This window comes from Paramormyrops kingsleyae, chromosome 14, assembly GCF_048594095.1.
Source record: "Paramormyrops kingsleyae isolate MSU_618 chromosome 14, PKINGS_0.4, whole genome shotgun sequence".
NCBI lineage: Eukaryota > Metazoa > Chordata > Actinopteri > Osteoglossiformes > Mormyridae > Paramormyrops > Paramormyrops kingsleyae.
The window spans coordinates 21,503,797-21,613,557 of NC_132810.1; the positions used below are offsets into that span (position 1 = coordinate 21,503,797).

The 109,761-nt window shown below is 39.2% G+C and overlaps 3 protein-coding genes across 4 annotated transcripts; all 3 read left to right on the forward strand.

The window, feature by feature from the left end:
• The first annotated feature begins 5,859 nt into the window (after positions 1 to 5,859).
• On the forward strand, positions 5,860 to 9,372 carry LOC111858011 (alpha-1,6-mannosyl-glycoprotein 2-beta-N-acetylglucosaminyltransferase). The gene is made up of 2 exons (XM_023839367.2): positions 5,860 to 6,044; positions 6,162 to 9,372. The coding sequence occupies exon 2, from the start codon at positions 6,355 to 6,357 to the stop codon at positions 7,591 to 7,593; it is 1,239 nt and encodes a 412-aa protein (XP_023695135.1). The 5' UTR covers positions 5,860 to 6,044; positions 6,162 to 6,354; the 3' UTR covers positions 7,594 to 9,372.
• Positions 9,373 to 21,333: 11,961 nt separating this feature from the next.
• Positions 21,334 to 65,189, forward strand: sntg2 (syntrophin, gamma 2). 2 transcript variants are annotated; one of them, XR_011982424.1, is made up of 17 exons: positions 21,334 to 21,865; positions 33,384 to 33,521; positions 34,008 to 34,064; positions 35,143 to 35,200; positions 36,258 to 36,301; positions 36,532 to 36,573; positions 36,773 to 36,860; positions 39,918 to 40,009; positions 46,740 to 46,867; positions 52,586 to 52,715; positions 54,214 to 54,252; positions 54,638 to 54,751; positions 56,060 to 56,131; positions 57,706 to 57,915; positions 62,931 to 63,023; positions 63,325 to 64,320; positions 64,498 to 64,535. XR_011982424.1 is itself a non-coding variant. In XM_023839369.2 (17 exons), the coding sequence occupies exons 1-17, from the start codon at positions 21,797 to 21,799 to the stop codon at positions 64,624 to 64,626; spliced, it is 1,614 nt and encodes a 537-aa protein (XP_023695137.1). In that variant the 5' UTR covers positions 21,334 to 21,796; the 3' UTR covers positions 64,627 to 65,189. The 2 variants fall into 2 exon arrangements, 1 of the variants encoding a protein (XP_023695137.1); XM_023839369.2 differs by having other exon boundaries at positions 64,210 to 64,320; positions 64,498 to 65,189.
• A 3,649-nt stretch (positions 65,190 to 68,838) lies between these two features.
• tpo (thyroid peroxidase) lies at positions 68,839 to 87,005 on the forward strand. The gene is made up of 13 exons (XM_023839163.2): positions 68,839 to 68,863; positions 69,304 to 69,373; positions 69,470 to 69,633; positions 73,125 to 73,257; positions 75,042 to 75,171; positions 75,606 to 75,812; positions 78,033 to 78,542; positions 80,926 to 81,184; positions 81,331 to 81,501; positions 81,949 to 82,186; positions 82,645 to 82,853; positions 83,070 to 83,243; positions 86,572 to 87,005. The coding sequence occupies exons 1-13, from the start codon at positions 68,839 to 68,841 to the stop codon at positions 86,583 to 86,585; spliced, it is 2,304 nt and encodes a 767-aa protein (XP_023694931.2). The 3' UTR covers positions 86,586 to 87,005.
• Positions 87,006 to 109,761: the final 22,756 nt, after the last annotated feature.

The following is a 109,761-nucleotide window of genomic DNA, read 5'->3' on the forward strand; positions in this document are numbered from 1 at the left end:
GTGAAAAAGTACAACAATCTACCTTTAAAAATACCTACAATATCTGTGTGCAATATTAAGCTGAATTCAAAATTTGCATAAGCTAGAGGAACGGTATGAATAACTGTCATATATCAAATCACCATGTCACAGATACAGGCATAATTCAAGGGATGCGTTTGATTGATTGATATCAAACCATTCAGACCTACAAGCAATTTGGCAGCTAAAACTCACCTTGTAGACCAGAGAACCTGAAAGGAACCTTATTATGGGAGAGCCTGCAAACTCCATACACACAGAGGTGAGGCGGCGAGTCTTCTTCAGAAGTGAAAGGCAGCCGTTCTGACCACAGCAGCAGCACAAACTTATTTACATTACATTTACATATTTAGGCAACGTACAAGTAAGGCGAATAGCACATTTCCTGCATTCGTGCTGTCAAAGAATCAACAAGGCATAAGTTCGGCTTGGCTGAGCTTACAGTTATTTATCAGACGCTTCATCGAAAGCGACGTACAACTGACACAGCACAACTGACACAGCACAATCAACCAGATTCTGGAGCAACTAGTGTTAAGCACCTTGCTCAATAGCCCAGTGGTGAACAGAGGATTTGAACCTGTGACTTTCCAGTCCTAGGGACAGGGGGCTAACCTGCAGATGCCCACACCAACTTTATCAAACATCATAACTAATTTTTTTTCAACATATATTATTGGGGGTTGAAGTACAATACAAGTGTTAATTACATAATGTATCAAGGTTTCTGCTTTCCTTCTTTAATAAAATAAAATAAAAAAGGAGCCAGCCATGACCTCAGCAGGTGCAAATACACTCAGTGACAAAAAAAACAGAAGTAATGGCCTGATTTGGATGCAATTTAGTACACATATAGACCAGCAAAGGGTATGTAAATGATTTCATTTGCAATGAGCTGGCACATCTAGTCACCAGACACAGAAGATGCCTCGTAGACGCATTTACTAGTACTTGAAGGAGTTTGATAGGGGTCCCATTGTGGGTTTGCATGAGGCCGGGTGGTCGTACCGTGCAATTGGCCGGCATGTGGGGCATACAGATGTCACAGTTGACTGATGTTGGAATCAATGGGCACATGAGGGCACCCACACACGCCGTGAAGGTTCCGGTCACCTAAGACAGACCACACCAAGGATGGATCATTGTCTTATGCGGCAAGCATTACAGAACCCCGTGACACCTGCACCTGCCATCCGGACACAGGTATTGGACTCTCTACATCACCCCATGCCATCCCGCACCGTGTCTCCACGACTGGCATCAGCCGGACTAAGGGTTCACTGTCTCATGTGTAGGCTGCCGTTAACACCAGCGCAGAGACGGCTGTGTTTGGAGTGGCGCCGTAAGCGGGAGGCATGGACTGATGACGAGTGCTGTCGTACCATGTTCAGCCATGAATCTCGGTTCTGCGTTACCACGGATGACCGTCATGTGTGCGTATGGCGGCGCCAAGGGGAGAGGACCAATCCTGACAATGTTGTGGAGAGACACACTGGCGTTACTCCTGGCATTATGGTGTGGGGAGCCATAGGGTATGACATCATGGTGTGGGGAGCCGTAGGGTATGACATCATGGCGTGGGGAGCCGTAGGGTATGACATCATGGCGTGGGGAGCCGTAGGGTATGACATCATGGTGTGGGGAGCCATAGGGTATGACATCATGGTGTGGGGAGCCGTAGGGTATGACATCATGGCGTGGGGAGCCGTAGGGTATGACATCATGGTCTGGGGAGCCATAGGGTATGACTTCAGGGTCCCTGACGGCACAGTGCTATGTCAGTGACATCCTACGTCCTCATATCTTACCCATCCTGAGACGGTACCCTGGTACAGTCTTTCAACAAGACAACGCCCGTCCACACATGGCACGTGTGTCTATGGACTGCCTGCGTCATGTTCAGGTCCCCCTGTGGCCAGCCAGGTCCCCTGATCTTTCCTCAATCGAAAATGTGTGGGATCAGCTCAGACATCAACTCAGACCCCGTGCCAATCTGCAGGATCTCGAGGGCCAGTTACAACAGCTGTGGTCTGACTTGCCGCAGGAGAGGATGGCTATTTGATTCCCTCCAGCGCCGTATCACCGCATGTGTCCAGCCCGGGGGGGGCGGTGCCACACCCTACTGACATGGGATCAGCACTGTGCCCATACTGCCAACTTTGTTGTCCGTTTTATCTGATATTATAATCATTGCGATACAGTCACATGACCTTTCACCACGTGCAGATTCATTTCATTTACACCATTTTATCACTGAGTGTAAATGGCATGAATTGTCTTTGGCAATTCATGTAACTAGTAACAGTCCTTTTATAAAATAAAATAAAAATAACAAAAATAATATATTATTGCAGCAGCTGGAGTCACACTAAGAGTGGAACATCATTGTTTTAGTATGATGGTGCCCTATGCTGTTAAAAGATATTGCAATTTTAACCAAGGAGAGATAATAGAACACAGCTGTACTAGCGAAATAACCAAACAATATCTTGGTAGATATTATCACAGTTCCATGATGGCATCAAGACATTTTTTTTTGTGATATTGTGAAATTTGATATATTGTTACATTCCTAATCAATTTAAATAGTCTATGACATGATCATTGATAGCCTAATCTTCTCCTTTCCTCTATTATATGGAGGACCTTCCCAACACCCTCCTGTCTCAACAGAAAAGGAGGGACACTCCAAATGCAGCTTTGCAGGACTCAGAGGGTTTATTTGTTTGACTATAATGGACACTACTAAAAACAAAAGAACTTCAAGGGGTCAAACAGAAGGATCGACTAAGAGGGATCGGGTCAATCGATGCACAGGGAACTACAAGGTAGTAACTAAGACATTATAACCACATTAATATCCACAGCAACTATAATGACTGAACTAAGGAACAGGACAAGGCCGGGCACCTATATGCACAGATAATAAGTAATCAACAAAAGACAGGTGTGTGATTAACACATGAGGGCTGGAGACAACTGAACAGTGGGAAAATATGAGATGGCCAGTGACATCTGCTGGCCAAATAGGAACATGGCAGCGACAGATCCGGACACCTGCACTCAGCTGCTCTTTCAGACTGTGATCATATCAGCTGCACGCTGCCATTGCAGCCTGCCTGTGCCACAAAGTCACTTCCTGTTTTCTTGAAACCCAGCTGTACTTTGTGTGCTTTTGACCTTCCCATGTTTGAGTTCCCTTGGTCCACTGTCTCAGGCTACCAGTTAAGGGCTGTAATTAGTTATGAGCACCTCTGAACCCAAGTGGGATTCATGGTTACTAGTGTTCGCATAATGAGGGTTTTACAGTGTCCCCAGTTCAAAAGGTTCAGAATTTCATATTTTCCACATCATTTAGGGCTGCACAATCTCCCCAGTCTGTGGAATGAGGCATCCATCCTATCACAGCCAGAGTACCTTCTGTCACTGGCATTTTCTATAGCCAACCATCTGTTTTCCATAACTGTTCATCTAGTGCGGGGTCAAGGTGTGCCGCGAGCCAACACATACTTTCTTGTAAACTTCTACATATCTTTTTATATATACTATGCCAATTATCAGTTCATGAGAGTAAATCCATTTTTTATGTTTGTGTTTTATTTTACTCATTTACCATCTTTATATCCTCACTTGCAAGTGACTCTCAATAAGAGTATATGCTAAATGCATAAATGTTACAATAAAATGGGAATTTATCTGTTACACCAGCAGTACAAGTTTGTTTGTGCATCCAACCGTCCATGTTCTATAAGCTCCTATTTCCAAGAAGCACAGGCACAAGCACACCCTCAATGAGCAGTCAGCCCATCACAGGACCACGTTTTATTATTATTATTTTTTATTATTAATTATGCATAAAAAAGAGATGCAGTTGGGCCTATAATACTTATGAATCCTCTCCAGGGTCACTTGCATAGTCCCAAGCTCCTACTGGTCCTACATTTGGACTATCAGTGATCTTTGTTTGTTGTTTATTTACTTATTCATCTAGTTGTTGTTCTTACAGTACATATTACTCCTGCTATAGATACTGTAGGTATTCAGTGATTTAATAACTCGATCTGTGCATATCGCTGATTGGTGGGCTTGGGGGCACTTTTTATACTTTTTATACTTTCATATTTCTTAGTTTACATTTCGTGTGTCCATGTCTGAAGAATGTTCACTCAAGCCTCGTCACAAGCATTTCAGTGTATGGCTGCGTTCTTTCATCATGCACATGACATATAAAGGACTTTGACTTGAGTTTATGCTACCTCAGTTCCTTCCTGTTGTCCTTCCCAGCCATCTAGTGCTTACACCAATCTATCGATGGAAAAAAAAATAACAGAGTTTATTACAGGTATTTATCCCCCTGCTGCCAAAGATGTTTCTGGGGCGATGGGTGGCTCTTTCAGTCAGAACTCTGTGCCCTTGCTAGGAATGTTGCCCGTTCAGGTGCTGTGCTTGGCAGGGTGATTTCAACATTGGACCTTCAACCCCAATTGCTCCAGGGACAAGATCTGCATTTGTTTCTCAACTGTATGTCACTTTGGATAAAAGGTGAAGGTAAATCTAAGTAGAATTGTGTTATGAGTATTTCACTTGCAGGAAGTATCTGTAAATAAAAAGGAATGCAATGTGTAGGACTAACACAGAAACTCTGAGAGACCATCATAAATCCTGCAGTGGGGCAGCAGAAAACAATGCATAATATTTACAGTACATGTAACTCCTGACTGAGCTGAAGTTCAGGTTGTTGTATCTAACAAGCTTTAAATATTACATGAGCTATAGACAGTGGATTTATGTTGCATCGTGCAGAGGCATGTAATGACAATATTTGTTTTGCTAAAAAAAAAAAAGCTGTTAATTTAGGTATGATTAATGTTAATTTTCCACCTTCACATTTTCCCTTCCCGTTTTTGTTTAGGGCTCTTGCTGTACATACTGATTCAGATGTAAATATTGTGGACCATTAAAATACAGCCATATTGCTAAATATTTGCTTCTTAGCAAGACAGGCCTACTGTTTTTAAGGAATTAAGAACCAAATAAAATTAAATAAATAAAAAAAACCTGAGAGAAAGATATTTGAACAAGGTGTACATTTACATCTTATACAGATTTATGCAGTAAACTGGTCTGGGGCATTGCATAATATTATAATGAAGTGAGTACAGAATAGGACAGAAGTCTGCTCCAGGTAAAAGTTGCTTTTGCAATTTCAATGTTTTGTATTAATGTTGTGGCTCTGGGGATCTTGTTTTTGCATCGGTCTCATCTAAATGACGTTTTTCCCCCTCATACTGTGATATTTCTTATACACCTTTATTAGGGCAGCAAGTACGCCTGCTGGTTAGGAAGAGCTGCTTGCTATTCCACATCAGCTTCATTAAAAAAACATAAATCAGGTCCACTAAAGACAACGTTTAGTTATTTTTACCTTGTTTTGATTAATCAGTAATAGTTTGTTGTTCGTTAATGTAAAATGTAAAGGACTGCCTTTAATACCTAAACCTGCTTATTTCCTCGTTGCTTGCTTTGCTAACTCATTGTGCAACTGTGTCAGGTGATCCGCAGCTCGTGGGCTTTAGTCAATAAGCGACAGGATGATTGTGGCATACAAAAAAAAAAAACCAATAGGCTATATTCACAACTCATATGGCTTACAGAATAGTTGAAACCTTTCCCCGCCTTACCGCTGAGCTGCTATAAAAGACTGCTGTAAAAACTACAAATATGATATGATGAGATCTGTCACTTATCTGCTTAAAGCTTTTTAGATATTTTCAGTATTGACAGTTCTAAATTCCCCCGGCTTCTCACCGGATTTGGTTTCCTCTCACATTACAGTAACCCGGGACAGATTAACCATTCGTTAACCCACATTTTGCCTGCTCCTGTTGGTTTGAATAGTCCACGTCAGCAGTCAATTAAGTCAACACCCCCTCCTTTCACCATTCACGGAAAAGCTTCTGCAAACTTTACTATCCTTTTCTTCCTGTTTCCTCCGTACTGTCTACATATCACACTTTTGTAAGGTAAGTCCGTTAAGACGGATGATATTTATTCACAGGTGAAGCTTGTCTGATTGTGCTTTCGGCTGGCGATCGCTTGTTACGAAGTTACAACCTTTTTGATTTTTTTCCCCTTTTCAGATGAGTTTGCCGTGAATGCCTGTTGCGTGTCAAAAATCTGGCAACTTCCTGAACTGAACGCCCTGTGTAGCTATGACGGCGACAGAAATACAAATATGAGAACATTCGATCGGTCAGATTTGAAAAATATGAGTGATCGGACGGGTCAGTGTACATTGAGTAAGTGAACTTCGGTAACTTGCCATCCAGGAAAATGAGATTTAAAATTCACAAGAGGAATGCGCTGATTTTCGTACTGGTTGCGCTCATTGCTCTCTGTGTAGTGATCAGGATACGTAAAAATGACAATGTCCACCAAGAAATTAATAAGGACGTCGCCTCGCCTGCAAGCGCAACGAGTAAGTTTCAATACGACACCGTTTTTAATATGAAGAAGTCCGTGTACGGAAGTAACTACAGGCAGTTCATTCATAATGCAGACAAATTCTCGGCAGATCCTCAGTTGGTCGTAGTGGTTCAGGTCCATAAGCGACCCGCCTACCTCAAATTGCTGGTGGACTCTTTGGAAAAAGTTCTGGGTGTTCACAACATACTCTTAATTTTTAGCCAGGATTATTTTTCGGAGGAAATAGCCAGTGAAATCGAAAGGATAGATTTCTGCCGAGTCTTGCAGATTTACTTTCCATACAGTACGCAGCTGTATCCTGCTGAATTTCCTGGACAGGACCCCAAAGACTGCCCGAGGGACATTTCAAAGGACAGCGCTATCAAAATGAATTGCAACAACGCAGACTATCCCGATTCTTACGGACACTACAGGGAATCCGCTTTCACGCAAGCAAAGCATCACTGGTGGTGGAAGTTGCATTTCGTGTGGGAGCGAGTGAGAGTCCTGCAGGGCTATACGGGGTATGTGCTTTTCATCGAGGAGGATAACTACCTGCTGCCAGACTTTTACCACGTCTTCGAGGGAATGGCCGCACTTAAGAAGAAGGAGTGCCCCGACTGCGACATGCTCGCGCTTGGTAACCATGACGACGCCACGCGGTTTGAGGAGTTCGCCGACAAGGTTGAGACGTCCGGATGGCTGTCAACCAGGCACAACATCGGCATGGCCATGCCTAAGGAGATGTACTACAAGCTGATGGGCTGCAACGCGGAGTTCTGCACTTACGACGATTACAACTGGGACTGGACGCTACAGCATCTGTCGGGATCGTGCATCTCGAAGCCGCTTAAGGTGCTGGCAGCCAAGTCCTCTCGAGTTCTGCACACGGGTAACTGCGGACTGCACCATAACCAAGGCTGCCAGCCGGAGGTGGCTCGTCAGGGAGTTAAGGGGCTCTTGGATTTGTCACAAAAATTCCTGTTCCCTAGTTCTTTGATCGTGAACAGTCAGCAGCCGGTGGAGCACAAGAATCATATGATAAACGGCGGGTGGGGAGACATTCGAGATCACGTACTGTGTAAAAACTATGCAAATATTCTGTGAATATTTTCTTTCTGGTAGCTGTTGGGTAACCGTGATATCAGGGTTAAATCAGGGGTCACCACCATAAGGTTCCAGCAGTCGCAGGTAACTGGATTACCTCATGACCTTTAACCTTAAATGTTCTCAGGATTGATAAGTTTACTTTGGCCCAGTAAGGGTTGGGTCTTTACATTTTTAAAAGAATTATCATATAAATACAAAAATCAAGTCATTTTTGGAGTCGTTGCACTTTTAACAAATGTATTTAAACATTAATTTTAATATAAAAATTTGCCAAAGACAAGTCCTTTTTTTTGCTGTCATACCAAGTACTTATACTGTGTTTTATGATACTGCATTGCACAAGAAACAGTATCTGTTAACCAAATTTGATCTCATATGGGTTCAACCTACAGCCAGTAACTTTTGTTGAGTGATGCAATAATGTAAAGCTCACTCAATTTTAGTGTAGTATGTTGCATATTGCTGGTGTTCATAGGTTAATTGCCTTCATTCATATAAAAGTGTAACATTTTTGGAGGCAATGAGGTTCTTTATTTAATAAAATGCGACACATTGTAATACATTCTGTCCAGCACTTCAAAGAGGTGAGTGCACCATGAGGAATCTTTAAATCTGTGCAATATTGAAGGTTGCAACATATGAATTGTGTAACTGCATAGTGAATGTATATAAAGACAAGCTTTAGGGAGAGATTTAATTTTTTGGAGCAAAGACCAGGTTTTTTTTTCTGTATCTAGCATTCATTACAACCTTTTTTTTATTGTCTGTATAGTCCTCCATGACTCTTATTCCTGTTAAGTGTACTGAATGCTAATTTGTACAGCTAGATCATTATTTCATTGCAAATTAGACTTATGTGCCTTTGGATGCCTTTAGACAGCAGAATATGTTTACTGTCGCATTGTGTCTTTTAAAGATAAGCCAAAAAATGCAAGATGACTCTATGTACAGCTGAGCGTTACAGCCTTGTTCAGCTCTATGTAAAGAAATAATGATCATTATTAAAAAGAATCCGATGTGTGAATGATGTATAATTTGTAAGGGATGGAGGAAAAACATATTTTTGTACAAAAATAGATTTAAAACCTTTGGAGGGACACTATGACATTGCCATTGTGTTTGCTGACTTTTTTTAATTCATTGTATATTTTGTACATTTGATGTATGATGGTAATTTTTCTCCCTCCTCATATTGCCCATACAGTTTTCAGGTTAATCGGTGGCTTTAATCTGTCCTTCCTATCAATATTAACAGCTCTGCTATCCAAGGACTCATTGACTAAAATATGTATTGCTTTTCATATGGATACGCAGTCACTCTAAATCTATAGGTTTAACGTATCATTCATATAATGTTTGACATTAACAATGAAACTAACCAGTGAGCCAATTGTTTTATAAATAATTGCCAGTGAATTTTTTTTGCTCATATGTGCAAAATCTTTTTATTGTGGCATTGTGGGGGGAAAAAACTGAGCTTTCGGGCTTAATCACTTTCGTTGAGAACATTCTTATGATGTAAGACTGCAAACTCTGTTTTGCCATGTTTAACCTCAGTGAAAGCCCAACTGGATTCCTTAACATTTTTGATTAACTGGTTAGATCCGACACCCTCCAGAAGCATGTTAATGGATGGCCTAGTTAGTTATGGCTAAGCATTTGAGTCAATTCAGGTCTTTCCATGGCACTTGAGCAAGGAGAGTCTTTAAGTTCTCTGTAGGATGTTATTTTTGTAGTTTTGTAGAAGTAATGTGAATATTAAAAATGACAACTGATTGTTGTGTTTTTCTTTTTTATTGCAAATTGCATAACTCCAACTAAAATCTGGATGATGTATGACGTGCAAATAGCCATTGTTTGATTGTTACGATTTGACATTACCAGACTCAAAGTTGCATGTTAATTTAGTTTATGATTAAGATTGAAACAAGTCAACTTTACAGATGCAGAGATTACAAAGACTACTGAAGGCATTAAATAAATCTAATACTTTATCCTTTGATATAAATGTAATATTTTCAACAAGTAGGATACGCACAATATTGGTGTGAAGAGCATATCTGGACCCTAAATATAGCATGGCAAATCCTGAGTGTATGCACAACCAAAAATGGGGCATTAGTAAACACAGACATCAATGAGCGTCCCACATTTATTGGGCATACCAGTCTGGGTTCAGATATAAGCCCAATTTTTTTATCTGTTATATTATATGTAATTATTTAAATTAAGGCCCGTCTGTGTAGACTACTGTTCGTATTCCGCTTTTAGGATATTGTATGATTTCATACTTCCACATGTCACAGAAACGAGACTTTAATGTAAATATAACGTTTCTACGTTTCATTTCTCCATGACTGATCTCGTGAGGGAAGTTTCTTATCACCTCACACCTTCTCATGCCACATACTGTGTATCTCGCAATGATACTGACAGTTACACTGACGTTTCAGTTTCATTTCTGATTACTTTTGTGTCGAAAAAGAATGTTTGTTTGCGTGTGTATGTAATTTTTCTTATGTAGGTTATAGAAAAGGAAACAATATTTGGAATTGTGCATCAAATGATATTGTACAATTATATGTACTTCAATAATTAAATACATTTTTAGCTTTGGAGAAACATGAACTTCAGAGAGACATCTGCAGAAGTTTGGCAGATTGATAAAGGGAGTTCTTGACTTTTTTTTAACTCGTACTTAAACTTGTTCACCTGCTGCATTCGTCAAAGGAGATCATCAGAGGAAGATATACTGCACTTTGGACAAGTGTACTGGAGTTAGCTATTTTCTTTAGTTATTTTCTTGAATTTTGTGTTTCAATACTCACAGAAAAAGGTGAACAAAGGTGAAAAAGCTAAAACTGAGTGCTATAATATGCTGAGTAAAAAGTTCTTAGAAATCTTATTCCTACATGTTTATAATTTGAATCAATCTTATCATGGAAGTTATCAATGTTAGGATGTTGAGATTTTAATTATATACCATGTTTATATAATCTATACCTCAATAAAATCCCCTGAATGTTTACTTTAAGAAAGTTCTTGATATATACATTATAATGTTATGCTCCATTTTCTCATTAAAAAATAGTCTTTATGTTTGTGTAATTATTTTGGCATGCATCCTGCATTGGAAGGATGTCTGTAGCTGAAAAAAAGATTCTCCGTGGCTCCTGTGACCCCTAGGAGACACTGTTCGGCATCCTTGCTGCTGATGAAGCAGCTTATGTAACGTGTTCTTACTACCTGTGATGTCAGACGCAGTACGACTTCAAATACTTTGTATCAATTATATGTACTTATGTTAAACGCATATGTGTTCTACATTTGTCGTGGTCTGATAATTACAGTTAATGATGAGAGACTTTTTATTGTTTAAAAATATTAATTTAAAAACTGTTATTTACAAAATAGCCATTGATTGAAACAAAATAGCTGTACAGTATCAGTAAGCTCTATTAGCTAAAACCTGCCCAGCAAGCATTGAAGCTGACCATTATGATAGGATATACCTATGTTAAAAATGTTTTTCCCATGTTTGATATATCCGACGAGAAATGGGGCCTGCAGGTTGAAACAAAATATTCAGGCTTTTTTTAAATCATTCAGAAAACCTGGACAAACAATACTGAATACTGAGAAGGTTTAGCGTTGCCAAATAAATGGATAGATGTAGCCATTGTTTAATGCTAAATCTTTGGTAGCAACTTGGGTAATACATACAGTAAACCAGGTGTCATCATTATCATCTCGGTTAAGGTGCATGGTCGATTGCTTTCATGCATATGTTACAAATCACTGAAGTTGTATCTGCGTTTTATATAAATTTGTAATGCAGTTCTTGTGTGTTTACCTTTCATTAACACTTCAGTCAGTTATATATGCCGCCAAAGGCCTAACATTATTCTCAAGGGTAGCCAACCGAATGAGATTCTACCTGGAGGACATGCATGTAACAAAAAGAATACGTATGAGCAGTAATTTTTTGCCTTTTATTAATTTGAGATGTATTAGCAAGAATTGGACTGTTACGAGAAGAATGGCTGTGGTTTGGGGTTGTTATGTGAAACAGAGATGTGAAGAATAGAGAAGCTCTAATTGAGGACAAAGCAGTCAAAAATAATGGAATTCCATTCACACTCTCGCTGGATCTGGCCATTCCGTCAGATGTTTTCATGCACACAACCTTAAGCAAAGCTCCATGCTGTGGTCATAAAATCTCTGTCACCTCTTCCAGGGCAGCGTTTCTCATCCCAGTCCACGGGGACCCTCAGACGGTCCACATTGTTGCTCCCTCCCAGTTCTGAGTCTAGGGTTTTGTTTGCACAAAGCAGCACCCATGACTCACAGTCACATAGCTTGGTTTGAGTCTGTCTAACCTGAAGGTTTTTTTCTATATGTTTGGGAAATATTGAGAAAAAAATCAATCAAACGTATAGAATAAAGGTGTGTGTGCGTATATATATATATGTGTGTGTGTGTGTGTGTGTGTGTGTGTATTATTCCCTCTTGTTTATTGCACGCACCTGATGTAATTGATTTGTCAGACAAGAAACACTGATATTTGATTCATCAGAAAGTAGGGCAACTGCTTTAAGAAACAGATTTCGTTTGAAGTTTCACCACGTTAAATTAGCCTGAGAAATCTTGTTTCATTCAAAACCAGTAAAATGTTACATTATGTAACTGCGAGGCAATAGAAAGAGCAGATTAGCAAATTACCAATTTAAGATAATCCGTCTGAGAAAATGGTATTACATTCTGATTTTACATCAAATCAGAACAACACTGTAAATGCAGTCTTACAATCATTTCACTTATTATAACTTTCCTTCTTTAAAGACAGCATGGATGGGTTAGCAAATACATTTTGTCGCTTTTATGATATGGCCGTATCATTTTTCAATCAGTTGACTACACACAGCAATCTTTTATATCCAGAAGATAATTATTGGGTGACAATAAAGATAAACATCTTCTGAGGCATGAAGCATCAAGACAAGGTGTTGTATTTCCAGTTTTTGAATATTTTTTCCTTGGTCTGCTTAGGTGGAAGCAAAATCCCTTTCCAGATATACTTGAGACACTCAGCACTTTCCATTACCACTAACCCATCTCGTCAGTGCTGCGAATGAGCCATTGTGCAGATCGGTGCTGGAAGGTTCGCCGTCTAAAACCTGGAGGCCTTCTGGGTAAGCCTTTATCTGGTATGCAAACCAGAAAGTGGACATGGAGAAATTAGCATGTGAAGCTAATTTGCTTGGACACAAGGACCAGGTTACCAGCTTGATTTTGCACATTTGGCTGTGTTTGTGCCCATTTTCTGTTTCCTTTGTCCCTCTAAACGGTCGATAGTTTATGTCTGTCTGAGGATTAAAACCTGGCCCTGGTCCTATATGTGTGTGTATGTGTTTTCATGTTCACCTTGCAAACTTTGTGTGGGTTTCTTCTGGGTATCAGGGCCTGTCCTGCCCCAGTCCACAGTCTGTTATGTAAATGGTTCATACCGTCTGTGTGTGTACAGCAGGCCCATACCCAGAAATAAATTTCGTAACCCTACCACGGACAGGAGGGCGGGTCCCCCTGGGTAAGTTTTCACCAACAGGATGGGAGGGGCGAGTCCTCTCTTATTTCACTATTTGGCTATGTACCTGGTGTGTGTGTGTTTGTGTTATTTCACTATTTGGCTATGTACCTGGTGTACATGTGTGTGCGTGTGTGTGTGTCCGTGTCCTATGATGGACTGGTTGTCATGACCTGCTCGTCTGACCCTCCTGTGGGCCACGCCCCCTTGTTACCTCGTGTGGAATCCCGGTGTTCTCAGCTGTGTCTAGTTGTTGTTAATTGATTCTGTGCATTTAGTGCTTCCAAGTCTTACCCCTGTCCGGTCATTGACGTCTGTATGCGTTTCAGCTGTGTTTTGGTGTTTCCCAAAATAAAACCCTGTTTATCCGACTTGTCGTGTTCTGCTCCTGCTTCTCCATCCTGAATGTGACACTGGTAACCTATCCATGTAATGTGCCTTCCCTCTGTGTCCTGGGATAAGCAACAGACTCGGCATTACTCTGCACTGGATAATCCCTATGAAAGCTGGACCTATTCTGTAAGCAGTAATCATCATAATAAAGTAATTTAAAGCCTGATTTTAAATGCATTTTCCATTTAATTATTTCGCTTACGTTATTTGTGCCATAGTGTTTGCAAATAAAAAACAAATCAAGATGCTTTTTAACTAACAAGAAATCAGTGTCAACGCTGATTTAGTTTGACACATGAAAGTTCCTGTTTCTGGTTCTGTTTATGCCAGGGTGTAATGTCACCTGTTGTCAAGTTCACGTGATGATAACCTCTTTCATTTACCTCGGGACATGAAGTGTCACTACGGGGATGTTTATTCAGAAACTGCAATGTCTTCTTCAAAGGAAACTCAGTGGCAGTAAAACCCTCAAAACATCACATACGCAGGTATCAAGGGAACAGAAAAATAATTGAAATTTACATAAATGTCGACTTGAAATATCCTAGCGAGGTTATTTCAAAATGTAGCCATTAGCTTATTTAAATAAAATGCCCCAAGAAATACGTATCTACTACAAATGTATGGTACTGGAATAAAAGAAAGCACAGTACCCACTATATATAATTTTGATTAATATTTTTGTATCCCGTTTACACACTGAAGATTTATTTTTTTCTTTACTGTGCATTGCTCTTTTTCTCAGCTGTCAGATAGATTTTGAATTATTATTCTATATGTGTACTGCTAATATATTTGTATCAGTAGCACATGATATTTTCTTAACATGTTGCCTTTTGATGCTGAGCATTGTATTAGGTTACTAAATGGGAAAAATGGACACTTTAGGAACCTGAGTTGTGGTTGTATATACTGCTTGACAGCGTTTAATTCCAGGACTGCTAGAGCATTCATGCCTGTTGTACATTTATTGTATCCCGTTTTGCTGCGTATTGTTGTCTGTCACATTATTTTCTTGCTACTGCTCTGTGTCACAGAAACAAGAAACTCACAAAGTGATCTCTGTGCGGAACAATACAAAATGAAAACAAGGAATGTACCTAAAGGGTCGTGACCTGAAGAATAAGGGATGAAATCAAATGAAATGGTGAGACTGTAGCTCAAGAGAGAGACCAGATGGGTGAAATTGTGAGAGTTTAACAGGTTAAAGTACATAATGGATAATTGATTATACGGCTTTGTAACCAGGAACCCAAATAGTTCATGTATTATTCTGTTGAGGGTGATCATGAGTGTCTGAGAGTAAAATTCTGTCCCTCTTCATGTTTCTCATGAGGTTATTTTCAGAGACGTTTTGTCCAAATGTCAGTGTCTGTGGCTGAAGTGCTGCAAAGGTGAAAATAACAGTCCTTCTGGTCGCCTGGCGTGAGTAACCAGCATCAGCGAGCTGGAGTTCATGCTGTCTCTTGGGTTCATTGTGCTGTAAAATGTTCCGAATGGCAAGTAATTGCAATCGACCTTTTTTTTCCACATTTCCGATCTATTGACCGGTTTGTGTTATTGGTGGTTTGATGCCAAAAAAAAGTTGCCACTAAGATTACACACCATTATATTTTATTCCCAGTAGGAGAAATCATCTATCAATGGGCTCATTGAAGATTTAAATGTAGTCAGGCATACATATTGAAACAAAATCATCCTGTAAACCACGAAGTGATTCTGATTGTTCATCTAAGTGTGAAGACAAGATGTAACACATTTCAGGCTGTCTGATCATAATTTCAAGTTTTTATTTATACTGACGGTTCTTGTAGTTTGTAAAATTGTTGCTTGCTTGTTTTTTATAATAAGACTGGAGTCTATTTCGGGAAGAACAGGGAAGGATGCTAGTAGACACAGCCAGACACCCTAAAGCCAACTCAGAGATACTGATTCACCTAACCTCAGATGGCAAAGGGAGCTATAGTGCCCAGGGGGATCCGGCATGGGCACCAGCAAGGACATGCAACCTCTGAACAGAGAACATGGACAGGTAGGATCCCACAACACTGGTCATGTGAGACTACAGTGCCACCGACCATAGGCAGTCCAGGTCAAAGGGCACGAGCCTAACCTGGGCAGCATAAGATACTTGGTATGTAACAATTCTCCAAATCCATGGTTTGATTTAAGACTTGTTTTGGTTTACGGCTCGTTTTTTTTTTTTTTTTTGGGGGGGGGGGGGGGGGGTGGGGATAAGAAAAATTGTAGGAAAAATGTCTGGGATTTATTAGTCACCAACAATTTGAATACTAAAGAGGGTTATTATCCATCTTGAGCTAATGAAACTAGCCTAGCATTTACCGCAGGTATGATCACTCGACTATGATTGGACCAATATAATCACAAAACACACTCAATTGCAAGACAGTAAAATATATGTAATGTGTACAATTGACTGCACTACCTTTAAATAGAATAATAATTTTGTGTTTTGCATGTGTTATAGTGTTAATTGTGAAATGAAAAATGAGTTTGTAATGTTAGTGACAGGAGGAAATGGTTACCGGTTTCATGGTAAACCACAGTAAAATTCCTGACGTGATTATCGAGCTTTGAAAAACTCATACTAATACTGTCCAACATCAACCAAAGTTAACGGCAGCATCCCAGACGCAGGTGCGTAAGCAGAGCATACAGCGAGTTTCTTTTGTGTCATTGAAAACGCAGCGGAAAGTAGTGACAGCGCTCTGGAGATTTTTAATGTTAATGCACATTTGATACAGTTTTCATATGTTTACGTTAGGTGTTGGCTATCATTATTTTAATGTTTATGCTATGAAAAAGTGCATAATGCTACTAATTTTATTTGTGGTTTTCCATATAAAGCTTGGTGAAATTATTTCAGTTTGTGTGTCAGTACTTTGAACAGTTTCAGCAAATTTTTACAATCCTGTTATAATATTGATATCTGTGATAATTTTGGTAATCATGATATACAATTTTCATATCTGCACGGGATATCGTGGTTCCGCCTTCTGGAACCGCGATATGAGATGTTTGTGAATGTTTGTATCGCAGGTTTCGGTCTCAGAACCATTACACCCTACTAAGGCATAAAAATGGCGTGTACTGTGGATGTGATGTGTGTCCATCGCAAAGCACACACAAGCTGAGAACATCCAAATTCTGTACACGCTAAGCACAGCCCGGATTCAAACTCCCTACCCTGGAGGGATAAGATGATAGCGCTGCCCACAGAGCCAGTGTGCCCCCTGCAGAAGCATTTCATTCTGATTTAAAAACAATTATTTAAACAACAAGTGCTGAATAATGGCTATTTACCAAAATAAAAATAAGAGCTTGAGGAGTGATATTTTTAATTCCCTCAGAGGTCTTAATTTTTCATTCAGTTATGACAGATATTTAATTGTTTTTACTCTTTTTTAGCTAGCTTGGTGCCATTTTATAAGTTGTCCCTATGGCAATTACTGGTATGAATTATGCAAACACTTTTTTTCTGACCAGAGTGAGATATTTGCAGTAGCCCCCTTGTGATAAATAATATATCGTATTTGGTAGCTTTCCCACAGTGTCTGTGGATTGACTGAAGCAGGAAGAATGTAGGTATTGAATCTGGTTCTCAGGCTTGACACAATATATAGAAAAAAATCAGTTTAGACAAACGCTTCCTTGCCTTCGTAGAACAACCCTTTTCATTATCTCATCTTAAAATGCATCTCCTCTCAGAAATGTACAGTGTGACGCCTCAGGAAGTTATATAAAGTTGAGGAGTAAATATGATCCTTTTTTGTTACTCATCATGTGAGTTAAATGCCTTAATAATAAAAACTCCTACAGTAAAGCCCACTCTGTTACCTATCCCTGAAAGGAATGTCACTTAAAATTAGTGTCAGCATCAATGCATAGTAGTGGGCAAGTGAATTTCTTACCAGCCCCAAGTACTTTCCCTCCAAATAATAATTACTGCTTAGCCTGACAGCTCCCAGGGATTAGGAATATATCGTTCCTGGAGAGAGTAGATGTGTCCAGCCTTGGTAGCTGCCATACCAATTTCACAGACCGTATTAGGGGGGAAAACAGCCACGTCATCTCTAAGAGCACACAACAGAACATTTTTAATTGTTTCGGTTGAATATCTTCAGTCTTTTTTGATGTATTTTTATAGCTAAATAGCACATTAGCTTAGTGGGTTGCACTGTAGGCTGACATGTCAAGGTTTTGTGGATTTGATTCCTGTTCTCGGCTTTGCGTGTGTGGAGTTTGTGGTCATGTAGGTTTCCTCTGGCTATGTCGGTTTCTATAGCAGTAATGGAAGATGGATGTATGTACCCAATACCGACAATTAAAGAAGTTCATTTATTGCTCATGCAGTTTGGAGATTCAGTGGACATCATTGTGTTCTGATGTATCCCTAGCTAGCAGTTTGTAAAATGACAACTCGCCGACATGACAGGCTAACTTTCTTTTTGTATGGAATAACTTCTGATGTATGAATAGAAATCTAATAAAAACAGTCTTTGTCAGGAAATTGCTTCCTTGTCTAAGCTCTCTGAGATTACGAGACAGAAACATAATTTCTCACGAATGTAATGTAATCGTTTTGTACTGAATGTATTGAAGAACTAAGTTCTGTAATATTAAAAGGCTTCTCTAAAATGGCCTAGAAATAAATACATGGATGAAATGAATCTGTAGAAGGTTCCTAAAAATACGAGGTGGAAAAAAAACTTAATTTGAGTGACATAGACATCACTGGCAGTATTTCAGTTTTTGACAAAGCAGTTATATAAAGATACATGCTTTATTACATACTGCACAACACTGACAATATGTTACAAGGCAGCAATATTTTTTTTGTGTAGTGGCTATATATTTGCCATTACAGGACTGTAAAATTTGTGCTCACAAAAAGTATAAGTGAGAGAACAGTACAGTTTTCCTTTAAATGCTTGCTGTTTTATTTTTTTTTATCGTACCACCAAGAGTGTAGCCTAATGATCTCTTCTGGATGCCGAGTCCTGCTGCAGAGCTCCAGTAAGGCCGCTGGCTCCCCCCGCATAACAGAGGCGTGCTCCTGGGGGGCGTCTGGACTGTCAGTGTACTACTTCCTCCAAAAAGTCTTTCCTCCTGTGTCCTGCTACTGGCCCAGTATCACTGTATCTTCCAGTTTTGTTGACAAATGCCTGGCCCACACTGTCCACCACGGCACACAGACCCATTCAGCATATTTTCAAATGTTTGGGTGAGATTTTTATAATGGGATAAGTTTGTGCTCAGGTTGTGATTTGTAATGTTTTACAAACGACCCTCCATAAAGATGGATGAGAAAATACCTGGGTCATGGTGTGGAGTACCCAGTGGAAACACACACCAATAAGAAAACAATGAAAACTCCACACAATCACAGAGCTTGGGGCAGGATCTGAAGCTCAGTCCTGCTGGTGTGAGGTTACCCAGCGTATCCACCATACCAGAGCCTTCAGAAAACATAATTCATAATTCTTAAGAAAATGTAATTTGTATATAGTGGAAAGTGTACTTTTTTGTAGGCTAGCATGGTGCTGTCTTTATGCTAATCGTTCGTAGCAGTTTCACTGTCACAGAAGGCAAACAGATGTAGGCTTGAGGCAATGAAGGAAACTGTTCAGGATGAGCCACATGAAGGTCAAATAACTAACTCCCTCCTAGCTGGGCTTTATTTTTTCATACTTGGTTGCTGAGCTGTGATTCCAGGTTAACGTCTCCAACACCCACTAGACTTGGCCCTGCATTAAATGCTGCGGGCGCTTAAGGGATTAAAAAGCGTGTCGCTTAAACAGAACGTGCGAAACCCAGAATCCCATCCAGACCTTGTTATTTTAAACAAACCAATAATTGAGATCTCCTGAGCGTGCTGCTACGTTTGATCAAACCCGATTGCCGAGCTCTCATATGGGGCTCTAAAAAAAAGCCTTAAATTAATGGTAACATGGAGTCCGGTAATGCACTGCTCATTCTTATATGGAAACTAATTTTGCTTTAAATTGGCTAGTTTCTATCTTGATGCAGTAAAGCCCTGGGGTACTGAGAGCTCAGAACCATGATCTGTGGCCGGAGAACGTGCACATCGCAGTCTCAAGTATCCATGTGCCCATATGCTGCCATGCAACCAAGTGGTCCCCATCTACTGTACCATCGGCATCCCGTCCTTAAATTTATAGCCCGTTCGGCTCCCGATCTGTGGTGAATCTGCCCGCTTCTTTGTCAGCTGACCACTTTGTTATGCCTCATTCCGGCGAACTCGACAGGCCTCCAGCTGTCCCTGCAGGCCGCCCGATGTGTGGGAAGCCCCCATCCCAGCAGATGCCTATGTAAATGAAAGGCTCGTTAGAGAGAGATGTCCACCATAGCTATCCGCTTTCCTCCGCGACTTCGGCTCCAGTCGGGATGACAAGTGGCTCAGTGTTCCCTGCCAGATGTGACGTTGGTTGCACGCCCGGTGTCACCCTAACCAGTATTCTCCACAAAGCATAACAAAAGGAACTTGTATTGGCATTTTCTTTTTCGCAATTTGTTGTTCCTTCACATAATTTCAAAATCAATCCTCCTGGCAGCAGTAATTCGAGGGAATCAACTCAAAAGCTGTCCCAAGCAACCTTGGCTGCTTAATTCTGCATGATAGCCCCGAGTTTAAATTTATTCGTAGCTACAAGAGGTTGTGCACCCACTACAGGCACGGGCAAATTTTCATTATGCAAAATCCTTATCTGCATGACTTCTACGACTTCGGTACAATTTAACAATTTTGCAGAGCCTCCACATGTGATCCTTGTAGCTAATGCTACCGGTAAACTGTCTGGGTGCCTTTTACTTACCATATTACATACATTACACATAGTATGCAAAATGAAATACATGATCATATAGTCGGGGAAGTGCTGGTGGATTTCAGTACAACACTAATAAAGATAAATTGTCGTACAAGCAATATGTACTGCTTATGTATTATTTGATGATGATACAAGATATTTAATAAAAAATAATTGCATTAGAGAAGTACTTCTTCTTTGTTATATAAATTAGCTTTTTGCATATTTTTGATGCTCTGGTATGTTTTTTTTAATAATATTATTTTAATATTTAAATTAAAATTATGAAATATTTTAGTATATCTATAATATTTACTGAAATTGCATAATATATTATGGAGGCTATAGGCCCCCATAACCCTGAGAGGGATTAGCAGTTAGAATGGATGGATGGATGGATGGATGATATGCTATTGAATATTCTTTGGTAACAATGATATTCTATGATCTTAGTCTGTGGTATTAGTTTCATAACCATTGTCCTGCATGGTGACACCACGACCCACATATTTTCTCACTTGTTTTCCATGGAGGGTCATTTGCAAAACATTACAAATCACAGTTTTAGCATAAACTTACCTCATTATAAAAACCTCACTCCAGCCAATAAAGCCATTGGTCGCCAGTTATTACAGAATCACCCTAATTGTGAAACTCCATGTCTCAGTGTCATAAAATTGTGTCCCATCCATAGTCAACAAGTATTTGTTATTACATCGTATTGCTCTTGGGTGTAAAAAAAAAAAAATGAACAACAACAACAACACAAAAAACTCTGTATATGATGGTCAGCTTATGATATAGTGTTCCGATACTATCAACATGACCATTAAAATATCATAAACCTTCGTCATATCTCTTAAAAAAATGAAACTGTTACGGTCAAATGGACATTTCAATGTGATGTCGCCAGTGGGGGGAAAGGAAGGCAACGGAAGAGCCAGCAGGTGGAGGCGAAAGATGCTGTACAGATTGAACTGAGCGTCTCGGCGCTCGCATCGGCACTGCGCAGTGCAGCTGGAAACGGCATCGCGGAGCGTACTCCGCTCTGAAGCCCCGAGGAGGGAAGACTTCACCGGGGAGAGTCTCTCTTCTGCCTACGGGGAATAAAACAAACAAAATATATAAAGGTGGAAGAAAGAGCCCCTCCCGTCACAAAGTGGTGGTGGAGAGCGGGACTCAGCTGCCTTCGATCGCTCTCCGTCAGCGAGCGGAGCAGCATGCTTCAGATCTTTCGCCTCTGCCTGCCTTCCGCGGCGCTCAAGACGGGATCATTTGTAGGCTGAACCTGGCTTTTTCTGGGTTTTTTTTTCCGGGATGAATGAGTGACAAATCCTCCTTCCGAGTTCACCAGTAAGGGCTTGCATGGGAGATGAACGTGGCCGGGAATCAGCCAGCTGAAGTCATTGAGCGACCAGTCAGCCTCCCGGTGCCAACTTGGGCAAGTAGAAGCCTTATTTCACTTTTGCTACAGCTGCGAAGGAGGGAGAGACTAAAAGGAGAATTTTTTTTTCGGGGGGCGGGGGTTGTAAAAGGTGAAGTGGAATTTACTAAAAATTAGAAAATAGATTCAGAAAGTGCAGCTGAGGTTTACCAAGAAAAGTTGATAATGGTATAATTAATGTATAATTTAGGATATATAGGGGATTTACAGTAGTAGTAGCAGTAATACTACTGTACAAATACTACTATTATACCCTGATTAGTACTACTACTACTACTAATAATTATTATTCTTAAATCTGTTTTATTTATAGTTTAAAATTAAACATATCTGCATATTCGTGGTATTAATCTTGGCCTTTGTAGGATATTTATATTCATATAATATATGCATATATTTCAGTGCTTCTTTGTAGTTCAATAGTTGCCACTAGGTAACCTGTCAATATAGCATGTACTGTATATGTTTCCGTAGGGTGTCAATTTAGACTTCACACACGGATTATATGTTGCATATTATTTATGTATGTAAGGCACACATAGCAGCATAGGTTAGGGTTCCAGTTTTTGTGTAGCGAGAGAATTATTGAGTAGAAATATAGTCAATAGTCGAATCTCCTTGTGACCTTGCAGAAGGCACTGGGATCTTTGGCCACAGGGAAGTTGCACATATTGAATATGTAAAAGGTACAGAGAAGCTTTCCTCCATACACGATTTAGACATGCTCTTAATGCAAATCTCTCCAAATAGGGATTGAAACTTTCCAGCTTGGGTCCATTCAATGGGCGAAATCTGCATCGATTTTCAGTCCATTGAAAATCCAGTGAAAAGTTGAACATAATGAACGTGCAACATCTATGGAAAAGCTCTCTCCATATAAGATTTGGGCGTGCTCTTAATTCAAGTGCGTTGTTCTATAAAGGAGAACACCTACAACTTTGCAGTTGCGGTTCACTCTGTGCAAGGTGCATTGCTCTGAAAGAGCAGTCCCTTTGCAGTGCTCGTCTCGCTCGCATCGTGATACATCACTGATTTCACCAAGCCGTACGATACATCATTAATACCACTGCAAATGCAGTCAAACCACACGTCTCTCACAATTCCAACATACACAGCCTCACAATTCTGAAATAATGCAATGCTTATCTCATGAGCATCTTTTCTCAACTTATCAAATTCTTTGTCTTTAAATTGGTATGGCATTGCCTTTCATCGAGTAAATATTCGACAGTCTTAACTCCTCTTACTGTCATACTCGACAGGGTTACGCATTCTTATAAAAAGGAAGAATGCAATGAACAGCTACGTGATTTGGGGCCGCACTCTATCCAGGGATTTTAGTCTTTCGTGAAAATACCAAGATGCAGATTTGAATATTTTCAAGTAAAATTAGTAAAGTTATCCTAATGACAGGGTATAAATGCCCAAGTTGCTCCTCGTAGATAGCACATGTGGTGGATGGAGATGGAAAGAGATGCAAAGCAGAGGAAGTAATGCAGTGCTTAGTAATTTACTGACTTCAGTACTGTCAGTAAACAAAACATAAACAGGAAAACTACACTCAGTCACAGGAAAAATTAAACCTTTTCTGCTTATATTGTTTCCTGGATATATTGTCACTGCATAGAAAAAAATACAAATCAGCCCATAAGATATAAGACTGCAAACTAAAATGTAAGATGTTCAGTCCATTTTAATCATCCTTTTAATTACCTCAGAGCACACAGATGTGTGGATGTCTGGATTGTTTTCTCTGTAACACATTCACATCAACGAAGGCCTGTGACGTACCGGAAGACGCAAAATCAGTAGCTTTTGGAATATATCTTGGAATAAGATATTAGGGTATAGGGACAGTTAATAGTATTTCATTTTGGGTATTTGTACTTTGATGACTATATTTGAAAAACAGACATTTTAATTTACTGAAGCTGCTCTGTTGGTATATTGCAAACCAGAAACCATTTTTCAGAGTCTCTCTTCACAAAGTGGTTAATATGCATTTTAATGTCCTGTTAATTACAGGTACCTTCATATATAATCATGAACTAGCCGCATATGAACTATATAAGGATAAAGATTAGAGATTAATCATATATGTAGGACATATTAAATCCCTCTTTGCTTTCTAGTGTAGTGACCTGAAAAGATGTGCAGGCATTAACCTGGGTGATTAATAGTGTCGCCCAGCTAACATGTATAAAAAATGAGTTTATTTGGTAAGTCTGTAGTAGTTTCAGTTGAAGTTGTCTAGCTAGGCAGCTTGAAAGGACGGACAGAAGAGAATTCTGAAATATAGTCTGGCTAAATTTGCACTGTACCGTATATAAAATATGCTCTGCTCTTTGGGCTGTTTTGTTCTAGAGAGCTCTGCTCTCCACCAGTGGTGCTCCTTAATTCTAGAGGGCCGTTATTAGTCTCTTGAGGGAGGCCGGATGCCTTTAACGCCTGTCACGACACTAAGCCCTTGTCAGTTTTGCCTCTGTCTAGCTGCATTCCTTTCACATCAATCACTTGGTCCTTCGGCTCCGTGCGCTATATGTTAAATCATTCATTTAAATGACTTTATCTCGTCGGCTTTCCAAAGCCGTGTGGACGAATGTGAGCGGCATGCATATAGTAGGAAATGCAGCTTAACGAAGTTGATTAAGGCACATATTTCGGCGGACAATGGATGCTAAATGTCTGTGGATACTATTGCGTGTTGTATGCAAAAATTATAAACGTCGTGTAGTAAATGATTTGTGCAACAAATTACCCTTGACTCATCCTATGAGAATCCAGGATTCACGCATTTCTTCAGGGATGAGAAGAGGGTATAAAACACAGCCCCACTACTAACATGACTGTGCAAGTTTTATTCTGTTCTTATCCCCTAAAGGGATTTTATCCCTCATAATTATCGACTTTGATGAATTCAGCGAGGACACCTAAGGTTTCATCATCAAAGTGCTGTTATTCTTTTTTCCTGTAGAATTTTCTGTAACAACTGTAATGAAATCATCTTGATCTAATTTTTAGTCAATTAGGGCTGGGTGTTTGACTGATTAAATGTCGGATTTTATTATTTCTTTAACTGCTGGATTCCTTCACATTATTGTAGGGAAAACAGCTGCTCTTTTCTAAGCATCCATTTGGGGAGGTTCCACTGGTTTCACTGGTTTTATAGGATTTGCCAGTTTGAGTAGGAAGGTTAATTCATTAAAATTTTCTCAAGCACAGCAGTTTTGTTATAGCAAGTGACTCCACTAGGTGATGGTAAATATACAGTGCATCATGGGCATTTCAGTATTTGGTAGTAATGCGATATTATCTCGGAAAGTCAAAAAGATAACGATGCTGCGTTCATCTAATGTAGCCTACAGCTATAGCTTAAAAATGTCGTACCGTATTTGGCCGCTAAACTCTGCCATTTAGAATGAACGAACCTTGGCATCCAGAAGGCCATTTTCACATCCTACATGCTCTAAGTTAGACAAACAGCCATTTAGGGTGAACGATCACTCACACTCATTTCCACAAAATGGAATGAAATGAAAATGGAAATCACACTTAGCTTTGCTGAATACAGCAACAAAATAGATTCATAATTGAGTAAAGGCGTGCCTGACCTTTGCATTTTCTTGACAGGGACTGTCTTTGTCTGAATTTTATTTCTTCTCTAATTGTTTATGCTAAATGTCTTGCTTCCATCTGTTTTTGCACTCTGACAGTGTTTTTCCTGCAATTTACAGCTTAATTGTTTTTCTTCTGTTAAAAATGGCAAGTCAGTCATTGACTGTTCTGGATATTTTTGAGATATTTTGGATCTACTAGACTATTGTAATCCACAGTATTACTTAAGCTTGCTCAGATTCAACTGATGTGAACTGGACCTTCACGCAAATCCAGCTCTCAAAAAACATGCAACTATTGAATGTCATCACCTTCCAAGGTTAATAATTTTCAGTACTTGGAGATATTCAGAGAGATCGGATCTGTCATTGTGAGGCTTCATTGACTCTTATTCAGCCACATCAATACTACTTACGTACTGTAATTTGTTCCTTTTTTGTACACTTCAGCTCATCTGGTTGAGTCTATCAAATACAATAACATGTCAAATCTGTCTTTGACTGTGAACTGTGGCTCCAGACATCATTTGAAGGGGCTGCACAACCTCATCAAGCATACGTGACGTTTCAGTCTTAAAAGACTGCCGCTACTTGATTCACGGATAAGACAGTGCCTCTTGGGTCAATCGATTCATTACCTCAGGCTTGAATGAAGAGCAAGTACTTAAATCCCTGCCTAAGCTTTCTGGAAATCTTGGGTTCTTTGCAGTACCTGCAAGCGATGTAGACACTAATAATTACTGTGAGAGCAAAACGTTCATCTATCCATAACTGCTTGTCCTATGCAGGTTCGCAGGGATCCAGAGCCTACGCCTTAAGCTCCAGGCCCAGAACAACCCAGGAGAGGGCACTCACAACATCCAGCAAGCCTAATTCACCTTAAGATGTTTTTGGACTATGGGGGCGGGGATCAGCGAACCACAGACAAAACCCCACGATGACACTGGGAGAACACGCAAACTCCACACACATAGAGCCTGGGCAGCGACTTGAAATCTGGACTCCAGACATGTGGGGGAACAGTGTTAACTAACCCCCAAGAGCAAAGCAAGTCAAATATCCCATAGGCCGGGAAGCTCACCTCAGACATCTGAATATATTATTAAATCAGGATTATTATTTTTCATCATTCTCTCCATATTTTACTTGATAAACCATCTTTTATACTGCTTATTTGACATGGGGGTAGGGAGCACCGTGAATGGGAGGCCAGTGCATTGTAGGGCACAGACAAACTCTCAGAGGAAACCAGCACAGACACAAGGAGGTCATGCGAGTGCCACAAGCATGGCGTAAGGCGGAGGGATCGAATTAGAGAAACTAGAGTGTAGAAGGGCTACATTCTGAACCACCCAGTTCCAGATGTGTGTGCTTCTGTATTTACCAAACAGATTTCACTGGAGCTGGGACGACCATTTTGGCTTATGGCCATTGACAGTAATGATGCTAAAATGCTAAAGTTGGCCTCTGACAGTGTTATGCTTCCTGTTGCCCTCCATACTGGGTTAGAGTTACGCTCTAATAGCTCTCAATTCTGCTTCGGCATTCCCTCCTGTTACCGCGGTTGGCACAGTACCCAGTTGCTCCCTGTTCAAACTTTTTCATTCACCTAGTAAATAAACATATAAATAAGAAGCCGAGCTAAATGGAGTCTCCCTATTCGAACTGAGGCACCAAGAGGGCTCGGACTAAAACAGGCGCTTATCACAGCTTTTCTCCTGCAGTGTTACGGGTCATTTTTTATTCATGGGTATTTTAGTTGCGTGAGGAGTACTGGATGTGGAATAAAGCATAATACAGAGTTTGAAATGCTGATGTTTGGCTAGAGCACTGAGGAGCAAAATGACTAATTAAATTTTGCAAACTAAACAATATTTTATGAACTTTTATGTATGTGTATATGTGATAAAAAACTGTTATTTTTACTTTGATGGGACATTTTTTTTGGTCCCCAACTCAATTTTATAAAAATCTACAGTATGACTGCAATCACAAAAAAACTAAAAAAAAAATCTTGCATTTGTTTGGTTATTTATGGTTAAGGTTAGGGCTGGGTAGGGGTTACAGTTAATGTTGGGATTAGGGTTTTTCCCATAGAAATTAATAGAGAGTCCCCACAAATATATAATTACAAACCTGTGTGTATGTGTGTGCGTGCGATCGGGTTTACCTATCCTTATGGGGACACAATGTCCCCATAACGTGATAAATATCCATTTTTTCCCCTTATGGGGACCGGTTTCCTGGTCCCCATAAGGGAAAACTCTATTTTATAAAAATCGGTGACTGCTATGAAAAAACTAAAAATGCAAAAACTCTTGTATTTTGTTAGGTTACTTATGGTTATGGTTAGGGCAGGGTAGGGGTTAAGGTTGTCATAGTTAGCGTTAGCATTTTTCCCCATTGAAATGAATGAGTGGTCCCCATAAGGATATGTTTACCCTACATGTGCGTGTGTGTGTGTGTGTGTGTGTGTGTCCGTCCCATGAGAGACTGGCATTCATTCTCTGTGCTCTCTGGGAGGAGTTCCAGGCTAACCTCAACACTGGAGAAGAAGTTATGGAAGATGGATGGATAAAACATAGATATTTTGAATTAAAGTTTAAACGAGGGGTTAGCATGTGTCACTGGAGTGCACTGCTTCCTCACACCTCCAGGACTAGGAGCCCCCACTCTGTACCTGTGGATTTTGCACATTCCTTCCATGTTCTGCGGCTGTCTTCCTGCAGTCCAAAAACATGCAGTGATGTTAACTGGTGTCTATAAATTGCCTGGACGTAGGCCCTGAGATGGACTCAGGGTGTGGCCCCGTGTCCCCTGGGATCGGCACCAGGACCTCCCGTGACAGGGACCAGGATAAGTGGTTGGAAGATGAATACTTATTTATTGTGAAGCTGCATGAGTGAATGCATGCAGATGAGGCATATTTATATGCAGGACATTATCTACAAAGCACAATTCACGGGGAAAAAAAACTAAACAAAGTACAGGGCTGGCAGTAGCCAATGTGAAGATTATTGACAATGTACAGCTCTGACATTCTGCACTGGACCTGCTGAAATGATCTGGGTCCATCTCTCAGTGTTTATTACTGCAAGGCAGGATTCACTCGTCTTGCTCTGAGGTATACTCTTAAATTCAGACATGAAGCTTCAGCATCATGGACTTGAGAGTATACGTGCTGTGTGTAAATGTTACTCTGAGCTTGAGGGCAACAGCTTCTATAACCTCTGGCTAAAGAAAAAGAAAAATTGTCTCCAGAAAGAATTCCTTTAGCAACACAATCCAAACTCCTGATGTGCTTACTATTTTAGTTCAGATTCAATTAAACATAAACTTGCAAGGAAAGAGCCATAATTTTGGTTCTCAGACAGCAAACCACCACCAGGTATTGTGCAACAATACAGACAAAATCGATACCCCTAAAGGTTTAATATAATACTAGCTAGACAGAAGTGCTAAAATTACATATAACTACCAAAATGAGCGGTAGCAGTGTTAACACTGAATTTATTTGAGACCTGCAAATGGAAATTAACAGATTCTAAAAGGACTCAATCAATGAGACCATTTTAATATGAAGCTATTATGGAATAAATGTATAGAAATTCCAAAATTCCGTTTTTAACTCTTATTTTGCAATCAGACAATAAATGAATACATGCTACTTTGCCCAGTGGGTATGATGGCTATGAATTGTATATGAATATGAAAAATATGCAGGTTTTCTCTTAGATATGTCATCCCGAGCTAACATATCATCCTCGTTTGGTGCTTGGGGCTGTAAAGAAAAGCATCATTTCGTCTTTGAAACTACCCGTTGATAGATTCATTGCAGATGATAAAACAACGTTTGCCTACATACTTCCTGCGCTTGAAAAATCCGCCCAAAGGATTATTATTACTTCATTTTATCGAGCGTATATATTTTAAACTTGTCCGGCTCCCTGGTTTGAAAGTGCTCGCGGGCTGCCCTGTTTCGGTTACAAACTTAATTACACCCGACAGAGTGGGACTGTCAGAGGACTTGGAGCTGTGGCCATCGATCAGCCTTAATGTAAAAACGAGCTAGTCTTCCTAGGCTTTCCTTTATCTGCTCGCAAGCCCCCCCCCCCCCCCGAAACCAAGCCATTTAACATCGCTTTGCATGGACCTGAGCTTATAATGCAATCCCGACCCTGTAAGTGATTCTTCAGTTATTCCAGAAATCAGACAGATGATATTGTATTAATCCTGTCCTGATGTGTTTACTTTCCCAATAAAGCTACTCAGCTCTGCTTCATTACCCCTAACCTCCAGCCCCTCTTTCATTTCCATTCAGATGCGAGGCAGGTAGGAATTTTAATGTCAGGTCCTGCATTTTAATCTGGACTAACCCACTGCAGTTTGCCTTTTTCGGGAACATCGTAACTTATCTTTCCTTGCTGTGGATGCAGAGTTCTTTTCCCGCTGCTGTCGATATCTGCAATCGTGATTATTCAGTATTCATTATCATTCACTCAATTAATTAATATTATCGAATTAATGTTGATGCTAAATTGATGCTGTTTCAGATGTCTGCAGATGATTGACTCAACTGGCAATTATATATGTATAATTAAGTTTGCCTCATGACCAGTTATGTATGTATGAGGTGTCCACCATACATTTATTTTCAACTGAAGCTTATCTCAGTCTTGGCGATTCTGAGACAGGCAGGAAAAGATTTCTGGGAAATGGATGGGCATGGATTCCTCACCATGCTCTCTCATGACAGCCATAAACACCTTCCTGAACTAAACGCAGTTTAGTGATTATTGTGTACCACATTAAGGCAGGAAGGGTGCTAAAATTAAATTAATTTACTGGCATTGGACTGCAGCTGACCTGAAAATCCCAGGATATCACACCTTATCCAGGAAGCGAGACTAAGTTGTGAATTTGAATTAAAATTTAAGCAATGACCGGAATGTAAACTTTGAACCTCTGATGTCATTCCTCTTATCTGTAACTATTTAAGTATTAATTAAAGTGCTAAGTGTTAAATGAAAAAAAAGAATCTTATTCAGGATCAGTATATCTCCTCCAGTGTTAAATACCTGATAAAATCATGTCGTACTACCTGGACATACAAGAAATGTAAAAGCTGACAGGCAATTCTTGTAATGTTGTTCAAATGCTGCATCTGGTGTGTGTGTGTGTGTGTGTGTACGTGTGTGTATATGCTCTACAATGGACTGGCATCTCATTCAGGCTATAACCCAGCCTTGGGCCCTGGGGGCCACTAGAGATTTTGGGCCCCATGAAATCATATCATTTTGAGCCTCCCCACCTCAGATCAATCCAATTATGTTCCAATTTTTTTGGGCCACCGTCACTTAGGGGCAGAAGGAATCGTCTGAACTTGCCCACCCACCCTTTACACTCCCCTGCTTGTGCCCTGTACTGCATGGGATGGGTGGACATTTTTCTGTGGCATTTGAATTGAAGTTCTATTTGATTCCCTACTGACATTTCATATGTTCTAAAACCAAAAAAAAAGAAAGGAAAAGAAAGCTGCTACAAACCTTCATGGTTTCCCAAAGTTACCAATGCATGAATGACCTTCCACCTCATCTCAGGCTCCCTCGTTATTATATTCAAATGAGAGATGAAGGTCCCATATCATATGCTGGATGGGATCCTTCCAGAATGTTCCAGCCAGACAAGCATGCGACAAACGACAAACACACCCTGCATTACTACACGTTTCTTTCCCTGTTTCTTTCAGAATATTGTATTTTTTCTGTCACTCTGTTTGCAGGGGAGTGTGATTTCTGGGCCCCTTGACAAAATGTCAGCTTGCCCCCCCCCCCCCCCACACATACAGTAGTGTTATTATGGTTTGGATTTTTATTTTTTAATTTATTTTTAATTTTTATATAATTTTCAATTTTCATTTGAAATCCAGTTTAGTGTTAGTTTTCAGTGTGATTATATTAGTTTTTTGTTACATATTTTACTTTTAGTTTAGGTTTTGGTAATTTACACTGAAAGTTGTAGAGTATGATATGTGTCTGATCTTTAGAGAATCCTACATGAACACACAGTGAACATTATGTACTAATGTCCTCAAAATGAGCAAGACATGTTCCAGGTGTTAATCACGCTAATTAAGGATAAACGAATCATAAATAAAACATGGCAGTGGAAAGTATTTGATATTTGGTTTTATTTAATTTATTTTATTTTAGTTAGTTTTAGAAGCAGTATTTATAGTTTTCGTTTAGTTGCAATTTTTGTAGCGGGGTGGGTGGGGGGTATCTGCAGATTTTGCAACGTGGAGGGGCATTTTGTTGAGTGGGGTGCCCCAAAGGGTAGGTTTAGGGGCCCTTATAAAATGCCGGTGACCCTTATTCTGCCTGGGTATCCCCCCTCCCCAACGCCCCTGCCTGTATGATTAGTAATGATTAAGTTTGGAAGGGTAATTACCTCCAATTAATTATAGGTGGATAACAACTGAGAGATTGTTATGTGCTATGTGCTTCTTGTCCATTTCCATGCTGTCCTATTTGAGCATTAATAAATCAAGGATAATTTAAACTGTTTTATTCTTTTTTTTGTTCTTTGGGCTTATTTTACAGACATGATGAGCATCAAAATTAGTCATTGGTGGGTTTTAGTGTTAAAAAACCAAATGCTAAATGTGTTTTTTTCAAATTGCTCAGTTAAAAAACATGTATTGACTTTCACAACCGGACTCCAAAGATGAGGCAGCACGGATTGGGCCCTCGACCCACAATGCCAGGCGTTCTGCTTGCTGCCCCCTGAGACAAAGGAACAGCACACTGTGGGACAGATAACTGGCTGGGGCGGCTTTAGGCTGAAGTGCCACAGAAGGGCTGTAAAACTGAAAACAGGAAACAGGAAACAGGACCCAGGAAACAGGAAGTGGGGCTGAAACACAAAAACAGGGTAACTACAAACTACGTAAAAACAAGGTGCCTGTTCCCCAGCCCACCAGGGGCCTGCATCACAAAGCCAGTTCTCTTTCTTAGTCGGATAACTTGTCAGATTTAAGGTACCACAATTTAAATGGACTTTATATTTGTTTATTTACATTTAGCCCAGACTACCTTAAATCTGACAAGTTATCCGGCTAAGTTAGAAATCCTGATTCATGATACGGGTCCCAGCTCTGGCTAATTATGACTATGAACCCCAGAAACAAGACGCCAGCTAAACAAGATGAAGAAACTCAAGATGGGATACCAGCCATCCAGAACGACGCGCCTGGAACATAAATACCTGCACCCTGAGATATGAATCCAGTGATGGTGCTGCCAACTCTGACCAAAACCCAGGAGAAACAGATACAAACCCCATAAACTGGGGTTCAGAGACCACACACTGGTATCTGAACCAAATAAAGCTCTGAGCCCTACCCTCCAGGAGCAAAGATGATGACTGAGCAGCAAGCATTGCTCAGTGCCATGTTAAATTTAATTCAAAGCTAACTACCAATCACACAATCACACAGACGGGACTCAATTACCTGATTACAAGGGTGTGACAGTTTTTACATAATGGTGTGGTGATAATAATAATAATAATTGTAATAATAATGACAGGATGCATTGCTAATGTGATCTGAAGTCTCAAGCACATATGCTATGTACTTCGTGTTTAATACTTTTCTTGTCAAAAGTTATCATTTGAGGTATTGATCATTTGATCATCAGACACTGTTTCACTATGGTGCACATCTACTGGTATCTTCAAACAAAAAGATCACGGAGCTAAATATTAAACTGAAATTTAAATATAAGGAAAACCCCATTAATCGAAATAAACAATATAAGGATTTACTTATATGTAAGGATCTTCATAAATCCACTTAATATTTAAATCAATGCTACATATTTTTTATCTTTTATCAACAGACCAAAACTGGAATAGCCTTGCTGTACAACGAAGACACCGATAATACCTGTGATATTCGTCTAAAGCTAACAAAAGAAGTATTAACCATACAAAAACAGGATGTGATCCGTATCGGCGGAGGCGAATCCCATTCAGATGTAAGTACCGGGACTTTACGTAATACACCAAGCACACATGGACCCAGCTTCTGTTTCACAGGGTGAATTGTTCTCTGCATTGTCAGATATTAAAATAGCAGGTAATTTACACTTTAGTCCTTTTTTCAACCTTTTTTCAAATGGTAATTTCTATATTGTGACCAGGGCTAGCATAGAGAACTCGGGAATATAATAACAGAAAGCATTGCACAAAGACATCAGGACTAACTCTCCAGAACTAAACGGAGGACTATCAGTGAACCAAAGGTCACACATTGAAGCTGGGATGAAAGGGACAAAGAGGTGTCTTGCTATCAGTTGTGCAAATATAGTGTAAATACATTTAGCATTAAATGATACAATGTATGATATAATGAAACAACCTAATGCTAGCTCCGCATGCTAAGTCTTGGCCATGTCATAAATGCTGTCATAATGCTTTGAAAACTCTTTATTGTTTTACATACTAAATTTCCATTTTTAAAGCACAGAACCATTGTACTTCGAAGGCAAGCTGTTGGGGGCTTGGGTCTAAGCATCAAAGTAGGTTTGATTATTTTGTTATACAAATGCATCATTTTTGCTCATTGATTGCTCAGTTCAGCTTATATATGAATATAGAAAACAAGCTCACTCCAAGCTCAAGTTTACAATTGTTTGATTTTATTATTATTCATTATTATAGTGGTAACCCTGTCTAAAATTTATTAGATTTATTAGAATTTATTATCTACATTTTTGAAGCAAAAATATATCTATAGAGATCTGAGCATGCAGCATGGTCAATCAAAGATCCTTAATGTGTTGTTATTAGAACAAATGGTTCAGTTAAGCTTAATGCATCATAGGTGAAATACTATTTAGTCAGCATCGATGTAAGGACTGTAACTGCTGTATATGAATTGACGATGTAATTGTCCTCTGCCAGTTAAACGCTTCCAGTCAAAGGTTGTTCATTTAAACTCATTATTGCATGGATGGAAGCAGTCGGTCAACTTTTTATATGCGTTTTTCTCCAATCCAAGAATTGTGGTCAGGTTATGTTGATTTTCTTAATATATGCTGAAGTGCAGCCAGTAGGCTTTCGACGGGCCAGAGAGCACTGCTCAATTGGCAGTCAGGATAAGGAATCAATGGAGAATATTGTTGGAAACTTAACTCCCACTTAATCATAGTGAAAAGGTATTTGCTTCTAGAATATATACAACTCTGAGAGCAGTGTATTGTAGCTGGTCATTTTTATGTATATGATTTTCTTTTCTTTTTGTTTAAAGCATGTTATGCATATAAAACATGTATTTTTTGACAAAATCTATTTAAAAATCCCTATACTTCATTCATATTATCTCCTAAATGTATTTATTATTATTTTCCAAAAATCGTAACACCTCTTATCAGAAGGTTTACATACACATGCATAAGTTTCAATGCACCGGAAGGCACATTGAGCTTCATTGCTATAAAAAAAAAAGCCTCTTGAATTAATGGTGAACTTTGTGTCTTGACTAGCAAACCAGCTCAGGGATGAGAACCTGAGTGCAGCCGTTTGTTTGTCATGTGGTGGGTGCGGCGACGCACTGTATCAGTGCATTCTCCTTACCTCTCTCTTTGTATCTTGCAGGGAGGTTCAGAACACAAAGTGCCCGTGGTCATTTCAAAGATATTTAAAGATCAAGTTGGTAAGGTGATGACATTGGTGGAGTAATCCATTAATCAATCAACTTATCAACACAGATGTGAATAAGTTTTATATTTATATTTATGTACTGTACACCATTACCCAGTTCTATATGGAATTAACCAATGTCAGTAATTAATTATAATTCATCCATTCATCTTCTTATTCTGGTTATAATGCACTGTCAATTTGTATATTTTGAACTGCATTTTCATAATGTTTATCATTTTTCTGTTAAAGGGTACTGGATAGTATCCTGTGTGAAACAGCATGTTTTATTTTCTGACGTTGTACATTGGTGTCATGCAAAGTAATGGCTGAAAAACAGAAAAAAGTATAACCTTTGCACTTTGCAAACTTTCAGTACAGTATTATATTACTACTGAATGAGCACATATCCCTTCAAATACGCCTTCAACATGTCAAGCATATGCAAAATTACAAAAAGAAAGAATCACTTTTACAGCATCTCTTCAGATTAAGTTTTTAATTAGAGATTATGTTCGCTGAACTTAAGACTTGAACCATTCACCACTCACTCTTAACATTGCAGTCAATTATGAGAGACTTAATTGATTCTGCAATAACGGTATGTTTCAAACTACACCTAATGCACAATTAAATAATCGCATTGTTTATATCAACCTGTCGACTGTTTTTCGTTTCTGTCCATCTTAGGCATTTTTGTGAGGCTTACCTTATATAAATCATTTACATGCATATGTAACATATATAAGAATAAATTCCAGTGATTTTATTCTGACTCGCCTGTAAATGGGTGGCAGTAATGCCACGTGAAATTAGAAGGGCACATGCTAAATGGAGATACTGAATTAGTTTAGGTTCTTTGATGCAGGAAAATAAACCCTGGCTTTTTGGCACCTTTTATCTGGCCATTTTGTAAATTCAACGGACCCGTACTCAGAGGTATCCACCTGCCCTGGGTATCAATGGAAGATAGTCAGATGTGACCCTTGATTAATAACAGAAACCCATTACTATTCATGAAATGTGTAATTATATTCTATAGATTCCATTAACCTGCTTCTGTTCAACAGCCGATCAAACAGGAATGCTGTTCGTTGGAGACGCAGTGTTACAGGTCAGTGTGTTCATTTTCTTTCTGCTGTTACATTCTCCCGGTTATATGGCCAGCAAAACCAGGTGGCTGCACTGCCCGTACGAAACACTATAGCTGCATCTTTTATCGAAAGTGAGTTACAGTATGATCAGAATCTGGTCTCTTAGGCTCTGTTGTATTCGTAACAAAGTTAAACTGAGCTTGATTTTGAAGAAAACACAATCTTTTACCTACCTACTATGTCTTTTTAGATCAATGGCATCAGTGTTGAAAATTCTACACATGAAGAAGTTGTGAGTATTAATAATTTATGGCTGTCTAGCTATCTAACCTTTCTTGAGTCAGAAATGGTCTCTGTCTGAAACAATAGCATATTAGCATTTGAAAAGTATAATGACTTACCAGTTTATAAGCATTATTAATAATAACAACCGTTTTTTAAAATTTAGACGAGAACATTGTCTTTCATGTACTAATTTACTGCTATGGCAGGTGCATCTTTTGCGCAATGCTGGAGATGAAGTCACAATTACCGTTCAGTACTTCAGGGATGCACCGTCATTTCTAAAGCTCCCACTAGGTAAGACTAAGTAATCTTATTGATGTCCTGGAAAGAGTCTACAGCACCACTGAAAATGTTTTGTTCTAGGAACGTTTACGGAATGTTATGATTAAGGTTTGGAAACGTTCAAAGTGTCTAGTGTTCCTGATGTTCCCAGAATGATATACCACTGCTACAATGACTACTACAACTAATAATAATAATATAAAAACATTTACACAACAGTTAGTTCCACTCAAGAAATATGGTTGGATAAGAGGCTTTCTATGAGTGCAGCTATATCAGAGTATAACCGCACTCGGATATTTCACATCAGCTGTATCACTCTGCCATACAAGTGCATCTATAAACCATCACATATGCCTCATTTCCACCAAGACAGAGCTGGTGCTGGGCTGGTTCTCACTTGGTGCCTTTTGAGAACCTGCCCACATTTTCCACCTGTTTCAAAAATGAATGTAGATGGAAGTAAAGTAAAGGAGTAAAGTAAAGGTTCGGAAACATATGAAGGGTATGACGGAGCAGTATGTAACACTATTGTTTATGAGGAGGTCATGGGAACAAGGATGTATGGCATATACACATACGGTATACCACTTTTATTATGTAATATTTTATTTATTATAAAACAATATTTTCATTAATTTTATTAAAAAGATTTTCAACTAATGTTATCATGCTGACATTGACAGAGCCTTTGTTGAAATGTAAAACATGGATATAACATTCCCATCAATGTTACAGTAAGAAAGTTCTCTGCCAACTTTGAGAAGACTTTCACATAATGTTGGCTAAATTTCTGGGAATGTTCCCTGTTAGCTGGGAGTGCTGTGTCAAAGTAGCTCTAAAAATATAGCAGATTCCTCTGTACTACGGTCAACCAGGTTATATTTGACACTGTCTGCTCAATCATAATAGGTAAATCCATTTTGATATTGAGTTAATGATGGGCAAATGAAGCTTCATGAACCATTTGCTATATTTTCTGACCCCACTAGATGTTGGTCTCTGTTCATAAAAGGGCTCAAAGCATGACCCAAAGCAAACCAAGAACACCATCTAGTGGAGTACAAAAATACAGCAAATGGTTCATGAAGCTTCATTTGCCCGCCGCTACTTGGAGCCTATCCCAGGAAACACAGGGCAGGGGACACTCTGGACCCAGTCCATGACAAGGCAGCCACCCACTCACACACTTAAATGTGGCAGCATTTCAGTTAAGTGCATGTGTGTGGTACACTATGGGAGGAAACACAATGACTCAAACATGCACACAGAGCGTGCGACAGGATTCAAACTTCCATCCCTGGAGATTAATTTGATAATGATTAAGGGCATATGGAAAATGCACAAACGAGCAATATCTCATGCAGAACTAACAAGTAGTTTGAGATCCTACTTAATACTACAATGAAAAACAGATAACACATATAGGTCATGACATGCATTTTTAAGAGACTAACTATGGCACTGACCCTGTGCCTGTAATAACAGCAAACAAAATCTGGATTTTATTATCAACTGTAATAATCCTTTATGCCACGGATTTTTCATAACTGACAGTCAGGCGATAAAGCTTTTTCTGGGAACATGACATTCCTATGGCTGGCACAGTTGCATCTCATACCTCAGAGGTGATGGTTTGAATCCTGCAGCCATGTTGGGTTCTTGGAGTTTGCATGTTTGGCAGCTATAATTTGCCCATTGCATGTGGCTGTCTGAGTGTGTGCCCTGTGAAGGACTCATGATCTCTCCAGGTTGTACTTCTGCTTGTGCCTTGGATGATGGATGGATATTCTATTCTTAAAATATCAGTGAGGTATGTACACAAATTATACAATTTAATATCTTCATAGTATTTTCATCCATCCATTCATCCATCTTCTGCTCCCACTTGTCATATACAGGGTTACAGAGGGTCTGGAGCCTATCCCAGAACCTATGGGCACAAGGCAGGGAACAACCCAGGATGGGGTGCCAACCCATCGCAGGGTACACTCACATATGTGGGCAATTTGGTAACTGCAATTCCCCTTAGCATGTTCTTGGAATGCTGTCGATACACGGTACCTGAAGGAAACCCCACAACAACAGTTGGAGAACATGCAAACTCCACAGACACAGAGCAATGCCGGAGACTCAAACCCGGGTCCCAGAGGTGCAAGGCAACAGGGTTTACCACCACAGCCCACCACCCTTTCATAGTACTAGTTTCACAAATATATTTATGCAGAAACTGAGTTACATTTATGATTCTGATTTTAGTTTATTTTTTTGTTGTATTATGAAAAACAAAACATTTTAATATTTTTTCTAAAACTACTTACTGCTTATACTGCTTATAAAAATATCACAGGAAAAAAATCTTTATTCAAAGATTATATTTTTGTACTCATATTTCTACCCAGTGGTATTTCAAAATGTCACAGGTTATGCCTCTTCTCCTGTATTTCTGAATTACATCTAAATAATTAAACCTAACAGTGTATTTCCACATGAGTTTTCAGTGAATAAGCAGTTATTGAAGATGGATGGATGGGTTAATGGATAGATGAATAGATGGATGGTTCACCATTTGGAGCGGCAAACCGGCACAGTGGGTGGCACTGTCTCTTCACATCTTGGTTGGTTTGAATCAAATCCCTGCTTTTTGTGGAGTCTGCATGATTTCCTTCCCTTTCCACATACAGTCCAAAGACATGTAGTTAGATATATCAATAAAGCAACTTAGCGTAGCCAGTGATAGACTGACATCCGGTTCAGTGAATACTCTCTAACTGGTGGCCTGTGCTTCCTGGAATGAGCTTAACGCTTTCTTTGACCCTTTAATGAATGAACAGTTAGCAGATGGATCGATGGATGTGTGCCTTTTGAATACTCTAAACATGGCTACAACACGAATCGCATCAATTTCCTGGCAGACAAAACAAAAATACCCCAAAACATTCTGAGAAGAACATTCAGGAGTTTTCACCCCCCTGAATTAAAAAAGTGATGAAATGCAACACGATTAATTGTAGATCTTAGCAGGAAACACATCTTTCCGGTATTTTCTATTTGCTTTTTGTGTTCCAGGCTCTCCTGAACCACGCAGTGATCACAGTAGCAGAACACCATCTCCACTGTTCGACAGTGGTTTTCATCTAAATGGAAATTCAAATCACAGAGTAAGCTTTTTACATTTGTCATATCAAATATTTGTGTGGATTTCATTGAAATAAAGTGCTGCATAAAATGGTTTTATTTACATCGATAAAAGCCGGTATCCATATACACAAACAAACCCCAAGTGAAAAAGCTGACATACAGACTTAGCAATAAACATCTAAGATATTCAGCATGTTTGGTTTTCTTGACAAGTGGTAGTTGTGGACTGGATTTTAAAATTGGACATGTTTTGTGACCTCTGTTATTATTTCATTATATCAGACAGCTGTACCCTGGAGTTAAAAAAATCCAGAATATGTATGGAATGTTTGCACAAACGAGAATTCTGAAGGACTAGTAAAGTTGAGTAAGATCTTGGAGAAGACACTGACACGTCGGCACAGGTGCTCTGGGATGATGCAGACTTAGTGTCACTTTTCTTCGATTTGGACGTTGGACTCGTAGCGGGGTGAATTGACAAGAAAGGTGACAGGCGCGTGGCGTGGCTGACGAGCATATCAATCTGCTCGCCAAAACCGCACTTAGATTGGCTCGGCGTTCCTTTCGCGGTGACATTTTCATTCGCTTCGGTAGCTGATGGAGGTCTGCCTGGAGATTACAGGGAACCTTCTAACCCTGTAGCTTTGGTATGGCACAGGGGAAATATCTGGAAGCACATTCATTTGGACTGCCGCTATAAAGGGCAAATACCGGCTGAATTTCTTGTCTGTTTGGCTACCATCTGACAGCGGTAAGTTAAGATGAGGCATAACTGCAGATTATAAAACACAATTCAATTTAATTATAAAATTAGGGGCACAGGAGGCTAACATTCTTTTTGAATATATGTATATGCATTAATAAGGTTTTAAATCCAGATTCTAGAATTCAAGAATGTCCCTCTTAAATTGCGCCTTTAACATTTAGATTTCTCAGTGTGTGTCACTGCTTCAACTAAGGCATCTACCCATTCAGTCACACCCCCTCGGCTTCCACTCCACACCCCTCCCAATACTAAAGCACAACTGTAGCTCATAGACTTTGATATAGAAACACGCAGATTTTAATTACTTCTTTCTATAATTTTGAGTATCAGTCATTGTTTTAGGATCAGCTTTTTCCATGTATGACAGCTGTTTGGTTTCTGGATTTCGTTAATCTTTGTCTTGTCATTTGTGTTTGTGTTTTTGTGGGAAGGTGACAGCAAAAGTTATCGAGTGGGGGGGCACAAGCATTTTGCTACACTGGTGCCCATTCAGAGGGTGCCATCCTGGGCAATCTTTTGCCTTTCCCCTTCCTGCCAGCGTTTGGCCTACAGATTTGGGTGATGAGGATTTATTGGACTCAGACCTTGGATTCTTTCCCTATGGAGTCATTACAAAGGCAAAAATTTACATTGCAAGTGACATTTTGATGGCAGCCAATGTTTGCACTATTTAACTTCTCGTCCTCTCTCTAAAAAAGAAACACACACACACATAGTAAATCAACAGTATACTACAGCATACTACAGCATACTTATCCAATGCGCTGTTTGTCTGTCACCTTATAGTTCAATTTTTTGTAAGCAGTGACACAAATAAAAGTTATGCTCAGATTATTTATGTGATTCACAATGTATAATGTCTTTGCTGTAATTTGATAAATTCCGTGCAAATAATATAAATCAATAACATCAGCAGCATTTACGATATTTACAGACTGCATACAGTAATATGCAAGAAGTGTTACTGGTTTGATTAAACAGGCTTCAGTGGTTGTAGTGACTAAGCATAAATTATGCCATTAGCAATGTAGAGAGCTGCCATTCAAGAATTTATGTTCCTAAGTAAATACGGAGTTTGACTTGGTTGTTTTCAAGTTGGCTATTTGGTCTTGAGATATTAAAATAAGTTAAACTGAACAATTTGATTGCTGGTTTTGAATGGGAGCATATTGTACCTTTGCTGGCAAATCTTAAATTTGATTTCTGCTGAGGCAAGTGAAATAAGTGTAGGAATTAATAGCTCAAATAAATTTTAATATTCTCCACCAATATGTTTGAATTAATTAAAGCTTAATTAATTATTATTTAATGCTGATTATTAATCGATTGTTATGCCGAATGGTCGGCTCCTCCAAACTCAATTGGGGTATCCCTGTGAGTCTGTCAATGTGACACTTAAATGGGATTCACTAATTACCAGTATCGCTTAGTAACCTGGGTTAGAAGGCTCGTCCAGCGAGCTGCATCATCAGGTAATGTAAACAATTGGTAGCGAAGCTCCCCTCACGGCCGATGAGAGAGAGTCTCGCGATGTTTCCGGTGAGTTTGAGGTTCAGAGCGTGTAGCAAGATCGCACAATGGCAGGAACTTATTATGAGACACACAATGACGGAGGCTAAAGTTGTGTAAAAGACATGCATTTATTCCTAACTAACACTACAACTAACATAAGACAGACATTACACCTAACACAAACAACAAACACGAAATAACGGAATAAAACAAACAATGTAATTATGAAAATGCAATGACCGGATTTAAATGAGTAACCTTAAATGGGAAATACTGTTCTGCAAAGCAAGCATAGTTTGTGGAAACACGACCCTAAAGTCTTATAGCAGGTTAAACAGAACAGCTTAAGTTGTTAGAATGAAAGGAAGTTGGTTTACTTGGTTGAAGAGTGGGGGGGGGGGTCTTGGCAGTTGATGGCAGAGCTGCTGAGCTGATGGCACTCAGGAAGGCGCGGCGTTTGGAGCAGTGGAGTGGAGTCCCTTTAGATTCTGTCTCCTGGTGAAGCTTTGTCTTGGGTGCTGTTCTCTGTTCAGCTGGGCCTTCACCGGAGGGCTTCTTGTGGGTTTCTCTTCTCCCGGGCTGATGTTCTCCTTCGGGCGGATGGTTTTCTCTGCGCCGGCTGGCGGTTGTTCTGCTCTGCTGCTGGTTGTTCTCTGCCCGCCTTTGTTCTGAGGTGCCAGGATTTTTATGCTGTAAAGTCCATGAATAGGGATGACCAGGAATTCGACTCCTGGCCCAATGGCTGGCCATCCATTTGGCGGGCTTTCGGAAGGGGGTCTGTATCAGTCCTTTTGGGATTTATGGCCCGCCAGATTCTACCTTTACTGATGATTTTCATTAAGCTGTTATAACTTTTGATACATCCACTTTTATGGTAATCACTGACCAGATTTGGAATCAGGGGTGATTAACAATCAGTTTGATACCAAACATGCCATACCAGCTTCACAGGTACATACCTCATACCATCTGCATTAATTGATTAAACAATTAATTATTGTATCTATGTGACTGATTCATATCAGTGTAGGATACAGGTGTTTTGGGTTGCACCTCAACAGATGTTACACTTTGTGCGGATATTACATCAAATATTCATATTCCAAACAGCACATCTTATCCATAGATAGGCGTGGCCGTTAGTTTGTGGTAATATCAATATAAGTTGCACATCTGGAAACAACATATTTTGTTTGGTGTGGCTTGTGCCAATTCATCTTCTCCAGAATGGATAAGATACACCTTAATTCAGTTCTTTTAACATAGCATGGTAGAAACAAAGAAACTTGGTGAGGTCCACCAAGATCAGATAAGGACCGCAAAGGAATGTTGGAAGAGAAGGGGGGGTTTCTAACACAGAAGACTCTCTAAAAGTTAGGACACATACAAACATAACGTATCTGTATATTGAGACTAGTAGTCGTGAGTAAATCAATATACAGGGTATACAAAAGCCAAACTTAAATGAAACTTCCTTTAGGGTGTTTGTCTGTTGGGTGAGTGAAATGTAAGGCAGAGTGTATGTGGAGGGGGTTGGGTGCCAAGTCGAGGGACCCCTGTCCGGGAAGTCCACTCTGCTTGTCTGTAGGTCCCTAAATCTTTGGGCAATAAAAGTTGGAGTGCTAGCCTCCCTGGTTATCTGTGTGTGTGTGTTTGTGTGTGTAACCCCCCTTTGGTGCCTCTCGTACCAGGCTCGGCCTTGTCTCAGGCCACCTGGAATTTAGGCCCTGTGATATGTGCATGTGTGATCCTACATAAGGCAATGTGCTTGTTTGTGTAGTTTTAAAACCAAATGCAGACCGATGCAATATAAAAAGTTGCGTGCAATGTTGCTTTGAAAAATGGTTGTGAAACTTCGGAGGGATAATGTTTATTAATAGCATCTAATAAAACTTTGTCAAATATGGAGATAACTTCAGGTCTGGACTGTCTCCGACTAATCAGTCCAGAGTAGACTGATCCAGAAGTACCTTAGAATGGACTGTCTGGATGGCAGAATAGAAGTTGTGGATGACTGAAATGACTACATAAAGGCATCTCAAGCAGTGTCTCACTGGTGCTGGCATATATCAGTTAATGGAAGACATCTGGGCTTGATGGAGACATGAAGAGCAAAAAGTATGGAGAGGGTAGGTCATTTGTTGCCAAGTAGCAGATGAATGATTTCTAGTACTGTTAAAATAGTCATTTCAGTTACAAAATAGTCATTCAGCTAGAGAAAAAGAGCTTGAATCCACAGGAATGGGCCAAAGTGCAGTTGATAGGAACAGAAATTCCTGTCATGGTTTCAGCAGTCTTAGTCCATAGTTGTACTTCAAAAATTAGCCGATATCCTATACAGAGCATAGAAGAGCAAGACATTATTTTGGGCATCTTAGACATTTTTGGGTGAGTTTAATTTGCTGGGACATGTACCTTATGTTTTGACTGGCACTGGATACTTAAGCAATTCATATGGTGATTTTTGTGTCCTTTAATTAAGCACAAGAGTGATTTTTCCTCTGATTATTCTCATACCTAGAATTCACAAGTTTGACATGGAGAAAACCTGACTAGTTCCTAAGGCCAGGCAGTGCTTTCATTTCAAGCCACACAAGAGACATCCTTATTGATTCATTTACATGACCCAAATCTCCCACCAGCTGAGGTACAGAAAAGGTAAATGACATGAAGGACAATATTGCCTCCTCAGTTATTGTGTGGCGAGTTACCTGTGTGAGAATGGGCACCTTGTCTCTCTAATCAATTCTGACATGTGGACAATATTTTATTCCTTGTCATCTCAGTCTTTATCTGGCACAGCATGACCTCGGAGTCAAATCAAGTTTAATTACTGAATATCAGTCTGCATACTTATTGCAGAGGGAAAAAAACAGCCCCAGATTCAAGTTTCAGTCCTGTCATATCATCACAATATATGATATTGCACCGTGTCATGCTCCTATTATTTTTTTGTGCAATAATGAAAGCCTTGCTTTTTATTTGTGCTATGTATGTATTTTCGGGATAATAATTTGACTGTGAACGGTATTTTTTTGAAAAGTTACTCATGTTTGTCCAGAGTGGCTTGGTGGATAGAAACCCACAGTAGGGGTGTGAATACTGCATTGGATTCTGGTTTTGAGTTTTTTTGTGCATCTGAAAATACACCTTTAGGTGAAATGGCGGCTTTGAATTGCTCTTAATGTAAGTCTTGTACTCCAGGCTAATCCTGCAACCCTGCAAATGCCGGATAACACATTGTAGATGTCTCTATAACTGCATGTGTCTTTACATAATTAGTTAAATAATATAATTCATTTTTTACATTAAGGAACAATTTAATGTGGTGAGACAAACTTATTCTATTGTAATTAAGTCTGTAAAGGCAATAAATTCAGTTTACAAGAATGCATATATGATTAGGAAACACTAAAGACTAAGATTTTTATAGCATAGGACTCATGTTCCTGCATTCCTGTCTGCAAAGTTAAGTTTTTAAAAGTTATAACATTATATTTCCTTTGAAGTAAAAAAAAATAAAAATTACTGGAAGAGTGATGTTTTAGTGCTACTCAGTGAACCATTTTGCTGCCTCAATACCATATTTAAACTTGAAATACATTGTCTGGAGTTATGTTCAGCTGTCCTGAAAGATACGCACAGACATTTATTCTTTATCTTATGTGAAAAAAAGAGCACTTAAGAAAGAAAAGCCCTCTGTCTTTCATTTAAATGCTCCGGTCGGTAACTATTCAACGGCTTTTTTTTAAAGAACATCTCCCCATTTTCGAGCCATGAATTCCCTGACAAATTCTGATGGGCACTTAGATCACCTCGGCGGAGTGATGTACATCATGTAATCCCTAAACCTTAAAGTCTGAACAATTGAATGTGGTGTAGAACCAGTAAAGGAAGCCTTTTTCACCCCCAGAGAAGCACTCTTTCGTTTATGGTCCATTATTTATCCTATTTACACTATCTCACATGGAGGTATTTATTTGGTTTGCCTCATTAACAAAATTACCTTTTCTTTCCATTTAATTCCGAGTTTTCCCTGATAGAATTGCTCAAATTATAGGACGCCGCTGGTCAAATGCAAAATGAATACATGCTGAAGTAAATGTAAAATAGTGATTTTTAGCAAACAGTACAATGCATTGTGGCCTATTTTATTTCTCTTAGTCTTTGAAAAAGGTGTTTGAGAAAACATAAAGGATAAAAATCATTGAATATCATTTGAATGCGTGACTAAGCTTCATCACTGTCACCACGGCTGGGCTAAGTTTTTAGTAGCATGTTGAATGAGGAAAGCAAGGGAGTCTGGCAAAAAAATAATAATAAAGGAAATAACATTTTGGGACGAAAAGCTGGCTTTTGACTCTCGACACTGTCGTGAAGCGGGACGTGTTTGCCATCGATATCTGACTGGCTGATTTCATCAATGGCTGCATTCGGCGTTGTTAACCACACTCCTCATTTATTCTGTGTAGGTTCCATCCTCACCTCCGTCACCCTCAGCTAATGAACCAAAGTACAAGAAGTGCTGGGTGGGTGCCGTGTCCCTCCCCCTGCTGATGGCCCGAGTCTCCAGGTGTAGAGCTGGAACCGATAAATTAAGGTAGCTAATCCGGCGTGATGCTATTTACCTCCAAGACACAGATCCTTTTGTAGCTGGCTGTTGGTTTTGTGGGAAAATTCTTAATGGGCAAGAAGATGTTAACCCCACTATCTATGCACAGACATGCATTGTCCTAGAAGGTGACTGACTCTATGTCCAGCCCGGCGAGGTAGTATGTTAATGAAACGCTTTAACAGCTGTTGCACTTTAAGGGAGTCTGCTTGTAGAAACTACACTGGTGGTCAAAATTGTGGAAACACTTTCAATTTTTAGTGATTGCAGAAGTTAATTCAAAAGATGCTCCTGCTACTTATCTAATTGTCCAATGTATGATATTTGTGTACATTCTTTATTTATAAACATTATCACCATTATTGTGTAGTAATTAATAAAGCATAATGCCAAAAATGCTAGGTGTTTCTACAATTTTTGTTACTAGTGTATCTTTTGCATGCTATTCTGTCTGTCTGTCCATCTGACTGTGTATGTCTATGTGGAATACATATAGACCTGAGTGATTTGGAATCAATGTATGTTTAAGTTTACATGTAGGCCTACAGGTAAAAAGTACAGAAGAACATCTTCATGTAATGAAATGTTGACATAGTTTATTTGTTGCTTTGTTTTTGCTATTTGCTAATGTTTGGTTATGGACCACAAACATTATATCATTCCAGTCATATTGTGAATATTTCACTGGAATGTCACAGTCAGTGCCCTTATGACGCCACCCTCTGTGATCTTTCCCCATTTGGCCAGCAGGGGTTGCTGGCCATCCCGTTTCCTCCTCTGTCTTAGTCCTAAGTCCCTAGTGTTTTTCCCTTGCTCCCCACGCCACTGCATAACTCAATGGGCTGAGTGTGTGGCATTGGATGCTGAGAACCCTCTATGTACGGGCTGCAGGCCAACCTCACCTGTTGTTCATATTTTTTGGTTTTCTTTTCCCTAGTGTTTGTTGCTTCCCTGATTTAGTTTACTTTTGTTTTAGTTCGGGTCTGCTTGTACTTTTGTTTCACGTTTATTATCCTAGTGTTGTACTCCTAGTGTGTGGTTAATGTTTCCTAGTTCCTGTGTTTGTTAAGGTTCCCAAGTTTGGTGGTCCTTTATTGTAAGTTACTTCACCTGTTGCTTGCTGTCCTGTGTCTCTGCTGATTGGTTGTTCCTTTCCGTGATTGGAATGACTACATTCACGAACATAAATAAAGGGTATTTCTTAATTAATTTTTATTCATACATTATTATTAGTTTTTTTTGTTGGGCAGTTATCTTGGAGTTTGAGTTGATACTATCTAATTTTTAAAAAGCTATTTTTAATGTATGATTTTTCAACAAAAATATCCGTCACGTCAACGTCAACAGCCCTCGCCTTTACCTTCTGGCGGCCTTTGGAGTGTGCGAACCCTGCAATAGCCTAACCATGAAAAAAATCCCAAAAAAGAAAAGTTTCAGAAGAAAATAGAGAGTTTAATTCAGCCTGGACATATTTATTTGCATTCACCGCCAACGACGCTGGCTTGGCTGTGTGCTTGATATGTGGCGAGAAAATATCGAACAACAAAAAATGTAACGTTGAAAGACATTTTCAAAACAAGCACTTAGCATTCGCTGAAAAATACCCAACCGAAGATGAGTGAAAGAGAGCAATTTTGGAACTGCTACGAAAAGCTGAAGAGAGCAAACTATCTTTCAAGAAGTGGATCAGCTCTCCACAGTCAACTAGCACTGCTAGTTGTGTGGCAGCTCTGGAGGTCGTAAAGAGGGGGAAGCCGTTCACAGACGGAGAATATATGAAAGAATCGTTCATAAAAATATCAGAGCATCTATTCTCCGACTTTAAAAACAAACGGGAAATTGTTCAGAAAATTCGAGAAATGCCTCTCTCCGCAAAGACCGTCAGAGACAGGACCATTAAAATGGCAGAAAACATCAGCAGTAAGCAAATTGATGACATCAATTCAGCTCAAGCATTTTCAATTGCCTGTGATGAGTCAAGTGATGTAAACGATGTTGAGCAGACAGCACTGTTATGCAGATATGTCAACTCTGATGGGCCGCAGGAAGAACTGATTGAACTCATACCACTAAAGGCCCAAACATGAGGACAGGACATTTGTGAGGCTGTTGTAAATTGTCTAGAAGCAAAAGGAATAAACACCACTCACCTGGTGTCAGTGTTTACTGATGGGGCATCCAGTACGAGAGGAGCACAGAAGGGCTTTGTGAATTTACTTCAGAAGTCACTGGATTGAGAGCTGATGACGTTTCACTGCATCCTCCACCAAGAAGCACTGTGCGCACAAACATTCCCCCCTGAATGTGTGGAAGTGATGAACCTCGTTATCAAGATAGTGAACAAAATAATTGTGAACGGGTTAAGCCACCGACAGTTTTGTTCATTGTTAGAAGATGTCGACAACGCATATTCGGATATCCTACTGCACAACAAAGTCCAGTGGCTGTCCAGGGGAGAGGAGCTGAAACGCTCCGCTACCTGTCCGGAGCACATGAAGACCTTCTCGGAAAGCAAAGGCCTCAGCTATCCTGAACTGGAAGACCTCGATTGGCTGGGTAAGTTTTACTTCATGGTGGATATGACAAGTCACTTGAACATGCTGAGTAAAAATCTCCAAGGAAAGGGAAGCACAGCCTAGCAGATGCTGGAGGGTGTTTTGGCATTTGAGCGCAAGATGACAGTGTTCGCAAGAGATGCACAAAAAGGTACGCTCTCTCACTTCCCCTCCCTAAGAGAGTTCAAAGAAGCAAACAATCAAATAAATTATGATTATTTCCACCGTGCCATCGTTACAATGCAAGCTGCATTTGGAGAAAGATTCAGTGATTTCAGAAAGGAGAAACCTACTCTCTCTTTCCCTGTCACACCGCTGGACATCGACCAATCCCTGCTGAACACAGTTGCATTCACCGAAGTAAGTAAACCTGATCTAGAAATTGAACTGGCCGACATAGCGGATAAAGATTTGTGGGTAAATAAGTTCAAATCACTGACGGCGGATCTTGAAGAAGTCGCCCGTCAGAAGGCTACACTCGCTAAAGAGCACAAATGGAGTGGTATGGAAAAACTCCCCCTCCCCGACAAACTTGTTTTTGAAACATGGAGTGCCATTCCTGACACGTATATTAACATGAAGAAGTATGCATTTGGAGTCTTGTCCATCTCTGGCTCAACATACTTATGCGAGCAAGTTTTCTCACACATGAACTTCGTAAAGTCCAAACACCGCTCCCGCCTCACAGATGAGAGCCTACGGACCTGTATGAAGATCAAAGTCACATCTTACAGCCCCGACATACATGTAGGGAAGATCTGCAGAGAACTTCAGACAGAGAAATCACATTAAACAGGTAAGAACAATAGCATTTAATAAGCTATTATTTTTCCGAGAAAAAAAAAAAACATTTATTTAAGACTCCGAGCTGATGTAGATTTTTTGTATGTTCAGGTGCTTCAGTTGATTGCTGGCTGAGCAAAAAACCCGAAGAGGACGAGAGAATACTGACATGGACTTCTCAAAGACGCTCATCATTTTATGTTTCTTTTTAAAGCTGCTAAGCTCTAGCTAAATGTTTTATTTATATTAAAGTGGACTCATTTTTATTTTACTTTTACACAAATATAGGAAGGACTCAAATAGGCCTACGGTTCACAGTTTAATTTATTTCAGAGTAGGACTACAAATGCACACTGCACTTCTGTTGTTGTATTCAGTGGTTGTAACAGGTAAAATAAAAAAAAGATGAAAACTTTTAAAAGTTTACAAGCTCTGCTTTTTTTTGCGGCTCCCGACTATTTTTTTTTGGCAGAAGAGGGGGCAAAATGGCTCTTTTGATAATAAAGGTTGCAGACCCCTGCCTTAGTGAGTCATTGTGCTTTGTTACTCTGCTGTTTCTCTTCCCAGTGTTGTGCAGTTCCTTTGTATGCTGGTTTATTGGTCTTTTTAGTTATTTTTTTTTCCCTTCTGTTTAGTTCTGACCCCTCCTGGTCCCTTTAATTCTGTGGTTTTCCCCTCAGTGTTCAGTTTTCTTAATAAACCACTTTTGTCTCGGAACCGTCAATGGATCGTCACCCCCATTTCCTCACGTGCATCATGCCATGCTCTGACATTGGAATATATCAAACGGAGGGTTGTATTCACTTACAATGCAGGGAGTATTTCACACCTTTGTTCAGGCTCGCTCATTAGCAGGTACTGCTGCATATGACTGATGATGAGGCGGAATAGGAAGTGTGGGCTCATTTACTACCGTATTTACTTAAATTAACATTTATATATTTGTTGCTACTGGTCTGGGCTACAATGACTTGATATGGCTTTTTCCATTGAAAAATGTATCACATTTTCATGTATGAAATTAAATTTACTAATCTTTCAGCTATAACAAACAAGAAATAGTACTTGTAGCAAATGAATAATTAATAAAAAACTTTAATATGGCCTCTGTAGCTATATTATGGATGGATTGATGGGTAGGCATTTATTTATGCTTGTTTCTCATCCATCCATCCATCCATCCATCCATCCACCCATCAATCAATCTTCTGTAACTGCTTGTCCTATTTAGGGTCTCTGGGGGTTTACAGCCTATCCTGGAGGTCACTGCTCCAGCACTATATGAAGACCCATTTGTGAAAAACATTTTACTTTAATTTAGTAAAACTTATGATTGACATGTACAGTACTAACCTTTCCATTGCACTCTGGTTATTAACATATTTTGTGATTAAAATCCATTCCATGGCCATTTAAAATAGTTTTCATATAAGGACGGTCCAGTAAAAACAGTTAATTATATTCTATTATATGGAATGGTTGAAAGAATTTGCAAATCTTTGTTATTAGTAAAATGTGAAAAAAAATTTATTCAAGCAAGTGAAAATTATAAGCAAGCAAATAAATTGATAAACATAAATCTTTTCACATTTAATTCCACAATGAATTAAGATGATGTAATACTTACTTTAAAGATATAGTTATGTGTTATACTGCAGCAATAAAATTGTGTTAAACCCCAGAATGTATTGTGAGCATCTTCTGATACTCTGTCTTATTTCAGAAGTACACAAATAATAGTCTTGGTCCAGGCCAGTAATGAAGTAATGAACTGATTAAACCTCTCTAGGCAGATTTATGATGGCGAAACAATAGGATTGTGAAAACTAAGCTTTATTTTCTTATCTCATTCCTACCCGTGATGGATTCTTTAAAAACAACAGTGAAGGATTGGGTCTCCTGGTTCTCATCTGTTTTAGAAGAAATGCTTTCTCAAGAGCATCCTGCTCGGGAATAAAGTGTAAATTACGCAGATGAAGGTGCAAAGTTGCTACTATGAATCAGTCACTTAGCTTATTGATGCTAATAACAAATTCCCGTTGCCACGGGCTTCTGTGGCATCACGGTATACATGAAACATGAAAAGGCCAGACTTATCCATCAACACATGAAAATGAATATGGGATGGGTGTAATTCATTTTATAGTCTCTTGAAATTTTGCCAGCGTGAGAAATGTGACGACTGAAAACCAATTATAACAAGGCAGATAGCAAGAACATTATTGTGGATCAACAGGCCAGTTGGCGAAAGGATGTACGGATACATTTACTGATCTTTGTATAATCTATAAGTGCAGTAACAATTATTTAAAAATAAGGCCCTTGTGCATATTCTCCAGTTATAATTCACTTTTCCCGTTTGTTCCAGGTCCAACTGCTTTGAAGTTCTTGCCTTAAACGGGGAACGTTCCAGTGTTCTACAGTTTTGCACGGCCGCTGAAAGCACAGACTGGATTCAGTCAATATCCAATAACATCAACAACTTAACACTCGAAAATGTGAGTGCATGTAAACATATTATATATTACACATTTATATATTTATATAATATATACCATATTCATATATATCTGTATACATTACATATTATATACTTAATGTATGTCATTATTCATGAGAGATTTAGCTATACAATACAGCTGACCAATCTTAAGATGTTTATTATACACTATAGTTTTACATGATATACTACACTATACTTGCACATTTGTATACAATACATTCTGAACTGCCTGAGGTCTTTTTTTTTTTTTTGTTGATTCTGCTGTCGATAACTAGTTGCCTGCTCATGTCTGCTTTCAAATCGAGGTGACATGTACCATATAACCTTTAGTAATCAGAAGCCTTTCTGAGGAATGAAATTCAGTCACTTACAGATTGGTAGTATTCCCCACTGGGTTGCGGGTCACGCTTTCAGCGAGGTAATGCAAGATGCGCTGATGACAAAGGCAGGTGTTATCATTTCATGCATCGCAGATTAATGTTTTTACATATTTTTAAAAAGAGAGAAATAAAATGAAATAGCACTGATCCTTGAACATATTTCCATTACTGCTATTAAAAATTTTAATATGGAAGCTGAAAATGAGAGGGGTTTTAATACTCTAATGCATTTTGGGGGAACAACTGATAACTTCCTTAACTAAACGTGGCTAAAATTATTTATGTAGATTTTATATAATCTTGTGAAATTTGTTTGATGCATGCTTTGGAATTAAGACTTATCGAAGTCCAAATTACAGAATGATGTTTGTGACATGGTGAAATGCATTTCCTTGCATGACTGTAATGCATTACCGTGGGGACTGGTAATTACTGTACGTTGCAATTACAAGTTGCAGTCTGTAGAATTGGCAAATGAATCTTACAAGATCCCTGTGAAGTGATTCCTCTTTATGGGTTACATTTTATGTTTTGTGGAGATGGTGCCAAAGCTCCATCTTTATTAAAGATACAAACATGAACTTGCGTACAGAAGTTTTTTTTTAGAAGCTAATTATTTCACTTGCATCACTTAATTACAGGTTCTGATTGCTAAATGTTCAATTAAATCATTATATGTCAGCCCCAGGAACAGAATTGGGCCTTATCTCGGTGACCTGAAACCTAAAAATAGATAACATTTGGTCTGCATTCAGCTTGATAGCTTAAATGTATGCTGTTTGGTAGACCTCCACTCTTTATCATTAGGCTTCCTTTAGTTCTACAGTATTTGAGACACATTGACTTAAAGAACTTATGAGGTGCAGACAGGCATGGATATACACTAACAGAAATGGGTATAACACCTGACATTCTAAGCATTACAGGTCTGTGAGGGCACATTAAAACCATTTGTCACATTCCTCTGCTTTGATACTGTATTCCAGCACTTCTGAAATGTTCAGCTGTCAGGTGTCAGTTGGTGAAATGTTTTCAATTACAGTAGATGTAAATTTCTAAGAAACATTATTGAGGAAAATACCATTCATCTGCTTCTATTCATTTGTTATACAGATGAAAACGATTAACAAATGCTTTGCACCTGACGACCAGGTACGTAATTTCCACGTATGTGTGATAGAACATATTAAAAAACAGTATATACTGTATGCAGGTTGCTGTATACCATAGCTAGCTGGAACACTATTTTGTAAAAAAAAAAATAGTGTTTCATACTTGTGAGATACACAAAGTATCTTAAAAAATGTAAATCTCCTTAACTGGGCAAATGTAAATGTATTATATAGGTATTATTTTTGATAAAGAATCTCAATGATGACACACACAACGTGCATACACAGTTTGCTACATTGTTTCTGCACCTGGCAAATTGGAATAAATTATTGATTTTCTTGTGAAATAGGGAGAAAAGATCTTCTTAAACTCCTTCATTTCCAGGAGGATTTTATCTTCATCCTTTGAAGATGTTTCGTTTCAGATCATCCACATGGGATGGGTGTGTGACCACTTACAAACCAGCGACTCCCCACCTCACTGCTTCAAGTTTCTTGCATTAAAAGGCTCCTCTGTCTACATCTTCAGGACCCCCCCAGTAAGATCAGTGCCGGTCAACCCATTATGTGACATTGGCGGCCGCCTAGGGCGCCGTCTTCGATGGGGGGGCAGCTTGCCTAGGGTTCCCTATGGGCCTTTACTGGTACTGCTGGTGTCCTCTACTTAACATTTAAAGTACATGCTTTTCGAATACCAATAGCTCAAATGCAATTTAAGAACCTGAAATATATATTACTAGCTAAGAGCACTGTGATATTATAAAGATAATCCATTTTCATGTACATGGGATTCTGCTTAACATAGTTTAATGAAAGACCCGGAGTATGCTACCAGTATTTATTGATTACGTTGACGTTATTCATTGCAAATTTAAACAATATTTTTAAGAAAATCACACCATTTATGGCTTTTTAAAATTGTAATTTAACGGAATTAAGGGAATTCATAATAATCTTGAATTAAATAATTATTGCATTTTAGGTAATTGAATGGTGATATAGAATAACTATTCAACATACAAAAATTCAACCAATACAGCGTCTTTTCATAGTTCAGCAGCTTAGAATGTAAATTGCAATTATCAACATAAGTAATGGCATCTACATCATATACTTCTATGAAAATACAGAACTAAAGAGGATGACTCATATTTCCCTTATTATCTACACATTTGAACCAATCAACTATACAGTGCCATTATAAACTACTGGGTGAGTTCAGATGACATAAACTTTTCATCCATAGACAGTAACCAGTAGAACCAGCAGATGAAAATCATTTTTATGGTCAGTTGCTTTGTAACTCTGGATTATGTCATATTCTCTTTAACAAACATTTTCAGGCCAGGTGAGGATCTCTGGTGACCTTCAGGAGCTTTTCGTCTTTTTCTGCTCCTTAAGCTGCAGCTTTGGCTCTGCGCTTTGGGTGCTCTTTTCTGCTGAGATGTACATTTTCATCCCAGTGTTAGATCTTTTCAAATCTGACCCAGGTCTCCCTCAAGGATTAGCCCCTTTATAGCCCTGTCAGGGCCCCCTACTTCCCAGGGTATGAAAGGCAGCCATATTTCACAGCAGGGACTGGTGCTGCACACCACTTTGCACTGGGTACCGCAGAATCATTTGTATTTCAGTATATTCCATGTTCAGGATTCCATGTGAGAGCTTTCAGAATTGTGTTCTAGCGCTAAGAAACAATATCATATATCAATGCATACCGAGCACTAATCGTATCAATGCAATTGTCGACTTTTTTGTATGTGTGTGTATAATATATATATATATATATATATATATATATATATATATATATATATATATATATATATATATATAAAACTTCTTTTTAGGTCAGCACGTTGGACTGGGGACGAGCTGAGGCGATTCATAACGTCTGTGAAGTTCTCTTTAAGACTCACAAGGTATCAAAGAACAGTTTTCCTGTTACAATTGGTTAAATGATTTAAGCGTTATGTATTGGGTGTTAGTTTACAAGGACACATAATAGCAGCCCTGCCTTGGAAGCACATTGCAATGGCCTGATTGTCAAATGATATGAATATTCACCTGTGTAAAAAAAGCAGGAATCTGCTTCTATTCTGTAGTAAAAAACACTGATTCTTGTACACATTACAGACATACATAGAACAACCTGTTTTGAAGGTACACATTTCCTCTATTGCATAGAGATAATTATGATGGCAAAGAGTTATATATGTACAATTTAATGTTGAGATCCAGTGTAGGAAGTTGTTTTACTGGGTACTGTCTACTTAGAAATAAATTTCAAATAGCTTTTAGTTAAATGGCTTAACATAAATTCCAAAAAGCAAACATTGAAAAGAGATTTTTGTAGACTTAGAAAACATCTCAGATAAGGGCAATATGTCAAACTCTGATAATGATAATCCTTGGTCAACTTGGTCAGTTGTGCATAGCTTGTAAAGTCAAGCTTGTTTTTGAGAATGGCGATGGATTGATCTTTGCCATAGAGATGCAACAACAAGGCGAACATTGTTCTGTGAAAGCCAATACTTAGTACTTAAATCAATGTAAGACGTTGTCATGGAGATGAAACAGTAAACGCTTTAGTAGTTAAGATAAACAAAGATTCTATTCTGTATGACCCTGTTGACTATAATGTCTGACGTAATAGAAGAAATTACTTGTTGATAGTGATTGCAACTGTGAAGTCCGTACAGTCTGTGGGTTTACTCCACATTTACTCCACATTTACTCCACACTGATGGACGACACACATTTTCTTTAACGGTTTTGTGCTGTAGGCCCTGGTGTATTTCAGAGGAAGGAAGGAACAAAGATGGGAAACATATGACCTACTGATTGTTTGCTGCCAGGAAATTGTTTGAAGCTCTCCCAGAGTATTTCCTTCAATATTATACTACAGGAAGTTATCAAGAAGAGTTCCCTAATGTCCCATGAAGGTCCCAAAGGGAGGGGTGTCTGGCTTGAGTGGAAGACAGGCTGTAGTGGTGCAGTTTGCTCACAAAATAAATTATGAGCGAAAGCACAAGAACCTCCTCCCCAGGGAGAATAAAGAGATCTGTATTGACTTTAAGAATACAAGTACAATTCTGCCCAATTTTTATGGCTGAGGATATATGAGTGTCTTGTTTAATTTAGATGATGTGTGTGCCTGACTGCAAGGCACCCCTGTAAGAGCTGTACATGGGCAACTCAGGAATAAAATGTTTAAGAAAATGCAGCCATTTAAAACTTTTCTCACTGTCTTGCTCTTGTCCAACATACTTTTTAGACAGTGGGCTGTGAGACATCAAATTGCAGGTAATTTGTGACAGATTAATATATCTAATAAATACATAAATAGATGCACATTTACTTACTTTCATGGCCAAATGCTGAATAGTAAATTTGAGTTCCTTCCATCAGGACTTAATTCTCCGAAATGATTGTTTGAATTGTCTGCTAAACAGAATATTAAATTATACGCTGTTCTGTTTACCCTTTTCCACAGCTCTGGATTGCAGAGGACTGTTGGATCCAGTCAAAGCTTCAGCTGAGTCACCACCACGATTGTGAGGCACAGGGTAGTAAGGCTTACAGCTTCAGCGTCCTGCTGGGGCATGGGCAGAGTCATTCCTTCAGTGTCGAGCTGGGCAGTGATCTCACCATATGGGAGAAATCCTTCCAAAGAGCCGTATTCATGGAAGTACAGAGAACAAGGGTACGTGCAAATTTACTTTGAGGATGCAAAAAGATTTTTTACTTGAATATGTCATTTATTAGGTTCCCAAACTTCTGATGTTCGCAGACTAGTCTACGTCATACAGAAATTTCGTGAGCGGGTAAAACGGCCTGGGGGTGCCAGCAAATCGATCGCGGATTTCGGCGAACCATTTCCATTTTTTTAAGATGTGAACAAAACACACTAACTTGAGGGGTCTTAAATTTTTTCCCAAATATATAAAAATTTACCTCTCCACCTAAAGGCATTTTTTCGGATGCACAACCCATTTGAGTTCGGGGCGCGGACCGGAACCAGGAACACCTACATATACAGTATATTATTTATTATTTATATGGATTTATGTACACAGATTGGGTGTTTTAAAGGATACTGATACATGAAAATGTCAATTTAATTAATTTACTTGGTCATTATATTTGTATGACTCTGTAGCAAAAAAACAACAGATTAAGATCAATTACAGAAACAAAATGGCAACAGTAAACAATAGCATTGTATTTCTTAATTTTGTCAGTGCTTAAGTTTTCTGGTTCAGGAATCGTGCAGATGGCAGTATGTGTTGTCAGGGTTACACCAACAACTGAGGCAGACCATATGGGGCAATGGCCAATTCTTATGAAGTGTGGCTCTGCTCACAGCGTACGGTGGGGCCGCCTGTTTGCATAGGAGCCCAGAACTGGGGGTGAAATTCTGATCTTAGCTGCAGCTGGCAGGTGGGGTTGGGGGTGAGGAGGGGAGTGACATGTGCTTACTTAGGGAGGGCCGGACAGGGAGACGCAGTCTGGATGTGCCAATGGGGTATGGCGGCGCGGGAAGGGAAGGGACATGAGCGGAACAGACGGCAATAAAAATCTGTAGGCCCTGGGGCAATTATACTTCAAGCCCATAACTAGTATAAATAATACAATGGAATGGAGCTGTCAGATGAGATTTAACTCATTTCAGCAAGAAAAAAAATATATGATTTTCCTAGATTGGACAATTCCATTCTACTTCACAACGTACTAAATTTTTGCAGTATATTAAATGAGCTCAGGGCTGAGACGCAGAATGAAGAAAATATGATTTTCCTAGATTGGACAATTGCATTCTACTTCACAATGTACTGAATTTTTTTGCAGTATATTAAGTGAGCAGTATATTAAGTTCAGAACATTTCCAGGCAACATAAACATTATGCACAGGTTACATATTTTTATATTCCTTGATCTGTTATACAGAGGGTTTAAATCTGAATCGGGGGGGGGGGGGCATCAGGTAAATAGTGGGGGGTGGGAGTGAATAAGCTGCTCTGTGCATTATTAGTTATTATAATGTATTGTAATATTAGTTAGGCTGTATTTTTATTCGTCGACATGTTACGTTACCCCTTTAAAGCAATACCAAATAACTTTTTGATTTCTTTTTTTTTTTTTTTGGGTATTGCACACATCACACGAGGGGCAGCATGGTGGTCTCACACCTCTGGGATCAGGGCTTGAGTCTCCGCCAGGGTTCTGTGTGTGTGGATTCGGCATCTTCTCCCTGTGTTGTCGTGGGGTTTCCTGCTGACTTTAACTGGAATTGCTAAATTGTCTGTAGGTGTGTGTTTGTGAGTGACCGGTATATGAAATTAGTCAAAATCCCAAATGTGATTTTTCACACAGACCTTAAGTTTCTGCAAAATTTTGGTACATTAAGAAAAAAGTTAATGTTGAAGGAGGCGGACTTGTGTTCTGGCAGAAGGCTCCATGTGTATTTAAACCCTGGTTGTACTATGAATTGTCCTCTTGTAATATATTATGAGTAACTGTGACGACATGTTAAAGCTGGTAATTCCAGGATCAGGATTATTTCTGATTATTAGTTTTCAGAAAATTCAAATATATATTCAAATACAGAACTGAAAGTATATTTATTGGAATTTTTTATAGTAACACGTACAGTTCTCCTAGTTTATGAAAATCCATCAGTTAAAAGGATTGTCCGGATCTTATAAGGATAATCAGTGTTGTTTATGGCTCATACGATATGCATGAGTGGACAAAAAAAGACAAAAAAAATGATAAAATGACAAATTGAAGTAAATACTGTACCCATATCATTTTTGATCAATGAAAAAAGCAGGTTTTCATGCCTGACTACATATCATTGCAGTATACAAATGTTTAATATTGTAAAATTTTGAGGCTCTTACCAAATAACGAGGAGATTAAATGGAACATTAATCAATGGCGTCAGCCACAGGATCTGTCAGATCGCCCGTCTTCAACACGGTTGCTAGCAGCTTGAATTTATAAACCAATCAAGCGTGTTTCTGGCAGAATAGTTTATTTCCTTTTAATAATATGTACTCTATGCCACTGCATTTTTTCCACAACTGAACTGAGGTCTCTGAGGAACATTAAAGAAATATGTGACACAATAGCTCGTTTTCAGAAAAACCTAATGAGTATTCTGCTTGTGAAAGACATGGGAATTAATCCTTTGAAATTTTGGAAGCAGCCCACAATGAGAAATGAAGCCGACAAACAGAAGGCAACAGATATTTTAATTTAACATATTAATGTTCTCCTCGTGCTGCTTCTGCTGTTATTAGGGTCTGGCATTTTTTAGTGTAAAGTACTCCTTCAGTGTGCTCTGAAAGAATGTTGAGGAGAGATAATTAGTTAAGAAATCAAAATTCAAATGGAAAATTATTATCTGGATGTTTTTTGTTTTTCCACCCATCCATCCATCCATTATCCAACTGGGTTGTGAGGGGTCTGGAGCCTATCCTGGAAGCAATGGGCATGAGGCAGGGGACAACTGATTGCAGGGCACACTCACACACCATTCACACCTATGGGCAATTTAGTAACTCCAATTAGCCTCAGCATGGTTTTGGACTGTGGGGGGAAACTGGAGTACCCAGAGGAAACCCCATGACGATATGGGGAGAACATGCAAACTTCACACACATATAACCCAGGTGGAGACTTGAACCCAGGTCCCAGAGGTGTGAGATAACAGTGCTAACCACTGCACCACCATGTCACCCCCTGTTTCTCCACCTTCATCCTAAAATCATAAAGAAACCTTTCTGAAATTTGAGTATTACTTGAATGATCTTTTTATCATTGTTATTTATATGCATTATCAGTGTAATAATTACTGCCCTTTTTCTGGACTATGCAAACTTTTAAAGGTTTGTGGAAGCATATTAATCCAGAATTAGAAAGTAAATGTTCTTAATTCTTAATTAACTTCGCCACAATTGCAAATAAGTATCACTATCCCGGCTGTATGTAGAATTTAAGAGAACAAAGATAATCTCTATACAACACAGTGTCCGTCTATATCCATCTTCTAGCTGCTTCTAAAACACAGATGTGGATCCCAGCATAAGGCAACAGAAGACCCTGGATGGAATGTCAGTCGAAGGCAGGACATACATAACCAGTGCTGTTAATTAACAGCCCATTTTGGTATGAGTATCAACAAGAGAACATCAAACTAATACTTCCACAGCATCACCTGGAGCCGTCAAATTAGGTTTGCATTTGCTGGAATACGAGGCACCAAGAATCTTACCACCAAGCCTAAGACAGCGTTAAAACAAAAGGGCTTAATGAAATGGAAAAGCACTATCAAAATCCACTGAAGGCAGAGTATTTTGTTCCTGGAAAACCCTTCCTAAGCCAAAGCTTATGCACTTTCTGTTTCATCATTTACTCGGAAATGGAAAATCACACACCTACGTGGGGATTTTCTCTCCCCAGATCTCAAACACATTTTCTGCCGAGCGGCTCTTACTCTGCTTTGTATCGCCTGGCATTGGCGCAGTCGACGTGCCGCCTCGGCCGTGCCACTTGGGTTCCTGCTCCTGCTCGCAGCGGCACAGCTTGGCAGGGAGCGGGGCTCCCCGAGCAGCGATGCTAATCAGGAGCGTTAGCACATGCTACCACCGACATCACTTTTATACCAGGGGTGTGATAGTGAACGCCTGCCTGCACCACCACTATGCAAACGCCACCAGCTCTTCATACCTCCAGCATAAATCTGCCCTCAGCTCCTGCTGTGATTTTGCCAGCTTCTTCCCGCAGGTCAGCGACATGCAGTTTAAAGAACTGGCATCTGCGTATTGTCTCAGTGCGACACTGTGTGTGTGAGACCATCACCGAAACCACGATTTGCACCTCTTTGATGTTGCACTGCTACTGTTTGCACTATTCCACAAATACAGTGCATATTCTTCCAGTTTCATACATTTTTTAACCTTGTCCCCATGTTTTTCTCTGTTGATCACATATTTGCATATGTTGTATATGATGAAACGAAGCGTGCGAGTACAGGTATACGCCAATGCTTCTCTTGGCTTTACCCCATCTTGCTCTCCATGAGACACACAGACCATTCACTGCCATAGTACTGTATATGTTATACCGCTGGCTGGAGTGCTGCTGAATAACATTGCTGTTTTATTGTGACAATAAAGATTCTTATCTGACTTACCCTATCAATGGACTGTGGTCCCCTACAGGAGGCACTTTAGTTTATTTTTCCAGGATGTGCTTTCAATCATCGTACCCCTGATTTAATAAGCAGTTACAGAGAATGGATAGCGGGATGTATTTGATAAACTAAAGGCCCAAAAATGAACCATCTTAAAAATTATGAGGATTCACTTAGCAGAGTGTGCATTAGTGTATTGTGATTTCGGTACGGCAGCTGCTGTGGGTTATAATGTGTTTCCATGAGATCCAAATTGCTCCAAAATTAGAGTAAGGGCCACTTCATGCCTGTAGTTATAGTGGCATGATAGATGCGATGTGTGAGGGGATGCAATGTGACGTTTCCTCAGGGACCACGGAATTCCATGCTTACTCACCTGTTACTTCTGGCTGGGCTGAAATCCAGTGTTTCTGTTTCAGTGTGTATCACAGTCTTTCAGTGGAAATTACAGACTGATATTACATTTTTTGCACCACTGGCTATTTAACAGAAGAACTTTGTTTTCTTTTTTTTAACAGTCAAAGACCTACCTGTGTAGCAGCCAGGGAAAAATCCTCTGTTTCACTATAGATTTTGAGTCTGGATTCACATGCTCTGAAAGTAGCACAAAGGTAAGTGATACTTATGAGAATGTAAAAAGGCTCATTTTAAATATTTGTATTCAGAGCACTGTTCACTCTGAGTACTGTACTTTGTAGCTTCTTAATTTTGTCGTTATCCAAACTGATTTTGAAATGTTCATAGTTTCGAGTATGTAAGATTCCAGACAAAACGAAAGCAGCGTATCAGATGAACAGAAGCAGCGTTACTGCACACCAGCGCTGACGTTGCCGTGTGATACACGGGCCGCTCATTCTCTCAGTCCCCTTTGTGTTTCCGCCCAGCTGACCCTGTTTATTCCTCTTTCTGCAGACTTATCTATGACATCTGGGCCTTTTTAATCACGTCCCTCTGTGGGTACAGGGCTCACAATCGGAAAGACAAAAACTTCTCTGAAACCCCGCCAATATGCCCCCTGTCGCCGATAAAAAAGCACGCATGTTTCATTTTCCATATAATATACAGCATATATCCTAGAGATTTCATAGGGTTAAGTTGCATATTATACTTTTTTATTTGGATAAAATTACTGGTTGATGAGGAAATCATCTGAATATTATTTTCAGGTGGATTTTTACTCAATATTAAGATTGGTGCTCCCTGCAGGAAGGAGGCAGGATTAAGTCCAGCTCTGTATATACAGAAGGTCCAGAGAACACAGATTATGTTGTGTTCCTCTGGATGGGTGAGACGGCTGGCTGCTCTCGCTCAGACCACCGTACGCCAACATCTACTGCGTGCTTTGGGCTGCGGGGGGAAATGAGCAAATGGCACTTGCCCCTTAGTGTGTTACATTGCTTCATGATGCCTGCAGTTCCAGAGTAAAAGCTAGTGAGTGTCTGACAGAAGAGACATCGCAGGAGACGTGTTTCTCTGCAGGGGTGTCGTGGGGAAATCCTGCAGTGGACCATTTCATATTCTACATTGCAAGCTGTTGTTTTTTTTTTTTTTTTTTGCATTTCCAGTTAAATGTCATTTGGATAAAAGCTTCAAATCTTAATAGAAACCTGGCATCGGGCCTCAATCAGGAGGCTTTTGTAAGGATGACTAACAAGCTGGGCACTTTACACATTAATTCTGAAGCTATAGTTTGATTCCACTATGCATTTGCCTCGCTATAGTATGTATTGGTTTTGCGCCGTTTCTGCCTCTAACAATCTGATTTCTCTTTCGGGCCTCGCCTTGAACCTCTTGAAGAATATCGTTTGGAAGTACAAATTTTCCCAGCTGAAGGGATCTTCCGATGATGGGAAGACGCGCGTGAAACTCCTCTTCCAGAATTCGGAAAACAAGCAAATAGAAATGAAGGTAAGATATTCCGATTAAACTGTTCTTCTATATAGTGATTTAAAGAACACTGCGTATTTTAAAAAATACAACTGTGGTTATACAAAATGCCCATATAATATTAAAAAGGCAACAGTTTGTCATCTATACTTGATAACATTTGCTTGACCTGCACTTGCCTTGCCTCTTACCCCACAGGAGCTGGAGTTTGCAAACCTGACTGCCGTCTTGCACTGTGTTCATTCGTTCATCGCTGCCAAAGTAGCCTCTATGGACCCCGTCTTCATCAACAGTCAGAACATCAGCAGGAAGCACACACACAGCTAGGGCTGAGCCGACGTTTCCTCTGCACTTGTTTCTAGCCGATCTGATATTTTATTAACATTATCTCTGTAAATATATTTATTCCTTTTTATTTTTGTATAAGTCTTTAATTATTAGGGGGAAAATGTTTAAAATGAATGAATTTTGGCAATAGGGAGTTTTTTTTTATTGATGATTGATGAATCATATCAAAATCTGGTTGCATTTCACACAATGACCCTGTAGAAAACCGTACAGCTACCTAGGATCTGTCTGTGGGTGGCGGGTGTGTGGGGGGGTGGAATGTGTGTTGAAAGGTTTTAAAACTCATCGAAAGACAACAATTAATAAAGTCTTTCCACTACTGTTTATGCAAATGTAAATGATTGCATTTGTCATTGGCCTAAATGTTAATTTCCTTATTTCTGCATTATTCAGTTTACACTAGTCATTATAAAACATGCAAAATATTTTAAATTATGCAAAATAGTTTTTATGTAATTATCAGATTAACCAGTGAAATTATGACTTTCAGTTAAAACTCTTATCTAATACATAAATAAAGCAGATATTTTAGTTGAATTACATACCTGAGTGAAGGATATGTCCTGTGAAATGAATATTTATTTATCAAAAGTGGTAAGTAGCTCCCAGAAAAAGCAATTAAATTACTTTGACTTCTAAGGCTAAGATACGAAGGGGATTAATCTAAATTATTTTGAATGATTGGTGATTAACGCTTGCAATGGTGTGATTTTAGAAAAAATATGCAATAGAACCCTTTAATACTCAGTTCATAAAAAAAAATTAATGGACTTTAACAGGATAATCACCCATAGTAGATCAAGTGGGGTCTTTAGAAATGTCAAAATGTTTCTGGTCAAACCTAATTAGAGATTAAGAATCCTAATCTTCTCAGACATTAATCTTAACCCAATAATTGCCACACTTGATTGTGTGTTCTTAGTATGGGTTTGCAAAATATATATTTAGTATCATTCATATATTGTAAATACATTTATGTACACACTCATACACAATTAGAAAGGAACAGACACAGGCAGAAAATTGTACTGTTTTTCTTGTTTTACAATTCATTTTCAAAGTGGTTGCATAGGGGAGAATGGTGAGTAATGTTTGCAAAGACTTTAAAGGTCATTATAAGAGATTTAAAGGAGAAGACAGAGCATACTGAGGTCTAAATCAAGGCCAATCTCAGCAATAAATCACACTGAAACACGAGCTGATTTTTCTTTGTTAGATACTGAGGATAAAATACAGAAGGATTGCTTAAACAATCATAAGAAGGGATTGCATGTATTGGATCATTTTTATCATAGCCTTCCTCAGTTAATGAAGTACAACAGCCTAAAAGCTGTTTGAACAGGGGCATGTGCACTTTACAAGACTTCAGGTTTTGTCTTCAATGTCTATGCAGCATGAGTGAAGATTTTAATATATTCTTTAAAAAAAGCCACGGTGACCATATCTTGCACCACTTTACCCCTGGAAGGGTCCCCGGTGGGGCGGCGCAGGACACATGACCTCGGTTACACCCTGAACAAGAAGCCAGTTCATCACAGAGCAGATGCATGGACACACAATGGCCAACACAATGGGAAACTTGGATGCCATAGGGGGAGAGCATGCAAACTCCACACACATAGTGTAGGGGTGGAATTCAAACCCCCAGCACTGGGACTGTGAGGTAGCACTGTAGCACTGAACCAATGTGCTACTAGACTTAGACTTTGACTTCGACTTTACCATTGTGTTGAAAATATAAGGTTCCTAAGTAAAGATATGGGTCACCAAGAAACTCAAAGAGCTTTCACTCATAGAAAGGTGACGTCTACATAATGATCTGTTGCTCTTGGTAGTGAAAAGTTCATGTTTCTCCTAAAGAATTTTGCTTCTTGAAAGTATTTCTTTTACATCTCTTATATATAAGCAATACAAACAAGTTAATAATCAGTCTTGTATCATTTATTGGCAATTTCTTCAACTTTTCTAACTGCTCCACCCTCTCTAGATTTTCGCACAACCCTTCAACTAGGTTAATGTATGAATCACTTTGCAAGCACAAAACTCTTCTCCAGCTAGTCCTTGGTGTACTGTACTTCCCTGGATGCTGCAGAAACCAATTTTCAGTGCAACTTTAACTAAGTTATGAAAGCGATACACCCTCTGAGGTAGGAGCAGTCAATAAGCCGTTTTCTTCCTTTCTGCATTATCTATCATACGCTAGAGTCGCACACCACAAACATTTTACCATAGTTTTAAAATTTTCGATGTGCCAATCAATACTCTGCTTAAGGTGATCAGATTTTGTGTCACACCTATCATACCTATATGGGCAAGGTCAAAATAGTTGTTTTACACAGGAGCAAATGTATGGTTTTTCAGGAATTATATCAGGAGAGCAGAAGAAAAAAGACTAAATACACATGCTTAGACCATAATCTTACGTTTAAGTGCATTAGAAAAATACAGACAATTATGAAGGGAAAAAAAAAGCCCCAAGATTTACCAGGTACTTTAAATCACAGATGAACCGTAGCATGTGTGGAGACTCTGACAGAGGCTTCTTGTGTATCCACTTCAGACTGCAGTCATGTATATCAGGAGGACGTGCTCCTCAGACCAGCTTGCACAAGCATCTCCAGTGACGCCAATGAACTTCTAACCTCTCAAAACATTCCTACTAGGCAAAATGCAAAGCATAACAGAAGAGAGCAATTTAAAACGTTCAGATTTGTATATTCATGCTTGTAATATTGTACAGTAGTTATTCATATTACTGTACGAGCCACAGTTCAATACGCTTTTTCTTGTGTTGGTTATTGATACTTACAATATAAATTTGCTTATTGGAAGCACTCTGCTTGATTTATGAACAATTAGCATGGTTGAATTTTTATGTAATTAGGAATTATGAGAGTTTACCTCAGTTACATTGCTTATTTAGATGTTATTGTCTGGAGAGTTAATAGAAGATTGTAATTATTAAGATTAATCAACAATAGAAAAGCCACCTGTTAAATCCATCTCTCCATCCATCCATCCGTCCACCAATCTTCCTAATGCTTTTTCTGGTCAGAGACTGGGTGGCCTGGAACCAATTCCAGGCAGCACTGGGTACGACACTGGGTACAGCCTGGATGAGATGCCAGTCCCAGCTGAAGCTTGAACCTGTAACAATGTTGTAGCTACTCAGAATCATACAGCCATACGAAGTAACCATACTTATCTTAAGCTGAATAAACAAGCAATTTCAGGGCTCTTCTAATTAAATGTTGCCCAGCTTCATCTCTTAACCTGGAGCTTCAGGGTTCGAGAAAGAGGCCTCTTTATGGGGGTGTGTGGTTTAGCAGGTTAGGACGCTGTGCTTGTCAGTAGAAGGTCGCTGGCTCGCATTTGATGATCGACATAGAGATTCCGCCGTTGGGCCCTTGAGCAAGACCCTCAATTGCTCCAGAGGCCACCTGACCCTGCCTCAAAAAAAAAAAACGTATGTCACTTTGGACAAAAGTGTCTGCTCAGTTAATAAAATGTGATGTTGTGCAATGAACTTAAGTCATCCTTTAATTTAAATTGCAATTTAAATGAGTTTGCACAAAAACATAAGAACCATGAGGAGTTGTATACCTCTGCTGTGAAAGAACGCGAGTAAAAATATCATGAATGCTGGGGCATCACGGTGCTAAGAGGCAGTGAAAGAAAACCCAGGGACCATTTAAAATAAGGGTTTAAGTGCACTCTATCAAAGGCGCAGGGGCACGGAGGGCAGATCTGCTAGCATCTCTAAGAGAAAATCTCTCCAGTGAGCAGGGTTACTGCAGCAGAAGCGCATCAGCATTGTGGGCAAATTCATCTAATGGTGAGAAATCCCGTGTGATGCTTTTACATCTGGTACAGCAGATTTATGATGATGACTCTGAAGCGGAGAATTCTTCTCTTGAGTGAGAAGTGGTTTTCAAAATATTTATATAAATGTGGGCTGTTCATCTTGTTTCTGTGATTCTATGTTGTATACTGGAAACTAGATCAATTTTTTAAAGTTGTTAGTATTACTCATCTGGTTTGCTGCAGTGATGTTGTACATCATGTAAGAGGATGCAAATACGTCTGCTGAGTTTTTTATATATATATTTTTTTTAGAAAGCAGTTATGTCCAGTTATTTCAGGTTTATTACATCAATCCTGCTATCTTGTGTTCTCCTCACATCTTTACAAATGGATGAAGTGGGAAAAGCCAAGAGTAAGATTCCTCTATCTTTTATAATTCTGTAATTCCTAGTGGACATAAGCTGATACAGTTGTTCATTCATGTGGAAAATAAATTCAATCAAGCATCAAAAATCTCAGTTTATACTATGCAATTATTTGCAATGTAATTTTATACTTTCAGTATATATTTGATGGAAATTATTAGCAGTTACTTGGATTTTTTTGGTTTTTAAAAATAATTTAATGCTGACTATATCAACTGAAGATGACTGGTTGTCTGTGGTTCTGCTATGTACTGTAGGATACAGGGCACAGGATAGAGGGCCAAATTCATTATTGAGAGCCTCCAATATTCTTTTAGAGTTGAGTGTTTATTTTATTGTCAAAATATACAACAAACCATGATACAAAGCCAAATAATATATTCATATGATCATGTGATGGTATGTCTGCTATATTCATCATCTCCAGAAGAAATTAAAAAGAACAAGGACTCTTCATTCCAAGACGGACCCATATCTTCCCCTTACCCTCTGAACAGGTAAAGGGTGGTCAATCGTTTTGTGTTCTTTATTGTTTCATCTGTGATGGGTGTAATTAATATAGTTTGTGTTACTGAATCTGCCTATTCTTAAAGTGACAGAGAGGGATTCCCCCAGTCGTCGTTGCACATGTTTACGCTACTCCGTCAGGCTGGGCCTGAAACCCAAGCCATTTCAAGAGCTGCGGAAGCTCAGGAAATAGTTCTGCATTCAATAAAGGCGAAAGCAGCCAAAAGAGTAAAGAAGGGCCTGAAAACAGGTAAAACCTGATTATAAACCATTCATAATTCCTTTAGAAGGAAAGTCTTATTGTAAAGTGGTACTATTCATAGCACCAATGTTTCAATACAATGCAATCAAAGTCAACAATCAATAATTAGTTATGCATTTCTAAGTACACTTTGATGGAACAGCATAAGTTCAATATAATGTATAAAATGTAAATATGGGAAATGTATCCATCCATCCATCCATCCATCCAAAGCTTATCCAGTACAAGATCCTAAAGGGAACCTATTCCAGGCAGCACAGGGCACCAAGCAGGGATACACTCTGGATGGAATGCCAGTCTCTCGCAGGGCACAGACACACATTTACATACCTATTAAAAACTCTACTGGGTTAATATATGAATCGCTTTGAATCATTACATTTGGTAACGTACTGTACACAAAGTTGGATATACAGTACTGTGCAAAAGTCTTAGGCAGGCAAAGAAAATGATGTTTAGATTATCCTCGTGTTGGTGTACAGTAAAACTATGATATTATGCCTGTCAAAGTGTGTCAGCTTAGCCACTTCAGAACCTCTGCTAAAATCACCCCAGTATTTGCAGCGACCGTCCAGTGCAGCCATGTATGTTTTGACTTGGCCACTAGCTCACCTCATACAGCTAGTCAATCTCTCACTGACTTTTTAAACCAATTTATTTAATTATTTTATTGAGCTGTTGGTGAAATTTAACTAAATCATGGAACGGCTGAGGTACTCCTGAGGAGAGGTTTGGGAACTGAAGCGGTGTTCATCTAGCCATCCAACTAGCTATCAGTAACTTTTTAGAAAACAGAAGAAATCCTTAATTTGCACATGTTCTAATGTTAAATTGTGTTTTTTGTTCTAAGCCAAAGTACACTTGCAACCCAGATAAACAGCTTTAAACATTTCTTTGGACTGCCTAAGACTTTTGCACAGTACTGTATTTTTGGGGAGACCGCTGTGGATCATACAGTACATATATGACTTTTATCGTTAAGTGAATGTTGACAGCTTATAATTCTTGACAGTTTATTAGGTCTAAGGAAAAGAAAAAGGTCTCGATCCCTGCAATATTTCAGATAACATTAAGCTTCTTGCTATCCCTAAGCTAATTGAAATTTCACAGAAAGGGCAGGATGTATAAAACGTTAACATTGTGGTCGGTTTGTTATGCTTGATGCTGTAGAAAGATATTAGTTTGAAAGATGACTTTTGTGGCTGCAGTGATATACTATCTATCTATTTCCAGTTCATTTAGCTAAACTTAGAAATCAACTAAATACATACTCAGGGCATACTGTAGGGTAAGGGGTACAGTTAACCAAAGATTACAAACAAATTCAACATCCATCCATCCATCCATCCATCCATCCACTGTAACCACTTGTCCTATGCAGGGTTCTGAGGTTCTTGAACCCATTCTAGAGGCTATGGGCACAAGGCAGGGAACAATCCAGGATGGGGGACCAACCCATATTCAATGTAGAACTAAAGCAATTATAAAATTAACATTACTTTTAAATACAGTTTTATGTACTTACCCTCACAAAGAGGGATTTGGGAGTTTAACAGATGGTTAGATTGAGTAAAATGATATGATCTGTAATTACATGCAATGAGATGCCCTCAAGTTTTAAATATATGCCGCTGCTAGCTTTATTTATGGGATTTTTTAGCACTTTTTTGGTTGCTTATAGGAATGTACATGCAGGGCAGCCAGCTCTGTTCAGGGACAGAAAATCAAAAAATTATGCATTATTCCCTCAGTCTATTCCAGCTTGCGGCACAGCTACAACCTGAGCTGTAACTTTATTTTGCGTTTACTTGCCCTTTAGTCTCTCAGCAAGCTGTGCTTGTTTCAGCTTCAGTACAAGATCAATATTAACACAAGATAAAATCAGATAAATGAGATGAGCCCACTGGGATAGTCAAGCTGTAGCTGTATGGAAGATCATGTGTGCCGAGCAGCTAAAAGTGATTTCTTAGACTTGTCATTTAGCAATAATAAGCAATGGAGAGAAACCGAAGTGTAATACAACCTCGACCCGCGACTGCGAACAGTACAGATGGTTACAGAAAATGAATGGATAGATGTTGATGCTGCTTGAGGATTCTTCGTTATCATAAAAGATGATTAAAAGCAAAGTGACCTGAACCCTGACTTTCTTCTGGAGAATGGTTGAATTACACGTTTCATAAGAAGCAAAGTGCTCCTCCGCCATCGATGCTGAGGATGACGCTTCGTGGGTGGGTTTGAGGTGGCATGAGGGCTCGGGGGGGCAGCCCTGTTGCTTGGGAATTTGCATATTTACCGTCCTCATATCTTTATTCTCACAGTCCAAAGACAAAGCATTAGGCTAATTGGTGTTTCGAAACTAACTGAAGAGCAGGAGCATTGTTAGGATGTATTTTAGGGGGACTTGCAGGACAGCAGAGGCAGACGACACATCAGGACAACATGCTAAACGACGCAGTCAAACGACACATCAGGACGACATGCCAAACGACGCAGTCAAACGACACATCAGGACGACATGCCAAACGACGCAGTCAGACGACACATCAGGACGACATGCCAAACGACGCAGTCAAACGACACATCAGGACGACATGCCAAACGATGCAGTCAAACGACACATCAGGACGACATGCCAAACGACGCAGTCAAACGACACATCAGGACGACATGCCAAATGACGCAGTCAAACGACACATCAGGACGACATGCAGTACGACGCAGTCACACGACAATGACGATGACACATTATGTCACGTGTCGCCCTCTATATATCTGTTGATACAACTTTTTAAACAAAGCGGGAAATTTATGATGCTTTACAATGTGATAATGTGAAAAAGAAAACTATTTTTTTAAGTAGCCAATGCAGTAACATAATACTGAACACATGTGGCAAAACAGACCAATAGTAGGAGCTTCTCCCATTACCTCAGGTAGTCTAAAACTATTTGAAATATAACCCAAATTTTACCGAAATAATCCAAGAGTGAATTTCCCGAAGTCTTAACGCTACGTTGTTCGTAAGTTCTATCTTTTAACATAGAAACAAACAAAAAAAAAAACATACGTTTTATATTAATATTTATCTAAATTAACCCACTGCAAAACATGTCTACTATGTTTAGCTTGCATTTATTCAGGGGCTGAGTCACTTTAGTTTTCAAATCCTAGAATTGCCCCTGATATAGAGTATGACTGTAGAGTGTGATTTCCTGCCCTGTGATGGACTGGTATTCTGTGCAAGGTGTAGCACAGCCTTGTGACCTGTGCGGCCTGGAAAAGGCTGTAGGACACCTGGGACCCTTACTGGGCTAAGCAGTTAATAAGACGGCTAATAAGCCAAGTTCTGGGGGGAAAAAGATTATGTGTCTTTGAAAAGAAGTGCAATATTTTAGGATACTTACAAAGCTGAATTTCATGATTTTACTAAAAAGGTTTTTTTTAAATGTATTTTTTACCTAAATTACTGTTTCAAGATGGTCCTACTTTAGAGGAAATTGAGGCTATTGCCAACCTCTCTGGCTGTCCTCCTCCAACAAAGTCAAATATTTGCCCCAACGGCTGTCTGTCTGAAAAGTACCGGACGATTTCTGGAATCTGCAATAACAGGTAGGAAGGTAATTTATGTTTTTTTGGAAAAATAAGGAAAAAATAATTTGAATGGAAAGCTGTAAAGAGTGAAGTCTATGGTGACACTTTACTTGAGGGGCCATAAATAATTTAGCATTATTCCCTTATGTATTAACCACAAACTAAGTCTTAGTTACATATTGCCCTCGTGTTTGTTCATCATTAATGAATAGTGATACATGTCTTCTCAAGTAGACTATTTGTTGCTATATCTGTTAATTCTGTAACTACTGAAGGAACAAGTAATGAATGACACAAGAGAAATAATGATCTTATATTTGCTAATAATGCTTTAGTGTTCCTCATGGAAATCCTCACTTTGCCTATGCCATGACACACAGACATATGTAGGTGAGAGCAAGCTTGGCAGTGAAGGACAGGCACCTGCAGCAGTGCCCATGGAGCTGGGGGTTAGGGGCCCTGCTCAAGGGCCCACAGACATGACCCACAGAGATTTAACACACTGAGCCACAAGCTGAGCCGCATCTTTAATGAATCATGACACATCTTTTATCTGAAAAAGCTACTATATTTGTTCATGATTTGTACTTGAGTAATAACTGAATTACTACTACTACTAAGTATTTGTACCCACTCAAGTAAAGTACGTAATGCTTTACTTGTGCATTAATTAACCATTAGCGAGTTGTTAGTTCATAATTAATAAATTATGATGTTAATGTATTCCATGCAGGAACTATCAGTTAATTACTAATCAGTTACTGATTAGTTGATTGTTAACTAATATAGTTTCTGAATGGAATACATGAATTGTCATGATTGGTCAATGATGAACAAGCATTTGATCAGAACATAACTAGCACTTAGTTACTGGTTAATTAATGCATTAAGTGAGGGTGTAGTACTACATTACTTGGGTCCAACAAGTAAAATGTGACCATAAAATGCTACCAAGTCTATTTTATATAAGCCAGTGGGTGTGCTTTTGTGCCTATGGGTTTGCAGGCATTTAACTGTTCAAATGACCAAGCTATGTATTAAATTCTGGTACATAATGAGGCAGAGAACTTAGAGCCAGCTGAGTAGCTGTCTATGATTTGCTTTGGACACCGTTCACTGCTAAGGAAGTCCTTTCCTTCAGGGGGTGATACCTTTACAATCAGCACAGTTGTAAGAATCATTTCATGGGTCTTTGAAAATCCCAGAGCTGCTGTGTCTTTAGCTGACTCTGTCTGTGGAAGATTAGAGAGTCACGTGACACTAACTGTGGTACCAAGGTGTTGGTTTAGCTCATCTATAATGTATATGTTGCGCCGCATATGTTCTGCATAATGGAGGTCAGATATAGGATACTCAATTGCACATTCTGGTTTATATGCACACTGTCACTATTTGTACTCCTCCTGTTTTCCACAACTTTGTCACCAAAGACATACAGAATGAGGTGGCAGAGGTGGAAAGGTGGAAAAGCCTTTGATCAGGTGGTAAATCTACATCTGTCATATGATCACTAATGCTTTCACAGTAATGAGAACACAACATCTCTTCTCTTTTACTGGACCAATCATCATTATGTAGGGAATGCTCTCACTTTTTTTTTAATAATATTCAGCTTTTATATTTAATTCAAGAGCATCTATTTATGTGTAGGAAGATAGGATTCATTCGTAGTGTTTTGATGTTTGGACCATTATACGCACATAATGGCCGTATAATAAACATTCCAATGCATTTGATGGTAATGTTGTAATATTTGTAAAGCTCTGTAATTCATGAGCATCCAAAATTCTTCTTCTTTTCAGACTTAGTCCATTATGGGGAGCAGCCAATACTGCACTGACACGGTGGCTCCCAGCAGAGTATGAGGATGAAGAGGGTCAACCCAAGGGCTGGAACCCGGAGCACTTACAAAATGGCTTTCGGTTACCTCTCGTGAGTGATATGGTGCACTGGTAGATAAGTAAATAAAGGAATAAGCATACTAGTAACTTTTAAAAATACATGGTTTACATCACAACAATGCATTTACATATGCACATCTAATTTAGCTACAGTGTTGAGAACTGAAAAAACAAAATGTTCATGAAAATGTAATGTTGTAATTAGAAAACTACAGTATATTACAAAGCAAAAAAATCTTTCAGGAAAATCTTTATCTATATTTAAATGTATATATATATATATATATATATATATATATATATATATATATATATATATATATATATATATATATATATTAATAATTAAAATATGCTTCTCTGATTACAAAAGGAAAACATTAAAATAATAATTGGAAGATGATATATCATTGTTTATTTTCTGGTTCTGGGTTCTGACAGCTGAATGTATGAATATGTAAACAGGTGCGGGAAGTCAGCAACAAAATTATGCAGAGATCAAGCAAGCGTGTCTCGGAGGATGATGCATATTCCCAGATGCTGGTGGACTGGGGCCAGTACATCGACCATGACATTTCATTCACTCCACAGTGTATAGTGAAGGCTGCTTCTTTTGGAGGACTGGACTGTCTAGAAACCTGTGAAAACATTAATCCCTGCTTCCCGATTAAGGTATCTGCACATATGCAAATGGTAGAAACGTCATATTAATTCGCAATTTTTAGTTTTAGGAAATTAACAGATGTACCCATTGTGAGTTAGCTGGTGACACAGATCCCCAGCATTTTCTATATTCAGGGGGATGCAATAGAGGTTTACATCGGTCTGGGGGGAACTATGTTCTTCTGTTTTCCGCACTGTACAGTCTTTTATATATACTTTTAATCCATGCCAGTGTTTAATTTTGCTTTTATTAAATTTTAAAAGCAATATCATGAATGGAAATGAACAATCATATGAGCCATCATGAAAAATAGTGAGTGATTCGGGAAATAAATAAATTAATAAGCAAAAAGGGTGGCATAGTAGGTCAGTGTGTTGCGTTGTTGATTACGGCTGTTCCTGGCCGTTTGAGTGATTTGCATGCCATCCCTGTGTTACGTAGCTTCCTCAGGCTACCCTGGTTTCTTCCTCCGGTCTAAACATTGCAGCTAGGTGAACTGGTGACTAAAAACTGCCAATAATGTGTGGATGCACTGGGATCCCAGCCTGCACATCCGTTTGTCTTGTGCCCTGCTTGGGATGGACTCCAGGCCCTGACTGAAAGAGCTGGATGGATAAATCTTTTGAGAGAATTATAATGTTGCATCAAGTATACTGTAATATGTTGCCTGTTTCCTTCAAGCTTACGTGACTCATTCACGCTAATCATTACAATGAGTGATTGTTGCCATTGTAATTTCCAATAGAAATGCGATAATACCATACAATGGCTGACGTCATGGGAGTGGCAATGGCCCAGTGTTATGTTGCGTTCTGATACTGGAGAAGGCACTTACAAAGGTTACTTATTTTGACATCTCAGCATCTATCACTTTATTATATTTAGAGTTGGTATATTATTAATATAACAAAAGCATAATAATTCCCATTCAAATCACAAGACTCCATTGTCCTTGTCGAAGTTCTGCACCTGTTTTTCTTCCATGGCTGGTCAGGTGGCCGTCAAAAAGGTGTCAAACAGTATAATAGATGTATTATTTAGGCTAGAAAAAAATGGCAGCTTTGGCAACTTAAAACTGTTTTCTGAAAACCATCCTATATTTTGAGGTTACATGTTAGATGGGGGAAAATAACTTTCTGCCTCGAATGCTGGACTGGATTTCCCATTCATTCAATCACGCAGGATGAGCCATTTGAAAAAAATATATTGTCAGAATTCATTGTAAACTGTTTTAAATATCTCCCGGCTGTCAAGGACATATACACTTTGATTTAAATATGCAGGGATAATTATCAGATTTTCTATATTTTCAAAATTTCTTCTTGCTTGGACCCAGACAGTCTTCATTGTTGGCTGGGAATAAGCAGATCTGAGAATTATTCTGCATTATTAGCAGCTTTCTGATTCCATGGGTTTCGTTTGTGCTTTATGACAGAACCAAATTGGACTTCACTTGCAGATCAATCCATCTTCCATCCACTTATACAGGACAGGGTCGGGGGCTGGGGGGAGGCGGTTGGAGCCAATCCCAGTCCGCACTGGGTACAAGGCAGACTCTTCACAAAATTCCATTCACCATTACAAGGCACTTGCATGTAAACCCTATGGGCAATTCTGAGGCGACAATTTACACATTTCGACTATAAAGGAAACCCAGAGTAGCCAGAAGAAATTCATGGCAAGAACAATCTCTACAGCAGGGTTCCCCCAATTCCAGTCCTGCTGGGCCAATCCACAACACAGTTTGGAGATCTCCCTACTCTACACACCTTATTTAGCTCACCAGTTAATTCCTAGGTTTAGTAGTTGTGTTTTAGAAGGGAAATCAGCAAACTATGTTGTGGACTGGCCCTCCAGGACTGGAATTGGGGAACCCTGCTGGGACTGGATTCAAAGCCACAGTCATGCAGATGCGAGACAACAGGACGACTCACTGAGCCACCCTGGCCCACAGTAAATGCTTTTACCGTGTTTCCAAGAACGGTAACTGTAAAAAACACTCCCATCTCTGTTACATATAAACATAAATACATTTAATTATGCACATATGCGAAGTGCATGGCTGTCGATTTCATTCCATTTTTATACCATAAAAATTCCATATTCTCATATTGTTTGGCGCATAAAAAAAAAAATCAAAAACATACAAATGAGATTGAGAGACAATCATAACCTAGAATTTGAAGTAGGGATGAAGGGATTTCTTCACTGTTTTCCTGTCATCACAGATTCCCCCGAATGACAAACTGTCTGGGAAAAGAAGCTGTCTGCCGTTCTTCCGCTCTTCTCCTGCCTGTATTACTCTGCACACGGATGGTAAAGACCCCCCAGTGAGGCCACAGCGGCAGCAGATGAACGCCATCACATCCTTCCTGGACGCTTCCACAGTCTACGGCCACACGCCGGCCCTGGAAGGCCTGCTCCGTAACCTGTCCAGTCCGGAGGGCCTGCTCGCTGTCAACACCCGTATCTCCGATGGGGGCTTCCCATACTTACCCTTTGTCCCCAACACCCCCTCGGGATGCCTCCAGGATCCGGGCGACCTGTGGGGCGAGAGGGTGGAGTGCTTTTTGGCAGGAGACAGCAGAGTCAGCGAGATCCTGCCGCTGTCTGCCTTGCACACACTGTGGCTGAGGGAGCACAATCGTATCGCCGCCGGCCTGAAAGAGCTCAACGGTCACTGGGGCCACGAGCAAATCTACCAAGAAGCCCGGAAAATTGTCGGCGCTTTACATCAGGCAAGTCGACATCATAAATATACATGACAACCGCCGAAGCGACGTTACACAGGTACTGATGCCCTCCCCGCATAAAAATGAACCTGTGCCTTTAACGGCACAAGAGGTAAAAAAAATCCAAGTAAGTCTCAAGGAACACTTTAATATTTCAAGGTGGAGAATCGAGTTATTCCATTGTAAAGTTGATGAACCAATATAAAATTAATTAGCTATTATTATTTTAGCTAACAAATATTAGCTATTGTCGTTTTATATAATATCCTCCTTAAAAATGTTGATAGTTTTCAATATAGTTTAAGGATGGTTCATTTATTCAGCAACACTTTACTTGAAGGGCCACAAATACTTAGTAATAACTCAGTTACTACTGAAGTACAAATCATGAGCAAATATAGTCACGAGATAAAAGTTGCATCATGATTCATTAATGAAGAACAAACAAGAGATTAGTGTGTAACGTGTTATTCATTACTTGCTCCTTCAGTAGTTCACAGATAGTTCAGGTTTACAGAATTAAATGATATAGTAACAAATATAGTAACGAGATAAAAGATACATCACTATTCATTAATGATGAATTACCATGAGATCAGTACGTAACAGACTTCGTTTGTGGTTAATTAATACATATGGAAGAGAATATATTATTTGTGCCCCGTCAAGTAAAGTTTTATCATTTACAGTACCTCAAAAGCTTATATAACTTGCTCCAGTTTATCCTGACTGGGATATGTAGCCACCAGTATAGATAAGCTGCACAATGGCTGTAATCAGTACTGGGCAACCCATTAGGAGGTAGAGGCGGCCGCCTCAGATGCGACCTGCTGTGAAACCAGCAAGTCAATTTCATTTTGTCTTAGATGGTCTGTGGCACTCCACAAACTCCTCGTACCCCTATAAGCACTTGCGCCCTCTGTGGGGTGAGCAGAAAATTGCTATGCAGTGTTGGGGTTTTGGTTAGAACCTGAAGCCTGCCTTACCGCATGAGCTTTGGCACTGACTCTGAGCTATTAGTTAAGTTCTCCCCAAACGAGCGTGATGGGCCGAATGGCTTCCTCTCTTTTGTAAATTTCTTATGTTCTTATGTTCTTATGACTGTAATGTTAGTGTCCGTGGCAGGGGCAACCACCAAAACTACCTTCAATAGCACGAGAGTTAAGATATTATAGTTATATATAAATAAATCTATTTCTTTTGAAATAGTTAGTTGAAGAGAACGACCTGTACTAGATATGTTCCCTTATAAATTCGTAAATCTCTGCACGGGAAGACGATGGTGTATGAATAAAAAATACATGAAAGCAAATTTTTTTAAAAAGGAGAAAATAACTGAACACCAGTTAATATCAGGGTAACATGTAGGATCGAGAAGAGAGACAGAAAGAGAAAAAGCTTCATTTGCTTGAGCAAATAAGGAACCGGCAGTATAATTCTATAAAGATGTAAAGATGCAGTATAAAGATCTGTATAATTATAACCTTTATCTGAGACCTTGAGATCATAATTATAAAGTTATTTTGGGTCTTCAGATATTGTTTTTTTTTTGTGTACCATTTATAACTGAATTCTGAAGATTTCTATCCATTAGAAGAATCCAGTACCAGAATTTATGCAATTAATGCAGTTGTTGTCAAAGTGGAGCTCTGTGTTTTCCCAAAAGAGAAAAAATAAATGAACATAATCCAGTGAAAGGTTTTTGTTACTCCTATGAAAAGTGCTTGTATTCCATCTTAGCGGCTAGAGCTCACACATTGTACCAATTGTAACCATTAAAGATGAGTAGAGAGTCGGTTTACGTAATTACATAATTCTATCAGAGATGAGACGACTGCACTTATGACTTTAGTTCAGTCTTCCATGCCCTTTTTCTTTAATCCTTCATGAAGTGAATATTTTAACGATGTTTTGTACATCTTACTTCAAAGATCTCTCTTATTCCGGCGTGTGTTATCAGGCATATGAAATTTGTTTGTAAATGTGTTCATTGGTTGGAAGATGATTTATTACAGTTTTATTTGTGAAAAAAGGTACAGTAGTAGCTAGACTAGGGATGTATTCCATCCACTCATCCATACATACATCATATATACTACTTATTTAGTACATCAGTACAGTGACCATGGAGCTCAAAACGCACTCGGCCTGAGGCAGAGAAAGCTGTGGTACTGTTATATAAAGCACTGTTATATAAATAATATGCCACAATTTGGGTTATTTACTGCATACTGTTTGACCATTCCTCTGACAACTGTACTTATCCTCGGCGATTAATGCATTAATTAATTCATCAGCTACTGTCACCACTGTATATATGAAAATGCATAATAAAAATAGCGTCGGCAAATTTCAAAGTTTATTAGTTTCATTTTCTGTTTCTCTTAAGGTCATAACTTTCAGGGATTATGCCCCAAAGATTCTTGGAAGAGAGGCTTTTGAGAAATACGTCGGGGTTTACGGAGGATACAACCGGTCCATCAACCCCACGGTATCCAACGTATTTGCCACAGCTGCCTTTCGCTTTGGCCATGCCACCATCCCAGCCATGGTGCTGCGGCTCAATGAGAGCTTTCAGAAACACCAGCTCTACTCCCCTGTGCGTCTACATGAGACTTTCTTCAGTCCATGGAGACTTGTTAAAGAAGGTATTTATCTTTAGCTTTGTCGGGTTCTAGTCTATGATCAACTTTATGCCTTTTCAGGTCTTGTAAGGAGATGCCGCGGTGCCAAATTAATGTCAATGTAAAAACTGGATGTCACTACAATGCAGCTTACTTGTCCTGCTTGCTAGGCGGACTGGATCCCATTCTTAGAGGACTGCTGGGAAGGCCAGCAATAGCAGTGACAACAGACCACTTGATGACAGAGGAGCTGACAGAGAGGCTAATAGTTCTCTCAAGCCCTGGAGATCTGGACCTCACAGCCCTTAATTTGCAACGTGGTCGCGACCACGGGCTCCCTGGTCAGTTAAAGAACAAGGATGAAGCCCTAATTTTAATCCCGCCACCCAACAAACAAACATAACCAGGGGTTTAGTGGAAGAATCAAGTGTATACAATTAAATATAAAGTATGAAATGAGTTAAATGCACCTCAATGTCACCCCTGACAATGTACTAAGTTTACTACTGCACTTCTAGTACTGAAGTTCTATTTGGGTCAAATGAATATGAGTTGCATTTATTTATTTTGTTAATTTAATTTATATACCCCCAGGTACCTAATTTGTATCCTTAGGATACAATAATGTAGTCCACCTCAATAACATTAAGATTTCTTTAATTTGTCATTGATATATCATTAAATGCAATCTAATTTTATTAAAAATAAGTAGGCTACTGGTAATTGTATTCAGTTGATATGAGCACGGCATGTTTGGCATCCATAAGCACACTGGCATGATTTTTCAGGCTACAGTAAATGGAGGGAATTCTGTGGATATGAAAGTATACAGACACAAGCTGAACTCAGCACAGTTATAAGTGACGCCAGTTTGGTTCAGAAGATAATGGAGTTGTACAAACATCCCAGCAACATCGACGTGTGGCTGGCCGGACTGGCAGAGGATCTCTTGCCTGGTGCCAGGACAGGGCCTCTCTTTGCATGCTTAATTGGGAAGCAGCTGAAAATGCTTCGAGAAGGTGACAGGTCAGCCTGCCTGACGACCTTGAACATACACTTTGAATGTTGTCTCTGATCTTCAGAGTTTTGTTGAACGAGTTCTGCTCTATTGAGGATAAACTTATTGTAAATGCACCCAGATAAAATAAATATTCTGAAGAAACTTAATAAAGGAGGACAAAAATTTATGTTTAGCCTTGTGGCATCAAATAGTGTGAAAACAGAATTATATTAATAATAACACAGACTGTTATAATATAGCCCGTTCATCATAAACAAGCATCTGAGAAAATCATATTCAATGAATTTTTGATTTTTAGTGCAATATCTAAAAATATGGAATAATATCAATACACTTTAAAAACTACACATCTACTGTTAACCAAATACAAATCTTATAATGACTACAGGTAATCACTTATTTGAAAGCTAGGTTTCAGTAATAACATGCTTAGAATTACTGTATTTTTCCATGTTTTTTACAGGTTCTGGTGGGAGAATGAGGGCATATTTACAGATGCTCAGAGGGCAGAAATCCAAGGGCATTCTCTTTCTCGGGTAATTTGTGACAACAGTGGACTGAACGAAGTCCCCGCTGATCCCTTTAGATTGAGACAATACCCAAAAGACTTTCAGTTCTGTAAGAACTTACCCACCATGAATCTGAAGGCTTGGCAAGAAGATCTCAGCAAAGGTTAGATAAACATCAGCTATACTGTCTATCTACCCACGGGCATATTGCTATGGTGATGATATTTTTCTTCTCTTGATTTAAATGATTACAGATTATGCGGAACAAGTACCACAAATATTGGTTGATTTGCACTGGATATGGCATTAAAGGCTATAGTAATTAGTAAATGTTTATGTGTGAGTTGGAAATGTTGCCATTTCTTTTTTGAAATTACAGAGCTGATGCCCTGTGGTTCTCCTGCTGAGCTAGAAAATGGGGATTTTGTGTTTTGTTCCATATCTGGCAAATTGGTGGCTGTTTACTCCTGTCGCCATGGGTATAGCCTGGAAGGCCAGGAGGAAATTCTCTGCACGGAAAGTGGCTGGAGCAGCCAACCTCCCATCTGCAAAGGTAAGTGACTCTCGACTGGGTTCAGCCGTTACAGCTTCCCTTCTCACTGCCGTGCTTCAGAAGATAGTGACACTCCTCTGGCCTTAAGGACCCATAAAAATGCATTACAGTAATTGAATATCTTCTCAAGAAATATCTGAGCTGATTGAAATAAGATGAGGAATCGTTCTTCAGTGTCTAAAGAGGGGCTGTGGAAAAGCCTTATAATATTCACCAATTCGTCTTTCAACCACTGATACTGGTCCGGGTCACCTGGGACCTATTTCAGTCAGAATATGGCACTAGGCTAAGGGACACTCTAGATGGCATGTCAGTCTGTCACAGGAAACATGCACTCATACTCGACAGGCGATTTACAGATGCCGGCTAGCCGAACTGCATATCCTTGGACTCTAGGAGGAACTCCTGTGCAAGAGCATGCAAGCTCCACACACACAGCAAAGGTGGGATTCGAACCCCCAACCCTGGAGCTGTGAAGCAACCCTGCTTCCCATTGCAGCACCATCCTTATACTGCTGTATTGTATGACACCATATTTCTGCCCTTTGGGAGCATTGTGTGAATCAGCAGGTTAGGATGCTGTGTCTGTGATTGAAAGGTCACCGGTTAAAATCCAAGGGTCAGCAGTGTGATGGCACCATTGGGCCCTTGAGCAAGACCCTTAACCCCAATGGCTCCAGGGACTGTCTGACCCTGCTATGTATGTCACTTTAGATAAAACAGTCTCATAACTAAAATGCAAATGTCTTCATTTTATTATCCTCAAAGCTATTCCAGACAACAAACCTCATCCTCTAATTTTGTGAATGAGCAATTACATATTACTTACATATTACTTTTTGTGTTTGTACTGTACAGGTACCTATCTATATTTTTCATACAGTAAATGGCATGGGTTTATGGAGACTGACACATGATTGTCCATAGGCAGCCCTAAGGTATTGACCAGAGTTTTTAGGACTATCACCCGTCAAGTATGATACATCAGAACTGGTGTATCTGCCTGGAGGCAGCTACATGCAGGGGCATCCAGTGCCGAAGCAGTGTTAACGCAGTTTAGACACTGGTGGAGACAGGCCCAGTGTAAATCACTGATAATGAAAAACACGCAGGTGCATTTTAACGACATTCACGTATTCACGACCAAACTGACAATAAAAAAATTTGTCTTATATAGATATTAAGTTTTATACTACAGATGCTTTTTACAGAAGCAAATTGTTACATTACAATAAAAGACCAGTTTATCATTATAAACAGAAAAATTCTTGATATAATGAGATCCTTTTCATTTTTTAATGCGAAAGCATGATGTTAAAATGTGAAGATTATCTTGGTTCTCATTATAATGAGATACATATTACTATTCCTGGTCTTACTGTCTGGTGTTAGCAACAATATGCTGCCTTACCTTTTAACCTTTTTTTACTTTAGACTCAAAGTATAATATAACATTGCCATTGCCGTAGTGAAAAACAATATTTCACTTGTATATTTTATTAATATTAACCTAATATTATTCAATACTACTATATTAATATTTATAATACTGCTTTAGAAATATTCCCATATATTGGCTTTTTTATTATATTAATTTAGTTGAATTTATTCCATTGTTATGGGTTCCTGAATGAAGGGATGTCTGTGGGACAGCAGTAAACTAGCTAAAAAGTCAAGCAGGACCAGGATGCCAGTTGTGTTTCCTGTGCAGTGTGCTGCTTCACAAAGGGAACACGCTACGGGAACAGGGGTGCACCCTGTAGTGCTGTTCCAGAGTCAGCACATTGTTTTATTTACAGAACTAATGCTGTGCACTACATTAGAGCCTGAAAAGAGATACACATGGGGAAAAAAAAATCATGATTGTAATTTGCTCCATTTGCTACTGAAACCGGATGCATTTGGCAGTTCATTCAAAGAAAAGCATAACCTGAGCTAGGAACCATGTTACTATGTCCCTCACAATTTGATGGAATGGGGAAAATCACCCATTACTGATCAGATGGAGAGGGGAGCCTTGATATTAAACGATTCAGACAAACAGGCTACTCTGCAGCTGCCGGTCACACAGAAACAAAGGGGATGATTACAGATGTAAAATGACAAGCATGACATCAAACTCAGTGTAGATTTTGGTCTGGGTGTCTATTTGTCTGCAGCTAATTGGTATTTCAGATTTGAATTACTCCTGAAGGTTCGTGATAGTTACAGTGATTGCCAAGCATTAAATTGTCTTTTAATTTGTAAGGAATATACCGGGTGGTGAAATTTTACTCATACAGTATGAACTAAATAGCAAACTATATAGTGTATACTATTTTGTGGTCTGTCACTGGGACAGAGTTGAAGAATACACAACTGAATTAACAAGTTATATTGGCCCAAACTGCCTGTATCACCCAGTCTTCAGCTTGTCAGTCCCTTCCCCTTTGACAGACAAGCTTCCGAGTAGACAGTCCTGTTAGGTACAGGCAGTATATGAGGTGGCTAAGATGGACTCAAGTGCTAAGTTGTAACTGGTATGCAAGTAGGAATAAACCAGCAACTAGAGAGCAAACCAAACAAGTCCAAGTCACACAACCAAACACAATCAGACAGCCATTCATTGAAATGAATCCGAGTGAAACAGAGAGATACAGTTAGCCAGAATAAGAAAAACCCAAGACTGCACAAGGTACGTCAGAGGAAGTTTAAGTGAAAGACCTCTGAGCTTGGGAGCAAGGCTATCACACTTACTCAACTGGAATTGGAGTTTTTGCCTACATTTCTGTATCGGGTTATCCAACCCAACCAACAGCTCAGTTTAGGCTTCATTCGAGTCCTTCATGTCAAAAACCAGTGGATTAGAAATAACCAAAGCCCAAGACTGAGCTAGTTGTATTAATCAGAATGAGTTTAAATAGCCTTATGGATGAAATGCAGATGAGTGTGTCCATGGAGGACGAGCACAGCAGCAGCAGACACCTTCTTAACTGAATGAGAAAAGAGAAGTAAAAAAGTAACTGTCCGCTGTGTCCAGAGTCACACTGAGGGTGAACTGGCAGCAAAAAGCAGACCATGAATTTGCGGGTGCCCCCTATGTGTATTTTGTTGCCAGTCGGGGGGGGGGGTACTTCTATATCTTGTGATCTGCTACATAATGCCAGTGCTAAGGGAGCAAGAACGGCCCTGAAGTGATTCTCCAACTTCCCAAAGGCCAGTGCACGCCTGCTTTCACACTTCAGGAGAATTCCATTGTTTATTAATTGTAGGTTAATTATGTTATAAAGGACTGTTGTATATGTGTTCAAACGACATTGATCATTCATATATTTCCTTTTATCCACAGATGTAAATGTTTGACCACATCCAGTAATGTCCACAGTAAGACCATCTTTAACTGCATCAAGGCGTATATCGCATGCCTGAGAGACAGCATTGCACATGGACTCACAGGCAACATCTATAATGAATATTCCAATGGCTAATGCACTTTTGAACTTCTTAATCTAACAGTAAAAGCAGGTTTTCACTGTTTCTAATTGATTCTTTTTTCATTCTGTTATATTCATTAAAAGATTCTCTTTGTACTGGAATTTTACCCATATGTCATGCTAAGAAAATAAGCCCTTAAACCATGGAAAGAAAGACAAAAAATTCCACTATAAAGTGTATTTATTTTCCTTTCCCTATTTGTGGCAAGTCCATGCTATTTTATTTATTTTTGATGCCATTTTCCAGCTGATATATACTGCCTTAATGTTTCAGTCCCTTATGTAGCAAATAATTGTCCAGGAACACTGATACAAAATAACCCTGATTTTTAAACTGCATTCAGCTCATAGGGATATTTATCATAGGGATATTCATCATGAAAAAAGTGCATTGTGACAGAGGTGGGTGTATGCATTCTAGCTATTATAAAGTGAAATGACTTATGGCAGATAGCTGTGCAATATGTAAATTATGTAAAATATGCTTTGTAATATTCAGATACTAGCACACTACTGAATCATACTGCTATGATCATTTTCAAAGGTAGGCTGTCTTTATAATAAGAGGACAATAGCACAAAGTACAATTTAGTAGATTAATCATTAATAAAAATGTATTATTTAATTTCAGAGATCCTTCTTGAAGAGAAGCGCATTGCAGATTGCAAAAAAATGTATAATCAGTATTGATATGATAAGACAAAAATTTGATCACAAAAGTAGTACAATTAATTTTATCTTTGTGTATGATTGACTGGGGAAATTGCAAGGAAATCTATTGATCAGTCAAGTGTGAAATAAAATGGGGAAAAGGCTGAATTAAAAGATTAAGAAAAAGTATAGGACCAAACCTTACAACCCGGACAAAATACAAAGCAAAGGCAAAATCAAGGAATTCAGTCTAGCCTGGGTTCATCATGAGTTCACCAGTAACTAAGTATGAGCAAGAAGACCACTTTGATGACTATTTCTTAACTGCCTCAGGCTTAAACTTGGGAAAAAATGCAAACATATAGAGTTTCCTGTTTCTTAGGCCAGATTCAAACATTCCATCAGAGGCTAAACACTCCATAAGGCAAAGCTGACTTAGAAAGCTGTCCATCAAACAGACGGGGTTTAGGGGGGAATATTGATCCTGCCAACTGAAAGCTTAAATGAGGGGTTTACTGTTATTTTCACACCCAAGATTTTAAACCCTGAAAGTTGCAGTTAATTCAAAAGTCTTTAGTTTGAAGGAACTGAATTTCTGTACGCATTTAAGATTGAAGGTTAACCTCCCATGCAAACCCAAAGTTATGTGTGTGTGTGTAATATATATATATTAGGGCTGTCAAAATTAAGGGGTTAACGTGGATTAATCCATCATCATGATTAATCTGATAAAATTTTTTTAACGCAATTAACCCATCTGCAGCGCAGAATGACTCAAAATCCATGAAATGTATCTGTCAACCCATTTTGGGCAGTTTTGGTGCATTCCATTTGCCCTGGGAACTCATATTCCGAGTCAGATTCCGAGTTTTGAAGCCAGAAGTGACGACATGCGCGGTCCCGTTTCTCGGAGATCTGAGAAATATCTCGGAGCAGCACAGAGAATCCATCCATCCATCCATCCATTGTCCAACCCACTTATCCTACTGGGTCGTGGGGGGTCCAGAGCCCATCCCGGAAGCAATGGGCACCAGGCAGGGAACAACCCTGGATGGGGGGCCAGCCCATCGCAGGGCACACTTGCACACCATTCACTCACACATGCACACCTAAGGGCAATTTAGCAACGCCAATTAGCCTCAGCATGTCTTTGGACTGTGGGGGGAAACCGGAGCAGCCGGAGGAAACCCCACGGTGACACAGGGAGAACATGCAAACTCATGTGACCCAGGCGGAGACTTGAACCCAGGTCCCAGAGGTGCGAGGCAACAGTGCTAACCACCAAGCACAGAGAATTCTAAGTTCAGAATCCAAGATGGCTGCGCCCGTTATCAAAAGAAGGGAAAATTGTAGTTTTATACTGTTTAAGCACTATTTCTCATTTGTGGCTCATTAAATCAGTCGCACACACTATACCGTCCAACTTATCTGTGGACGTGTTGCTACGGAGTTTTATATGTAAAGCACCGCACGTGATGTGTTATCAACTGATATTGCTAACAATGGCAATTAACCGGGCTAGAATTGGATTTCATGATTAGTTGGATTATTTGTCGGATTTACGGTAGTTCGGGCTAATTGTAAGTGAACGAAGATAAAGACCATTTAAACTGAGGTACCGTAAATCCGACAAGTTGTCCGGCTAAGCAAAAAATCTTGCTTTTTGATATGGGTCCATGGTATTGCACTTCTGTGGCAGATGGAATGCATCCGACTCGTGTTCAAGATGTTCAATAAACATGTTAAGTGCATATATATTCCCTTTTTTCTTGAGTCTGTTTGCTCATGCAAAATGAAATGCGATTAATATAGATTAAAAAATGAATGATATTTAATTGTGATTAATCGAAATTAATCCACAGCAACCCTGTGATTAATCTGATTAAAAATTTTAATCGTTTGACAGCACTAATATATATATATATATATATATATATATATATATATATACACACACACACACACACACACACACACACACACACATATTGTTGTGAATATCGATCAGAGACGAAGCGGACCCCGGAATGCAGGAGAACGTTTTATTCAACAATAAGCTGGGGTGCATCCAAATCCGAAGGGGCTAGACAGGGGGAGAGTTGAGTTGGTCGCGGGAGGTCAAAAGCCGGGGTGGTCAATCCTACAGAAAGAGACAAGACAAGGGAGCGATGGGACTGGACGGTGGACGAAGGGAAACCAGGACAGCAGGACAGGCAGGATCGGGCGAACAGGCGGAGATGATCAGGGAAGCTTGGCAGGGATGACAACAGGAGACGATGATGTAGGGAGGGCAGGAGGGTTCGACGGAAGACAGAAAAGCGCTCGGTATGTGTCATGGGTAGGCAACAATACTTCGCAACCCGTAGAGCTTTGCGTTGGGCTTAAATAACTTGGCTGGATTGTGATGAATGCCTGCAGCGGTGTGGCCCTGCCCCTGTGGGCGTGACACATATATACATACATACATACATATATATATATATATATATATATATATAAAAGAAATATGAACATTCCACGTTTTCAGTTTCATGCAAAGGGACTTCCTATTTGAGGACAATCAATGACTCACCAAAATGCCTTTAGAGCTACAAATTATAACACTCTTATATGTTGGATATTGAAGCAACTGTCATGTGAGGAAGTACAGCAAATGAATTTGTGCACTTTATTTTTTTTCTTAGGTAAAATTCATGAACAGCTGGTAACTATCTATGAATGCCAGAACTATAAATCTATAAACATATTATAAACACATTCAATCACATTATACTGCATTCATAAAGCATTATAAACATAATAACACGCTATCCTATAAATATTTATAAATTAGGCACAACATTATAGCCATGTTTATTTTGCATCGTAAATGCGTTATGAAGCTCTCTGCTATAATGCACTATTGATATCTTCATAATGCAGTACAAAGCATCCTTAATCCTTATGCCGACCATTATAATGCATTATGATGGTATCTACAATGTGTTATGGAGCTTCATTGGAGCTCATGAAATTTTGTAATAAACACTATAATGCCTTATTACTGTCAATAGAAGATGCCGTAATGCTTTATTATTGGTCAGGAAATACCGACCATTATAATGCATTATGAAGGTGTCCATAATACAATATAGATAACAGTTTTAAGTAAAGTTTTGCCAAACATCCTACTTACTCTAACTATAAAGAGATTAGAAATCATGAATAATGTTCTACTGAACTATTTTCCTTTTTCCATAGTCATTTTTCAGTGCTCACCAACAAATATTGCAGAGGAGTGTTTCAAAAACTGTGTTTTGCTTTGGATTGTATTGCCTTATTTAAAGCACAAAAACCCCACACCTGCCCATATCGCCATTCTCCTGTGCTTCACTAATGCTTTAAAAATGCCATGACAGTGTAAAATGTGAGTGTGTCTGACTGCCACCCCCAACATGAACAAAGACAGAAGGCACATTAAGGGCTGATGCTGAATCCCAAAGTCACTACTGGACTACGGTTGTCATAGTGTTGGATTTAATAGCAAACGCTAGTACTGATGCACGTCACTAACCTACATCACAGAATGACTCTCCTCTCCATCAGCTGAAATTTCAGTGCTGATTAAACTATATTGCCCACAGTTCACCGGTCACCGCAATGAAAATAGATTATCTGCTCCTCTAACAAGTAAATACTCTCTTTCAAATAAGGTCCTACTTGACCTGGGTCTATGGCATGTGTCCACATGCATATATATATATATATATATAACTACTTGCTTAATAGTAGATCAATGGAAATGTAGGTTTATAGCCCCATAGAGACATCCATCCATCCTCAGTAACCACCCGTCCAGGACCGGGTCATGAGCCTGTCCTAGGAAACAGAAGGCAAGGCAGACAGGGAATGAATCAATACTCAATTAAGCCAAACAGGTGATTCAGAGCCACCATTTTCCTAACTACAAGTGTTTGCATAAACAAAATAGGGCCTGAAATGCACTTTGTAAGCCCTCTAGTTCAGTGTTTCCCAATCCGGTCCTCAGGGACCCACAGTCGGTCCACGTTTTTGCTCCCTCCGAGCTCCTTGTATGACAGTCCACATTTTTGCTCCCTTCCAATTCCCAGGTCCCCAAGGACCGGATGGGGAAACACTGCTCTAGTTAAAACAGTGCTAGCTAATTAAATAAACAAACAAATAAATAAACATTGATATTTGGAGGAAACGGACATAAGGAAAGAGAAATATACTAACTCCATAAAAATCTACTAATATGTATATCCAGCCCCTAGCACTAGAAAACATGCTGATCACAATTCACAATGTGATTTCTATACCTGTTGCTAGCAGAAATGCTAATTCAAGCAAGCTAAACTCTGTTGGAGGTGTCCATAATCCGCTAGAAGCAGTCAGTTGACTCGCGCTGGTCGTTCCAGCCCACGGGCAAGAATGCCAAGTTTCAGAGCCGTCGGCTGAACAAACAAGAAGGTTCTGCAGAGGCTTTTATTGCTTTCCAAGTGTAATAAAACACAAGACCCGGCATCGAGTCTGGGTGCAGTAAAAAGTCGCAAGCGGCAGCCAACAGCTACTTGAGCCATGCGCTGTGATCACTTTGATCAGACTGCTTTTATTCCACGTCCAAAAATAACTGATGCGCTAAACCTCAGACCGGAACAAAGACCTCTGAAATGAGATGCCTTGCCAATTATTTTTACCCATAAAACGCTACTGTGAAGGATGCGACTGTACTGCTGTTGGAAAAAAGCCTCAAATGAGACGTAAGCAGCTGATACCATCCTGAGTTTCACTTCAATATTGATGTCGCTTAAAAATTTACAACTATACTTTAACTTTCTTTGTATGATGTTCTCATTGAACTGGTACAGAAGTGTGTTGAAAAAAATAAAATGGAGGGCAATGGAATGAATCTCAATATCTGATTCATTCTCTTAACAAGGTACAAATAGGTACACAAAAAGGGTATCAAAATTGACACTGCAAGCAGCTTTAACAATGTCGCCACTTAATTTGGCACTGACTGTACACACTGAATAAAGCTGTTCAAAGGTTTACTTTTGCTTTTTAATTATCCATGGAGTTTTATTTTCTTTGGTTTGCACTGTTGCTTCACACACTGGGACCAGGGTTTGCATCGCCGCCCTAACTTTGTGTGTGTGGAGCTTGCATGTTTCCCCCATGTAGTCTGGGGGTGACTTCTGGGTACTCCGGTTACCCTTCACAGTCAAAAAACTTGCTAAGGTGAACTGGACTTGCCAAATTGGCCCTAGACGTAATTGTGTGAGGGAATGGTGTGCGTGCCCTTTGATGGGTTGGCATCCTATCCTGGGTAATTCCCTATCTATAGCATCTGAGTCTCCCTAACCCTGCGGGCCCGTATAGGATAAGTGAGTACAGAATATGGATGGATGCAAGTTAGGCAGCAATCAAGTCATGGATAATTCGCTCTGCAGGTATGCTTGGCTCATTAATTCAACTTTTCACTTTCTGCCTTAACATTTGGCTTTGATAGATACAGCTGTTGGTTTTGTCACTTCACTGGGGACATCCAAGGTAAGAACTGAACACCAGTTCCTTATGCTAAAATCTCTAGCAGCCTAAAATGGAGAAACAATAGGTCTTCTTTGTGTCACTGCCAGGATCGCTATCCTACTCAATAAACACCAACAAATAAATATTGAATGGGTAGAGAAAAGAAAATATCTTCCTGACTGCACCAGGAGACATTTTGAGACCTTTGAGAAAAGATTCGCAAATGAAACCTGCATTCGATTGTATTCAGTGCGTTTCAGTATGATTAAATATTCACTTCGGCATCACTGTTACTAATGAAGGTGTTAGAAGTAACTATTAAGTGACACATAATGGTCATTTATGTTCATTTTACATTGTCCTTTTAGTTATGCCTGGAATATAATTGGGGAGGTTTTTATTAGCAAGCAGTGATTGTAGGATTTTTTTTTTTTTTTACGTGTTTTACTATTACTGCAAAATGATCATTTTAAAACAGAGGTACAGATCTGTCCAATGCCAATATGCTAAGTAATAAACAATATAATAAGGAAAATAAAACAAATGAAAGTTCTTTTGGAAAAAATGTGTAAGCAAGCAAGCTTTAGTGACGTGAATTTTTCTGTCAGTTTTTTTGTGATGCTCTGACTCTTTGCATGCAAAAAATAAGATGCATGCAGAGAAGTGGTACAAGATGATAGCTATTAATTATGCCTTTCTTTATATCTCTTCCCATAAACTGTGGGAAGCCAGTCCTTTCATAAAGCTGGTGGCCATGCATTGTAATTATCTCTGGCAGCACAAGTGTTGTTGTAAACGTTGCCTTAAGCATGACATTACTGCTCCGGAGGCCACAAGCCACTTCTACATATCGGAGATACGCGGAATCGCTGATGATGTTGGACTATTGCTCCTTGCTAAACAATGGGGGAGATGAGATAAAGTCAGAAGTACAGGGCAGAAGCACAGAAGGGGCTAGGCAGAAGAGGGGCCATTTAGCGAAATCCCAGGTTAATTAAAGGGGTAGCGCTTCTCAATTATTTTTTTCTGCATAGTCCATTGTTAACGATTCAAATAATGCCCTGGACTAGGGAGGAAGGGAAACCTGATAGGGAGATTTCACAAGAGGATTTCATATTAGAAATCTCAGAACTGGTACAGAGCTGCTGCATTATTTATATATCGTCTAAGAAAAACACAGGAAGGTGAAATGAACAGGGTAGGATGTAGCTCTCATATGGACAATTAATGCATAACATCTTGATGTTTGTCTTCTTGTTTTAGCCTAAGATTTTGTATATACATGCTGTAGTGAATGCACAAATAATATTCTGCCCTGTTTCTCTTTCTACCTCCGATGTTTGAATAGTCTGCTAAGTCCTATGGAAGATTTATAGGGGCTCATTCCAGAGGGTAAGGGTAGCTAGGAAAGACTCAAAAGAGCTGATAAAATGTCTTCAGCCATCCATCATACTGTTATACTATCCATCCATCCATCTATCTTCTAAATCAGTGTTCCTCAACCCGGTTCCTGGGCCCCCCCAGCCAGTCCATGTTTTTGCTCCCTCCCAGCTCCCTGCCAGACAGTCCACATCCCTCCTAACTCCCGGAAGCAGAAATGTGGATTCTCTGGGGCTCCCCGAGGAAACAATGTTTTAAAACTCATAAAGGGTAATGGTAAGCTTGGAACCAATTCAAGGAAACATAGATCCCATGGCAGGGGAACACCCTGGACTGGATGTCAGCCCGTCACAGAGCACAGCACTGTCACACGCTATGGGCAATTGAGAGATGAATGGTAGCTTAGAGTCACCTACTGTAACTGCATGTGTTTGACTGTAAAAGGACACCAGAACACCTGGAGGAAACAGGAACTCACAGAAAGCCCCAAGCACACAGAATCACAACTGGGAAACCTGGAGGCCACGGAGCTACACATTGCAACAACCAAATCAACTCTTATCAAATCAAAGTTTATTTATGAAATGCACCACAGTACGGCAAACAGCTGTACATGCAGGCAATGAAACGAGTTTCCTAGAGGGCTCTCTACAGGAAGTAAGAGAAATATGTAAAGAAGAGCAAATGAGTAAAATTGTAATAGAATAGTAAAATAATCATATAATAACACACTATATTGCCAAAAGTATTGGGACACCTGTCTTTACACACACATGAACTTTAATAACATCCCATTCTTAACACATAGGCTTTAATATGGAGTTGACCCACCCTTTGCAGCTACAGTATAACAGCTTCAACTCTTCTGGGAAGGCTGTCTACAAGGTTTAGGAGTGTGTTTATGGGAATTTTTGACCATTCTTCCAGGAGAGCATTTTTGAGGTCAGACACTGATGTTGGATGAGAAGGCCTGGCTCACAGTCTCTGCTCTAATTCATTCCAAAGGTGTTCTATTGGGTTGAGGTCAGGGCTCTGTGCAGGCCAGTCAAGTTCCTCCACACTAGATTCGCTCATCCATGTCTTTATGGACCTTGCTTTGCACACCGGTGTGCAGTTATATTAGAACAGGAAGGGGCTGCCCCCAAACTGCTCCCACAAAGTTGGGAGCCTGAAATTGTCCAAAATATCTTCAAATGCTGCAGCATTAAGAGTTCCTTTCACTGGAACTACGAGTTGTTGATGTTCCCAATTACTTCCACTTTGTTATAATACCACTAACAGTTGACCATGGAATATTTACAGTAGTAGTGAGGAAATTTCACAAATGGACTTATTGCACAGGTGGCATCCTATCAAGGTACCATGCTTGAATTCACTGAGCTCCTGAGAGTGACCCATTCGTTTGCAAATGTTTGTAGAAGCAGTCTGCATGCATAGGTGCTTGATTTTATACACCTGTGGCTATGGGAGTGATTGGAACACCTGAATTCAATGATTTGGAGTGGTGTCCCAATACTTTATATCAATACATATGTTGTTATAAAACAATAATAAAATAAAATAGAAATGTACAAATGGTCCATACTAAAAACACACACTTTCCCATTGAAATTTAAGGGCAGTTATGCAACATTTAAGATGCATAATGGGAATATTTGACAGACTGAACTGCAAGTTCAGCTTTGTTCTGCCACATATGAATTTATTAGAGAACTCATTTATGTGTCAATTTACTTCAGACACTAAAGTGTGAGGTTTGATTAATAAAATGGTTGCCCATATACTTTCTGCATGCAAAAGGCTGCAAAATACTGAGCAATTCAAGAAGATGTTCTTGCTGATTATTTTTGGGATTGTCAATGATCTCCTCCCTGATAGCACTGAGGATAGACTAGGCCTTTTCAACTCAAGTGGGCGTTATGAGATTCAAGGTTATGCGCAGAGTAGATAAAAGGTGTCTGCCTGTTACACTGATTAATGTGGCAGATAGTAATCTCACCGCAAAAACATGGCATCACCCTTGGCACTGCAGGATTGAGGTGTTAGTACTGAGAAAGAGCGGGAAACCAGAGCACTTGCTCCCTGGCCAGTGAACAATCTTACGAAAGAGCAGGGTTTAGCTGGCAGTGGATTTGAGCTATTGGAAATGCAAGCCATTAAAGAAGTTCTCTTAGCAATTCCTCTGTACTGATGGAGCTGATTTAGAAAGGACTCATTTGAAGTGAGGTGGACATGAGCCTGAATAACCTATTAAGATGGTCTCTAGTGGGTCCATCTTCACTGCCTGTGTTAAGTAACATCAAGGGAATAGATGCCTACTGCTTTCTAAGAACTGCTTTCTAAACTCTGGACAGTTTAATGATGGTGTGACATAGATATTATATTTCACATACGCCTTAGATACTGTACATCAATATTCCTGATCGGATTGCACTTATTAAAGAAAGTGTTACATTGTACCGCAAGCCTTCAATGGGATGACCTGGAATCACTCTCCAGTTTGCTAAGGGATTTTTTTTTTTTTGTAGTAGCTTGACCTTTACATCAACTGAATACCAAAGGCAGACCGTTCCATTGTGACTATTGTCAAAAGGCATTTGTCTAGTCAAAATCTTGTGGACACTGATCCATGTGATAAGGACAGGTATGTCTCGGGAACAGGATGAGGGAGTTAGGTCAGCCATGCCTAGACTCAAGTAAAGACTGGAGTTTTGGATTCTTGGAAAAATCTAGAGAGCAGTCCCCGCAACAACAACCTTTAGGACTAAACACCCTTAGACCCACTCAGAGATCCAGCCCTTCAAACAGACGGCCTCCCGTAACTGCCTCTTCCTTTGTCTGCTGCTAAGCCTGCGAGTGTTGCATGTCAGCACCTCTGGATTCTTTTATACACTGGTCATTGTTCACCTGTCTAGCAGAAGGGTTGAATGTTGCAGCAGAGATAGATCTTCCACCCTGGGAATGGCCACCTGCACAGACACGTGATTGCATGATGGGCTGAGAGGCCTTGTAGAACAAATGTTTTCCCTCAAGAGAGGCGACTGCGTAGCAAATGTGCAGATATGCGTCACTCTTGCAGTGCTGGTGCCTTGATTGCAGCCATCATCAATGCCAATACTGTGTGAGATTGGTATTTAAGGATTCAATTGACAAAGGCTAAGCATATTTTATTGAAATCAGGTTTCCTGCTTGATTTTGACCTGCATTCAGTGGTTGTGAAAATGGGTTTCATTTGCAATGCTTTTATGCAAGGTTGTTGTCACCCAGCACTTTACATAAGTTTTAGTCTAGAGGAAATGAACAGAATATGAACTTCGTCAAAGGAGAGTCATTTAGAGTATAAGTGAACAAATGCGGTTGTAAGTAATGTAAAGAAATGTCCTGATCGCAAATGACAGTGATTTGGGGTCAGAGAGCCCAGAAAAGTGGACAAGCTGCCAGATGCAGTTGCAGTGCAGGCGCCTGCCAATATGTGGATGCAGTGCAGATGCCTGGCAGTACATAGATACAGTACAGTGCAGGTGCCTGCCAATATGTGGATGCAGTGCGGATGCCTGGCAGTACATGGATGCAGTACAGGTGCCTGGCAGTACATTGATGATATGCAGGTGCCTGGCATTACACTGGATCCAGCTGCAGTGCATCCATTCTCATGTCTTTGTTCCCATTATGTCATAGATTAACACCTGATTGATCCTGAATGGGAAATCTCCACAAATAATTCATCCGTCCTATTATCTTGATACCACTTCTCTTGGTGAAGATCATGGTGCTTTTCATTTGCAAATGACTAATTTAAGTAATAACTGTTTAGATGTTGACTACACCTTAACACAACTGAGAAACACAGACGCAACACAGAGATCATGTTTTAGAACAACACACCACATTATACACAAGGAATAGCACAGAGATAAGGGGGTACAAAACTATAAGAGGTATACTTCACTGGTATAGTAATATCAGCACAATGTTTTAGACACATATGTCAAATCTTATTTCAATTACATTGGTTTCTTATTTTGTATGCAAAGCATTACCCTAATCTCAATTGAAACTCACATTGTAGATCTACAGACCTTAAGGATATATATCTGTAAAACTACATAACACATTAACACATTCACACACATCAAACATACACATTTCCATCATGATTTGGTGCAAAAAACAGCGGCTTCCCATGGATCAGACTCATCACCCCTACTGTAAACCATTGTTAAAATAGTCATGTGAAGTCTCTCTCTGTGCTCCAGGCAGTTAGAAATGACTAAGAAAAACAGCAGATTTGAGCGTCAAATAGCCAGTTCCAAGTCTTTGGCATTACAGTGCCAATATGGCTCTGATTGCCTACATCCCCACACCTGACAGCAATTAGGTTGTGCCTCAGACATAAATAAAATCACCACACAGAAACTTTCCCAGCTACACACTGTGGGCTTGGCTAAGAACGCACCACAGCAATCATGTCAGGATCTGTTGTGATGCTTCTGCCACTGAGTAGATGACCCAGAAATTTTGACCTGACAATGGAAGATGCTGTAATTAACTTGCTTCAGCTTCACGCCCACTGTGAAGATGGCAGCAAAGGCTTCCCAGAGGTTACTTTTGAAGTTGGTTGCATGAATCTGCAGGTCATCCACGACTGCGTGATATATTAAAGAGCACCTGCTCCATCAGCACCTTGAAATTGGCAGAAGCATTGGAAAGCCGTAATGGCATCACTCAGAACTGCCACGATCCTTAACTCAAGCTGAATGCTATCTTCTCCTTGGCATCCAAAGTGAGCACCATCTGCCAATAGCCATGGCACAGGTCAAGGGAGCTGGACCAAGCTGACCCTGCAATGAAATCAAGGGCATCATTGATGCAAGACAGTGGGCAAGAGTCTGTCTTGGCAATATCATTCAGACAACAATAGTCAACCCAGAACTGCCAGCTGATGAGATAGCAGTGAATAAACATTCTGGTGCCCTATCTCTTTTGCCTTGTGCAACAACCAAGGGGTATACTGAGGTATCCCGCGTTGGCTTGTGTCCTTTAATACCAGGGCAGGATGGATCCAGGAAAGCTGAATTTTCCAGCAGTCCACTGTGTTAGACAGTTACCTTTACTTCTTTGTAAAAGCATCTTGCAGGTTGAAGTTCAAATTGTCAGCAACATCTAGTCATCACATGAGGCAGAGGACAGTAACATGCCCGTTTCCCCGTCTATGGGGCTGACAGAGCAGTGAGTTCCTCCTGCTCATCCATCAAATTTCTCTGCCCACCCCCCTCTTCTATCATCAGTTGCACCTTGGGGTTCTCTGACCAATTGAGTTTATTTCAGATGGGGGACAGCGCTTCATGCTGAGCAACCACCTCCACATCTGACTGCTTCCATTCTCTCCAGAAAACAAAGGGTCGGTGAATCCCACTGCGGTCTTGGCTGCTGCACAGTTATTTCTGTCGATCTCATGATTTGTTGTCAAGAAACCAAAACCATTCAGAGCTGTTTATTAATTTAGCTTCTTTGTGGGAGTCCGAAGAACAAAATTCACTCTGACACTTTAAATATAACCTTAACCAAAAAGTCTTTAACAACAACAACAAAACAGCAACAACATCAATAACAATAAAAACAATAGGGATCCAGCAGCGCTGGTGCATAAACCCCCAATAATAATAATAATAATAATAATAATAATAATAATAATAAATGTGCTAGATTGTATGTATTTTTATTTTGTTGCCTAATGGGATGTAGCACAATAATTATAAAAGAGAAGACTTAAAAACTTAGACAGCGTTGACTCTGTGCCTTTGTATCATCCTGACTGATTAATCAGTGGGGATGTCAATGGCCATAACGGCTCAGTGGGAGGCTCACACCTTCAGGATCAGTGATATCATGTCCGTGACCTGCTCTGTGTCTGTGGAATTTGCATGTGCTTCCTGTGTTGTCCCTTCAGCATTCCCACAGTCTGCAAACATGCAGTTTTTCAAACTGGAATCACTTAATTGGTCATATTGTATTAGGATGTATGTATGTTTATGTGTGTGTGTGTGTGTGTGTGTGTGCATGCCTTGCAATGGCCTTGACATTCCATCTGCGACACTGCCCAGGATAAGTGGTTGGAAGATGGATGGATAATAAAGGTCTCATTCTTTGTGAAATAAATATATGGGCTGATATTTGTGCCACTAGAAGCTGAATATGAATTTTGTATATTTTAATCTGCAGTTATCCGCATTACAAAACTGAATCTGAATTTAATAGTTTGAATCTGAATTCCAGTAACTCGAAATAGCATTTATCCTACCTCGAAAAATTCATTTTGCGAGTTCAATTTCAATCTATAGTGTGACACACCTAACTCGAGATAGCATTTATCCTACCTCGAAAAATTCAGTTCGCAAATTCAATTTCAATCTAGTGTGACACACATCCGGGTCCTTGAGAAAAAGTAATCGACCGCAGATTCACAACGCAACTCTTTTCCACGTTTACGACAGTTCTGCAGGTCGGGGTAAAGAGGAGGCGTGTGCCGGGGTGTTGCAAGTGCAAATGTGGGATCTTTATCGTACCACCACTTCTCACAAGTTGCCAATACTCTGCTACTCAGAGACAAGCGTCACGCGACAGTGGCGGGGCACCGCGCGCCGTACCGTCAGTGTTGTTGAGGCGCTCCTGTTGTTCCCAAGACCCCCGCCGCCGTTCTCACGGTTAATACAGTTGCGACACTTCTATTTCTCCACTTAGAGCACTGCTTATACAGATCACCATATTAAACGCCAGTCCAATTGATGTTTCCGGTTATTAGCACAGTACACAGAGAGCGCTGTAGACATGCAGCAGACAAGACGCATAGCACCTCAAACCCGCTTTATAACTTTACATTTAGATCGATACGGGACTACGTGTATCGATGCAGTCGTGTTGTGTTTTTTTCTTCCCCGCCAATCAGGAGTCAGGAGCCGCTTGTGTAGATCTTCAGATTCAGCCTTTATTGCCACAGTGAGGTTACAGCCAAGGCTGGACACCCTGCAGGAGTGTGTCCAATACTGTTTTACACTAATTTTTTATACATTTTCTTATCGTGTAACAATATCTCGTCACTTAAGCATCATCATTTCTTCAACCATTCACCATCGTTGTTTTCTCCCTTGATCAACACCCCTAGATGATGTTTGTCAATCATCTCTTTTACTATTTGGTCCCTCGGCTGAAAATAATGGTGGCATGACCATGTCTAGTTGTGTTTTTTTAAACACCCAGCCGTGAAATTTTGCGAATCCCTTCCTTCAGTTGCAAACTTTGCATCGGTCTTTGTCAGTCACGTGTCTGCACTGTCTAACACGCCCCCATTCGCCATTTTGAGTGTATCGCGGATGTAAACACATTTGCTTAATATTTCATATTCAGTGTTTTTTTCTCCACAAAAATGTAATGTTTTATGTAATCAGTTATAGGCAATTTTCATTACCAAAACACGCTAGTAATGCAGGTGTTTAAGAAAGGAAAAGAGTCACGAACACCACCAAAATGTCATTGCATGGACATAACTTTATTGGTCATATTTACATTCTCTATGCATTATGAAGTTCTAAATAATATTACATACTCACATGAAATTAATACTGATTTCTGCCTCATATCGGCGAGATGAATATTTTAAAAAATATTTAGCATGAACACAGCTAGAAAGCCACATGAGATGAACAGGCGAGCCATAACTTAAACTAAACTAGAAGTAAAATTCATAATCCTACTATCCCTAGCTAGTTTTGCGTTAGTCTACCATATTAACATAAACTAGAAGTGCCAGAAATCGTTAATTAAACCACATATACTACCATATACTAACCAGACGTATGGTTAATGTTTATGTTATCGCTCGGGTATATAAAGCTTATTCTCATATGTATCATAAGGTAATGACAAGCCTGCGAATCCAGCATTTGTTTTTCTGACACCCCGGCACACGCCTCCTCTTTACCCTGACCTGCAGAACTGTCGTAAACGTGGAAATGAGTTGCGTTGTGAATCTGCGGTTGATTACTTTTTCTCAAGGACCCGGATGTGTGTCACACTAGATTGAAATTGAATTTGCGAACTGAATTTTTCGAGGTAGGATAAATGCTATTTCGAGTTACTGGAATTCAAATTCAAACTATTAAATTCAGATTCAGTTTTGTAATGCGGATAACTGCAGATTCAAATATACAAAATTCATATTCAGTTTCTAGTGGCACAAATATCAGCCCATATAAATAGTCCATCCATCCAAGATATTTGGAAAGATTCTACATTTTCAGAGGCCCATACACAGCCACTGAAAATTTCACAATAAGTCCTATGACTACAAAACCAGAGCATAAAGTATCATAAGGACATGCACATACAAATGCATACTTTAAAAAGCTCCCATAATATCAGAGGTAATTATATACAATCCTGCCTAATTTGTGTAATACAAAAAAATTGCTACAGCCTGTTTGCTGCACTTTTTCACGTCCCGATCGTACCGCTCCTCCTGTGTGCCACGCCCCCTCGTTAACCACGTGTGGAATCCCCATGTTACCAGCTGTTCCTAGTCCTGTCTGATTAAGTTTCTGTATTTCCCCAGTCCTGTCATTGAAGTGTTGTGACGTTATCACCTGATCTGCTTCGTATGCCTCTCCTTTTAACCAATAAATCCCTCGTTCCCCGATCCTTCGTGTCTTTCTCCTGTTTCCCTGGTCCGTGCCCCGCGATTCATAACACACTTTTATTAATTTTAGTCTGTTATGCTACTTGTGTAGCATTTATCCGCACAACCAGGCTCAAGGGCCTATTGAATTTCATCTGCATGAAAATGAAAATTCTGTAATGAATGGCAATTAATTAGATTTCAGCTTTCAATACTGGACCATTCTAGTATTAACAGAGCCTTAATCTATCATTGATTGTTCCACTCTGTGACTCTCATTCTGGATACCGGTGGATTTCAGTTTTGTCTGGCTATAAAATTTTCAGGAGGGCACAAAGGAGATTATTTTCCAAAATGTCAAATACAGAGAAGAAATCTGACAAGAGTATCTCTGTAGATTTTTTCCCCCCTCAACATTAGAGGTGTATCATAGTCAGAAATAGCGAGCTGCTGTTTGGTATCAGGAGAAACTCCAGGAGCAACAAGGGCGTAACTTTGGGTGGAACATTGGGGGGTTGAGGTCTCCACCCATTACGAGGGAAACATGGTTATTTGGGGGGTTGTATTAGCTGGCTATGATTTATTGGGGGAGCTACAACCCCCCACCCCCCCCCGTAATTTACACCCATGAAGAGTACATACTGTACACATATATTGCAACCTGTTGATTTCTGAAATTGTGGGATTGTCATGACTTCTATTGTTGTTTCGTCTGCATTTGCCCTATAATTGTTTGACATTTGCTTCATTTCCGTTTTCTGTTTTTTTGTTTCTTCTTTTTTTTTTTTTTGTCACTTTTTTGGTTTATCCAATGGAAACGTATGCCGTTTCTTACATTTCATAACCTAAGCACATTTAATAGTCAAATCCTGAACAGGAATGATTTTTTTATTTAAATGCATTTGTTTATACTTTAAACAAAGACAAATGTAAACATGTGATCACCCAGCTCTGCTGTAGAGATGACAGTGAAATGCGAGGAGATGGAAGGTGCTTTGTTTGAAGTAAGATGAAAATACGAACCACCGTGTGGATTGTAAACATAAAATATCTGAGATTATCAAAGGGAGATGGCATGGAAGTGGGAGAAGGAACAGAAGGGAATATTTGGAAAAGTCCTGTCTGAAGGTAGCATTTTAAGTCTCGGCAAATCGGCACTTCTTCCTTCATCTGTTTTAAGTCATTGATGTTAACCTGAGGCGAAAAGCGCAGCCATAAATGCCTTAGTCAAAGAAATATGTTTCGGAAAACGAGGACAGATAAAACGGTCAGAAGAAAAACAAAGCCAATCTTTAGATACTAACAGGCATTGCTTAATAACATTTATCACTTGTTTATTGCGTGCACAGCTTCATGTGGTGGTGCTGATGTCAACTGCATTTTCATTAAAATTGCAAATTCAAGAAATGCAGACATTTTAAATCCATTAATATTATGCTTCACTATTCATTCTTATACTGTACTTCACTCTATTTTCCAAGCGTCGTCTTCTTATATTATGTCCATTATTCTATAGATAATAGCAGATATATGAAGTGCTGTTATTTTGCTATGCACAATCAAATTAAATAAGAGTCATTTGGCTGATGTTGGTTCTCTGACTTAAACTGTCAGAATTCTATGCAAAGCATAGTCACAGAAACTTAATGCCATGGGCCTTCAGTCTACGTCTAGTTTAGGTCAAAGTTGTAGTGAGCTGTCTGTCCACAGAGTAGAGAAACCTAATGAGTTGATGCATTAGCTATTATCCTTTTAATAATATGGATTTATATATTACTGTAATAATTTTCATGACAAAGCATTCTATACCCAGAAGGATCCTCTTGTCTCTTCTGTTCGCTCTGCAGTGGGGGTGGAGAAATGGAGGAGGGTGGGCACCATGAGACCCCAACATCTTAAATCCATTTTTTTATGTTACACTGCCACTTTGCAGTGATTTTCCAGTAAATTATTGGAGAACCCAGTTCAGTATAGTAGTAACTGGAAGGAAAGTTACATTGTAAGGAAGTAAACTTTGGATGAGGAATTTTTGTTTTGTGGCTATTTTCTATATATCGCATTGTGGCTTGGAGTTGCTCTGCAGGACTTCTTCCATCTTTCACAAAGAATGTGCTCCGATTTACATCAGTATCGAAGAGAGTGAATCTGCTGTTGTAAGCATCTATCCAGATTCAAAGATACACTCTGAGCTCTGGCAAATGCTAAAGGATATAGAGCAGAATGGCAGTTATCTAAATAGGTACTCTGGCTTTTCAACTATATCTAGAGTAGCAAGGATAACATTGACTTGGTTGCTTCGCTAAATTTATTCATTTTATTTTTCCATATACTGTATATTTGCATTTTCATTACTGAGTCATTTTATTGTACTTAATTTTGGGGTGAACATTTTCCTGTATGGTGAGGAATTCTGGGAATGGGCACATTTTTTCTGGATAATTTATGGTCAAGGATCTGCACAACATCCTTTTTTGCACGTTTTCCCCTTATTGAATAAGCGAATTATCTATGCTCCATATGCATTTGCTTATCTGTCTTCCGCAATCTCTGATCCAGTGCAAGTCAGCCTAGAGTCTATGCCAGGAAAAATGGACCAGAAAAACTCCCTGAGCCATATACAGATGCCAACTGCAAGTCATTAATGTTACTGGACATGGGTTACCAAACCAGAATACAATTTGTTTGTTTGTTATAGTTACTTGTTTGTTGGATAAAGAACGTCCCTTACTTTAGTTTGATTGCACTGTTTTGATTGCATCATAGGGCATTATACAGTATGAACACCCAGGAAATGTTCAGATTTTAATTGATAGGTAAGCCCTCTCTTCACCTTGCACTGTTTATTGTTTTCAACAATAAATTATACATTTCATTTCATAGCTGCTATCTGGGTTCTGCAAACTCCCTTTCCCTTTTCACAGGGGTCTGGGAGAATTTCAGGGTAGTTGGACTTATCCATAGTTTTCTGTTTCCCTGGTCAATAGTCTTCAGCAGATGGGGATCCAGACAACGAATTGTTTGTGGCTAGTTTTCTACAGCATATACAAACTGTAGATTTAGTCAGTGAAAGAGCATGCTTTGTTTAATGCTTTATGGATTTTACACCGTAGTATGTTCAATATTATACCCAATTCTTCTAATGCAAAAGATTTGGAACATAGGTACATTTATTTTCTAAATAAGTGAAAATTATATTCATCATAGGTGGTCAAAATAAACCATGGACGTAAAAAACACAACAATTCAGCCCTATTTTTTGATTATTTATGAATTATGATTACATTTGGTTAAATTTAGTATCTTAAGCTCATCCGGCAATTATAAAGTCTTTAGTTTTAGCTTATTGCTTTATCTATAGTCTTTGAAAACTCAACAGAAAATTCAAAACTCTTCAGCATCAAATTATTAAATAAAAACATCAAACAAGTTAATTCTTCTCACAGCATAGAGTATGCAGAAAGTAGAGAGAGTAGTCCACAGATCACATGCTTTTATACTGCTTTTTGATGTGCTATCGATACACAGATATAGAAATAGCTTCCTTTTCCTTTTTTATATGTATTTTCACATTTTGCTTCCTGCCGAGTCTTTGATCTAGTTATTCCATCTCAGCATGATTCCTTTTCTCGAAATTCACGTTATATCAGTAAAAGCACTGGTGAGAAGGTGAAAACCAGGCAGCCACGCAAACCTAGGTAAGAACATCTCAGGAGGAAAGTGTGCTTGTGTCAAAGTGTGAGAGCACTCCGGGAAAAATAACAGGAAGGTAAGAGACATCTTAAAAGCTTGAAGCAGGCTCCATCAAAATGATCAGCTCTGGATATGCCCATGTTTTTGGCCAGACAACATAGTTAACGAATAGCTTTTAAACCATTTCAATTTAATACTTTCATCATAAAGAGATTCTTGAGAATATCATAGCTTGATGTGTTTAATAAATTACCCACTATACCATAGAATATATAAAAAGCTTTTTTATGATTGTGATTTCCAAAACTGACCTGTCTAATATCAACAACTATAACTTACTATGCAATCCTCTCATTTTAATGAACAAACCAAAAAACATTTTAATATATTACTGCCATCTAATGTTAACACATATTATTGCATCGAACATATTAATCATTTCCTTCTGTGCATAATTACTTTAAAAAAAAAAACCTATACTAAAGCAGTAATGATATGTTTATTTGAATATTTCATATATTTAACCATGTCCGAGTTAGGAAAGACTTGGGAGAAGTAACTCAAAGATCAATTAATCCCGCCCTAGCTAAAAATAATTATGTAGTGTTTTGGGTGAAGGCGATCTAGCTTGCTTTTTTTTTTTTTAATATGCCTTTGGTCCTTTAGTAATGTACTGAAATGTGAGACATGTAATTTCATATGAAGAAAGCAGATGAGGCTCAATTCCAGCAGAACTACCTTTTCTAATAACGACTCTTGTCTGCGGTGGCAGTGATAAATTGATTCTGCTCCTTGACACAGTTCACTACTTAGCCAGTGAACCGCAAATCGATATATAAGCACCTAACTTTAAAATAGGGTAGTTCATATTTTTTAACTTCCCATAAGGCTCCATTGCAGTTTATATTTTTGGACATGTATGTGTTTTTAGTTTCCATTTAACATAAACTAAATCTGTAATAACCCCAGACCCTCTCCTGGGTAAATGGATGGATGTTGGATATGTAATGTTTTGTATATGATATTGCCAAAGAAAAATGACATATTACCAGTATGGCAATTATATTTTTGCTCATGATTTCCGCCGGTTTTTGCAGATGTCACAGCTACAGGTTTGTAGTTAAGGGGATACTTCATTCGGCGATGTGGAAGACAGGCTAGGAGAACAGGGTCTGGGTAGCAAAAGGAGAGACAGCAACTAGCAAACATGAAACTAAAAGTGACCTTTTAGAGGAGACTGAAAAGAAAACCAAACTGACAAGATGGGGACAGGAAATGCTTTGGATCCGTCTTGTTGGGGTAAACAAGACAAACTTGCTAGACAAGCGAATGAACAATAGCTTAAAAGAATCCGTAATGTGAAGAAACAGCAATCAAGGAACTAAACACGCAATACAAAATGATACTAATATCTACGTTTTCCAGTCCTCATGGGAGATTCCAGTCCTTCCTGTTCTACCCTTTGAGTTTGTTATCTAACGGCTGGGTATACTCATCATAAAAACCCTAAAGAATTCAAATTTACAGCCGTTCATAACTATTATGACGTTTTTTATATTACAGCTACAATATACAATATCCAGTGCTACTGTGCCTCATGATCTTAAAAGCTGCATTTGTGGACATTTGTGGTCAACTGTTGTGTGTGATTGCTAGCAGGCCTGAGAAATGACAGACTGAAGGCAGTTTTAAATAGGAGGTTCCAGTCCAATGCACTAATTGATCAGAACAACATTACATCCATTACCAATTTCCTGCTATAATACCTTTTAGGCCACCGGCCATTATATCCATTACAGTAAAATTATAGTAACATCAAAACTATTATGAAAACATGAACTAAATTGCAGATTATAGCAAAAGTAAATTGGGTTTTTAATTAACATCCTGTGCAGTACAGCTATACTATCTACCCAAAATATGTTGATAAATCCATAATAGAAGAAACTATTGATAGTACTTTGTTGTATAATTAATGATAAGTATTTAAATGATTGTGTTATATTTTGTTCAAGGCAAAAATGTTGACAAAATACATACATTATGGGAATGATATATCATATAGTACATCTAGAATTTGATGATTAATACATACATATACACAACTTAAAAACATTTAATGCATAAGTAATGCATTTTATGAATTAATTTACCATTTCAATTATTTAAAGCATAATTTAAAATGTTCTGATTCAGGGACACTGAGTACTTTGTTCAGTAAGTTTACCTATATAATGGCATACAGAAATCAACTGACAACAGAATTTATTTCTACCTACACACAGTTATCATGGTGACAATACAAAACATCAGGACAAAATGGCAACATGACATATGACATGGTGAAAGTCTGAAAAAAGCTTGGACCTTGTTAATAAAGATCACTAACTGGTTTGTTTTTAAATAATCATATTTTCTTCACTTTTCCAAGAATCTATGATCAAGTTAGGTTTGAACAGATCAACAAAAAGCAACGAAAGACTAGGAAAAGTAAATGAGTAAAAATTTAACTCCAGAAGCCCAAGCACTAAACATTGCTCTCATTTTTATTCATGTAGAAAATGTAACTGATAAACAGCAGCACTGAGTTTCCTGAAAATCACTGTTTATGCACTGTAAAATCCAGTTTAAATTGGAAGTTTATGAAGCATAACATATTACAAAAGAGGGGGAAAAAATCATGATCCAATCATTCCCAACAGTACTCTTTAGGTATTGCTTAAAAACTTTATTTAAAAATTTATAATGACAACAGGAAGGCTCATCAGACAGGCTTACTAAGAAGGAGTATTCCTTAAAAACGCAGGCTACAGTGCTGAATACAGTTTGAAACTGTCACTTAGAGCCCCCTGGTGGTAGAATTGTTTACCTACAAATAATTAATAGTAAATCCTGTAAATATGTATGATTTAACAAGATGTAAACAGTTATTCTACTGTTAATCTAATTGTCAACCGTTTTTTTTTAAATAATGTTAATGCTTCCTTTTTATACATGGATTTTAGGTCATTTGCCTTAGTTCTTACTGTTCATTGTCCAATTGATTTGTAAATAGGTAAAATATTTTAAAATGTCAAGGCATGTTAGACTATCTCAAATGTGAACCGAACACACAGAGCAG

Coding starts and splice junctions, on each gene's coding strand:
- LOC111858011 (XM_023839367.2), top strand. CDS start 6,355: ATGAGATTTAAAATTCACAAGAGGAATGCGCTGATTTTCGTACTGGTT.
- sntg2 (XM_023839369.2), top strand. CDS start 21,797: ATGAACGTGGCCGGGAATCAGCCAGCTGAAGTCATTGAGCGACCAGTC. Junction 34,065..35,142: donor GCTTGGGTCTAAGCATCAAA/GTAGGTTTGATT, acceptor TGTATCTTGCAG/GGAGGTTCAGAACACAAAGT. Junction 63,024..64,209: donor GCTCTGAAAGTAGCACAAAG/GTAAGTGATACT, acceptor AACCTCTTGAAG/AATATCGTTTGGAAGTACAA.
- tpo (XM_023839163.2), top strand. CDS start 68,839: ATGGATGAAGTGGGAAAAGCCAAGA. Junction 69,374..69,469: donor TCCCCTTACCCTCTGAACAG/GTAAAGGGTGGT, acceptor CTATTCTTAAAG/TGACAGAGAGGGATTCCCCC. Junction 75,813..78,032: donor ATCCCTGCTTCCCGATTAAG/GTATCTGCACAT, acceptor CTGTCATCACAG/ATTCCCCCGAATGACAAACT.